General features: G+C 41.2%; 1 protein-coding gene and 1 long non-coding RNA gene across 3 annotated transcripts; one reads left to right on the top strand and one right to left on the bottom strand.

Annotated features, from left to right (window-relative positions):
• Positions 1-47,397: 47,397 nt before the first annotated feature.
• On the bottom strand, positions 47,398-106,750 carry LOC140196663 (uncharacterized). 2 transcript variants are annotated; one of them, XR_011885775.1, is made up of 6 exons: positions 106,488-106,750; positions 105,999-106,168; positions 56,493-56,685; positions 54,779-55,116; positions 51,209-51,307; positions 47,398-49,861 (listed from the first exon to the last, which is right to left on the bottom strand). It is a non-coding gene; the product is annotated as an uncharacterized lncRNA (long non-coding RNA). The 2 variants fall into 2 exon arrangements; XR_011885774.1 differs by lacking the exon at positions 51,209-51,307.
• Positions 106,751-106,838: 88 nt separating this feature from the next.
• Positions 106,839-142,927, top strand: LOC140196662 (nocturnin-like). Its single transcript, XM_072256241.1, has 3 exons — positions 106,839-107,168; positions 136,343-136,618; positions 138,629-142,927. The coding sequence occupies exons 1-3, from the start codon at positions 106,961-106,963 to the stop codon at positions 139,489-139,491; spliced, it is 1,347 nt and encodes a 448-aa protein (XP_072112342.1). The 5' UTR covers positions 106,839-106,960; the 3' UTR covers positions 139,492-142,927.
• The last annotated feature ends 1,252 nt before the right edge of the window (positions 142,928-144,179 follow it).

Genomic DNA, 144,179 nt, shown 5'->3' with positions numbered 1-144,179 from the left:
TCCCACGCTTCTGCACCACCGGGTCAGACTCAATGCCGGAGGCCCTGCCACCGTGGCTCACACCTGGTCGGTCGTCCCCGCCAACAGTATCCAGGACGGTAAACTTACTATTCAGGGGAATGGCTACAGGGGTGCTCTGCACTACCCGTCTGCTCACCTTCGCTTTCGCCCCTCTGACTGTCACCCAACGACCTGCTTCTGACAGCCTAAGTGTGACTACCTCCCTGTAGCTCTCATCTGTGACTGCCTCATTCTCCCTTATGAGTCGAAGGTCATCCAGCTGCTGCTCCAGATTCCTTACACGGTCTTCCAGATCGCCCAGCCGCATGCACTTCTGGCAGATGTGACTCTGCGGGAGAGGGTCGTTGCCCCAAGATTGCCACATCTCACATGAGAGGCACATCACCATCTCAAGAGGCATTGTAAAGACTAACTGCGAGCAAGCTTGTCCTCCACCTCTTCTCGTCGAAGCCTCTCGAGTCAAAGCCTCAAAGTTCCACTCCTTCACTGGCCAACTCACTCACTGGCCACTTTCCACAAAGAATACCAACAGATTTGTCAGGCAAGATTTTCCCCTGCTGACTACAGCTTATTTTATCATGTGCTTTGAGGTATCCTGAGATCTCATTCTTAGTAATTGACTCCAACATCTTCCCAAACACTGAGCCTATAGTTTCCTTTCTTCTGTCTTCCCCACTTCTTGAAGAGTGGAGTGACATTTGCAATTTTCTAGTATTCTGGAACCATTCCATAATCTAGTGATTCTTGAAAGATCATTACTAATGCCTCCACAATCTCTTCAGCTACCTCTTTCAGAACTCTGAGCTGTTCACCATCTGGTCCAGGTGACTACCTTCAAACCTTTCAGTTTCTCAAGAACTTTCTCCATAGTAACAGTAACTTCACCTACATCATGACCTCCTACCATACTGCTAGAGTCTTCCACAGTGAAGACTGATACAAAAATACTTAGTTCATCCAGCATTTCCCTCATTACTACCTTTCCAGCATTGTTTTCCAGCTGTCTGGCATCCACTCTTGCCTCTCTTTTACACTTAACATGTCTGAAGAAACCTTTGCTATCCTCTTTAATATTATTGGCTAGCTTACTTTTATATTCCACCTTTTCATCCTTAATTACTTTTTTAGTTGCCTTCTGTTGGTTTTTAAAAGCCTCCCAATCCTCTAACTTCCCACGCAGTTTTGCTCTATTATATGCCCTCTCTTTGGCTTTTATGTTGGCTTTGACTTCTCTTGTTAGCCACAGTTGTGTCATCTTGCCTTCAGAATACTTCTTCCTCTTTGGGATGTATATATCCTGTGCCTTTCAAATTGCTTCCAGAAATTCCAGCCATTGCTGCCCTGCCATCATCCTGTCAGTGTTCTTTTCCAATCAATTCTGGCCAACTCCTCTCTCATGCCTCTCTCATGCCTCTGTAATTCCCTTTGCTCCACTGTAATACTGATACATCTGATTTTAGCATCCCCTTCTCAGATCTTAATGTGAATTCAATCATGTTATGATCACCTGCCCCTAAGTGTTCTTTTACCTTAAGTTGTCACATCAAGTCTGCTTTATTGGACAACATGCAATCTAGAGTAACTGATCCTCTAGTGGGCCCAACCATGAGCTGCTCTAAAAAGCCATCTCATGGGCACACTTGAGAATCCCCTTCCTGGAATCCAACACCAACCTGATTTTTCCAATCCACCTGCATACTGAACACCCCCCAAGACTACTGTAACATTGCCCTCAGAATATTTTCTATTCCCCAAATGCCCTATTCAAAAAATGCTTGGTTGACATAACAACAAAGAAATCACAAACAAGAAAAGGCTACTGGCCATATCTAGTTGATTATAATCTGGTTGCTACAGCTAATCATTTTATTTTTGGTATATGTAGCTAGTACTACCTTACAAATTGGTTTGGCACTAATATAGAACGCATGACAAAAAACCATGTAACCATGACAAAAGCCCCAATATAATTCACTCTTCTGACTTGCCTGAATCAGATTTAGTGATTCATTTCATCCAAACTTTGGCAAGCCAAAGTGAGAACTTTTTCCATTTAAACTCAAGCAATCTTCATAAGGTCAAATTTACAACCAAAAAAATAAATCAGTGTAACAACCAACAGCAAATAAGCAGTTCATGAGAAGAGAAATAACATTAACGCAACAGGTTAAAGACCTTTTATCAGAACTGAGAAAGAGAGAAAATAAACTAGTTTTAAATTGCAGACAGACAGCACCGGGGGTCAGAACTGAACCCAGGTCACACTGACAGTGAGACAGTATCCCTACTAACTGTGCCATTGTTTCAGAATTTCAGCAACAGCAGGTTTTGAATACTGGAACACGACCAATGGCTTACTAAAGTAAAGGGCATTTATTTGCCAAACGAATTGATTTATTGCAACCACCCTACAACTACACTGTTGTCTATTCATACTTTCCAGACACACTACCCACACCACCCATTCACCAATTTTTGTCATGAAATCAGAAAATTCTGATTTTCACCAAACCAGGGATAAAGTTTCCTCTTTTTGTTCTTGGTAATAAATAGTACATCTGACAGAAAAGGTACAGAGATAATCATGCAAGTGTAAACGAGTCTTAACTTTCTCTCCTCTTAAATAATTGGAATAGAAATTCATTTAATATCTTTGTACATTATGGACAACACATTGACGTGAGGTTTGATGTCACTGAACACAAGTTGGGCTTTTTTTCACAAAATTATTAAAGACACGCAAACATTTCTGGGTAGAAATGCACGATATGGCTGCAATTTTTCAGAATTAAACTCAAATAATTTGGGTAATCCCCTCTAGTAACAGGAGAATCAATTGAAGTTGTTCATTTTCCATTGGCCCAGACAGTAATTTCCTCAGATACAAGAGCAAAATATTATCGATGCTGGAAAGTTGCAATGAAAGCAGAAAATACTGGAACCTCACAGCATGGTAGGGAGCAGCTGTGGAGAAGAAAAACAGAGTTAACATTTCAATTTGCTGAACTTTCATCAGAATTGGGACCTGCTTACTGGGTCATATTTACAGTCATTTTTAGCCTATTTTACTGAAATCAACAATACCAGAAGTTTAATTTTCTTCAAATCGTCACATACTGCAAGCAACAAAAGAAAGTAAAATGTGATTCACAAGAACAGCCATGTGGCGCTGAATTACGTTATGTTTAAGAAGCCTGCAGTCTACAAGCTGTATTATTCTTACTGATTGCTCTTGTCACTCTCTCATTTTCTGCAATTTCATATAGATGTTGGATGCTCTGATATGGCCAGTGCGGGCTCTCTCCATAGTTAGCTCTCAGGAATAAGGAGATCTCAAACGTGCATGTATAAATACTTCCTTTTCAGATTGTTTTATTGCACTTACTGAATGCAACTTCGTAACTCACTGAATATAATCCTATATTGGACTGGACATACAAATAAGAAAACTATCCAAAATATGAAAAGATCATTGTAAGTGAATAAGACATCAGGTTCTCATTACATCTCCATCAATATTCCCCATTATTTCCAAACCCTGGTAAGTTCTACAATTTCATTGAAGTATATGCTCAATCACAGACAACTAAAGCAGTCTCCCCAGAAAACATCCTCATCTTAAAATGGTTCTCTGTAACCAGTCTTGAAGACAATGAACCTGCTGAGAAAACAAAGTCCAGATTTGAACCAGAAAGTTCTTCTTAGGAAAATGGAAAGATATAAAATCTTCATTTCAGTGTTTTATTATTTCTTTTGGAATAAATACATTTGTAGATCTCAGAACTTGGCACGTGGCCAAGTGGTTAAGGTGTTGGTCTAATGATCTGAAGGTTGCTAGTTCGAGCCTCAGCTGAGGCAGCATGTTTAGTCCTTGAGCAAGGCACCTAACCACACATTGCTCTGCGACGATACCGGTGCCAAGCTGTATCGGTCCTAGTGCCCTTCCCTTGGACAACATCGGTGGCGTGGGGAGGGGAGACTCGCAGCATGGGCAACTACTGGTCTTCCATACAACCTTGCCCAGGCCTACACCCTGGAAACCTTCCAAGGCACAAATCCATGGTCTCACGAGACTAAAGGATGCCTAAAGATCTTAGAACCTATTAGCTCACCTTGCTGGTTCAGCTTTTTGCATATAAATAGTAGATTGAACCTTTGAACTTTTATTGCCATTTCATTGGACCATGACTAATCTGTGTTTTCAATTACATCATGGTTGAGCGGCATATGGACTCCAGTGGCTTTCCTTGGTCGAAATCCAATGTTAAAACTACAGAAAAATATTTTTCTTCTTCCTGCCTCAAGCTGTTCTCAAGCTACCAGCTTCATCCATCCCTTTGACAGCTATCAGAAATAGGTCCTTCACAGTTGCTGCATTTTTCATCAACAAGGTGAACCTCCCACTATAATCCTGTGAAATTGCCAAGGCTGCTTGTTTTTATCTTCATAAAAATGTCCAAGTAGGAGTCTGCTTTGCCCTGTCTGTTGCTGAAGTCCTCATCCACGTTTGCCACACATAGATTTAAACATCCGGAACTAAGTTCCAGCCACAATATGGAGTTTCTCCATGTATGAAATCAGCTAAAACTCATCTTCCTGCCTTCTAAGTTGAATCCTATCAACTTTTACTCTTGCACTTGCTAATCCACATTGTCACCTTTTGTTTTTTTATAAACTTGTGCCTGACACTTTTTCCAGTCTCTGTAAAATTCCTCAATCCTATTATTATAGGCATCCGTTAGTCTCGTGAGACCATGGATTTGCACCTTGGAAGGTTTCCAGGGCGCAGGCCTGGGCAAGGTTGTATGGAAGACCGGCAGTTGCCCATGCTGCAAGTCTCCCCTCTCCACACCACTGATGTTGTCCAAGGAAAGGGCACTAGGGCCGATACAGAGCAATGTGTGCTTAAGTCCCTTGCTCAAGGACACAACATCCTGCCTCAGCTGAGGCTCGAACTAGCGACCTTCAGATCACTAGACCGATGCCTTAACCACTTGGCCATGCGCCAACACAATCCTATACCTTACTGAGATATATATGGTCCTCCAATTCTGGTCTTGTGACTAACACCAATAGTGCTGCCTTCAGCCACCAGTAGTCTAAGCTTGAAATTGATCTCCACCTTCTCCTTACCAAACATCGGAATGGGAAAGAAAAAATGATCTGAGAGACTTTGACCGTGGAATGATTGATGGTGCCAGATGGGTGGTTTGAGTATCTCAGGAACTGCCAATCTCCTTGGATTTTCTCTAGAGTTTATAAAGAATTGTGCCAGTCAGTTGAGGATTACATGCTGGGAATTGGGAGTTACTGATGCAGAGAAGTATGAACAACAAAAATTATCATTCTGATATTAATTGCTGTTCTAGTTACAAATTTTAGATCAAATATTTTATAGTTGATGTGCTGGCAATCTCTCTGAAGTTCCTGATGGATCTAAGTCATTAGTAAGAACTATGCCACGTATGGAACTTCATTCAGCTAACATGGATCTGAAGTGGATTTTTTGGCAGTAAAAGGAGGAGTCAAAGTATACAGTAATACTGTGCGCAAGACACTCCTTTCTCAAAGCTGTTATTTTTTATCTTGTTGAACTCAGAAAGCAAAATATCATTTGCTAATTCAAATGAAAGCAAAGCCCTCTTGTATCTAAATCTGGAGATTTCAAAAACAGTGCACCTGACTGAGTACATCATGACCCAGGCTGTCAGCATGATAGCAATCGAAAAGTGCAGGTGAAAATGTGCAAGAGCCATGTTAAAGGAATCCAAAACAGTGTCACTAAATTGTTACCATTGCGTTCACATTTTTCTTAACACAGTCGGGTTGTATTTTTACACATCTTCCACTTAAAGTCCTGAAATATCTTCTGCAAGAATGACCCCCTGGAAGGTGTTAATCCCAAAAGGCTGTATTACAAGGTTTTTTTAAATTGAGAAACTTGAATGAAACTCCACACCATAGCACAAGGTAATGCCTAGGTCAAAATGTGTGAGAAATACAATAAACTAAAAAAACTGGGAAATCAAACTCGGACTATGAAAGTAGTTTAATTTTGCATGTTGTGTTATGGTCAGAAAGTATTCTATGTTTTCGTGCTGACCATGTGATCTTTGGAAAATTATACATCAGGATACGGTAAATACATGAGGTTATTATCAACTTGCTGTTCATTTCACCAGTTTATTAGAGGCCGAACTTGCTGGAGTCTGGATTACAACTACAGTAGCTCTGTACTCACAAGCCAGTTTAACAGATTCACATGTCACATCTTTGTGTGGAAATCTAATATTCTCTTCAACAAACAGAATACAGTTAATAAACCCCTGCTGCTGTACCTGAGGCATACAGTGTGATAATGTTTGCCTTTCAGATCCTTTGATTTATATTTGTGTCAACACTACCTTCTGCTAATGCACAGTTTTGTAATTAATCTACACTGTTTCAGATGACTACAAAAACTGAGCAAGATGGCAGCTTTCATCAGCAGCTCCATTTTTTTTTCATGTCAGGTCACTTTTTGTGAGCTTATCCATAAATGAAAGATCTAAAGCCCGCTTGTGTGTTTTTCTTTTCTCGAAAAGCATTACATGACCCTAGGAATCTAAGAATACATTAGGGGCTGTGACAGATAGATCAGTTTAACTCATTTCTCAAAAAAGAATGGGGTATATTAAGAATATGTTCAGAATATTTCCCACATAGTTAATTAAATTTTCTCCTGGTAACGTATAAATGCCAAAAAAATTTGAAAGCTCTCCTTACTTCAGTCCATCAGTGTGACCACAGAAAGGTAAGAGAAACTGTTTCTTTAATGTTCAGTACAGAATGGAAACATCAGTAATGGCACTGCCTGAAACAACAGAATGAAGTTGAATTTTAGTGTAAATTACTCAATAACATCTGCATATTAATAACTATAATTAGTCACGTTTAGTCAAAGGATGAGCTGTCCACTTCAAAGCCTCTTTGGAATACTCTAGTTTTATGTGTATAAGAAAGGTTGTGTTGATGCCATCAGCAGATCTCTGCTGCCACCTATTGGCTTTGGTTGGAGGAACTCAGCAGGTCAGTAACAAAGGAGGGAAATATATCCGCACAACCTTTCTTATACACATAAATTATATCACAGAACTTTATTTCTGAAACTAACAAAAATGCACTCTTTTGTTGGGCAGAGTTCCAGTCCTAATGCAACGTCTTGACCCAAAATACCGACAATCTCTCCACAGATGCTGTCTGAACCAATGATTTCCACCAGCAGTTTGCTTACTTCATCCCCTTAAAAAGGACTGGTCATGCAGCTAAAGACTTGGAACAACTGGCTTCTCCTGTGTAGTGATTAATTTTGCATCAGTCTTATTGTGCAATGCACTGAATACCTGTTCAAGGCAGGCGCATTTCCACCTTAGAAAATCAATATGGCAACCAGTGGCAGATCAGAGCCAGATTCACAGAACTCACTGCCTTATCCTCTGTCAGCTTATTCAATGATAATTTGCACAAAATAATTATGTCTAATGATGCCTAATGGTGATACGAGAATGTCTAATGTGTCCCTTATTGTATGTTATCGGACAAACTGTTCCTGTGCCTAATGAAGTGGCCACTGAGTGCATGTTCATGCTCTTCTGCTGCTGTAGCCCTTCTAGGTTTGACATGTTGTGCATTTAGAGATGCTCTTCTTCACACCACTGTGGGAATGCATGATTATTTGAGTTATGGTCACCTTCCTGTCAGCTTGATCCAGTCTGGCCATTCTCCTCTGACCTCTTTCATTAACAAAGTGTTTTTGGGAACAGAACTGCTACTCACTAGAACTTTTTTTGTTTTTTTGCACAATTCTCTGTAAACTCTGCAGACTTGTGCATGGAAATCCCAGGAGATCAGCAGTTTCTGAGGTATTCAAGCCACCCCATCTGGCACCAACAATCATTCCACGGTCAAAGTCAATAAGATCACATTTATTCCCCATTCTGATAGTTGGTCTGAACAACAACTAAACCTCCTGATCACGTCTGCATGTTCTTATGCATTGAGTTTCTGCCATATGATTGGCCAAATTAGATATTTGCATTGACCAGCAGGTGTACAGGTGTAGCTAAAAAGTGGCCACTGAGTCTATTTGTTCATTTCAATCATAAACGTTAAAAATTAACTTAATCTAAATTTAAAGCTACAAGAGATGATGTCCTGTCTTAGATTGTTGCATGGTTTGCCAAATGTACTACCAGGCTTCATTATAACAGGGCTCAAAGAGATTTCAGCATGTTTTTAAATGTCTGCCTTTGAATTAGACATGCGGACCTGAGAACCAAGCTTACTCTTTTGGTATTGAGAGTGTGAGCTGCTCCACGTCTGGAGGGTGCTGGAATATTTGCCACTAATACAATGAAGAAGACGTTTTAGATTGGATATAAAATGAAAAGAGTTGTCATAAAATATTGCACAAATTCGTAACAAAAGGGTAAGTCAATTCCTTTGTGAAATCAGACTAACAGTTAGAATCTTAAGAAAATGAGCATACATAAAATGGCCGCCTTCTTCCCAGAACAATAGCCTCCAGCTCCAGGCAGTAGTCGCATTGAAACAGCATCTCCTTCACAATTCCCTCGGAGACCTACACCAACCGACCTTGGATACGTATCACCCATTCTTCACCCATACCTGATCCAGATCCTGACAGACTCTATTGAACAAGACTGAGGGGATTCCTTCACCACATGGACTGCAGCAGTGCAAGCATCAAGCTCTCGGTGGAATTGGGGCTAGGATATAAATGCGGTCACCCAGCTCCATTCCCCTGGAATGTATAAAAGTAAGGTAGATTGATCTGCATGTAGTTACAGCATATTGAGTTCTCATTTCACTCCTTAATTTCTCCTCATAAACAAAACATGAAAAATAAAACAAAACGGTAATACATTTAAGCTCTGCTTCAAGTTTGATATTAATTTTTAAACAGTAATTCAAAATAAATATCCAACCAGAAACCACCTACACCAGCATTTTAGAAATTTTTAAATCTATGCGTACCAATGAAAAGAAAAGACCAACAGAGGCCTCCAGTTTTATGAGGCCACTCCAGCCAACTTTAGAACTTTCTTCTAAAAACTGGTCAGTGCTTGTTTGCCCAGACACTGTGGGATGACCTAAAGGTGGGTGCATCCACCTGGAGATCACTACATCTCCACTCCAGACTGCACCTCTAGGCAAGCTAATGAGACTATCAGGAGGCATGCTTCACCAGTTGGCCATTAGAAACATTTATTGAGCAAAATTTACTCCAATTCATTGTAAGGTCGATTGTTCTCTTATCCCAAACTCAGCTTCATCAACTTCAATCAGTAAGTGCATTGCCACCGGCCTTATTAATGTTGAGCTACAGTGAGGCAATAAGTAGCCAGTGTCTGCCTCTCTGTATACTGTCCATTTGCTTCCACAGCGCTTATGTATGTGAGGGCATCAGGAAAAGGTGGACAACCATCAGACCATAAGACATAGGAGCAGAATTAGGCCATCTGGACCATCGAGTCTGATCCGCCATTCAGTCATGGCTGATCTTTTCTTTCTATCTCCTCCTCAACTCCAGTTCCCGGCCTTCTCCCCTTAACCTTTGATGACACGTCCAACCGAGAGCCCATCATGAATGAGCACTGAGCTGAACTGTACTGAAATTTGCTTTTTGCTTCTGTGTTTTATATTGTGTATTTCTTGGATGTGTTTTTTTTCACTGTTTGTACAGTTCTTTTTGCATGTGCGGGGGAGGATGGTTTGATGTTTGATGTTTTTCTTTGAATGGTTTGGTTTCATGGTTCTTCTCCGAAGATTAGGAGTTTGTTCACCGAGGTCTGTGGGAAAATACTGTTGAACAGTGAACTGAAATCCCGAAACAGCATTCTGACATGTGTCCTTGTTTTCTAGGTGTGTCAGGGCCAGGTTCACAACAGATGATATGGCTATGGCATCTGTCGTAGAGTGGTTCTATCGCTATGTATATTGGTGAGTGTTCGATATGGCAGGAACGGAGTTTTTGTTATGTGCCATTCAAAGCAATTCATGAAGATTGGTGTCAGTGCCACCGGACAGTAGTCGTTTTGTTCTGAAGGTGTAGAATTCATTGGTACAGGGATGGTGGTGACTGTTTTGAAGGGTGGGGACAGCATCCTGCAAGAGTGAAGTGTTGATTATGTCCATGAAGGTGTCAGTGAGCTGCTGTGCACACTCCATGAGTACTCAGTCTGTAGTGCTGTCTGGCCTAACGGCCTTATGGACGTTGACTCTCTGCAGTGTCCACCTCATGTCTGCTGCTGTTGCAGACAGTGGCTGCTCACCTAGGAGAGTGGCCAGCTTTGAGTTGCATGCCTCGAAGTTTGCATAAAAGTTATTTAGAACATCAGGGAGTGAGGCGGCACAGGTACAGTCAACATAGTTTTTCGTTGTGTAGTCAGTAATGCCCTTGATGCCCAGCCATATACCATAAGACCATAAGACATAGGAGCAGAATTAGGCCCTCTGGCCCATCGAGTCTGCTCCGCCATTCAATCATGGCTGATCCTTTTCTGTTCTCCTCCTCAACCCCAGTTCCCAGCCTTCTCCCCCGTAACCTTTGATGCCATGTCCAATCAAGAACCTAGCAATCTCTGCCTTAAATACACCCAACGACCTGGCCTCCACAGCTGATATACGGATATCGTTATGAGACAGGTGCTCCTGAGTTTTTTGTGCATAGGCTGTCATTGCTCTGTTGATGCCTAAGGTGAGGAAAAGAGGGTGATCGATACTTATGCTTTTGGAAGAAGGGGATGTTATGTGAATTGCTCCTTCAGGTCTAGAAATTGACTCACCAGCATAAAATCCTTAAAAGTACTCGTAATATGAAAACAAATACACTCACTTGAATCTTGACTAACCAAGTGTTCCTGTTATTTATAATCAAATACTAAAATTGCTGGTTTAAGAACAAAAATTGCTCAAAACTTACTGCAGGTCAGGCAGCATCCGTGGAGAGAAAATGGTTACCATTCCACTTTCTACAGACACAAAGTCTTGAAAGGATTTCTTTTTCTTTTGTCATATTTAATTGCTTCTATTCTGCATTAAATTGTAAACCTAATTGAGTGAGGAGGCAGGAAAACTGACTGATAATGGAAATGGAATTACACCGTTAGGGGAAGCTAATTGTGGTTGCAACTGAAACTGTAATAAGAACAAACCTTTCAGAATTTTTTACTCGGAATGTCTACTCAAAATACTGAAGAAGAAGTATTTAAATTTTTACCTATCACTCTCAAAGGCAAAGTTACTTCACCAACAATAGGAAAAAATGTAATCCTTTAATCCTGACTATTGATGCAAGTATTTCACTGCTGGCTATAAGGGTCCTATAAGAATTAAACTCAGATTTTGTTCCCGGTAGCAATGGTCCCAGAATTTGAAACTGCTATTAACTTGGAACTAAATTAGCATTTTTTCTCAGAGAAGCTATTGGATGGTTTCTGTGAGAAATAAAAAAAATTATGCATCGGGATTGTCAAAGTATGAGGCTTGGGCACGTATTTAACTTTAATTGCCTTTTTGATGACAAAATACTTAATACTTAGCTTTAAAGAAAAAGAATAGAACCTACTTAGTGGTGAGATACGTGCAAGGTTTCTTTCCACAAAATTCTGCTTCTGACAGAATAACTTCTTGATTATTCTTCACGTGCTGGAACACCCAGCGTAACTTTTCTCTCCAGTGCTTTGTTAAAGTGCTTGCCAGCTGTTAAGTACTGTGATGGATGGACATATGGTAATATGCCATCGTTATTCTAGACGTCGCATTTCTGCTGCTGGTATCTGTCAAATTATCAGACTAATGCTCTAGAGGAACAGAGAATTGAGAGTACACTTAGTGATTGACTGCACCAGATGCTTCAGATCATGCATGGAAGAATAAGAGAGAGGACCTCTGGATATGTATTGTAAAGATTGGAGCTCTTTCCATCCTGGAATAGACCATTTCATTCCCTGAAATGTGCAAAAATCATTGCAAAAGCCAATTTTCAGGTTGGGTTTAAGTGCCCTAAAATGTTCAACTGGCTGACAGAATTTCTTACAAATTCACGATATACGGATTTGGCAGGAAAAGCTAGAAACTATTGCCATTATTAATTGCCCCTGACCTCAAAGTTTTGATAGGTCGTTAAGATGCCACAAGCTCAATGAAAACTTCTCTACTTAAAGAATTCTGGATAAAACCCATCACAAATTAAAAGGCACAAGAGGTACTGCGAAGGCTGAAAATCTAGAACAATACACACAATGCGCTGGAGGAGATCTTCTATGGATGCAGGTCAGGCATGGGAATAAACAGTCAATGTTTCGGGTCAAGACCCTTCATCAGGACTGGAAAGAAAAGGGGAAGAAGGTGGGGGAAGGGGCAGAGAAGCACAAGGTGGCAGGTGATAGGTGAAACCGGGAGAGGGGGAGCGGGTGAAATAAAGAGCTGGGAAATTGATGGGTGGAAGAGATAAAAGGCTGGAGAAGGGGAAATCTGATAGCAGAGGACAGAAGACCATGGAAGAAAGGGAAGGGGGAAGAGCACCAGATGGAGGAAATGGGCAAGTAAGAAGAGAAGGTAAAAGGAGGGAGGAGAAGATGGCGGCGCAAAGCAGTGCACACGGCTGTTCCGAAAGATATCGTATGTGTTAACTAGGGGGCCATACACAATCCTGATTTGATGGAGACAGCTGTGAGAAGCACGGAGGAACATCTGGAGAAACTTCTGAAATGCCCGCTTCACTGCCGCTGCTAATGTGCGATCGAGAATCTCCGGAGGGGAAGGCCCCAAATCCTCAGCTTTACCTATTGCCTGTTGCCGGGGTCGGGGTCGAAGCGCTCAGCAGAGATGGTGCTCAGTGCTCGGTGTTGGAGAGCTGGTCAGAGGCTCAGGGTTTTCGGACGGACTCAGAGTCGGACTGTGGTCGGGTGCTTCCAGGATGCTGCATCGGCAAGTTTGTGGCGCCGGAGGTTCACCGTCTGTGTGAGATGATGGGACCTTCGAAAGACTTTGAGACTTTTTACCGTGCCCATGGTTTGTTCTTATCAAATTATGGTATTGCTTTGCACTGTTGTAACTATATGTTATAATTATGTGGTTTTTGTCGGTTTTTCAGTTGGTTTGTCATGTGTTTCTGTGATATCATTCTGGAAAAACATTGTATCATTTCTTAATGCATGCATTACTAAATGACAATAAAACAGGACTGCATGTCCTTGTAATCCAAAAACAAAGGTGTGAGAGGGAAACATGAATGGGGAATGATGAAGGAGAGGAGAGGGATAATTACCAGAAGTTTGAGAAATCAATGTTCATGCCATCATATTAATCCCATTACATCCTTCATAATGTAATGATGCTATATACCCAAAAATTACCTAGCTTAGGCCAGAACTCATATCCCAAGGTTGAAATATATAGCTTGGGAGAAGATGGAGAGTTGAATGGTGAGAAGAAGGACTAACATTCTCCCTCAAGGATCAAATGAGACATTTATCATCAAAATCCTCACCATCCAGGCCATGCTACCTTCTCTGGGGTACTATTGGGGAGGAGGTACAGAAGACTAAAGTCCCACACCACCAGATTCAAGAACAGCTACTTCCCTACAATCATTCAGCTCTTGAACCAACCTGCACAACCCTAATTTCTGCCTTGCTATAGCAACTCTACACTACATTAGACTTTTTTAATGTTTAAGTTATGTGTTTCTTGGTAATGTTTACTTGATACTACATGTGCCTGTGATGCAGCTACGAGCTTTTCGTTGCTTCTGCGCACACACGTACTCATGCATGTGACAATAAACTCATATTTAGTGCGCATGCGCCAGTCGTGCATGCAGCCTGTTACAGCCGTTCCGACCAGTGTTCTTACTTTTTTCTTCTTACTTCCTAACTTACGTTATTTTTTGGGTTTTTTTGCACAGTAAGACGTCGAAGCTGCACCCTCTCTAACATGCTGGTAGAGAGAGTTTTATTTGGGTTTTTAGCGCTGGAAATAGTTACATTCCAGCACGTCTCATTGGTGGGACAGAAGCATGGTAGCATTGTGTATTCCAGGGACCAGCTGATTGAGCTTATGCCGGACGGTTTAGTGAGCAGAGCAGCGGACACCCCTGCTGAAATCTGGAGGAAAACACACAGAGGATGCAGAGGGGGATCACAAAGTTGAGGAAAGAGGACCGTGTCAAGACAACAGAGATTTACGGAGAAGAGGAGTTCAGTGAGTAATAAAATGGACGAGTTCACAGCGCTAGCCAGGCATCAGAGAACACTTTGGGAGTGCAGTGTTATGTGTTTCAGTGGTACGGGGCTGCACGAGGACATACCCGAGCAAAACTTCTCCATGGACGGCTTCCAGACCGTTCCGGCTAACCGGAAGTGCACTGAGAGCGGTAAGCATAAAGGAGTTGGGTGCTTACTGTTCTGACTAACAACAGATGGTGCAATCCGGATCACATTACGATCGAGGAATGTGTTTGTAGACCAGATATTGAACTTTTTACTGTTGGGCTCCGGCCATATTCCACCGAGATACAACACTGGGCAGCACGGGAGGTCGTTCCTGCCTGTGGCCATCGAACTTGCAGTTCCTCCCGTGGAGGGTCAGACACCCCAAGCCACTAGGCTGGTCCTGGAGTTATTTTCCATCTGGCATAGTTTGCATTTTGTTGTTTGATTGTTTGTGGTTTTTGTATTGCTATATTTATGCTCTATTCTTGGTTGGTGCGGCTGTAACGAAACCCAATTTCCCTCAGGATCAATAAAGTATATTGATCTGTCTATCTATCTATTTGACTTTGATCACGGGGTTGGGGGATGCAGTTTGGAGGGTTCAGGATACACTGGATATCCAGGCAATAAAATATCTTGGCACCAGGATCAGGGGGTATGCTGGGATCTCTTTTTGAAGAAATGGCATCAAGATATTTGGAAAATAACAATAAGATTGGTCCGAGTCAGCATAGATTTGTGAAAGGATGATCATACTTGAAAAAGTACTTGGAACCTCTGAGGAATAGATAAGGGTGAACCAGAGAATGTGGTCTATTTTTACTGTCCTTGGATACAGAAGAAGTTTTACCGATAAATTTGCCAGAAGTCTCCATCAACTAAAGTTTAACCTTCAAGATTAAGTCTGCAAGTACACCACAGGGAAATTTATAAAAGGGTCAATGGATGACATTATGTCAGCTAAGGAACTAGAGACACAACTCTGGGCTTACAGCAAGCTGCTTATTATACCGCAAGCAAAGCTGATTCACTCCAGTAATGGAGTTTTTTAAAGAACAAAGAAACACAGGAGTTTTGACAGTAGTAAAAGTAGCTCCTGATAAAAAGGGGTAATCTTGCCAGTAAGTTACAATCAGTGGAGAACAGTTATATACAAACTCAATACATGATGCCTCTCTCACACACACACATTTCAGAGATCTGAAAGGTCATTTCTTTACACAGAGGGTATTGAGGACTTGGAATAAGCTGCCAGAGGAGGTGGTCAAGGCAGGAACAATTGTAACATTTAAGAGACAGTTGGATTTGTACATAGATGGAACCAGTTTGGATGGTTATGGGCCAAATGTGGGCAACTGGGACTAGCATGGACAAGTTGGGCTAAACAGCCTGTTTCTGTGTTGTATTACTCCATAACTCAGTGAGTCTAGGACAACAGTTTAAATCACAGGATTTGATTGACAGTAGTGTTAACCAATTATTTCCATTCTGGAAAGGAACAACACTGTCAATGTAGTATTCTAACATCTTTAAGTTTGTATGAATAAATTTATTTATCAGTGATAAAGTTTATCAGAAATCATATGAATAATAAGTCACCAAAGGGTTAACTTATTCATTTTCCAATTGATGGGATCCCCTTAACTCATGATAAGTGAGCATTTACGGAAGCTAAGAGTGATGTGGTTCAGATCAAGAGATTATGAGTTGAATCTTCCATGAATAAGTTCGCCTAGACTTGGCAATGTTTTTTTGCAGATTTATTAATGAAAATACACCTTTGCTTAAATGGAAAAAGTGAGGAAAAGATTGAAGTACTGAAAAAATAATCCAATGTCTGTTAAATTGCAGTCATTTTCTTTTCGTGAAAAACAGAGTGAAATTATTGTTGCCTCAAGGGACTGCAGATGCTGGAATCTGGAGCAACATACAAACTGCTGGAGGAACTCAACAAGTCAGGCAGCATCTCTCCAAGTGTCTTTCAAATGTTGCAATTGTACTCACCTCTGCCACCTCCACTGGTGGCATTTTCCATATCTCTACCACCAATCTATGTGAAAAACATGTCCCTCAGATCTCCTTTAAACTTTGCCCCTCGCACCTTAAACCTATGTTCTCTAGTCTTAGCCTTGGAAAGACACTGTGAATACTGACCCTCATAATTTTATAAACCTGTGTAAGATCAATAAGGATTCAAGAAGAACACTGCCAATAATGGATGTTCAAGTAACAAAAATGTTGTATTGGATAAATAATAGTGTGCATTTAAAAATCTCTGCAAAATCTACCTTGCTATTGATAGATAGGAGTGCTGGGTATTGCAAAAAAAGAGAACTCCATGCTTGATTCCATTTGTATGTGGGTACAAAAGGACACAGAATAGTCAGTGGCAAAAGTTGCGAATGGACTCCTTTTCCTTTAATTTGAGCAGAAATAAAGGATCTATTTCTCTTAGAGCTGCTCTGCTTACTAACTGATATGATCACGGGTGGTTTGTACATATTTCACTTCATTGAGGTGTACTTGGTTCTGTAACAGCAGTCTGGTATCAACTGAAAATAATAAGCTGGAGTCTTGGTTCTGGAATGACTTATCACTGCATTCCTGTCTTATAGTCACAAGTTCAGAGAATGCCCACCATCTTGTCAGGAAAATAAAGGTTGTGAACTTATGGCCTTGGCAATGTTACCTGTATCTCAGGAATAAATTAAAGCAAGCAATTATATTTTCCATCAGCCAAAGTCACATTTATGCCATTGCAATGTGGCAAGACAGAAATAGAAATTATGTCAGTGCTGATTCAGTCAATTGCTCAGCACTACTTCTGGAAAGCTAGTGCATTCACATCACACATTTCACACCACACATTTACCCCAAAGTGGGAAGCCTCCCGGCTATCCCTGTGCTTTCAGTCAGAACAAAATCATCTCTTTAAACAGCAACATTATAGAGCATAACCTTATTATTTTTACTGAGCTCATAAGATGATGTTGGGACAAATGCAAGTTGTATGAATATGATAGAATGTAGGAGAAAGCTGTTGAGAATATGGGAGCATAAAATGGTTAAGGGTAGGATTAGTGTAAAAATGGGTGATTGATGGTCTATGAGAACTTGGTGTGTTGAAGGTCCTGTATCCCTCTATGAGTCTGTGTGGTGCCCAAGTCCTTTATATTAGTGGTCATAAGTCTTTAAGGAAAATTGATAGAGAGGAAGACCTTAACGGCTAAAGGGATGAGACCATAAACGCCAATGATGAAACAAATAAAACTCAGGATGCAATAAAGGCCAGAATGACTTGAGCATATTTTAGAGTTTCATATGGCTAGAGTTTACAGAGATGGAGTATCCCACATAATATTTATTCTTCAATCAACATCAGTCGACCAGATTTAACACCTCATTATTTTACAGATGATTTAAGGAATTCACTAAACCCAATTTGACTTCCATGTTTAGTAAAATGCTACAGTAATGATGAATGTACAAAGGATGTGAGAAGTACTATATAAGGTGTAAGTCTTTCTCTTAACATTTCTGCTTACTTACACTATTTGCAGACGTACTGTAACTCAAATTAAATACCTGCATATGAAAATCAAATGATACCTTAACTGAATTCCCAGAACTAATAACTCAGAGGAAAAGCTAATAATGGCAGAAATCATAGATGTATTATTATAATCTTCAAGATGTGACATTTAATTAGATACTTCAACATTTACCTAATATTTCACCTTCAGGGATCTTAAGTGATTTTTAATGCCATGTTAAATTTAGCTTTCCTATTAAATATGAAACATGCTCTAATCCAGAAGGCTTGTCACAACACCCAGCAACAAAAGAAAATGCAACTTCACAAAAAAAAAATCATCAGAACAGAATGTTGCAAGCAACAATGAAAGGTGTGAGTAATGGCCATATAATGTGATGTCGATTGGAATATATTACTTAACAAGCTCAAAAGAGTACCTTATACTTGCTAATTACAATGCATGATTTTTATCTGCCTCACATACAGTCACTACAAATTCCGGTGATTACAATTGAGCAGAGCATAAGACAATGACATATACCAGTGTGACTTACATTACACATAGAAGTAGTGCAATGATTCATCCTCTGAGCTTTGTAGGATCTTAGACCACATATAATCCATCTTGTTAATGATGTAATCACACTGTCAAATCCAGACTGAAAGATTAACAAAGGCTAAAGAAGCCTCCAACATATTGGGCAAAGATTTGCTGGAGCAAGGCATCTCCCCTTGAATGAAGGAGTCAGATATTTTTTTTCTCACCTTTCAGCACCAATTATTTTTAAACTGCAAATTGCAGGAAGTTTCAGCTGATATTGCCACAAGGAGATCAACAAGGCAGTTAGGACCTTGGTAAATGACAGGACCATTAGTCTGTCCTCTTGGCCAATAGAATTTAAAGTTAGGAATAAATCAAACCAAACGATAGAGAAATAAGAAGGCAGAGTTAAGCACTAAATTAGATTCATAGAGAAAAATAGAAAAGGAAGGAAATACGCTATCTTTATTTTTTGATTATTTATCTATGAATCTGTGAATCTGTCATGTCTGCCATGTACAAACTGTATTACCGGGAGCATGTGTGAATATAGCACTTCCTCCAGGGTCCTCTGCTGCAGTGTCCAGTGATCCTGTTTGCCATGAAATAGATTGCATTGATGTCTTGTGTTGAGCAAAGATCCGGAACAACCTGAGTTAGTAATATGGGTAGGTTTGCAGACAAACCCAGCTTCTATATTGCTTGTTTTGACGGGCTGAAACTTACACAGAAATTATATCCAGGGCGACTTAACAGCTGTATGTCACTGTAGCCTCAGAGTCATTCCTGGCTGTTATATTGGTATCCATGTAATGTTTTGCCACAGAATGTCCATGTCCTTATCTTTTATTAACTTTGAAGACAGTGTGTTGTATTGAGAAAGACCCAGAAAAAATAAGAAATAACATTTATAACTGTTCAGGAAAAATATACCAACCTATTGTGTCATTTGTTTCCCCTTCTTTATGAATCATAGAGACATAGAATCATACAGCATGAAAATGGGCCATTCAGCCCATTTCCTGCATGCTTACCAATGGAAACCCTTCTGTATTAACCCCATGGCTCAGCTCTTGATCCATAGCACTGAATGATGAAGTGATTGAAGTATATAAATAGACATTTCTTACATGCTGTCAGTGATTCAGCTTTAACCATTCTCACAGGCAGTGCATTCCACTCTCTGGGTGAAGAAGACCCTCTTCTATCTCCTCTAAATCTATGCTTCTAGTTTTATCCACCTTCAATATAAGGAAAAGTTTCCTAGAATCTATCCTATCTACACCACACTTTGTAACACCTCAAAACATATCTTCTCTTAGCCTCCTCCACTTCAAGTAGAACAGACCGAACTTCTCCATTCTTTCCTCATAACTGAACTGATCCATTCCAGGCAATATCTTGGTAAATTTCCTCTGCACCCTCTCCAGCAGTATCACATCCACATATCTTGGTGATCAGAACTACTTACAGCAAACTCCAAGGTTTTATAAAGTTTTTAAAAAAGGACTGGCTTTATTTGTCACATGTACATAAAAACATTGAAATATACAGTGGAATGCATCGTTTTGCATCAATGGCCAACATCACTGCACTTCCAGCACCAGCTGAGTACGTCCACAACTCATTAACTAACCCTAATCGTATGTCTTCAGAATGTGGGAGGAAACTTACACAGTCATGGGGAGAAAGTACATACTCCTTATAGACAGCAGCCGGAATCAAATCCCAATTGGATCAAACCCTTAGTGGTGAGCACTGCTGCTGTAAGGCGATTTCACTAACCGCTACACTGGGGTGCCACCCCAAAGATAGGGCATGATCACTCTATTTCTGTATTCAATGCCCTGACCGTGAAGGCTAGTATCCTGTGTGCCTTCCTGTCCATGTTGTCTTCTGCATTACCTCCTTTAAGAAGCTATGGATGTACTCTGAGTCCTTTTGTTCCTCAATACAGGCAGTCCCTGCGTTTCCTTCCCAGGAACTGTCCATAAACCAATTTTTCTGTGAGTCAGAAATGATCAATTTCAATAAAGGTCAACTAACATGAGTATTTGCTTATTGCCTCCTCCTGTGTAGTTACAATGGTATAGAATAAAAATGACCCACATCCAATGGTTAGTTTCAATGGCCTTGAAGTATCAATGGTTTATATGTATTCAATTTTTTTAACTTTTTTTTACAAGTAACTATAGATGACATTTGCCTTGTTGGTTCCCAAAGGGAGGGCCCTCTGGAGTGTTGTAGAACATACAGATCTAGGGGTCCAAGTTCAAAGTTTTTGGAAAACGGTTACACAAGTAGACAGGCTGGTGAAGATGGTGTTTGACATGCACGCCTTCATCAACTGGAATATTAAGTACAGGATTTGGGGCGTCCAGTCACAGCTGTGCAAGATTTTGGTAAAGCCCCATTTGGAGTATTATGTGAACTCTGGTTATCGTGCTACTGGTGGGAAGACATTAAACTGCAGAGAGTGCATACAAGACTTACAAGGTTGTTACAAGAACCAGAGGGATTCGGTTATAAGGAGAGGTTGGATTTACTGGGACTGTTTTCCCTTAAGAGTCTGAGAGGTTTATAAAATCATGAGAGGCATAGGTGAGTTGGATAAACAAAGTCTGATCCCCAGGGTAGGGGAGTCCAAAGCTAGAGAGCATGGATTTACAATGAGAAGAGGAAGATTTAATAGAGTCCCAAGGGGCAACTTTTTCACACAGAGGGTGGGGAGTATATGGAACACACTTTGGTAGAGTTTATAGAACTAGCTGTTGGCAAGCTTTTGGCATGCTTATCATACGGCATGTCCTGGGCATCTGAAACCTGGCGGAGCCCATCCCTCTCTAGGATTTTTTTTTGCAAGGTTGAGTTATTAGCTCAACACTCAACTCAGGCACAGATGGAGAGCATGCAAGGGAGCCAGCTGGATTCGAACTCGGGACCTTTCACCTCGAAGTCCAGCGCTGATGCCACTACACCACCAGCCAGCACAATTACAATATTTCAAAAGCAAAAACCTGGTAGGAAAAGTTTACAGCGATATATACCAGATGCAGGCAAATGGAACTAGTTCTGTAAAGTAACCTGGTTGGCATGGTCAAGTTGAACCAAAAGAGCTGTTTCTGAGCTGTACAGTTCGATGACTCTCTGGCTCTATGACTCTTAAGTGGACTCCCAGTGTGATCTAGCAGCGACACGCTTAAGGACAGTGATGTCAGTTTGAGTTCTGCAAGGATGTTACATGTAAACAAATTTTTTTTTGAAGATTGGCTTCCCTTTAAATTAACCAGGGGCTACCCCTACTCTATAACTTCTGACATGAAAATTAGTTTTAAAGATTTATGGAAGAATTTGTGTAAAGCTAGATATCTGCAAGTCATGTCCTCCATAACCTGTTGTACTCCCAAACACCCTACCATCCATCATATAATTCCTACACACACTAGTGTTTCTGAAATACATCTCCTCATATTTGTCTGGATTAAGCTCCATTTGCCATCAACAAAACAGTAATATCCACATGTCAGTTATTCATGTAAAGAAATTACAACAAGCATGGACCCTTGTGAAGCACCACCAGTCACAATGGCATTGCAAGAATATAAATTCTCCAACTGGTACAGTCTTCATGTCAGTAAATGCCAACCTTATTTTCTGCATTAAAATAAATGGAAATTTATTGTACACTCCAACATTTTATTAAATCTCATCAGAAAGTTGGTGACAGGATTAAACCCAGAGGGGCATCAATAATTCAGCAACTTGTGGTGACCTGTTAATCATGATATCTTTTCCTTCCTATTATTACATAAACTAATCGTAATGTGAAATATAAATTTGCCATTGTTTTTCCAGAAAATTTTCACCTAAATTATGGCTGCAAGCAACTTCAACAAATCATCAGTTCCAAGAACAAGTGTAAAACTGAATACAAAAAAACAAAAATTCTAACTTAGAAATACAGTACATACAGGGATTCAAAAATGTACCTAATTTGCTGTTCCGGGGGGCAAATGCATGCCTGTAAGATTGGCATGGTGATACTTAAACAGAATTCTGTGAGCTTACTGTTCTCAGTCTAGGGACCTGTTCTGACGATGTTTCAGTATTAAGGTGAGGAAACAATAGGTCTTGGGTTTGTAGCTCTAATTTCTGCACAAATTGTCTACTTACAAATTGATAGAATGAGTTAGTGGAATAAATTTATCCAGGCTAGACTGGTGATGGCATATAGCAGAATCAAACATAGAAAAATCACCAGTGACTTTTCCTGTACAGAGCCTATATCATAAGTCATTGTGACTAAGATTCTGTTACAGTGATGCCAAGGGCAGACATCTTCTCAAATTCTCAAGACAGGTAAAGTCAGGCAGTGACTTCTTTGTTTTGAGTAAGTGTGAGAAGATGTCAAATTAACTGCTGCCAGTGAGATCATTGGGGGCATGTGTACTGTCCAAACTATTCCCTTCAGAGAAAGAAGAAAGTAGAAACAGTCCCTAACAATCACTCATAAAGGCCAAGGAGCAACGTCGGAAAGACCCAAGAGCAGTCTGTGTGCGTTCCTTACTAAAGAATGATGAGTGACACTGAGAAACCACATGAAGTGAGACATGAATCATTAAAAATTATGTGGAAATCCTTATGGTAATATGTTCAAATCAAATAAAAAGAGGAATGTTATTGATTTGTGTTGCGTTGTGATCATTTGTTCAGCAGAGTAAATTTGCCATTGGGTAATAAAACAGGGCTTCTTCCAGCACTCGGAAACAGCATTGGGATTATCAGGTCTGATATGATATATGATATGAACCAAAAATATGTCAAAGCTAATAAGAGGGGCTTCGGTACTATGTCTCCCCTATTTAGATTGTTGACAATGTAGATCGTATTAGTTCCAATAATACCTTTGCACATCTTGTTGGTAACTGATGGGACTGAAAAGCGACTCAGCTTGTCAGACAAATTGTCTGGATTGCTTGTAATTCTCCACCAAAGTGAGTGAACAGGTTCCAAAGAGACTTCTCAGTAGTCAAAGGTTATGGGGAGGAGGCAGGAGAATGTGGTTGAGAGGGATAATAAATCAGCAATGATGGAATGGCTGAGTAGACTCAATGGGTCCAATGGCCTAATTCTGTTCCTTTGTCTTACGGTCTTATGGTCTGTTCCAGGGAAGCAACCTGTGTTAGTTTCACTTTGTGAGAAAGATCTCCCCTCTGTCATTAGATCAGAAACTTTGAGAAATCAGAAACATCAAAACAAGAGTACTGTGACAGCACCATAAATACCATCTCCTTTTAGATCAGAAATACAAGGCTTATATTATGGTGGTAATTTGCTTAAACTAGGCTTCTGTAGCCTAAAATAAAAAAGTGCAAGGGTATGCTATTTGTGATGAAGATGATTTAAGTATTTGATAGAAAAAAGTTGCCTCTGATTGGGTCTCCCAGAAAAAGGAAGAATAACTTTGATTTTAGAAAGCACTTCTTCAAGCATACCTTGGGGTTAGGTCAATTGAATAATTCACAAGGCTGCATCGAAATACAGGGATTAAGGGATAATTGAACCAAGGTGAATGAATGAGTTGATTTAGAGATTAGGCATCATCTAATTGGAATTTAGGTAAAGCTTTAACCAGGAGGAAATTCTTCTGATCCATTATAATTTTCTCATTAGGGAATTGGAAAGCTTCATTAAAAAAACACAATCAGACATGCCTTGGTAGAATGCAGAAATTCTCTGACTCTCTAATTCTCCAAGTATTTCTTTGCTTCATGGTTACTAACACAGCTGTGAAAACTAGCCAAGGTGCTAAGGTCATCATGATGGCTCCAGTAATGAAGCATTGCCATTGATATTAATGACTATATTTGCTTCTAACTCGTAGAAAGAAGCACCCCTGTTTCTTGCTGCACACTGCATGCTCCGTGATATTTGAGCAGCCAAAAGTTCACAATCAATGTCAGTGTGCTCTCACCTTAAACAATTTTTAAAAAGTTCAAGTTCTACTGAGACAACTCCTCAGTATGGAGCTTTCTTCTCCAGTTTATGTCAATCCGGGTGAAACGTGTCACACGAAAGGTGACACTATATATCATCCATTTGAACCTAGGGAAACATCAGGCAGCATTGGGAACAGAAAATGGAAAAATGCCCAGTCCACTCTTACCAGAAATGATCCTCAGTCATTTCCAAGTAAAGTCAAGGTGGACCAAATGCCATCTAAAATGTAGGCACCACCTGATTCAATTTAGAAGTCTGAGAAAGCTTGAATATCATTTGTTATTAATACTAATCAGTAGTTGACATATTGAGAAGCTTTTGATCTTTAGAACAAATTTTAGTGGAAGCTAACACACGTGGGATAAAAGACTGAGTTAGATAGATAAAAGTGGCCAATGGCTCCTGTAAAGTGTAAAAATTTGCATGGATTACTGTGATCACATAGCCTAACATTTATTTCTATATAACCCTATCATCTAGAAAATGAATCATATGTAGAGTGGTTGCCATATCAAACTATTATCCATCCAGACTGCTTTCTATGGTGTATTGATATAAATTGGTAAGAATCAACAGGACATGCTGAATGTCTTTAGCCTCCTGAGGAAGTAGAGGCATTGGTGAACGTCCTTAGCCAAGCCATCAACATGGTTGGATCAGGATGTATTATTGTTGATTTTCACACCTAGGAACTTGAAGCTTTCAACATTCTCAACCGCAACACCATTGATACTCCCTTTTCTGAAGTCAATGACCAGCTCTCTTGATGCCTTTGAGGGTAATGTTGGAGTTTCGCAGAAATATCATCCAGGTTCCTACTTACTCAATCAAGTCTTCCCAGAGATTAAACAGCTTAAAATCACTCCAGAAGGACTGGTTTTTACAAATTGTCAATCCGTGTTTCAGGGAAACTTGGGAGCAGATGGTTGGCTTAATTATTCTGCTGTTAAACCGTTCTCTTTAATCCCGAGTTGCTTGACCCTCATCTTCCATTCCACGTCTCAGAAGCACTGTCTCATGAGCAATACTTCTCCATTTTGCTGATTATTGATTTCAATTATGCTGGCAAAGTCTATTTTACTCTCAGAGTACCCTGCTTTCACTCATGCATGTCAATAAAGGGAATATCCCGCCACACCCAAAAAGAACTTGGACAGCCAATAAATGTTTGGATTCTCAGATCAGGCGGCTATATTCACACGTTGCTCACTGGTGTCTCTCTTTCTTAATTTAAGTTTGGTCTCTTGTGTACTTCATCAATTTCATTCTATTCAACTGTCTTTTTAAACTGGGTCATGCAGCTTGTTTATGTTAACACCCCATTGCACTTTAAAAAGGACTTGGTTTCCCAGATCTGTGAAGACCCTTGTACTACACAGGGAAACTGATTAATTGATTTACTGAGAGACATACTTATCCTTTCAAAGGTGAATAAGACAGAAAGAGAAATCACAGATGAAGAAATCTTCCAATAAACTACTGTTTTCATTCACAATGACAAGAGATGAAAATTTGTGATATTACAAAAGAAGTATGAAATTAAGTGTCAGCTTTGCCATCTCTGCAAAAGTATAAACCAGGGCAACGTACGTTGATTGAAGGCACTAAGAAAGAGAATGGATGCTTTCTGATTTCATATTTAAGTCTTCTGTGCAATTATTTAGAACGAATTGAGCTGAGTTGGGAAGCTGCAGGGAACAGGTGCAGGCAACACGATGCACAATTAACCCTTGCCCATTGATTGTGATGTAGGCACCAGTCCAACTTCATGCTGCCTGTTCATTTGACTGGTTTCCACAGCACACCAGCTAACAGTGCTGTTGATCAGCTGTGTAAAACAGCAGGGAGACAACCCTCTAACACCAATTAAAGTAAGCCTATAACTGCTTAAAGTTAGACTGCAACTCCTTACATGAGCACATTCTGATGGTCATCTCATCTCAACATGGGGGAAACAGGGCTCCAGGGTCACTAGCTACTACACTGGAGGCCTTGATGATGAAGCTGAAGACTGAGAGAGATGGGTTGCATCTGCTGAGGAGTTGGAGGCTCTTCAAACATACAAGGCAATGAGATAGCTTGGGGCTTTAAAGTTTGGGGTTTTATAGGGCATTGGTCAGACCACATTTGGGGTATTGTGAGCAATTTTGGGCCCTTTATCTAAGAAAAGATGGGATGGATGGCATTAGAGAGGGTCCAGAGGAGTTCATTAGAATGATTCCAGGAATGAAAGTGTTAATGAATGAGGAGCGTTTGATGGCTCTGGGTCTGTATTCTCTGGAGTTTAGAAAACTGAGGGGAGTTCTCATTGAAGCCTATTGAATGTTGAATAGTCTAGACAGAGTGGATGTAGAGATCATATTTCCAATAGTGGAAGAGTCTAGGACCAGAGTACGAGGATATCACTTTAGAACAGAATTGAGGGGAAACTTCATTAGCCAGAGGGTGGTGAATTCATTGCCACAGACAGCTGTTGGACACCAAATCATTGGGTATATTTGAAGTGGAGAATGTTAGGTTCTCAATTAGTGAGAGGGTCAAGGATTACAAGGAGAAATGAGAATATTGGGGTTGAGAATGATGACAAATCAGCCATGATCAAATAGCAGAACAGACTTTATAGGTTGAATAGCTTAATTATGCACCTATATCTTATGGTCTTATAGTCTTATAGCCATGGAGATCAATGCTAGGAATCTAGGTACAAGGACTTAGATCCAGTCCCACAACAATTTCAATGACTCCTCACATATGGCTGAAAATAGTAAATCCCATTTTCAAAAGACATATCCATCGAACAACTCCTATAGTTCACACTGTTCAACTTACCACAGTTCCACCTGTCATCTATCAACAACTGTTATTACTCAGGACTTTAACTAATATTCCACTGCTGAAGCACAGACACCCACATGTCAGACCTTGAATGAGCTGCTTGCTATTCCGTCTTGTCAGCCAGACCATCCTAACTCATCGTGTGATGTTGATGTCACACTTGGCGCTCTCTTCCAGGAAAAGAGGTCACTCAGTCACAAGCCACAAGTAATGAGCAGTGTACAACAGACTTCTCTGTGTGTTCAGAGAAGAGTTTTGCTAATCATTGTCAGAATGACCATGGCCAAACCAATAGCCAATTAATCACCTTAAGATAACTGTATCCTCTCACAGATCTTCCATCTCACACCCTACACCATCCTCATTTCATCTGATTTATACGTGCAAGAATATGCACCTCCTAGTCACACCAGAAAACTGCGCTTGACTTTTTCTCCCTTCAGAAAAGAGCTGAATTCTGACCCAAAACAAAAAAAGGGAGAAAACGGAATATAAAGACATAACATCACTCAGTTTAAGACTTTAAGCCATAGTGATGATGATTACTTAGAAGAGAATCATATAGAATGCAGATGCTGGAAATCTGAAACAAAAACAGATAATGCTAGAAAAACTCAAGTCAGGCAGCATCTGTGTAAAGGGATCCAGTCAACATTTTGTGCCTGCAACACTTCATCAGAAATTGGAAAGAGAGGGATGCACCTTTGGTTTATTATCTTACTATTGTTTAGGAACTGGCTGAGAAGCAGGATCTGTATGTGGTGAGATATGGTGCACAAATTACACACAGCCAGGACACCAGACAGATGTATCGTTCCTCTCCAAATATATAATTGCAAATGCATCCTACAGAGGACACAGATGAAGAATTTAATGAGAATTTCCATGAGAGAACGCTGACAAGTATGTCCAACAAATTGCTTTATGCCTTGGAACTTCTGCCAGAAGGAGTGAGCTCAGTGCCTCAAGAGAGTCCACAAATGGTTCCTTAGTATAATAAGATGGACTCCTGACCTCGCAATGTACCTCATTATAATCTTGCATCTTCTTGTTTACATGCACTGCACGTTCTCTGTAGCTGTTACACTTTATTCTGCATTGTTATTGTTTTACCTCGTTCTGCCTCAATGCACAGTGTAATGATTTGATCTGTATGAACAGTGGGCAAGACAAACTTTTCACTGTATCTCAGTACATGTGACAATAATAACCCAATTCCACTGACCTGGCACATACAGAGCACAAGGCTTAGAACCTGTCTTTTGTCAACTGAAAGTGGTTACCATCTCACTTAGCATGTGGCACTTGTTCGTGCGTGGCATTTGATGGCCAATATCCCAACTTGCATTGCAGTGCAATCAGAAGTCTGTCAATACAGTGATACAGTGAAAGCTCGTGTAAGGCCAACTAGTGGCAATGGATGATCAGTGTGCTGCATTCATGCCTTTGGATTGCACTGTGCAAAGGAATTCACATAATGTCACAACATTTCCACAATCACATCTCTTGAGCTATTATGGATGCACATCTAGCGAGGAGCCAAGGTTCTTATGAAGACAGCAATTTCCTCCCAGCATTGCCTTTCTGTCCTCGCATGGACTGGCAGCCACTCAGACTAGACTCTTATCATCAAGGCATGACACCATTGCCTGCAGCCAAGTCATCAAAGCCCAGCGTAGGTGTCCTTCAGAGATAGCTGCAGTATCCGGAACTGAGTCTGTAACTTTCCAAAGTTTGGCAGCACAAAAGAATGCCTCACTCATCAGCTCCTGAATCACTCTCTATGTCACTGTTTCTACTTTGACATTGTGCTTTGAAATCCAAACATTTAAATTAAAGGGGTCAAAAGAGACTGCAGATGCTGGAATCCGGAGCAACAAATATTTCATTTGTTGGAGGAAGTCAGGAGAGAACAGCGGGGATGTCAGAGGCATGTTTCTTACACAGAGGGTTGTGGGAGCATGGAATGCATTGCCAGTGCAGTGTTGATAGAGGCAGATACATTTGAGACATTTAAGAGATTCTTAGATAGTCACGTGGATGAAAGAAGAATGGAGGGTTATGTAGGAAGGAAGTGTTAGACTCTCATCTTGGAGTAGGTAAAAGTCAGCACAGCATTGTGGGCCAAAGGACTTGGGCTGTGCTGCGCGGTTCTATGGTCTATGAACTGATGATATGCATTTCCCACCACAGATCAACAGGTGATTCCTGAGTCTCTGAGTTCCTCCGGCACCTTTTTTGTTTCCTTCCAATATTTATTCTGCAGTCAAAATACATGCAAGGTGGGGACTGCTGAATGGGCAATGAATGAGTTGCTGGAGGAACTCAGCAGGTCAGGCAGCCACTGTGAGCCATCAGTGTTTCAAGTCCAGCCCCTTCATCTGGCCCAAAAGATCAACTATCCACTTCCCTCTACAGATGCTGCCTGACACAGTGGGTTCATCCAGCAGTTCTTTTTTTTTCTCTCCAGATTCTAGCAACTGCTGGCCCTTACGTCTCCACTGAAGGAAGGGAAATTAGTTGATATTTAAATGATAAATGGTATGACTTAATTAATAAATTTCACTAGGAATTTTTGTTTTCATTGTTTTTTTTTCCTTTTTTATTGTGCTTAAATGGGCATTGTGATGATCAATGATTCATAGCATGCAAGACAAGGGACTATTAGTGAAAAGGAAACTGAGTTATGTTTACCTGTAGCTGAGTTAGAAGAATTGTTCAAGGGCATTCTGAAACAAAAGGAATTATTTCCTATCTTCTTTATTTGCTCCCGTATGTTTCCGATCCTCAGCTAATCACTATACAGCCGTTGGCAAGGGTTCTCCACTCATGATCGTCTGTTCAATTATACTGGTAAGTGTGTGCTTGAAAGTCAAATAGACCACCAACAATCTTTAAAACGAGAGGGAAAGTACACTTAACAAATGGACAATTTAGGAATTCACATCCTCTGGAAACTGGATTGTTCCACACCTTCTGCCAATGTGTTGCCATTATTCCTTGGCTAATAATAACTATTTGTAAATTCCTGGTTGTACTTTTTCCTAAATACTGCCATTTTCACTTTTACACTGACAAAAACTTTATTAGACATAATATCCACCATATGGCACAATGGCATTTAAGTAATGTTATCCAAACCTGAAGCACGGAGCTCAGCATGCACTGAAATTAAGCTTCCACTGTTCACAGCTGAATTGCAAATAAGTCAGCATTTTCAAAATCTGATACCATCTTCTTGGAATCAACAACATATTATAAGCTCAAAAATGGTTGCTGCTGATACTAGCAAATAAATGATTATGTATTCATCTTTTCTATGAATTTAGCAAGCATTTATCCATTTAAATATGGAATTCATCTTAAAATACTAACACAATCATACAACCTATAAAAATTGTTGATGCTTTCAAGGTTATATATCTTTAAATAAATTGTGATAAATATTATAGATTATGGAATCATGCACAATTCATCACTTGATTTTTTGAACTGGCGCTGCAGCAATTTTATTTTTACGTAGATCCTTAGTAAAACGATATGTAATTTACTCAATGCTACTTAATGCATTACTTGAAGCGAGTGAGCCTTAGCAGAAGAGCTCACTGGAGCAGAAGAACTGTACTGGAGAACGAAAAGAACCAAAAATTTGCAGGAAGCTGCTTAAACCATCTTGAAACTGAACCTACCACTGTCAGAATACAGAAGCTCTGAGAGGGTATCAGCTTCCATCAAGGGTGAGAATGAAGGAAAAGAGTCAACATTACACGCTGCCTTCGTAGAACAGAATGATGATTCGAAGTTCAAAGCAAACTTACTATCAAAGTACATATATGTCACCATATACAATGCTGGGATTCATTTTCTTTCATTCCTAACCATTCCTAACAGTGAGAATCAAAGAAGGAGCAAGTTAGTAGTGAAACTGACAGCTGTCCAACAGGTTTTGTGATTAATGCACTATAGTGTAGTGCAGATCAATGTAGTCCTTAAATAAGGGTTCCTTTGTCTAATCACTTAATGAATCCAGAGCACTTTGGCTGCTTTTAAAATCTTCCAGTGTTCTAGCAAACAATTAAGTATCTTTAGCCAGAGGGTGGTGAATCTATGGAATTCATTGCCATAGGTGGCTTTGGAGGCCAAGTCACTGGGTGTATTTAAGGCAGAGGTTGATAGGTCCTTGATTAGTCAGGGTGTGAAAGGTTACGGAGAGAAGGCAGGAGAATGGGGGAGAATGGGGTTGAGAGGGAAAATTATTGAACCATGATGAAATGGCGGAGCAGACTCAATGGCCAAATGGCTTAAGGTCTGAATGGCTGACTGGCAGGAGACGAAGAGTGGAAATAAAGGGTTTTCTTTTCAAATTGGCTGCCAGAGACTACTGGTGCTCCACAGGGGTCAGAGCTTAGTCCACTTTTTTTCACATAATAAGTCCATGATCAGTCATGTTTACTGCCAAATAAAGCCATGTTTCACTGGACCAGGATGCACAACACAGAACATACACATACTTACACACAATACAAAAGGCAATATTACTGTAAATAACAGGAGGCATTTACAACAAGTAAACAGTACACACTTCTGGAGCCGCGTTTATGATGAGACCTGGGTGGTTGCAGGGAATTCAGTAGTCTTACGACCTGGGAGAAGAAACTGTTTCCATCCTAAAGGTCCTTTGTGGCCAAGCTGATGACTGTATGAAGACTATGGAAATCGTTGCCTCAGGCAGCAGTGGAGGCCAAGTCGCAGGGTGTATTTAAGGCAGAGATTGATAGGTATCTGAGTAGCCAGGGCATCAAAGGTTATAGTGAGTAGGCGGGGGAGTGGGACTAATTGGGAGAATGGATCAGCTCATGATAAAATGGCGGAGCAGACTCGATGGGCCAAATGGCCGACTTCTGCTCCTTTGTCTTATGGTCTTATGGACTCACTCCAGAGAATGAAGTCCTAATTTATTCAACCTTTCCCTATAACTCAGGTCCTCAACTGCTGGCAACATCCTTATAAATTTTTTCTGCACTCCTTCAATCTTATTGACATCTTTTCTGTAGATAGATAAACAAAACTGTACACAAAACTCCAAATTAGTCACCACCAACATCTTACACAATTTCAACGTAACATCCGAACTCTTGTTTCAATACTTTGATTTATGAAAACCAACGTGCCAAAAGTTGTCCTTACGACCCTATCTACCTATGACACCACCTTCAATGAATTATGGATCCATATTCCCAGTTCCCTCTGTTCTATCATTGCCCAACCAATCACCATGTATATCCTACCCTGGTTTATCCATCCAAAGTGCAGAACTCCACATTTGTCCACATTAAATTTCATCTGCCATTTTTCCACCTACTTTTCCAGTTGGTCTAGATCCTGCTACAAGCTCTGATAGTGTTCCTCGCTGTTCTCTACACCCCCAGCCTTGCTATTATCTGCAAATTTGCAGGACCTTCTCAAAGACCTGCTCAAGGCCATGTAGACAACATCCACTGCCTTCCCTTCATCAACATTCCTAGTAACTTCAATGATAAACTTACAAGATTGGTTGTTACAATGCAATGTTGACTATCCCTAATCAGTCCCTGTCTATCCAAGTATTTATATATTCTATCTAAATACCTTAGATTTGAGTCAGTGATAAGGAAGACAAGTGCAATATTAGCATTCATTTCAATAGGACTAGAATATCAAGGCAAGAATGTAGTGCTGAGGCTTGGTAATTTATTGATCAGACCGCACTTGGAGTATTGTGAGCAATTTTGGTCCCCTTATTTAAGAAAAAGATGTGCTGAGATTGGAAAGGGTCCAGAGGAGGTTCACGAGACTGATCCTGGGAATGAAACGGCTGCTGTATGAAGAGTGTCTCATGGCACTCCTTTCATACCTAATGCGCCTCTCACCCAGTTGAGCGAAATCCTTGCAGATGCAAGAGACTGCAGATGCTGGAATCTGATCCCAATACAGGATCTTGACTAGAAACATCAACTGTTCTTTACTCACCACATCTGCTGTTTAGTCTACTGAGTTCTTCCAGCACTTTGTTTTTTACTTTGAGAGAAATCCTCCTTAAGGTAACCAATAGGTTTTCATCACCTCAGTTAACTTCATTAGGGTTGTATTGTTACAAATTATTACATTGATAATACATACATATATTCTGTGTGTTCCATTACATGTACCTGAGGTTAATACTTTAGGATTTCACTGTACATGCTTGCAGTCATAGACTCAGAGATGTGCAGCCCAGAAATAGGCATTTTGGTCTATACTAACCAAGATTCCCATCTAAGCTAGTCCTACTCGTCCACGATGCACCCATGTCATTTTCCCATACATGTAAACAAACAAAGAATGCTTAATCAAACAATATGTTTAGAATATTACTCAGATATTACTGAAATATTAAATACATAACAATGACTATTACCACAAAGCATTCCGGTTTCACACAATATGTCTACAGAGGAAATGAGACACAGAATGGTACTTCCAGAATGTAATCCAATCAAAATGATTATTTTCAATTTAACATACCCATTACTACAGTATATATATAAAACACGAATGCAATATAATCATTTTCAGTGATTCAGTCAATCCTCTTTTTTCTCCATTTCCCAACATATCTGAATGATGTTGCAAAGGACTTTGGCTCCCTCTACTGATCTAAGTGTAATATGATTCTCAAGTTGAATGCCAGATCTTGAAATAGTGTCAAACTTTTGCTTTCCCAACAGAGAAGAGCAATTCCATTAAAATGAATAATTAATGTTTTTCTAATTGTTTATTGACTATATTTCTCCTTTATTACTCCTCACCTAATTACAAAATGCACTATCAAGCAACTCTATAGTGCAGTTGTCAAATCTTCACCTTTTGCCATACCTGCAGAATTCAAATGTTAATGTGGGACAATGTTAAAATCTGGATTGTAAATATAAAAGATTAGCCAGATTTCCATGTTCAGCTTTATATTTTGACAATTAGGTCACCTTGATGTTAAATTGTCAGCTCTAGGTTTTCAAATGGAGAGTAGTGGTTAGCGTGACACTATACACTAAATGCTGGAAGAACTCAGCAGGCTAGACAGCGCCTAGGAAAAGAGTACAGTCAACGTCTTGGCCCGAAACATCGACTGTACTCTTTTAGTAACATAGAAACATAGAAAATAGGTGCAGCAGTAGGCCATTCGGCCCTTCAAGCCTGCACCGCCATTCAGTACGATCATGGTTGATCATCCAACTCAGAACCCTGTACCTGCCTTCTCTCCATACCCCCAATCCCTTTAGCCACAAGGGCCATATCTAACTCCCTCTTAAATATAGCCAATGAACTGGCCTCAACTGTTTCCTGTGGCAGAGAATTCCACAGATTCACCACTCTCTGTGTGAAGAAGTTTTTCCTCATCTCGGTCCTAAAAGGCTTCCCCTCTATCCTCAAACTGTGACCCCTCGTTCTGGACTTCCCCAACATCGGGAACAATCTTCCTGCATCTAGCCTGTCCAATCCCTTTAGGATTTTATACGTTTCAATCAGATCCTCCCTCAATCTTCTAAATTCCAGAGAGTATAGCCAATCCAGTCTTTCATCATATGAAAGTCCTGCCATTCCAGAAATCAATCTGGTGAACCTTCTTTGTACTCCCTCTATGGCAAGAATGTCTTTCCTCAGATTAGGGAACCAAAACTGCGCACAATACTCCAGGTGTGGTCTCACCAAGGCCTTGTACAACTGCAGTAGTACCTCCCTGCTCCTGTACTCGAATCCTCTTGCTATGAATGCCAGCATACCATTCGCCTTTTTCACTGCCTACTGTACCTGCATGCCCACTTGCAATGACTGGTGTATAATGACACCCAGGTCTCGTTGCACCTCCCCTTTTCCTAATCCGCCACCATTCAGATAATAATCTGTTTTCCTGTTCTTGCCACCGAAGTGGATAACTTCACATTTATCCACATTAAATTGCATCTGCCATGAATTTGCCCACTCACCCAACCTATCCAAGTCACCCTGCATCCTCTTAGCATCCTCCTCACAGCTAACACTGCCGCCCAGCTTCGTGTCATCCGCAAACTTGGAGATGCTGCATTTAATTCCCTCATCCAAGTCATTAATATATATTGTAAACAACTGGGGTCCCAGCACTGAGCCTTGCGGTACCCCACTAGTCACCACCTGCCATTCTGAAAAGGTCCCGTTTATTTCCACTCTTTGCTTCCTGTCTGCTAACCAATTCTCCATCCACATCAATACCTTACCCCCAATACCATGTGCTTTAATTTTGCACACTAATCTCCTGTGTGGGACCTTGTCAAAAGCCTTCTGAAAATCCAAATATACCACATCCACTGGTTCTCCCCTATCCACTCTACTAGTTACATCCTCAAAAAGTTCTATGAGATTCATCAGACATGGTTTTCCTTTCACAAATCCATACTGACTTTGTCTGATGATTTCACCACTTTCCAAATGTGCTGTTATCACACCTTTGATAACTGACTCTAGCATTTTCCTCACCACTGATGTCAGGCTTACCGGTCTATAATTCCCCAGTTTCTCTCTCCCTCCTTTTTTAAAAAGCGGGGTTACATTAGCCACCCTCCAATCCTCAGGAACTAATCCAGAATCTAAAGAGTTTTGAAGAATTATCACTAATGCATCCATTATTTCTTGTGCTACTTCCTTAAGCACTCTGTGATACAGACCATCTGGCCCGGGGGATTTATCTGCCTTCAATCCCTTCAATCCTTCAATTTACCTAACACCACTTCCCTACTAACATGTATTTCCCTCAGTTCCTCCATCTCACTAGACCCTCGGTCCCCTACTATTTCCGGAAGATAATTTATGTCCTCCTTAGTGAAGACAGAACCAAAGTAGTTATTCAGTTGGTCTGCCATGTCCTTGTTCCCCATGATCAATTCACCTGTTTCTGACTGTAAGAGACCTACATTTGTCTTAACCAATCTTTTTCTTTTCACATATCTATAAAAGCTTTTACAATCAGTTTTTATGTTCCCTGCCAGCTTTCTCTCATAATCTTTTTTCTCTTTCCTAATTAAGCCCTTTGTCCTCCTCTGCTGGACTCTGAATTTCTCCCAGTCCTCAGGTGTGCTGCTTTTTCTTTTCCATTGATGCTGTCTGACCTGCTGAGTTCCTCCATCATTTTGTGTGTGTTATTCGGATTTCCAGCATCTGCAGATTTTCTCTTGTTTGTAGCGTGACTCTATCACAGCTCAGGCGGCGACGATCAGAGTTCAATTTTGATGTCATCTGTAAGGAGTCTGTACATCTTCCCGCATGGCTTTTCTCCGGGTGCTCCAGTCTCCTCCCACAGTTCAGGGACATGCCAGTTAGTAGGTTAATTGGTCATTGTAAACTGTCCCATGATTAGACTGGGGTTAAATCGGGGCAGTGCGGCTCAAAGGGCCGGTATCTAAATAAAAATATTCCACGCTGTATCTCTAAATAAAAATAAAGTAAGTAAATAAAGACTATTCCACTTTTTGATGGTGAGAACAAGGGGATATTTTAACAAGAAAGGACCCTGGAATAGTAACATGGCACTTGTGAACCATATATCAGGACACAGCTCAAGTATTCCTGAAAATATTCCTGAAATTCCTGGACAGCAGATTCCGGAGACAATCTGAGGTGGTCCACTGTTGATCCAAGTGATAATAGGAGTGAGTGACAAAATTATGCAGGCAAAGAAAAAAGAATCATCTTTCTAAATTGGAAGAGAATGGTGATTGGTGCTTGTTTGTGATGATGCCGGCCAAGCAGTCTATTGATTAGTACCTAACACTTTATGGCTAATAAGCATACTGAATCAATAAATATACACAGAATGAGAGGGGTGCAATTTTGGACAAAGAGAAATCAGACAGGGAATTGGAACTAAGGATCAGATCATCCATCAAATGGTCTACCAGGAACAAGAAGTTATATGGACTACCATACAATCTAATATTTCCAATATCTTTTATTCTCTTTAAACTGGGTCATTTCTTTTTAACAGAGTAAGGTAAAACATTAAATTTTTTTTAAATGATCCCATAGTTTCCTGTGACTCAGTGGTCCAGTCATTCGTGGGTAAGAAGATAAATGAACGCTCTTTCTTTTCAACCTTTGACAGAAAGGAACAATAGTGCATTTTCACAGTGCTCTATGTGGCCTTGGGTCATCGGCAAGGTGAATGGCAGCCAATTTTCACACAGCAAGATTTGGCAAGAAATGTGAGATAATAACCAAATATCTGCTGTATTGACATCAGGCATATGATATTATGGGATGTTTTATGTCTACCTGAAAAGACAAAGAAGTCCTCACCTTAACAACTCATCAGAAGAAGAGAGGAGTATCAGCCCATATCATGAGTTCAGGTTGCTGGTGTGGGACTTGAGCCAACTCAGAATGGTCCAGCCAACAATAAGTGTTGCCTTTCTATCCAATTATGGACTAAAGACCAATTCAAACAATCCCACTAGAATCTACAGAATGTACTTGCCACATAATTGACTGGACAAGTCGCAAGAGGTGGGAATCACTGAATATGTTTCCCTTCTCTAAACCATGTTACACAGAACAGAGAAGAGTACAGTACACCAGTATACCTTTTGGCCCATGATATTGTGCCAGACAAATCAAACTAGAATTAAAACACCTATACTAAACTAATTCCTTCTGCCTACAGAATGTCCATATCCTTCCATCCTCTGCACATTCATGCGCTTCTCTAAGAGCCATTCTATCATACTTGACTCCACTATCACCCCCGGCAGCATATTCCAGGCACCCACCACTCTATTTGTAAAATAAACCGTGTTGCTATATCCATTTATGTATCCCCCCTCTGTTGTTAGCCAACATTATTACCTAATGTTCAAATCTGGAATCTCTCTGACAATATACTTTGATGCTCTGTCCAGTATTTCCATAACAATGCCAATAAATAATTGTGATGTTTTCAATGTTATGTCAGATCTTTGGTAAAATAGTCATCTTTCAAGCAAAACAAGAATCAAACATTTATGTATAAACTAATGCAGGCATTAAAAGCACTGGTCTTGAATCTAATAAATGTGTATTGATTGCTGTAGAAATGATCCAAGTGACCTTCCTGTGTTCCATAAATTGAACCTCTGTAGTTAATTGTAAATCTTGCGAAGGAGTTTAGAAAAATAAGTCAAAACTCAATTAATAAGTAAAATATAATTATTAAAAAGTGCAATTCTCAGCACATATTTTCAGTACCAAAATATTCAACTCTGTAAACCTGTAAGGGTTTAACATTCTAATTTCCATGCTAATTACATTTTTCTTAAATTCATAACCTGGAGGATAGAAAAAAAGGTAATGTAATACAATCATGGAATTGTAACAATACACACTGGAACAATTGCAATCACCAGTCATGTTGTGTTTTGTGAGGACAGTATTGGAAAATCATAGCTGATCTGATATCACCCTCTTTAGAGCATTATCCAAAGTGACTGCATAAGAATAAGAAATAGAAGCAGATGAAGGCCTTTCAGCCCACTTCTGTCAAATCCAATCTTATTTAATATGTAGCCCATTCTCTAGATCTCTTTAAAAACAAATATCTATTGAAATTAGCCTAGAATATGCTTTATATCTACAGCTTTCTGGGATAGAAACTTGCATGTAAGTAATTTTCTCTCTGTTATCCAACTTTCTGTGAATATTTCCCTAATTTGATAACTTCCAAACTGAAGAAATAGTCCACGAGTATCTATCCTATCCATCGGTCTCCAAATCTTGTATGTCACTGTGAAATCATTTCTCATTCCAAATTCCAATGAATAGGCACTACTCTTCATAGAATTGTTATTAAAATATAATTGGCCAAACTGAGAAAGAACTAATTCAGAAGGACCACCTGGCATCAACCCAGCTGCCCAATCTGGATAAAGCAAAGTTGTTCTCAATACCTGAAGTTGGGGAAGTGTCCCACAGACCAGTCAAACAAAGAGAAGGTAACCACATTCTGATTACCATCTACTGTTTTCTTTTAGTTGATGATTCAATGCTCCTGTACTCCATGCTGAAAAACACAAAGAAGAAATACAGGAAGTGTCTTGGGTTCAAAATGTAGTCTAATGAGAGACCTCAATGTTAATTAAGATTGGCGTGGTAGCACCAATACTGATGAAGCTGGTGAGACCTAAAGAAAATAACAGGGAGGATGCTGTGGTCAGTATGGACTGGTTGGGCCGAAGGGCGTATTTCCATGTTGTATCACTCTATGACTCCATGACTTCATATCTGCCAGATTGGTAGATGATGTACAAACCAATATGAGGATACAGTATGCATGTACCACAAGGCTCAAGGACAGTTTCTATCCCACAGTTACCAGACTCCTGAATGGAACACTCGAATAATAAAATAGACTCCTGACCTCACAATCTACCTTGTTACAATTTTGCACTTTATTGTTTACCTGCACTACACCTGCTCTGTAGCTTTTACACTTCATTCTGCTTTGGTATTAATTTACCTTGTTCTACCTCAATGCAATAATTTGATCAGTGTGGACAATATGCAAGACAAACTTTTCACTGCATCTTGGTACATGTGATAATAATAAACCAATACCTATACAAAGGGTTAAACTTACTTGGCTCTGTCCTTATCATACTACCCACAAGAAATGCATGATAGCACTTGTGAAAGTCTCCACCACACACTCATTGTGGAATCAAAGTCTTGTCTTCACACGCCAGTCTGGTGTATTGCACAACAAATGTACTAAAGGGAATGATCTGAGGACAGATAAGGCAACTTGAAAAGACAATCCACTAGGCACTATGTTCCATCGACACCTACAGAAATAGATAGCATCATAATCTCTAACCTGACATATTCCTTATTTTATAATAGCTATAAAGCTTGCCATTTTTCCATCTTCAGGACAGGGCTTCCTCTATATTTTAGTATTTTAAAGGGTAACTACAGAGCAAAATTTAACTAGTTCAATCGGATTAAAATCTGATGCTAATCCGCTCAGCTCAGGTTGGGCTGCTCCTACTTAAAAAGAAGAATAGATGTTTTACATTGACTCATATCTGCTTATACAGAGCTCCCTTCAGTACCTAAGGATCACACCAGTCCTTCCTTTTTTGTTTGGTGTGGGAGAGTGGAGGCACAGAGGACGCTAGGGTCCGTGCCGGTTTAGGGTTTGCCCCTCCCATCGGTGCTGCTCCCCAGTGTTCACCCGGTGGAAGACAAGCCAGATTATGTTTGTCTGCGGCTGCACTAGTGCTTTATGGACTGTTGCGTGCTTGCTCTTGTAGAAGGTGGCTCCAGGACAACATCCCATGCACCATCAATCTACAGGGAATGAGAGTCAGGAGCTTGGGCTAAATTATCTTCTTTAGTGACTGTGTTTTTCTGCAATCAGAATTGGATGTGGTGTATGTGCAGTGCGCTGTGAGTGACTGTTGGCACTGGGTTTTGTACTTTGGCCCCAGAGGGACGCTGTTTTGTGTGGCTGTACTCATCTGTACAGCTGAATGACAATTAAACTTGCACTTGAACAGTGACAGCATTCACACATGATCAAGTTCAGTGTGAATTCCTTTTTAGTTCAGAAGTGTCAGCTCTCCTGTCAGCAATCTATTTTCCCTTTGTAGGGAGTTTGTTGGGAGGATTCTGATTCATTTCCTTTTTTTAAAATACCATATCTAGACATTCATGTCTCTTGCACTAAAGACTTCTTACATTCTCTTAAAGAGCACATGGCAAAGATAAAGAAAACTATGGCTCATTAAGCTACCATTTTAACATTTCCCCAATACAGTAATGACTTTATAATCTTTACTTCATAGCTACACTTAACAATACAAAGTAAGGAGCATGCATTTCCAAAGTCACTCCACAGTGTAAAATTCTGCAAGTTTCTCTTGAACAAATGCACAGAAAATATAACAACTGTAGCTACCTGAACATCAGTAGGGTTGGGTGGTTGTACTATAAGCCAGAGTTTCTGGCCACAATTCTAGAGAAATAGAGACAAAGAGAGAGAAGTGTGGGATCTCTAATGTTTTAGACACAAGACATGCTGGAACTCTTGAGCAACACTGACAATATACTGGAGGACCTCAGTAGGTCAAGTAGCATCTATGGAGAGGAATAAACAGTCAAGGTTTTGAGATGAGACCCTTCATCAGGTCTTGAAAGGAAGCGGGCAGAAGCCAGAATAAGAGATGAGGTAGAGGAAGGAGTACAAAATGGCTGGGTGAAACATGGTTGAAGAGTCAGAGAGCAGCAGAGATCACAGAGGGGGAGATATGAAAGAGGGTCTCACCAAAGAGAAGATTTAAATTTCTTCTGGGTAGGCATACTCAAAGCAACTTTGCAAATCGTAAACACAAGAGACTCTGCAGATACTAGAGGTCTTGAGCAACACACATTAACTGCTAGGGAAACTCAGCAGGTCAGGCAGCAGCTATGGAAGGGAAAGTACAGTCAAGCTTTTGGGCCAGAATGTCAATGAGAATGTGGGGATGATTTAAAAAATGGGATTGCTGTAAACAGAAATTTGATGGTTGTCATGGACTTGATGGCCAAATGGCTTGTATCTCTGCTCTATGATTCTATTAAATTGTTAATATATTATGCTAGTTTTAGCTATAATCTCATCTGCTTCCCAACCAGCACTCTGCTCTGTGCAGTATGTAGGTACAGAATCGTGCAGACTATGTAATTGATTGGATGATTTAGGAAAACTGAAGGTATATTAGAGTAGCAATGAACCATGTCATGTGAAGTAAAGCTGAAAACTGGCTGTAGTCAATGATCTATATTAGCTAAGAGACATGAGTTTAAAAGCAGGTATTGATTCCCCCATTAACCTGGAATGGATAGTTATTAACCCATTCACCCATGTCAGAATGTCTCAAAATAAGTCACAATGTAGCTGGCGTATGAGAATTAACCAAGCCCTATGGCTCTCAGTGGGGTACTAATACCACAGTTATTCAAACAGCCCACAAGGGCCAAAAACAAGAGAAGATCTGCAGATGCTGGAAATACAAATTCCTGCTGAGTCCTGAGTCTGAGTCCTGACAAAGGGTTTCAGCCCAAAACGTCAACTGTACCTTTTTCTATAGATGCTGCCTCGCCTGCTGAGTTCCTCCAACATTTTGTGTGCGTCACAGGGGCCAGATCTGTCTGGACATGGTGAACTGTTGGTGGTGGTAAATGGAACGGTGAACTAGGAAAGGATTTGTTAGACTATTTTGGTAAATACCTCAAAATAATTTGTCTTACATTTGAGGTGTCAAAAATCATGGACGGCAATTCATTGAAGTTGGAGGCTGGTGGAGTGGAGGATGAAACAAGGGAATACTCTAACCTCAGTTTTTTGCAAATAAAAGATAGTGCAGCACTTTACAGCACCAGCAATCGGTGATTGGGGTTCAATTCCGACAGCTGACAAGAAGTTTGTATGTCCTCCCCATGACTTCTTAGGTTTCTTCTGGGTTTTTCCCACATTCCAAAAAAGACGTATGGGTTTAGAAAATGAAAAGATGTCAAAGAGTTCCCATCAGTCTCTGAGAGATAGAAGTTCAATGATAGCATGGCTCTTATCGGCAGGTTCTACATTAATGATGCCATTGTACCTTAGTAAATATGGTACTGCAAGTTTGGAGAAAGGTAGATTGGAAAGATTAGATTAGATTAGATTCAACTTTATTGTCATTGTGCCGAGAACAGATACAAAGCCAACGAAATGCAGTTAGCATCTAACCAGAAATGCAAAGAATAGTGTTATTTACAAAATAACTGCAAATAAAAAGTAAGTGCTACAGCACACAAATATACAAGTACTGAGACAGTACAATATGGATGCAATACTGCTTAGCGCTGTGATGTGAGGTTCAGCAGGGTCACAGCCTCAGGGAAGAAGCTCTTCCTGTGCCTGCTGGTGTGGGAGCGGAGGCTCCTGTAGCGCCTACCGGATGGGGGGGAGAGTAAAAAGTCCATAGTTAGGGTGAGATGCATCCTTAATAATGCTTTTCACCCTGCCCAGGCAGCGTTTATGGCAGATGTTCTCAATGGTGGGCACTGAAAGCAAGTGGAGAAAACCTTTGTGACAATCTGTATCATGCCAATAGTTTTTTCAGGAGTAGATCTACAAAGGATAAGGTACCAGAGAGAGAAATCTTAATAGAACAAGAATTCAAAGGACAGCAAACACCATGCAAGCTCAGAATTCACTAAGGTGGTTACATTAGGGATAAATTCAGTCCTCCACTGAGGACAGTTCATGCAGAATAGACCATCACCATCTTACCTGGCTGAACTTGTTCTCATACTAAGCAACCTCCCCTTTAACTCCACACTCCTTCTGTTCAAAGATTCACCCATGAGAATCCCTAAAGACCCCGCTTTTATTGGTGAAATTAAGATGATCATGTATTCCAGCATGTTACATTAAACTCACCAGAAAAATCACCATCACTCAATTCATATCTATTTCAGCTGATATAAATCCCCACTTACTTCATAGGATGATGACTTAAATTAAATCTAGATGCACTTTAACCAGTGCAGTTACATGGAGTAACTTTTATTTCAATAATGTGACTATTCATCTTCCCCATTGAAATATGTACATACAACTGGCAGCTAGATATGAATAAGTTGTAAGACTATAATTAATCGGCAGATAGCAACAAAATCCCTTTGAATGATGTTCAATTATTTTGATTGAATTGCAGCCTTGTAACTGAACGCTGAAGATTTATTATCACATCCAACACCTATTTTGTTTTATTTTCCAAAGCACAGTGGGCATTACCAGCTGCACTATTGCAGACAAAATGATGATGAGGTTGACTGTGACTCATCATCTGTAAATAACTAAAGGAAAATTGCTTTGCATGACACTGTACAATGTTATTGAACCATAGATTCTACAGAATAGGGGACCATTCAGTTATTATTCCAGTGCAAGCTCTTTTTTTAAATGTTCTAGAAAAAAACTATTTCACATCTCTTCCTCATAGCCCTAATTCTTCTTCAAACATCTTTTTATTTAACCTTTAAAACTTATTATTGACTTTAAATTCAGTCAGTGTATTCCAGAACATAACAATTATCTGCGTTGAAAAATTCTCCTCATTTTGTATTTAGCTATTTTCCATGATTTTGAATAATATTATTAAATTTCCATAACAATATAATGCATAGGAGTAGAATTAGTCCACTCGGCCCATCAAAACTGCTCCGCCATTCAATCATGGCTGAGTTATTTTCCCTCTCAGCCCCATTCTCCTACATTCTCCCCGCAAACATTGACACTCTTGCTAATCAAGAAGCTATCAACCTCTGCTTTAAATATATCCACTGACTTGGCCTCCACAGCTGTCTGTGATAATTAGATCCACAGATTCACCAACCACTGGGTAAAGAAATTTAATCTTTTCTGCCTTTAGATCGACCATTACTTTCAAGTCTCTCAACATAAATATTTCTAATTTTTTAATGTCCACCACTTTACATATCATAAGAGTATAAGGACATAAGAAATAGGAACAGGAGTAGGTCATCTGGCCTGTCGAGCCTGCTCTGCCATTCAATAAGATCATGGCTGATCTGGCCATGGACTCATCTCCACCTACCTGCCTTTTCCGCATAACCTTTAGTTCCCCTACTATGCAAAAATATATCCAATCTTCTCTCAAATATATGTACTGAGGTAGCCTCCACCGCTTCATTTGGCAGATTCACCACTCTCTGGAAAAAGCAGTTCCTCCTCATCTCCATCCTAAATCTACTCCCTCGAATCTTGAGGTGATGTCCCCCAATTTAAGTCCCACCTACCAGTGGAAACAACTTTCCTGCCTCTAACTTATCTATCCCTTTCACAACTTTATATGTTTTTACATTATCTCCTCTCATTCTTCTGAATTCCAGTAAGTACAGTCCCAAGCAACTCAATTTCCCCTCATAGTCTAACCTCCTCATCTCTGGAATCAACCTGGTGAACATCTTCTGCACTGCCTCCAAAGCCAGTATATCCTTCCTCAAGTAGGGAGACCAGAACTGCACACAGTGCTCCAGGTGCAGCCTCACCAGTACCCTGTACACTTGCAGCATAACGCCCCTGCTCTTAAATTCAATCCCTCTAGCAATGAAGGCCATCATTCCATTTGCCTTCTTGATAGCCTGCTGCATGTGCAAACCAACTTTTGTGATTCATGCACAACCACTCCCAAGTCCCTCCGCACAGCAGCGTACTACAATTTTTTTTACCATTAAAGTAATATTCTGATCCTGCATTTCTCCTTCCAAAGTAGATATCAGCTGGAAACTCTGCAATTAACCCCCATATATTGAGGTCCAAATTATTAACATGTAATAAAAGGTCCAGTTATCCCAATAATGACACATACAGTAGACTTATTGAGTTACCTGCTCTGTCTCATAACATGTTAACGTGTGCTAATTTAAATATTGTGAAATCTAATCAGCAATAAGTATGATTTCTGAGACAAAATTAATTACAACTCATATTACAAGAATTTCAGGTACTCAATTATTATTTAATTATAAATTGCATTTGTTCTCAAAGAAACTGTGGTGAATTGCTAAGCAAAGCTTGCAGTTCAGTGAATACTGAATTGATGCAATTGGCCATGAAATGATATCATTATGCAATAGATTGCATCAGGTATTGCAGTTTTAAGATTATTGAAAAACATTAACTTTCTATCCTGTGTCACTACTATCTCTATTTTAACAGAGGTATTATCCTTTCTAAACTGCAAAAATACAATTTTATCAGTAATTGTCCATCAATGTCAAACAATGCCATTCCACAGTTCATGTATTTGAAATTTCAAAGTTCAAGAGTTTGTGAATGCTTTGCGGATCCATTTCCTACCTATTCTGCAAGGATTAGAAATTAATATAATGTTACCAAATTCCCCGGGATTGCTGCGATTTTGTTTTTGCCGCTGGGCCCTGGGACAAGAGAAGGGAAATAAAACAAGTGCACAGTCACAGGCTACAGGCGAATGAGTATACCAGGCTTTACTTGCTCATTGTTGTGTCTCTGAAAATATGTATGCAGTGCTTTTCTTTTGGGAGATTAGATACACAGAGTAGACTCCATGGTATAACAGGCTTTATATGATGAATGGTCAATTTGGGGGCCGGGGAGGGTGACTTCTAAAATCACAGTGTTGGATCTGCGGAGTTAGTGTAATATTTCCCACCCTCACAGTCAAAGTGGTCTTTTAAAGATCTAAATCTTACCGTTTTGTGTAGCTGTAACTTAGGATGCAATAGCAGTTTGAAATCCTGAGCAGAGCAAGCCCTCTTAAGAAACAGATTTCCCAGAGGAGCCACAGTTTCTGACAGGTATGGTAAAGACTAATACAGCAGTTGCTCTTAGGAACAATTTCCATGGAGAGACTAATGAAATCTATTTCTTTATCCTCTATTAATTCTCTCATTACTTGTCGGAAACTGAGGTCACCAAGCTTTCTTCAGATGTCTTTGAGGCAATGTTGGCATTTATTGACTACATAATGCAATACTGTATAAGCTCTCAAATGTCCCAAAAGTTGCTAGATTACTTATCATCTCCAATTTTATTGGGATTGATCATCTTGCAATCACTTGCATTTACTTAATACACATTTCAATTGTTAACTTCAGCAATATTTTTGCTCATACTTTCACTGTACAAAATTAAGACAAAATTCAAACCTGGAGAATTTTGGAGTACTTAACTGTAAAGATTTGGAATTGATAGCTTATTATCTCATAAGGTATTCCAGTATGATGAATAAATTCTCTCTTTAATGAACAATGTCCATAAAAATCTTTCTTTCTCTTACATCCGTTTTAACTAATCAATTATAATCATACCAAATGTGTTCACTGGGTCAAACAGAGTTGTTAGGGAACTTGTGTTCATAGAATTACAATAAATTTACAAAATCAGATGAGGCCATTCAGTTCATCACATGTATGGTGGTCCAACTTCATCACGTGTCCCAGCACTGTGTTTCTGTACCCTAGAGGTCATGCCTCTTCAAGTATATGTCTGAATATCATTCATCTGTAGATTCTAAGTTTTACCCCTTAATGTAAGGGAATGGAGACACAATTATAAAGACAATTTTCTTTTCATTCAAAGTTTATTATTACAGTGGTGCATGTGGAAAATGCTCAAAAAAGAAAATCAAGACTCTCTGAAATGTAATGCAGCAGGAAGATTTGGGAACCTCAGTACTCCTTCATTAGAGCCGTTAACAATTCCTGTAAAACTCCCACCAGACATGAAAGCTTTTCCATCATCTGCTAGCACACAGCTCTATATTTCTAGCTTTTTCTGTTTTAATTCCAGTTTTGTTTTACACCCACAAATAATCTCAGTTTCTGTTAACTTGACTGGATCCAGTTTCTCAAGAACGAGTTGCATGTTATTTATCTTCAGGCTGCGGTGAAATACAATAGCCATGGGTGGGCAGTAATTTATATCACACTGTTCTCACCTGCCAACTTACCATGGAAACCTCTGAGCAATGTGAACAGGAAGTCAATTGAAAACAGTCACCATCACCAATATAATAAAAGTACAAAAAAATCAATTATATATTACTTCAAAAGAAACAAAATCAAACTAATAAGATTTTATAAAGAGACCTGTATTTATTCAAGGGTCAGTTATAAATATATACAAATCAATATTTAAATTAAGGTGCCAATTACTATGCGGCTACCTTGATTAATCTTGCCTCTCAAAACACTTCAATTAATTGCTTTGGAAATTAGTGATTCTTTTTATTGATGCAACCATTTTACAAAGAACTACTCACATAAAAATCAAAGGAATATAAATTTCTGTCCAAAAGAGCTGGTGTTATTTATGCAAACATGGTATTGTGATTTCAAGTAAGTAGCAAATGAGTGATTAAGTCCAAATATCTAAGGATAGTGTCCGAATCTTGCCACTCCTTAACTCTGGAAAAATGGTTTCTAACTAACTGACTCACCACTGAAATGCACTGAATGGAATTAAGTTCATGTATTTAAAAGACAGATTTGAATTGAGCTTACCACAAAAGGTGAAGACTTGTCATTTCAAGCCTAGGAATCCTCTAAATTGTGCAAGTTTTTATTACTGTCCGTCAGCATCTGAACCGAAATTTAACTATTACAAATATAGAAGCTTGTCCTTGCTATTATCAATTTTAAAAATCTAGCACTAAAACAATTTATTCATCTCTATAGATGCCACATGGGTTGGGTTCCTCCAGCATATTGTGTGCGTTACCAGGACAACTATTGTTCATTTTTTTCTTAATCCTTTGCTTTTTTTGTTTCCTGTCCTATTTTACTCTCTAACCTGAATGGTATCAACTTCATCCACCCAAGCTGGAGGTTCTTACTCAGTCGTTTTGCTGTTAATTTCACAATTCTTCATTCTGAACTATCATTACTCATTCATTTTCTGGATCCGCCTATCACTGGCAAAGGCAGCATTTATTACCTATTTCTAATCGTTCTGAAGAAGCTGGCGATGAACTGCTTCTTGAAACATGGCCGTCCTTCTGAGGAGGGTATTCTAACAGTGCTGTTGGGTAGGGAGATGAGGTCATGGCTCATATTTAGTTGTCTTTTAGTTTTTTTAAGTTTTTAGGGATGGCTTTTGGGACAGAGAGACCATAAGACACAGGAGCAGAATTATGCAATTCAGCCCAAAAGTCTGCTTCACCATTCCATCATGGTTCATATATTATCCCACTCAACCCCATTCTCCTACCTTCTCCCCATAACCCTTGACACTCTGACTAATCAAGAACCTACTGACCTCAGCTTTAAATATACTCAGTGATTAGGACTCCACAGCCATCTGTGGCAATAAATTCCCCAGATTCACTACCCTCTAGCTAAAGAATTTCCTCCTCCTCTCTGTTTTAAATGGACATCCATTCTGAGGCTGTGCGCTCTGGTCTTAGACTCCCCCACCATAGGAAGCATCCTCTCCACATTAGATTAGATTATGAGGACACGCAGTCCTCTTTTACTGTCATTTAGTAATGCATGCATTAAGAAATGATACAATGTTCCTCCGGTGTGATATCACAGAAACACAAGACAGACCAAGACTGAAAAACTGACAAAAACCACATAATTATAACATATAGTTACAACAGTGCAAGCAATACTGTAACTTGATGAAGAACAGGCCATGGCACAGTAAAAAAAAAAGTTCAAAGTCTCTTGAAAGTCCCATCATCTCACGCAGAGAGGAGAAGGAAGAAAACTCTCTTCCTGCCATGAGCCACCAGCACCGCAAACTTGCTGATGCAGCATCCTGGAAGCACCCGACCACAGTCAGACTCTGAGTCCGTCCGAAAACTCTGAGCCTCCGATCAACCCTCGACACCGAGCACCATCTCTGCCAAGCGCTTTGACCCCAGCCCCAGCCACCAGCACCAGGAAAAGCAGAGGATTTGGGGCCTTCCCTCCGGAGATTCTCAATCGCACAGTAGCAGCAGCAGCGAACCGGGCATTTCAGAAGTTTCTCCAGATGTTCCTTCGTGCTTCTCACGTCTGTCTCCATCAAATCAGAATTGTGCACGGTCCCTATTTAACAAATACAATATCATTTCATTGGAGAGGCCGCGCACGCTGCGTCACGCAGCCATCTTCTCCTCCCGCCCATCTACTCTATCTAGGCCTTTCAATATTCAGTAAGTCTCAATAGATCACCCTCATTCTTCCAAACTCCATCGAATAAAGGCCCAATCCCATCAAATGCTCCTCAAATGTTAACCCTTTCATTCTTGTGAACCTTTTCTGGATCCTCTCCAATGCCAGCACGTTTCTTAAATAAGGGGTCTAAAACTCCTCACAATGCTCCAAGTGCGGCCTGACCAATGACTTATCAAGCCTCAGCATCACATCCTTGATCTTATATTCTAGCCCTCTCTATTTCATTTGCCTTCTTTACCACCAAATCAACCTGCAAGTTACCCTTTAGGGAAACCTGCACAAAGACTCCTCGGCCCCTTTGCCCCTCAGATTTTTTTAATTTTTCCCTGTTTAGAAAATAGTAGGTGTCTTTATTCTTTCCACCGAAGTGCATGACCATAAACTTCCTTACATTATATTCCATCTGCCACACCTTTTCCCATTCTCCAAATCTGTCCAAGTCCTTTGCAGAATCCCTGCTTTCTCGACACTATCTGCCCCTCCACTTATCTTTGTATCATCTGCAAACTTGGACACAACACCATCAATTGCATCATCCAAATTATAATGGAAAAAGAAGCAATCCCAATACCTTTTGTTTCCACTCTTTGCCTCCTGCCAGTCAGCCAAACTTCTATCCCTGTTAGTATCTTTCCTGTAATACCATGGACTCTTATCTTGTTAAGCAGCCTCATGTTCGGCACCTTGTCAAAAGACTACTAAAACTCCAAGTACGCAACAACCACTGACTCTCCTTTATCTACCCTGCCTATTATTTCCTTAAAGAATTCCAACAGATTTGTCAGGCAAAATTTCCCCTAAGGAAACCATGCTGACGTTGGTCTACTTAACATGTGCCTCCAAGTACACCATAATATCATCCTTAGTAATGGACTCCAACATCTTCCTATCTGGCCTATAATTTCCTTTATTCTGCCTCCCACCTTCTTAAAGAGTTGAGTGACATTTGTAATTTTCCAGGCTTCTGGAACCATTCCAGAATGTAATGATTCTTGAAAGATTTCTACTAATACCTCCACAATCTCTTCAGCTACCTCCTTCAGAACCCTGGGGTGTACTCCTTCTGATCCAGGTGACTTATCTACCTTCAGATCTTTTAGCTTCCCAAGCACCTTCTCCTTAGTAATAGTAACTACACTCACTTCTGTTTCTCACCCTCTCAAATCTCTGGCATATTATTGGTGTCTTCCACAGTGAAGACTGACATAAAATACCTACTAAGTTTGTCATCATTTCTTTGTCCCTCATTGCGTCCTCTCCATTGTCATTTTCAGTGGCCCAATATCCATTCTCACTTCTCTTTTACTCTTTATATATCTGAAAAAAATTGTGTTTTTTTTTCATATTATTGGCTAGCTTACCTTCAGATATCATCTTTTCTCTCCTTATGGTTTTTTAGTTGCCATGATAGTATTTAAAAGCTTCCCAATCCTCAAGTTTCCTGCTAATTTTTGTGATAAATATGCTCTCTGTTTTGCTTTTATTCTCTCTTTGATTTCCCTTGTCAGTTGCCTCCTCCTCCTCCCTTTTTCATCTTTTTCAACTTTAAGAAGTACCTATCCTGTGCCTTCTGAATAGCCCCCAGATACTCCAGTCATTGCTGTTCTACTGTCATACCCGATAGTGTCCTCTTCCAATCAACTTTGGTGAGTTCTTCTCTCATGCCCCTTTAATTCCCTTTACTCCACTGTAATACTGATACATCTGACTTTAACTTCTTCTTCTCAAACTGCAGGATGAGTTCTATCATATAATGATCACTACCACCTAAGGGTTTCTTTACCTTAAGCTCCCTAATCAAATCTGGTTCATTACACAAAATCCAATCCAGAATTAGCTTTCCCTATCACACGCTCAATCACACGCTGCTTTAAAAATACCATCTCACAGGCATTCTACAAATTCCTTCTCCTGGGATCCAGCACCAGTCTAATCTTCCCAATCTACCAGCACATTGAGATCTCCCATAAATACTATAATATTACCCATATTGCATGCCTTTTCCATCTCCTGTTGTAATTTACATCCCACATCCTGGCTGCTGTTTGGACGTCTATTTATAACTCAGATCAAGGTCTTTTTACCCTTGTGGCTTCTTAATTTTACCCACAAGGATTCTACATCTTCCGACTCTATGTCACCTCTTTCCAAGGATTTGATTTCATTTTTTACCAACAAAGCCATCCCACCACCTCGGCCTGCCTGTACTTTCAACGCAAGATGTAACCTTGGATGTTAAACTCCCAAATATGATCTCAGCAACAACACAGCAATGCCCACAATGTCATACCTTCCGATCTCTAATTGCACCTCAAGATCATCAACCTTATTCCATATACTGTGCATATTCAAATACAACTTTCATTCCTGTATTCATCACCCTTTTTGATTTTGCCCCCATGTTACACTTCAACTCAACCTGACTGCAATTTTGCACTATCATCTGCCAATCCTTTCTCACAGTCTCACTTCACAATGAAGCTAGTTGTATACCAATTGCCCCATCCTCAGCCCATCACTCTGGTTCCCATCCTCCTACCAAATTAGCTTAACCCCTCCACAATAGCTCTAGTAAACCTGTCTGCAAACATATTGATCCCCCTCAGGGTCAAGCGTAATCCATACTGTTTGTACAGGTCAAACCTTCCCCAGAAGAGATCCCAATGATCCAGAAATATGAAACCTTGCCCCCTTCACCACTTCCTCAGCCAGTCCTTCATCTGTACTCTCATCCTATTCCTGCCCTGACTAGAACATAGCACTGGGAGTAATTCAGAGATTGCTACCTTGGAGCTCCTGCTCTTCAGCCTCTTCCCTAACTCCCTATACTCACCATACAGGACCCCTTACCACTTTCTACCGATGAGCTTCACACCATCCTGGCTTCCCTTTCTTGGCCACAGAATCTGCTATCCACCCTTTAACTATGGCTGTGCCTGACTTTACCCTTTCCAGCTGAGTCTCAGAGCCAGCCATAGTGACATTGGTCTGTCTGGCTGCTGCTGTGCATTGATAGGTCATTCTCGCCTAATCGTATTGAGCCAAAGCCTGACCATTCTAACGTTGGCCCACTCCAACAATGGCAGCGCCCACAATGGCCACTCTGCTTACACCTCGCTTCTTTTCATTGCCCCTTGCCAGGTGCCTAAAAGTTCGTAAAGATTGCAGACCAACAAACACTTCCAAAAGGGCCCGAGCTCTTTTTAAACCTCGCACAGCCTCACCAACGAACGACCTCTCGTGATGATTGCAGACCGCTAGTAAGTTCCAAAAGGCCCCCAGCTCTTTTTAAAACATCAACGTATGAGTGAAAATATATTTCCATATCAGGATGGTATGCAACTTGGAGGGGAATCTACAGGTGGTGGTGCTGCCCTATTGATCTTGTTGATAGCCATCATAAATTTGGAAGGTGATGTTGGAGTAAAAGAGGCTAGTAACTATTGGTCACTTCCGTCAATACCTTCATGTTTGAATGCATCTGCCAAAGGTAATTTTGTGAGGATAAGGGCAATTAAGTTTATCTCTTGTTTTCAATCCTTCACTCCCTGCCATAGGCCCAATCTAACAGTTGTGTCCTCAACAGCCAGGCCAGTGTTAGTGCAACTAAGCCACTCAGAGTGATGGAAATTCAAGTCTCATTCTGCTGTTTCCAACTTCATAAAAGAAATTTTCAAACCAATCTGGAGCTGCCCATTGCACTCACTGGTCATAGAGTCATACAGAAAAAGAAATGGGTCCTTCAGCCAATTACGTCCATTACAACCTTTTTCTTATCTGTACTAATCCCACTTGCCTGAGGACTGTGCCCTTCTGTGCTTGTCTATTTAAGTGTCTGTCTTAATGCATGTATTAGATTCCACCACCCTCTCTGGCAGAACATTCCAGATATCAACCACTCTCTATGTAAAAAAACTTATTACCCCTCAAATACCCTATAAAGCTCCTTCCTCTCACCTGAAACCTGTGCCCTCCTGTTTTTGGTATTCCTACCATGGGTGGCATGGTAATGTAGTGGTTTGCACAACGGTAACAGTACCGGTGACCCGATGTCAATTCCCACCACTGCCTGTAAGGAGTTTATACATTCTCACTGTGACTGCATGAGCTTCCTCTGGGTGCTCCAGTTTCCTCCCACAGTCCAAAGACGTACCAGCTGGTAGGTTAAATGGTCATTGTAAATCGTGATTAGGCTAGGATTAAAAAATCAGGGTTTGCTGAGCAGTGCAACTCAACGGGACTGTACTGTATCTCAAATTCTGATTAACAATTCTACCAATGCCTCTCAATCTTCTATCAGATCACTCCTTAGCCTCTTCCTTTTCAGGGGGAGAGAAAAGCACAGCCTGTCTATTCACTCCCCCACAACTCCAATCCAGACAGCGTTCTGAAGAATCCCTTTTGCACTTTCTCCAGAGTAACTACACCTTTCCTATAACATGGAAACTAGAATTGTACCTAATACACTGTGTGCAGTACAGTGTTTCATAAAGTTGTGACATAACATCTCAACTTATTTACTCTGCTTCAAACTACAAAAGGAAGCATAACACGTGCCTTCTTCCCCACTCTATTGACTTGAGCTGCCACCTTCATAGATCTATAGAGTATGAGCCTAGATCTCTCTGTTTATCAACATTCTTTTGCGCTCTACCGTTTACTGTATATGTCCTATCCCTGGTTGGCTTCCAAAATTGCATTACCTCACACATACTGGGATTAAATTTTGTGCTCTCGACATGGAGGAGCTCTGAATCATCATCATGAGAGAGAATGGTAGGTACTTACGAGAGGAGGTTTCCTCACTCGTATTTGATGATGCCATGGGACTTCACGTGGTTTGGAACCGGGATGCCACGGGCTACTCCATCCCTTTGGGAGATTACCAGTTGCAATCTCTGTTCACTCAGGTCATTACTTGTTCCATTATCCACTCACATTTTCAGCAACTTACTATGCAATGAATTGTTACAAGCTTAGACAAGCATGGTTGAGCATAACTGTTAGATACAGTGGCAGAACAGAATTCTGGTCCATTGACTCTGTTTCAGCATTTGAAAATGAACCATTGTGTGAAACAAAGGGAAGTTCTTATTCATCTTTGAAAATCACCTTGGGATTCTTTTCTGAAACAGGAAGAAAAGAGATTGTTACAAAGCAGTGATTATATAGTTACAATATCACTGATGCCTATTATTGATCATGTAATTCAGTGGCATTCATCAGTTCAAATTTCACCAAGTGCAGCTAATATAGCATTACCTGACTGAATCCAAAACTCAGGTAAGAATTTTAGCATCCAGGTGGGACAGCTCATTTGCATGTCAGCAATTAAGTTTGATGGCTGGACCTCATGGAAGAAAATTGGCAGGGTACAGCAAGGAGACGTGGAGGCTAGAAACAACACTTCAAGTCTAAGGTAAATGGAGGGCTGGGGAAACTGGGATTACAGTGCCCGTGTGCTTTCCCAACTTCATAAATAAATGTTTCAAAGTGATCTAGACAAGCCTCTTCACCTTTCAACCCCAGTTTATTTAAAGATGCATGGAACAGGCCAGTCGAGCCCAAGGAGCCACACCATCGAAGCATCCCACCTATTTAACCCTAGCCTAATCACAGGAAACTTAAAAATGGCAGTCTTTGGACTGTGGGAGAAAGTTGGAGCATGAGGAGGACATACAGGTTCCTTGAAGAGGTTGCTGGAATTGAACTCCAAACCCTGGAATGGCCCCGAGCTTTAATACTATCATACTAACTGTTATGCCACTGTGGCGCCCCCTAATCTACACATCTAATGGTCTGGGTGACCACAGTTTCCATTGGCATACAATTCCCGTTTGGAATAAATCAATGGAGATAACATCTAGTTTACTTATTTAATCTGAATGCCCCTCCAAAAAAAAACATTTTGAATATAAAATGGTTGTGAAGCATTGCAAATCTCATCCATTCTATTCCACTTCTCCACCAACACACATGAGGCAGATTTAAAAATTCTCTCTAAGCTGAGGGAATTTAATTTTATAGTTGCGTCCTTTTCTCTAAAGGCTGAAAAATATACAGCCAATTTTTTTTTACATGAGGCGCCAGAAATTTCAACCCTGTTGAAATACCAAACTGGGAAACTAAATGGCCAGAAACACCGTCAAAACACTTTAACATCAGGTTCTATTATTGCACCTTTAGAGAGATGAGATTAAAATTTAATCAGTTCTGCCATCTGCATCCTAAATCCATGAGACAAACTAGATGTTTTATGAGCAGCTTTACATCAATACTTGTCCCATTGCACTTATTGCTCATAACAGATCCCGTTAGCTTTCAATTAGAAATGCTAAAATGATTATTGTTTTATCAAAGGAGAACATCACATCCATACAAAACAAGTATCATAAATCATGCTTCATAATACAAATAATGTGCGATGATTGATTCTTTATTATTATACGTTAGTATCTGTTCTTGGTATCTACACCTTGCTAGTAAATCTAGGCATAATTACCGATTCCTAGTTGTCTTTTAGAATCAGGTGGTAAAGGCAATTACTTGTAGGAACTCCAGATCTGTTTGATACGTGATCTGCATTGAATTAGCCTGCTTTAAATGGAGCAGCACAACTGTCGTGATGTAAGGGAGAGTAAAGAGATCAGTCAGACTATCCGATACTCTAGATTGTGTAACTGAAAAGTGAACACCTGTAAAAAGAGAAGAATGAGATGTGTCAGCCATTGTGACCCCAGTGCTACTTCCCTTCCTCCCATTAGATCAATAGTCTGTTGCTATTAGTTCCACATCACATTGGGAAATTCTTAAATCATTTTCCAATCGAGGAATGTGGCAAGTTGTTTAAATTAAATACTTAGATTTTAAAACATGAAGTTAAATTTACAGCTCGGCATTTACAACACCATCATCCCCTCCAAACACATCAGTGAACTCCATATTCCGGGCCTCAATGCCCCCTTGTGAAATTGGATCCGAGATTTCCTCACTTGTAGACCCCGGTCAGTTCTGATTGGCAAAAGCATCTCCTCCACAATCTCCATAAGCAAAGGAGCACCAGAGGGATGTGTATTAGCCCCCACTCTACTCACTTTACACCTATGACTGTGTGGCTAAGTACAGCTCCAACACCATATTCAAGTTCACTGACAGCACCACTGTTGTGGGCTGTGTCAAAGGGGATGATAAATCAGTATACAGGAGGGAGACTGAAAACTTGGCTGGGTAGTGTAATAACAACAACCTGTCCCTCAATGTCAATAAAGCCAAGGAACTAGTTGTAGACTTCAGGAGAGGAAACCAGAGGACCATGAGCCAGTAATCATCAGAAAACCAGAGGTGGAGAGGGTCAGTAGCTTTAAATTCCTGAGCGTCATGATCTCAGAGGACCTGTCCTGGACCCATCATATAAATATAATTTCAGAGAAAGCACGACAGTTCCTTTACTTCCTCGGGAGATTGTGGAGATTCAATATGTCATCAAAAACCTTGGCAAACCTCTATAGAATGTGGTGAAAAGAGTGTTTACTGGCTGAGTAACAGCCTGGCGTGGAAACACTAATGTCTTTGAGAGGAAAATAGTACAGAAGGTAGTGGATTTGGCCTAGTACATCACCGGTAAAATCCTCCCAACCATCGAGCACGTCTACATGAAACATTGCCATAGAAAAACAGTATCCATCATAAAGATCCTCACCACCCAGGCCATGCTCTTTTTTCACTGCAGCCATCAGGTAGAAGGTACAAGAGCCTCAGGACTCGCACCACCAGGTTCAAGAACAGTTACTATCCCTCAACCATTAGGCTCTTGAATAAAAGGGGATAGCTACACTCATTTAAGGACTCTGTTGTATTGTTAGTTCGTGCTCATTATATCTGCATTTGTACAGTTTGTTTATACTTACAGTTCTGATGTGTACCGTTTACAGTCACTGTTCTATAGATTTGCTAAGTATACCCGCAGAGAAAGAATCTCAGAGTTGTATGCGGTGACATGGATGTACTCTGATAATAAATTTTACTCTGAACTTTTAAAGAGTTTTTTCAAATGCTGATGAGTAAAGCACTGAAACTGCCTCTCCAAAGGCTGGCACAATAGTCGTTCCAAGGATAAATATCATGCCCATAGCAATGAGCACTTGAGGTCTTTGGTATTCAGTGAGAGCTGTCAGGCATATTCTGTCCCCGTGAAGAAATCAGACAAGGACAGAAACAAACTAGCCTATAGCTACAGAAAACACAAAGGCTATTGAACAAGGTCAAAGCAATCTCATCTCTTACCTCTCACAATATCCTATCAAGCCCTGGGGACTTGCCTGTTTAACTTTCTTTACCTCCTTGTTTATCTCAAAATGCCCTAGCAAATTAGCATGCTCTATGCTGATCTCCCAGTGCTCCAAATCCTTCTTCTTGGTAAATACCAAAACAAAGTGCTCATTTAAGATCTCACCTGCATCCTCTGCATGCAAGAATATACTCCCTGTTTTATCCTGGAGTAGTCCTGCCCTGTCCCTAGCTATCTTCTTGTTCTTGGGGTACAGTCAGTGGCCACTTTATTAGCTTACACCTGTACAGCTGCTCATTAATGCAAATTTCTAATCAGCCAATCATATGGTAGCAACTCAATGGATAAAAACATGCAGATGTGGTCAAGAGGTTCGGCTGATGTTGGCGTTGTTTGACTGCATGCTTCCTCTTCACGGAAAAGGCTTTGGTTTGTTGTTGTTCCTTCTCGTTGGGGCTGTCATGGCTCCAGTATTTGGCAAGAATTTAGAAGCCAGCAGTTTCCATGGAGATAAGTGAAAACTGGAGCTGAATTAAACTTGAGCTCCCACATCTGAACAGTTGAGATGCAAAGTGAATCTTCATTGAATACTGCAAGAGTACAATGTTGAGAGGACAATGTTTTGGTTCAAGTCGACATGACCTGATTGTGGCTGTGTGGCTTATCTTCAAATCTAAAATGTTTGGATGTGGTACAAGCACAGGCTTTAGGTCTGTGTTATGGTGCAGTAAGATCATCTCCTCTTTCATCTTTACTGGTTGAAATGAGACAATTGCCTTATGTTGCAGAGGTTGAAGCTGATGTTAACAGACTGGAGTAATTTGAGGGGGCAAAGAAATGATCACCCTGTTAATGGTGTTTTGGAGGACTGTTGGAATAGCCCTTCCAAGGATAAGTATCACGCCCAAAGCAATGAGAACTTGAGGTCTTTGGTATTCAGTGAGAGCTGTCAGGCACATTCTGCCCACGTGAAGAAATCAGACAAGGACAGAAACAAACTAGCAGCAGACATTTAAAACATATGTCTGCTGTGGGAATTTTAAGCATTCAGAAGGAGAAAGCTTTCATGCTGAACGGAGCACACATAATGTCGCTATGACTGACTGTATTTATAATAAGCATGCTACCTCACTGACATTTATTACATTGCTTAAGCTGCATTTTCTGCAAAGACAGGATGTTCATGGTAATTTGATTTGATCACAACTGTTGCTTGATGTACTGTCGGAGAAATAAAGTTGCTTAATGTTTTGATCAGAGCTCATCGAACTAAAGAACAAATAAAACTGTCTGTGAAAGCAGTGGCGTTGTACTGGAACACATGTGCTTACAAAAGATAAGCTTTCTCAGCTCTAAGCAACTGAAAACGGAACCAAACCAACCAGATTAAATCATAAGTGAGGCCATGGTAAGAAATACGCATGATACATAAAGCAGGTCATTCAATGTCTTATGTTTTCATTCAATGAATTTGTGGTTGAACTTTTACCTTAGTGTCACTTTCCTGCACTATCTTAATATTCTCTCAATCCCTTAATATCCAAAACACATCAGTCTCCACTTGTGGACATCTCCAAGTTGAATTACACCAATTAGGAAGCTTAGCTGTGTCCTTTCTATCATGATTCACCCATGCAACTACAGTGATTATATTTTATTATTTGCAACAGGGTTGCACCTAATGATACAATTCCTATGCAACACTCCTTTCAGAGCACTGCAGGGAACTTGGACAATGTTTTCATCAGGGTCTGTTGATCGGCACTTATGGGACCAAGTGGTTTTGGTCCTCTTGGGGGCCAAAAGAAAGAGGCATGCAGGAAAGTGAAAACTAAGCTAAATTCTGGGATCACCCCACACTGCAATCGTGACCTCAGGTGCTGTCTATGTGGAGATTGCACATTCTCCATGAACCACGTGTGTTCCTTTGTGTCCTCTAGTTTCCTCCCATACTCCAGGTTAATAGATTAACTGGCCAACACAAAGTGTCCCTGCTGGGTGGATGAATGATAGAAGTTGGTAGAGTTAGGGAGAATGGGATTAATATGGGTTTACTGTGCAGCAAAGGGCCTGTTTCTGCATGGTGTCTCTCTATGACACTCTGACTCTATCTTAACATTTAACTGGCGGGTCCGAAATTTCACATTTCCAAGTTTATTGACAATACTAACAAAGGTGGGATACTGATTAGGGAGGAGGATATAAAGAGGGATGTAGTCGATGGGAATAGGCAGTTTAAATGGCTTAGCACAGGCTAGATGGCCAAATGGCCTGTTTCTGTGTTGTACTTTTCTATGACTCTGTGTCCAAGTGAATGGTTGAGAAAATCATAGACAGAATATAAAGTGGGAAATTGTGAGATCCTGCACTTTGGGGCTCAAAACTGAAAAGCAAAGTATTTGTTAACTAGTGAGAGGTTGGATAGAGATGATGTTCAAAATAATCAATGTATGCTTAAACACAAGTTGCTGAAGGCCAACTCAGGCAGGTACAGAATGTGATTAAGACAGCAAATGGCATGTCAGCCTTTATTAATAGGCAATATGAGTAAAGGAATAGGAAGTCTCATTACAACTGTGCAGAGCCTTAGCAAGACAGTGCTTGTAATATCATGTACAGTTTTAGATACCTTACCTAAGAAAGGATGCACTTGTAATAAAGGGAGAACAGCGAAAATTCATTGGCTCCATACACGGAGGGCTTGCTACTGGAACGATGACATTGTGGCCATTACAGAGACTTGTGATGTCTCAGGAACAGGACTGTCTGCTGAGTGTGCCAGGCTTCAGATGTTTCAAAATGGACAAGGAGGGAGGCAAAGAAAGTGGAAGAGTAGCATTGCTGATCAGAGATAGTGTCACGGCTGCAGAAAAGGAGGAAATCATGGAGGGATTACCCATTGAGTCAGTGTGGGTGGAAGTCAGAAACAGGAAGGGGTCAATAACCCTACTGGGTGTTTTTTTATAGACCCCTCAATAGTAACAGGGACATTGAGGAGCAGATAGGGAGGCAGATTCTGGAATGGTGAAATAATAATAGTTGTTGTGATGGGAGATTTTAACATTCCTAATATTGACTGGCATCTCCTTAGAGCAAGAGGTTTAGATGGGGTGGAGTTTGTTAGGTGTGGTCAGGAAGGTTTCCTGATGCAATATGTAGATAAGTCAACTAGAAGGGAAGATGTACTTGATCTGGTATTGGGAAATGAACCTGATCAGGTGTCAGATCTCTCAGTGGGAGAGCATTTTGGAGATAGTGATCACAACTCTATCTCTTTTACCATAGCACTGGAGAGGGATAGGAGCAGACATTTAATTGGGGTAGGGGGAAATATGATGCTATTAGGCAGGAACTTGGGAGCATAAATTAGGAGCAGATGTTCTCAGGGAAATGCATGGCAGAAATGTGGCAAATGTTCAGGGAACATTTACATGGTGTTTTGCATAGATATATTCCATTGAAGCAGGGAACGGATGGTAGGGTAAAAGAACCATGGTGTACAAAGAATGTGGAAAATCTATTTAAGAAGAAAATAAAAGCTTACGAAAGGTTCAAGAAGCTAGGTACTGACAGAGTTCTAGAAAAGTACAAGGTTGCCAGGAAGGAGCTTAAGAATGAAATTAAGAGAGCTAGAAGGGGCCATGAGAAGGTCTTGGCGAGCAGGATTATGGAAAACCCCAAGGCATTCTACAAGTATGTGAAAAGCAAGAGGATGAGTTGCGTGAGAATAGAACCAATCAGGAGCAATAGTGGAAAAGTGTGCATGGAGTCAGAGGAGCTAGAGAAGGCACTTAATGAATATTTAGCTTCAGGGAAAAAGACTTTGGTAGTTGTGGACTGAAATACTTGAGCATATAGACATTAAGAAAGAAGATGTGCTGGAGCTTTTGAAAAGCATTAAGTTAGTTAAATCACCAGGACCAGATGAAATATACCCCAGGCTACTGTGGGAAGTGAGGGAGGAGATTGCTGAGCCTCTTGCAATAATCTTTACGTCATCATTAGGGACGGGAGAAGTACCAGAGGACTGGAGGGTTGTAAATGTTGTTCCTTTGTTCAAGAAAGAGAGTAGAGATAACCCAGGAAATTATAAACCAGTGAGTCTTACTTCAGTGGTGGACAAGTTGTTGGAGAAGATCCAGACAGTAGGACTTATGAGCATTTGGAGAGACATAATCCGATTAAGGATAGTCAGCATGTCTTTATCAAGAGCAGGTTGTGCTTTATGAGCCTGATTGAATTCTTTGAGGATGTAACAAAACACATTGATGAAGGTAGAGCAGTGGATGTCGTGTATATGCATTTCAGTAAGGCATTTGATAAGTTTCTCCATGCAAAGCTCATTCAGGAAGTAAGGAGGCATGAGATCCAAGAAGACTTTGCTTTGTGGATCCAGAAATGGCTTGCCCACAGAAGGCAAAGGGTGGTTGTGGATGGTTCATATTCTGCATGGAGGTCAGTGACCAGTCTTGTTCCGCAGGGATCCGTTCTGAGATCCCTACTCTTTGTGATTTTTGTAAATGACCTGGATGAGGGAGTAGAAGTGTGGGTTAGTGAGTTTGCTGCTGACACGAAGGTTGGGGGTGTTGTGGATAGTCTGGAGTGTTGTCAGAGGTTACAGCAGGACATCGATAGGATGCAGAACTGGGCCGAGAAGTGGCAAATGGAGTTCAACCCAGAAAAGAGTGAAGTGGCTCATTTTAGTAGGTCAAATTTGAAGACAGAATATAGTATTAATGTTAAGACTCTTGGCAGTGTGGAGGATCAAAGGTATCCATAGGACACTCAAAGCTGCTGCGCAGGTTAACATTGTTGTTAAGAAGGCATATGGTGTGTTGGCATTCATCAACCATGGGATTTTGAGTTCCAGAGCCTTGAGGTAATGTTACAGCTATATAATACCTTGGTCAGACCCTACTTGGAGTTCTGTGTTCAGTTCTGGTGACCTCACTACATGAAGGATGTGGATACTATAGAAAGAGTGCAGAGGAGATTTACAAGGATTTTGCCTGGATTGGAGAGTGTTCCTTTTGAGAATAGATTGAGTGAACTTGGCCTTTTCTCCTTGAAGCGACTGAGGATGAGAGGTGACCTGATGAGAGGCGTTGATCATGTGGATAGCCAGATGTTTTTTCTCAGGGCTGAAATGGTTAACATGGGGGTGGGGGGGCATGGGCAGGGGAGAATAGTTTTAAGGTGCTTGGAAGTAGGTACAGAGGTCCATGTCAGGTGTAGGTTTTTCACACAGGTCTTCTCCACTGGATGAGGAATAGAGGATTAGGAGGCATTGTTTCAGAATAAAGGACTGAGCCATTTAAGATTGGAATTAGACAGTTTCCTCAATCAGAGGGGTTGAACTTTTGATACTGAAGCTTTGTGAGGATTGCATTCTTTCAAACCTCAGCTCAATGGACTTCTGGATCCTAAGGGAATCAAAGTTTATAAGGTTAGTGCTAGAAAATGGTACTGAGATGGAAGATCAGCCAGGAAATAAGTGAATGGTAGAACAAATTTAAACAGCTGCATAATTTACTCCTGTTCCTATTTCTTATGTTCCTGTAGAATGGTGCAAACATGATTCGGCATTTGCAACAGATGTTCAGGATAGAGGGATAGTACTCAACAACAAGGGTGCCATACATCACTTTGAAATAAATGGAGTGTTATCAGCAATGTATTTCCAGTTATTTCAAAATGACTGGCAATTCTTAGTACAAACTGTAACTGTTATTTAGAGATAATTAGAAAAGCCTCCGTTTATGAAATAGTAATTGAAGTTGATATTGAGTGGTGAGAAGTGGTAAAACAAGTCAATAGTGTAATGAATGGGCTTTCCTAAATTGACCAAGATAGAATACAATAGCAGGGAGGATATGATGAAGGATCTCAGCCTGAAACATGGGTTCATTTCCCTCCAGAGCTGCTGCCAAACCTGCTGAGTTCCTCCAGCATTTTGTGTGTGTTGCTCAAGGATTCCTGCACCTGTGGAATCTTTTGAGTCACCTGAAAGTATGGTAAGGCAATAAATATTGAAAGAGTACTTAAGTGTGCACCTGAAGAGATAAAAATTGATCAAGTGTTGGAAAAAGAGCATTTTCAACACGTATAGACATGATTGCCAAAATGGTCTGCTCTGTTGTAAATTTTTTATGGTTCTCTGATAATAGGACATTATTAACTTGCATATGAGCAAGTGTGAAATTGTAAGTATCCAAAATAAAATGAATATTTAAGGTAAGTAACAGTTTAGAACTTGACAATAATTTGCCATTTTAAATGTAGATTTATTAAAGCTGAAATTGTTAGTGACATCAAAGCAAGATTTCAGAAACGTGAATTTGCAAACAAATAAATATAAAAAATCAGATATTAGTGCAAAGGTGGAACATTGGCCACACTGTGTAGAGGGATATTAATGTCGCTGTACAAGGCAGTATCCTCCAGAAAAGTCTAATAAATCTCCTTAAGTAATAGATTATTGATCTCAAATGTACTATCAAGGAAAGTCACTTCATCAGAAGAAAGAGATAAAATTATTTTAAACCAGTTGTGATGGAAACCTCAGAGCAAATTGCTTTGTTTGTCTTGTGATTCAAAGAATGCCTGCATCAGATGGGGTTGAAACAAATTCCTCAATCACGAACACACTGTAAAACTATTATAATTTTACAAGAAATTTTCTTTCCCTCTCTCGGTGGACCTTGGGTGTAATTAAAATTGACCCTTCCCCCATCTCCATTCACAGCAAAGTAACAGTTTTTCCCCTTCCCTCAATGATGAGAACAGGTTGATAACTTCAATACCAGAAATCAAGTTTATTTCACTTTGGTCAAAATGAACTTTAAATACAGAGAACATAAATGCATGAACAATCCAGCACAGGAATAGGCCCTCCAGCCCACTGTGTTGTGTCAGATTAGTTCCATTAGTAATCAAATGCTGAACTAAAGTAATCCCTTCTGCCTACACAATATCCACATCCTTCCATTGCCTGCGTATTTGTGAGCCTATCGAAGAGCCTCATGAAGCCTCTATTGTATTTGCCTCCACCACCACCCAGGCAGTGCATTCCAGGCAACCAACACTCACTGTGTAAAAAAAACTTGCCCCACACTTCTACTTTGAAATTATCCCCTCTCATCTTAAATGCATGCCCTCTAGTATCAGATATTTCAACCCTGAAATAAGGATACTAGCTGTCCACTCTATCATGCCTCTCATAATCTTAGGAACTTCTATAAGATTCCCACTCAGTCTCTGCTGCTGCAGAGAAAACCCCAGTTTGTCCAACCTCTCCTTATAGCACATGCCCTCTAATTCAGGTAACATCCTAGTAAACCTCTTCTGCACCTTCTCCAAAGACTCCATATCCTTCATATAATGGGACAACCAGAAATGAATACAATACTACAGATGCAGCCTAACTAGAGCTTTAGAAAGCTGCAATATAACTTCCTAACTCTTAAACTCAGTTACTAAACCAATAAAGGCAAACATACCATAAATCTTCTTTAGCACCTAAGAACCTGTGCAACCACTTTCTCAAATCTATTGACTTGGACCCTGAGATCCCTCTGCACATCAACACTGTTAAAGGTCTTGCCGTTAACAGTTACAGGCCCTTTACATTTGATCTCCCAAAATGCAACACACTTCATATTTTGGTCATGTTAAAATCCATCTGCCATTTCTACACCCATATCTGTAAATGATCTACGTCACATTGCATCCTTTGCCAGTCTTCATTATCCACAACACCACCAATCTGCAAACACAGAGAACAGAAGTCCCAGTACAGATCCCTGAAGGATACCACTAGTTACAGACCTCCCTCCAGAATAAGTCCCATTGACTACTATACCACTACCCTCTATCTTCTATGAACAAGGTAATTCCAAATCCCAACGATCAATTCACCATAGATCCTATGCATCTTAATCTTATGAATGAGCCTTCCAAGAGGGAACTTGTTAAACACTTGACTGAAATCCATGTAGACAACATCCACAGCTCTACCTTCATCCACAATCACCTTCATCATCTCCTCAAAAAACTCAATCAAGTTAGATAGACACAACTAAGCACAAAGCCATGCTAACTGTCCCTAATCAGGCCTTGGTTTTCCAATTGCTTATAAATTCTATCCTTAAAAATTCTTTCCAATAACTCCCCTGCCACTGACATGAGACTCACTGGTCTATAGTTTCCAGGATTATCCCTACTACACTTCTTGAATAATGAAATAACATTAGCTACTTGCCAATACAGCAGTACATTGCCTATAGCTACAGAAGACACAAAGACTATTGAACAAGGTCAAAGCAATCTCATCTCTTACCTCTCACAATATCCTATCAAGCCTTGGGGATTTGCCCTCTTTAAACACAAATACTCTGCAGATGCTGGGTTCAAAGCAACACTCACAACACGCTGGAGGAACTCAGAAGGTCGGGCAGCATCTGTGGAAACAATCAGTCAACGTTTTGGGCCGGAACCCTTCATCAGGACTGAAGAGGGAAGGGGCAGAGGCCCTATAAAGAAGGTGGGGGGGAGGGTGCCTTCTTTAACTTTCTTTACCTCCTTGTTTATCTCAAAATGCCCTAGCAAATTAGCATGCTCCATGCTGATCTCCCAGTGCTCCAAATCCTTCTTCTTGGTAAATACCAAAGCAAAATGCTCATTTAAGATCTCACCTGCATCCTCTGCATGCAAGAATATACTCCCTGTTTTATCCTGGAGTAGTCCTGCCCTGTCCCTAGCTATCCTCTTGTTCTTGGGGTACAGTCAGTGGCCACTTTATTAGCTTACACCTGTACAGCTGCTCATTAATGCAAATTTATAATCAGCCAATCATATGGTAGCAACTCAATGGATAAAAACATGCAGATGTGGTCAAGAGGTTCGGCTGATGTTGGCGTTGTTTGACTGCATGCTTCCTCTTCACGGTAAAAGCTTTGGTTTGTTGTTGTTCCTTCTCGTTGGGGCTGTTCATGGCTCCAGTATTTGGCAAGAATTTAGAAGCCAGCAGTTTCCATAGAGATAAGTGAAAACTGGCATTGAATTAAACTTGAGCTCCCACATCCAAACGTTTGAGATGCAAAATGAATCTTCATTGAATACTGCAAGAGTACAATGTTGAGAGGGCAATATTTTGGTTCAAGTAGACATGACCTGATTGTGGCTGTGTGGCTTATCTTCAAATCTAAAATGTTTGGATGTTGTACAAGCACAGGCTTTAGGTCTGTGTTATGGTGCAGTAAGATCATCTCCTCTTTCAGCTTTACTGGTTGAAATGGGACAGTTACCTTATGTTGCAGAGGTTGAAGTTGATGTTACCATACTGGAATAATTTGAGGGGGCAAAGAAATGATCAACCTGTTAATGGTGTGTTGGAGGACTGTTGGAAACATCACAGTCCTTTCAGATTTAGGTGGCTGGGTTCTCATCATGCTAGGAATATGGGTTTGCTGGATTGTGCAAATGCCTTATGCCTTAAGGCAAGGCATGAAGGATGTGCAAAAGCTTTTTTGGTAACCACCTTTTGTTTTTTCCTCAATGAATTTAATTGATTTTAATTGATTTGAAGTCCAAGAATTATGATATGCCTAAGAGTCTGTTGGTTCATCAATATGTTAAGGAAAATTATTGTGATATGTTAACCATGTTTACTGACAGATCAAAAGATAATTTAACTGGCAAAGTTGGTGTGGCTGTTTTTGTGTTTGAATTACAGCTAACCATAAAGAAATGTCTCGCCAACCATTTATCAGTGCATACAGCAGAATTGGTTGCCATAATTAGAACACAGAACATAGAAATTTACAGCATATTACAGGTCCTTCAGCCCATATTGTTGTGCCGACCATATAATCTACTCTAGAAATTGCCTAGAATTACCCTAGCACATAGCCCTCTAATTTTCTATGTACCTATCAAAGAGTCTCTTAAAAGACCCTACTGTATCTGCCCTCTACCACTATCACTGGCAGTACATTCCACACACCCAACACTCTCTGTGTGAAAAACTTACCCCTTACATCTCTGTACCTACTTCCAAGCATGGTAAAACTATGCCCCCTCATGTTAGCCATTTCAGCCCTGGGGAAAAGCCTCTGAAATCCACACAATCAATGCCCCTGTACACCCCTGTCAGGTCACCTCTCATCCTCAGTCGCTTCAAGGAGAAAAGGCCAAGTTCACTCAACCTATTCTCCTGAGGCATGCTCTCCAATCCAGGCAACGTCCTTATAAATCTCCTCTGCACTCTCTCTATAGTATCCACATCCTTCCTGTAGTGAGGTGATCGGAACTGAACACAGAACAAGTGGGGTCTAACCAAGGTCTAATTAGCTGTAACATTAACTCACAGCTCTTGAACTCAATTCCACGGTTGATGAGTGCCAATACACCATACGCCTTCTTAACAACACTGTCAACCTGCACAGCAGTCCTTAGTATCCTGTGGGCATATGAACATGGACCCCAAGATCTTTCTTATCCTCCACACTGCCAAGAGTCTTAATATTAATACTATATTTTGTCTTCAAATATGACCTACCAAAATTAACTACTTCACACTTACCTGGGTTGAAGTTCATCTGCCACTTCTCAGCCCAGTCCTGCATCCTATCGATGTCCTACTATAACTTCTGACAGCCCTTCACACTATCCACAATAGCCCCAACCTTTGTGTCATCAGCAAACTCACTAACCCACACTTCCACTCCCTCATCCATGTCATTTGTAAAAGTCACAAAAAGGAGGGGTCCCAGAATAGATCCCTGCAGAACATCACTGGTCACTAACCTCCATGCAGAGTACGAACCATCCACAACCATCTTTTGCCTTCTGTGGTCAAGACACCTCTGGATCCACAAGACAAGGTTTCCTTGGATCCCATGCCTCCTTACTTTGTGAATGAGCATGGGGAACCTTATCAAATACCTCACTGAAATCCATATACACTACATCCACTGCTCTACCTTCATCAATGTGTTTTGTTACATCCTCAAAGAATTTGATCAGGATTGTAAGGCACGATCCACCCTTGACAAAGCCATGTTGACTATCTCTAATCAGATCATGTCTCTCTAAATGCTCATAAATCCTGCCTCTCAGGATCTTCTCAACAACTTGCCCACCACTGAAGTAAGACTCACTGGTTTATAATTTCCTGAGTTATCTCTACTCTCTTTCTTGAACAAGGGAACAACATTTGCAACCCTCCAATTCTAGCAATTCACAGTCCCTATTAATAATGCAAAAATCATCGCCAGATGCTCAGCAGCCTCCTCTCTCGCTTCCCACAGTAGCCTAGGGTATATCTCATCCAGTCCTGGTGACTAATCTAACCTAATGCTTTTCCAAAGCTCCAACGCATCCTCTTTCTTAATGTCTATATGTTTCAGTCTGCTGTGAGCCACCCCTACAATTGCCAAGGTCCTTTTCCCTGGTGAATACTAAAGCAAAGTACTCATTAAATACCTCCATTAGCTCCTCCGAATCCATGACCGTTTCCAATATCGCACCCGATTGGTCCTGTTCTTACGCAGCTCATCCTTTTGCTTTTTACATAATTGTAGAGTGCCTTGGAGTTTTCTTACATCCTGCTCACCAAGGTCTTCTCAGGGCTCCTTCTAGCTCTCCTAATTTCATTCTTAAACTTCCTCCATGCAACCTTTCACTTTTCTAGAACTTTATCAGCATGTAGTTTCTTGAACCTTTCATAAGCCTCTATTTTCTTCTTAACTAGATTTTCTACATACACCATGGTTCTTTAACTCCACTATCCTTTCCGTGACTCAGTGGAACATGCCTATGCAAAACGCCATGCAAATATTCCCTGAACACTTGCCACATTTCTGCTGTGCATTTCCCTGAGAACATCTGCTCCCAATTTATGCTCCCAAATTCCTGCCGAATAGCATATTTCCCCTTACTCCAATTAAGTGTTTTCCCAAATTGTCTGCTCCTATCCATCTCCAGCGCTATGGTAAAAGAGATTGAATCACTATCTCCAAAATGCTCTCCCACCGAGAGATCTGACACCTGACACCTATCAGATCAAGTACAGCCTCTCCTCTAGTTAGCCTATCTATATATTGCATCAGGAAACCTTCCTGACCACACCTAACAAACTCCACCACATCTAAAGCCCTTGCTCTAAGGAGATACCAGTCAATATTAGGGAAGTTAAAATCTCCCATCACAACAACTCTATTATTATTTCACCATTCCAGAATCCATCTCCCTATCTGCTCCTCAATGTTCCTGTTACTATTGGGGGGTCTATAAAAAACACCCAGTAGACTTATTGCCCCCTTCCTGTTTTTGACTTCCACCCACACTGACTGAGTAGATAATCCCTCCATGACTTCCCCTTTTTCTGCAGCCATGACACTACCCCTGATTAGCAATGCTACTCTCCCTCCTCTTTTGCCTCCCTCCCTGTGCTTTTTAAAACATCTAAAGCCCGGCACACTCAGCAGCCATTCCTCCCCCTGAGACATCCAAGTCTCTGTAATTGCCACAATGTCATAGTTCCACGTATTGATCCATGCTCTAAGTTCATCCACCTTGTTTACGATACACCTTGCATTAAAATAGACACATCTCAAACCATCAGGCTGGGTGCATCTTTGCTCTATCATCTGCCTTACAAACTCCCTACCTGCTATCTCTACTTGTGCTCCAACCTCCCCATCCTCCGTCTCTTCACTTCAGTTCTCACCCCGCTGCAAATCTAGTTTAAACCCTCCCCAATAGCATTAGCAAACCTCCCCTTCAGGATATTGGTTCCTCTCAGATTTAACTGCAACCTGTCTTTTTTTGTACAGGTCACACCTGCCCCAGAAGAGGTCCCAATGATCCAGAAATCTGGATCCCTGCCCTCTTTTCCAATCCTTCAGCCTATGCATTTATCCGCCACCTCACTCTATTCCTATTCTCACTGTCATGTGGCACAGGCAGCAATCCAGAGATTATTACCCTTCAGGTCCTGCTTCTCAGCTACCTTCATAACTCCCTGTATTCTGTTTTCAGGACCTCCTCCCCTTTTCTACCTATGTCATTGATACCAATATGTACCACCACCTTTGGCTGCTCGTCCTCCCATCTCAGGTTATAGTGGACACATTTAAAAACGTCACAAACACTGGCACCTGAGAGGCAAACTACCATCTGTGTTTCTTTTCCACATATACAGAATCACCCATCTGTCCCCTTAACTATGGAGTCCCCTATTACTGCTGCCATCCTCTTCCGTTGCTTACCCTTCTGAGCCACAGGGCCAGACTCAGTGCCAGAGGCACGGCCACTTTTTCTTCCCCCAGTAAGGCTGCCCCCCACCCCACCCCGACAGTACTCAAAATGGAGTACTTATTGTTAAGTGGTACAGCACAGGGGTGCTCGCCACAACCTGATGCTCTCCTGACACTCACCCACTTATCTGTCTCCTGTGGCTCTGGTGTGACTATCTGCCTGTAGCTCCTACCGTTCACCTCCTCACTTTCCCTAACAAGCCAAAGGTCATCAGGCTGCAGCTCCAGTTCCCTAACTCAATCTCTAAGGAGCTGCAGCTTGATATAGCTGGTGCAGGTGTGGCCATCAGGGAGGCTGGAAATCTCCCAGATAGCCCACATCTGATACCCAGAGCAGAAAACTGGCCTTGCAGTCATACCCACTATTCTTAAGTTAGAGGGGAAAAGAGATATAAAAGTAACATACCTCACTACCTCGCCTAGGCCCATCCTTGCCAAAGCCCCGTTGAGCCAAAGCCCTACTACTCTGACTCGCGCTACTCCAATAACTGCTCCTTTGATGACTGCTCCTCCAGGCAGTGTCTCCCTTTTATCCTGGAATCTTCTCAGCAGCCTTGCGCAATGACAAGCCAATGCATCTGCACACCTCTCCCAATCGAATCTCCTGCTGAAAGAAACTCCTTGCTTTTTAAATCTTCTCAGCTTACAGAAGGCAGAGGAAATTTTGGGCTTACAGTAGGTGGAGGAAACTTGACCTTGCAAAGTCGTATTTTGCTTAGATTCTTTTTCCATTCTGATTAGTATTAAAACAAGTCATTGCAGCAGTAGGTCAGATTTACTGCTGGAAGCCCTTCAAACTTTATTTCATATTCAAAGTATTGGTTTACACATCCCCTTCTTATGGATCCATGCACAGAGATGCAGAGAGGAATGAACGGGTTGATTGTCTGGCCAAAAAAGGCTGTTAAAAGTTCATCTGTAGATATAGACCTTCCACTTAGCAAATCAAAAACTAAGAGGTTGGTGGGACTAAGAATTAGGGGATTATGGCAAGACTTGTGGGACAATGGCATAGGAGTGTGTAGGTTTTATCATCATTATGAAACAGTTGAACACATTCTTTCACAATGTGAAACATATAAGGTTGAAAGAAAGCAAATGTAGGCTGTTCATCTCTGTTCTAAATGGATGTCCCTCTATTCCGAGACTGCATCCACTAGTCCTAGAGTCACCAGCTGGGAACCATCATCTCCACACCCTCTCTACCTAGGCTTTTCCACATTTGATAGGTTTCAATAAAATCCTCTGTCATCCTTCTAAATTCCAGTGAGTACAAGCCCAAGCCATCAAATATTTCTCATACAATAATCCTTTCATTCCAGGAACCATTCTCAAGAACCTCCTCTGAAACCTCTCCAATGTCAGCACTTCCTTTCTAAGATAAGGGGCCCCAAACTGCTCTCAATGCTCCAAGTGAGGCCTCACCAGTGCCATATAAAGCCTTAGCATCACACCCTCTAATCCTGTTGAAATGAATGTTAACATTGCATTTGCCTTCCACACGACTGACTCAACCTGCAAGTTAACCTTCAGGGAGTACAGCAGGAGGACTCCCAAGTCCCTTTCCACCACATATTTTTGAATATTCTGCCCATTTTGAAAATAGTCTATGCTTTTATTCCTTCTACCAAAGTGCATGACCATACACTTCCCAACACTGTGTTCCATCTGCCGCTTTTTAGTTGCCTTCTGTTAGTCTTTAAATGTTTCCCAATTCTCTTCCCTCCCACTATTTTTTCTCTATTATATGCCTTCTCTTTTGCTTTTACATTGTTTATGTTGTTTCCCTTGTCAGCAAAGGTTGCATCATCCTGCCTTTAGAATACTTCTTAATTGGGATATATCTATTCTGAGCCTTTTGAATTGCTGCTAGTGTCTCTTTCTAATCAACTTTGACTAGCTTCTCTCTCATGCCTCTATAATTCCCTTTGCTCCACTCTAATACTGATACATCTGACTTTAGATTCTCCCTCTCAAATTGCAGGGCATGATTACTGACTCCTAAAGGTTCCTTTACTTTAAGCTGCCTAATCAAATCTAGTTCATTACACAACACCCAATCTGGAATAGCCTTTCCTTTAGTGGGCTCAATCACAAGTTGCTCTGAAAAGCTATCTTGTAGGCATTTTACAAATACACTCTCTTGGGATCCAGCACCAACCTGGTTTCCCGACTCTCCTGTTGTAATTTATAGCCCTCATCCTTGCTATTTTTCAGAGGCCTTTATATAATTCCATCAGGGTCTTTTTACCCTTGCAGTTTATTAACTCTACCCACAAGGATTCTACATCTTCTGATCCGACATCACCTCTTTATAAGGATTTGATTACATGTTTTACCAACAGAGCTACACCATGTCTTCTACCTATCTGCCTATCCTTTCGATAGAATGTATATCCTTGGATGTTAAACTCCCAACTATAATTTTTTTTCAGCTACAATTCAGTGATGCCCACAATGTCATACCTACCAATGTTTAACTGCACCTCAAGGTCATCCACCTTATTCCATATACTTCATGCATTCAGATATAACACCTGCAAACCTGTATTTGTCACCCTTTGCAATTTTGTCCTCATGTTATACTGCAACTCATCCACTGACTGCAAATTTGCCCTATCATCTACCTGTCCTTCCTGACAGTCTCTCTGCACACTGCATCTAGTTGTATACCATCTGCCCCATCCTCACCCAATCACTCTGGTTCCCATTCCCCTGAGTTTAAACCTTCCCCAACATAAGCTACATAAGGTGCCTAATAAAGTGTCCACTCTGTGTACTTATAGAATGCCTTGAGATTCTTTGGAATCCTACTTGCCAATGATTAGGAAAGCCCCTCCTGGATCTCATACTTCTCGAGTTCTTTTTCCGGCTTCTTTGTAAATGAGCTGTGTTTGATTTTAACTTTTTATGTATTATAGTGGGAAAATTAATTATAATGCACCTTCAACTGGACACAGAGGCATCTGTTGCAAAAGGCCATGAAGGTCCTAGCATAGAAATGGAGTCATGAGGAACTGTTTTGCTGGATTATCCTATATTGCTGCTAGTCATACCCTGATATTTCATCAAAATGCCTAGAGATCTTGATGCTGGAGGATATGAAGACCCTGCAGCAGATAGTGAGGTCAGCTGAGAAGATCACTGGGGTCTCTGTTCCCGCCATCACGGACATTTATACCACACGCTGCATCCAAGAAGCAAACAGCATTATGAAGGACCCCACGCACCCCTTATATAAACTCTTCTCCCTCCTGCCATCTGGAAAAAGGCACCAAAGCATTCGGGCTCTCACGACCAGACTGTGTAACAGTTTCTTCCCCCAAGCCATCAGACTTCTCAATACCCAGAGCCTGGCTTGACACCAACCTACTATACCTTCTACTGTGCCTACTGTCTTGTTTATTATTTATTGTTATTTATTGTAGTGCCTGCACTGTTTTGTGCACTTTATGCAGTCCTGGATAGGTATGTAGTCTAGTGTAGTTTTTATGTTTTTTCTTACGTAGTTCAGTGTAGTTTTTGTATTGTTTCATGTAGCACCATGGTCCTGGAAAACATTGTGTCATTTTTATTATGTTCTGTACCAGCAGTTATGGTTGAAATGACAATAAAAAGTGACTTGACTTGACTTGACTTGATGACAGACAAGCCCAATACTTACATCACCACAGATCCACACACCTAAATCAAGGTTTGCTGGATAAAATCCGAGGTTGGCATTCAAACTCTAAGACAAAGAAAACAATTGTGGATCTATGCAACAATTCACCACCCCCACTGAAATCAACTAACACCACACAGCTATGGAATTCAACCCCTGAGCATCCCTTTTTAACATTGTTCACCTTGCTGTTCATGAAATATGATTGAGGAACACAAAGTCAATTTTTAAGTTTAAAGGACATGTCATCCAACACTTTTGTGAAAAACACAAAAGAATCTAATCAAAAACCTAATGTTAAATATGATTGGATAGATTTTGCATGGTTTGCATGTTGTCCTGGGTTCTTTATGTATACAATACACATATGCACATGGCTCTCTGAATGTTTGCAGTGATATCTAATGGAACGTGTTGCTTACTTTAGCAGTTTTGGATCACAGTCCAATGTAATCCCTAACCACTTAGCTCTCCCCAAAATACTAGATTGCAAACTCTTTGGTGCCTGACCTTCAAATTACTTTTCCTCACCCCAACTAAAGGTTCAGCTTCCCAAAGTATCAGGGCCCTTCTCAAATCCACACTCCACCCAACCACCATATCAGAATTAGCAAAAGAAAGCAGTTGTGGGCATTTCCATATTATACCATGGGATTCCTACAGGATGGAATATTGCCACACACAAAACAGACATGATACAGCCACAGGTTATCAGATATATTTAACTACTGATCTGCCAAATCACTGAGTAATGGCTACTGGGCAGAATGAGCACACAGACCCAGCAGTAACAGCAACTTACCCAAGGAATCCTAATTAAAAATGGTGCACAATTTATATTTTAAGAGTAATTATAATAACCAGGCTGTAAGAGATTATTATTTCCAGCTAAATCTGAGTAAAGTCTTTCATATAAAATCTTTAAACTGGATTTTCCCTGAATTAAATCTAATACATCCCATCTATATTTTCAGTGATGTTGTATCTACTTTAATAAACTGTTCACACTTCATATCAATAGCATTACAATTTTATCAACACCTACAAAATCTTATATTTTTAGCTTTAAATCTTCTCATTATTTTCCTTTGATAGGACAGGTATACTTAAACCTGTATTGATCCTGGATGTAAAGTGTAACCTAGCTTTTATGTTGCAATTAAAATAAGAACAGAGTCCAGATTGTACATTATAATGAAGAAGTTTGGACATTTTAACTTGTTGAATTGAAAACTGCATCAATGAGGGTTAATTAAATCTCCCAGCATGCAAGTATAAATGAAAGCAATTCACAGCTAATGATTTTCTCTGATGGGTATTTGAGTTCAAATAACATGACTTCTACCCTTGGTTTTTCAAATTTAATTCACTTTTTTCAGGTTAGTGAAGCCAGGATGTGATAAAAAATGATGTGATCTGTGGAGTGGGGAGGTTTCTCTCAGAATTGTTGGTTAGGCCAATCAATATCTGATGCCTACAAGCATGAACAATATGTCCATTATTACCTTAAAATGGCAAGGAAACTCCAAGATTATATAGGTCATACTGAAAGTAAACCACTTCAAAAATTTATAATGTAATAGATTTCCTCAAATTTTGTGCAATTTGTTTTCCTTTCCTATGAATTAGTTGAACCTTGAAAGATCTGGTTCCAGAAATATGAGTTCTAATCACTGTTGGAATCTTCCTCAATTTCCAAAATTTCCTTGGTAAAGAAGCAAAGGCATGACAAAATCTAATGTTCAATAAGTGAAGCAGGAAGCCATAAATGGTGAAGAACAGAAGGAAACCAGAGTCAAAGACCATGAGAATAGATATTGGAAAAGGATAAGCTCAGACACAGCAACACAGGTGTAACAAAATAGATAAGAAATCTACATTTGTGATGTACACTAAACACTCCCTCAGGAGATTATCAGTAAGTGAAAAATCATTACACTCCCTCTGTACATCGCTTATCTTTCACTATTATTCTACAAATCAATCTAATTTGTGTACCTTGATTATACCATAACTTGATTTAAATCTGCATAATCAAATAACTTATTCAGATTGAAGAACTCACCATGGAGTTACGCAGAAACAGTTGAAATAATACAGACGTGGAATTCAATTAGAAACCATGAATTTTTAAATAATTCTCTCCGATTAAATGTGCATGGTGCAATCTCGTGAAGGGAAAATAACTCTGAGAGCTGAATGCTGAACAAAACCAAGTAAAGCTACAAAACCTATGGAAAAGAGTCACAGTTGACGTTTCAGGTCAAGACCCTTCAGGCCGGGTCCCAGCTCTTTACTTCATCCTCACCCCTCTCTCCAGTTTCACCTAGCACCTACTACCTTGTATTTCTTCCTCCCCCCACCTTCTTACTTTGATTTCTCATCTTTTTTCTCCAGTCCTGATGAAGAGTCTCAGCCCGAAACATTGATTGTTAACTCTTTTCCATAGATGCTGCCTGGCCTGCTGAGTTCCTCCAGCATTTTGTGTGTGTGTTGCTTGGATTTCCAGCATCTGTAGATTTTCTTTTGTTTGTGAAAGCTGCAAAATATTAATCTTTCCTTACAAATTATTTGTAGAATAATTTGTTCTTGTCCTTAAGATCTTTGGTCTTTCTTCCAATTATATATTTAGCAAAGGTTATTTCCTGATAAAATTAGTAAAAACAAATTTAACCTTTTCTGCTGAATCAGAGGTGGAAAGGTGTCACCAGGTTTGGATATGGCCCAAGTGCGGAGTGAAAGGCACTGAAGCAGGTCAATAATTCACAGACTTTAATGTGAACAGTGTTAAAGAGAAAAGAAAACAATAAACGCTAGGCCAAACAGGGCCGTTACTAAAACTCTCAAATGGAAAATGAAGTCGACACTGTGGCTGAAAAGAACGACTAAGAATACCGCTGGTCTTCAGAGTCAGTTGACTCGACAGTCCAATTTCTCAGGCAAGGCAGAATGCAAACAGGCAGCGAAGTGTTGCTGTGTCCAAGTCTTGACAAATACTACTTACGGAATGAATGGAGTTAAATACTATCACAATGAAATAATAATTAACTGACACTTGCATATTCACAAGTGCAATTGCCATATCTACTGCGCTGTCATATCCGTGGCTGTGACAGAAGGGGGCAACAACTTTAAATTCCATGGCACTAACCGGGGCTTGGACAATTTAAATGTTGGCCCAGATAGATTAGAAGCCTGAGTGTTGGGCACGGAGGCGAGGGTCAGGCTTATTTCACTCGCTCTCTGGCGATGTTTATTCCTTTCCACACAGTGCCGTCTCTCTGAACTGATCCAGCTGCTGTGCGTTTCTCCCCACTGGTGTAATTAACTGGGGACCGAGGCTTGGGCCTATTCCATCGCCTCCGAGAGTGTACTGGAGAATTGGGTGGTAGGCAATGTTGTTCTGCTGTTTAAAAAAGGCTCTAAAAATAAACCAGGAAATTATAGGCTGGCATCTGGGAAAGTTATTGGAAGGAATTCTAAGGGACTGGACATACAAGTGTTTGGCTAATAGGGAGTGATTAAGGACAGTCAACATGCCTCCATGTGTGGTAGGTCATATCTAACCAATCTTACAGAGTTTTTCGAGGAAGTTACCAGGAAAGTTGATGAAGGCAAGGCAGTGGATTCTGATCAGGTGACAGATCTCTCGGTGGGAGAGTATCTTGGAGGTAGTGATCACAACTCTGTCTCCTTTACCATGGTGCTGGAGAGGGATAGGAACAGACAATTTGGGAAAATATTTAATTGGTATGGAGGAAATATGATGCTATTAGGCAGGAACTTGGGAGCAGATGTTCTCTGGGAAATGCATGACAGAAATTTGGCTAATGTTCAGGGAATATTTGCATGGCATTTTGCATAGGTATGTTCCATTGCAGCAGGGAAAGGATGGTAGGGTAAAAGAAGCATGATGTACAAAGGATGTAGAAAACCTAGTTAAGAAGAAAAGCTTACAAAAGGTTCAAGAAACTTTGATTGGGGCACAACTGTGCAAGCGCGTGGACGTCAGCCAGTGAGAACAACGAGAAGAGTTTAAAAGGAGATGGTTATTTCTTCAGCGGTTTGATCGGGGCAAGACTGTGCAAGCGCATGGACGTCAGCCAGTGACAACAGCAAGAATAGTTTAAAAGGAGACGGTTATTTCTTCAGTGGTTTGATCAGCGCAGGACTGTGCAAGCATATGGATGTTAGCCAGTGAGAACAGTGAGAAGACTTTAAAGAGGAGACAGCTTTACAGAGCAGGCATCAGAGGAGCGGGTAACAGAGTAGAGGGAGACAGAGTAGGAAGGCTTTGGCTCAACAGGGCTTCATTGATAATGGGTCAAGGTGAGGTAGGTTGCCTGTGTAGAATACAAACAGGAAGAATATGTGTGAGGCCGGTGTTCTGTGCTCAGTGTCAGATGTGGGAAGTCCGGGAGACTCCCAGCCTCCCAGATGGCCACATCTGCATCAGGTGCATCCAGCTGCAGCTCCTTAGGGACCATGTTAGGGAACTGGAGAGCAGCTCGATGACCTTCGTCTGGTCAGGGAAAGTGAGGAGGTGATAGTGAGGAGCTATAGGCAGGTAGTCACACCAGGGCCTCAGAAGACAGATAATTGGGTAACAGTCAGGAGAGGGAAGGGCAGGAGTCAAATGCTGGGGAGTACCCCTGTGGCTGTACCCCTTGACAATAAGTACTCCTGCTTGAGTACTGTTGAGGGGGACGGCCTACCTGGGGGAAGCAACAGTGGCCGCACCTCTGGAAGAGAGTCCGGCCCTGTGACTCAGAAGGGTAGGGAAAGGAAGAGGTTGGCAGCAGTGATAGGGAACTCTATAGTTAGGGGGTCAGACAAGTGATTCTGTGGATGCAGGAAAGAAGCACGGATGGTAGTTTGCCTCCCAGGCGCCAGGGTTCAGGATGTTTCTGATCGTGTCCATGATATCCTGAAGTGGGAAGGAGAACAGCCAGAGGACTTGGTACATATTGGTACCAATGACGTAGGCAGGAAAAGGGAGGAGATCCTAAAAGCAGACTACAGGGAGTTAGGAAGGAAGTTGAGAAGCAGGACCACAAAGGTAGTAATCTCGGGATTACTGCCTGTGCCATGCAACAGTGAGTATAGGAATAGGGTGAGGTGGAGGATAAATGCATGGCTGAGGGATTGGAGCAGGAGGCAGAGATTCAGATTTCTGGATCATTGGGACCACTTTTGGGGCAGGCATGGCCTGTACAAAAAAGATGGCTTGCACTTGAATCCCAGGGGGACCAATATCCTGGCGGGGAGGTTTGCTAAGGCTATTGGAGAGAGTTTAAACTAGAATTGTTGGGGGGTGGGAAATGAACTGAAGAGACTGGGGAAGAGGCGGTTGGCTCACAAATAGAGAAATCTTGGAGACAGTGTGTGAGGGAGGATAGGCAGGTGATAGAGAAGGGATGCGCTCATACCGGCGGTTTGAGATGTGTCTATTTTAATTCAAGGAATATTATGAACAAAGTGGATGAGCTTAGAGTGTGGATCAGTACTTGGAGCTATGATGTTGTGGCCATTTACAGAGACTTGGATGGCTCAGGGTCAGGAGTGGTTACTTCGATTGCCAGGCTTTAGATGTTTCAGAAAGGAGAGGGAGGGAGGCAAAAGAGGTGGGAGCATGGCACCGCTGATCAGAGATAGTGTCACGGCTGCAGAAAAGGAGGAAGACATGGAGGGATTGTCTACAGAGTATCTGTGGGTGGAAGTTAGGAACAGGAAGGCGTCAATAACTCTACTGGGTGTTTTTTATAGACCACCCAATAGTAACAGGGACAACGAGGAAGCAGATAGGAAGACAGATTCTGGAAAGGTGTAATAATAACAGGGTTGTCGTGGTGGGAGATTTTCATTTCCCAAATATCAACTGGCATATCCTTAGAGCGAGAGGCTTAATTAGTGTGGAATTTGTTAGGCGTGTTCAGGAAAGTTTCTTGACACAACATGCAGACAAGCCTACAAGAGGAGAGGAAGGTTTCCTGATGCAATATGTAGATAGGCCAACTAGAGGAGAGGCTGTACTTGATCTGGTATTGGGAAATGAACCTGGTCAGGTGACAGATCTCTCAGTGGGAGAGCATTTTGGAGATAATAACCACAATCCTATCTCCTTTACCATAGCATTGGAGAGGGATAGGAATAGGCAAGTTGGGAAAGTGTTGAATTGGAGCAAGGGGAAATATAAGGCTATCAGGCAGGAACTTGGAAGCATAAATTGGGAACAGATGTTCTCAGGGAAATGTACAGAAGAAACGTGGCTGGGAATATTTCAGTGGGTATTTGTGCGGAGTTCTGCATAGATACATTCTAATGAGACAGGGAAAGGATGGTAGGCTAGGACTTTATTCATTGGAACATAGAAGACTGAGAGGAAATTTGATAGAGGTACAATATACAAAATTATGAGGGCTATAGGTAGCGTAAGTGCAAGCAGGCTGTTTCCACTGAGGTTGAGTGGGACTAAACCAAAGGTCATAGGTTAAGGGTGAAAGGGAAAAAGCTTAAGGGGAACATGAGGGCAAACTTTGCTCAGAGAGTCATGAAAGTATGGAATGTGTTGCCAGTACAAATGGTGCATGCGAGCTCGATTTCAACGTTTAAGAGAAGTTTGGATAGGTACATGATGGTAGGGGTATGGAAGGCTATGGTCCTGGTGTAGGTCGATGAAAGTAGGCAGTTGAGATAGATTGGCATGGACTAAATGGGTCAAAGGGCTTGTTTCTCTGTTGTACTTTTTATGACTCTATGACTCTATATGTGGTGGAGAGTATATTTGCTGGTTGCATCATGGCCTTGTATGGAAACACCAGTGCCCTTGTACAAAAATGCATACAAAAGGTAGTAAATACAGCCCGGTCCATCATGGGTAAAGTCTCCCCATCAATGAGCACATCTACATGGAGCATTGTCACAGCTGCATCCACGATCAGAGACCCCCACCACCCAGGCCATGTTCTCTTCTCACTACTGCAGAAGGTACAGCAGCCTCAGGACGCACACCATCAGGTTCAGGAACAGTTATTGCCCCTCAAACATCAGGCTTTTGAACCAAAGTTACTTTGAAATCTGTTTTAAACATAGAAAATAGGTGCAGGAGTAGGCCATTCGGCCCTTCGAGCCTGCACCGCCATTCCGTATGATCATGGCTGATCATCCAACTCAGAACCCTGTACCAGCCTTCCCTCCATACCCCCTGATCCCTTTAGCCACAAGGGCCATATCTAACTCCCTCTTAAATATAGCCAATGAACCGGTCTCAACTGTTTCCTGTGGCAGAGAATTCCACAGATTCACCACTCTCTGTGTGAAGAAGTTTTTCCTAATCTCGGTCCTAAAAGGCTTCCCCTTTATCCTCAAACTGTGACCCCTCGTTCTGGACTTGCCCAACATCGGAAACAATCTTCCTGCATCTAGCCTGTCCAATCCCTTTAGGATTTTATATGTTTCAGTAAGATCCCCCCTCAATCTTCTAAATTCCAACGAGTATAAACCTAGTCGATCCAGTCTTTCATCATATGAAAGTCCTGCCAACCCAGGAATCAATCTGATTTTATGCTTGTTTTATTCAAAATGAGGGAGGAGAAAAAATATATTTCCTTTTCTACTTTGCTTGATGCTTCTATTTTACTTCCCAAGTCAGACTTCAGTCACAAATTGATACACAAAATAAAATAAGGAACATGTCAATTGGACTAATAAGTCTGTGCAGTTGCTTATACTTCAAATAAGTAAATAGAGCTAGTCACATTTATCTGTTCTGTTCCCATAACCCAGTTCCTCTTCCTGCATTTACCTACATTCCGTGCAATTCCTTCATTTGCACCAAAGACATATAAACTCTGATGGTAGAGCTTGTCATCGAAACTTCGATTAAAATCGACACCTGAGCCCACTGGAAACCCAAGAAGAGTTTATGCATCACTTGTGCTGGGAAAGCACTAGATCCTGTTGTATTGCATCAAAGAATTTGATAAATTTTGTCAAGCGCAATCAACACATTAGAAATCTATACAACCCTAAGAACTATTTTCCCTCCATTTAGATACATAGATCAACTGTAATCAGAACCCTAGATCCACCTGCCCTGAACATTCTTACATGGAGTTAGAGGTCTTCCTTTGAATAAGTATATTGAATGTTGCCCATTTCCCAGTCTTCTTGCACACATGAATATTCGACAGAAACAGCATTTCTGGAACATTAAGTGATTAGTGGAACAAAAGGAATCTCTGATAGTACAAGACAAAATGCATTATTGGGGCAGTAACTTCAAAATCACATTGTACTTCTTTGTTCTTGCAGGATGTACCTAGTCAACCAAATTATGCTAGTACAGAAAGAAAAATGGAGCCAGGCAAAAATAGCCTTTGGTGATATGGAGAGAAAAAAAGAACAAGATCTAAAACTGGAGAATTTCGCAGTCTTCAATATTTAATGTTATGAACATATCTTTCTTACTTCAAACCTAATAGAACTATAAAACTTCTTACACCGTTGAGATCCAAGGATTTTGCATTGTGCAGCTCCAAAACACAGGACATAGGCACGTCCTCGTGGTCTTTGATAAATGGAGTTGCTGAGATGCATTTTCACAATTACTTCAGGAGCAACAAACTTAAATCTGTATCCGTTCAACTTAAAGTTATCGATCAAATCAATGTAAATTAAATCCAAAGACTGTATTGAATTGAAAGTCTTCCCTGGGCACCAGCTACAGGGAAGGTCTTGAATTTGTTCTGTGTTGTAGATTGTAGCAAGTGAGGTCATCTTTGATGAAAGATGCTTGTTTATAATTTTATCCTTAGCACAAAAGGAGCAAACAACATTTTAAAAAGCAGCTTTTGTTAGAATTAGTTTTCCTTTTGTTCTCTTTCCACCCACCTAAATCAGCCCACTTCATAATTTTGCTCTTAATCTAGGTCTTCATTTAATTCTTTCTCATTTTCTTCATCTCACTCACCACATCCCCCTGTTATGCAGGTTTAACTTTGTTCTTTACTTTAAGCAAAGGACACGTACATTATGTGGTAGTGTCATAGTGCAAGCAATTCGCGAATTGAGACATATAACCCATAATTAATTATTTAAGTTAACAAGAATGATTAACCAACTAATATATGTACAAGGTTCCTCAAATATTACTGCAATATTAAATACACAACACTCCTCCCTGTTTAGCTAGAAACTCCAACTTAAAACAGAATACATCTCAACAATATACACAGTATACTATATTAATACAACTAAAAAGCAGACATCCACAGCAAAGTAAATTTTAAATTGTCCCATTCAGGCCTAAAGATATAATCATTGTGGAGGATTTCTTACCCTTGTGGGATAACATCCCTCCTGACAATGGGGCAGGTGAGATTTGTGGATGTGAAACAATCTCACGCTCTGGGCTCTTCTCATGGTGGTTGTAGGATTTGTCTCTCACGCTCTGGGCTCTTCTCATGGTGGTTGTAGGATTTGTCTCTGTGATTGCAAGAAGTGGCTTTGACAGCGATAGCTACCTTTCTTCTCTAACAATTGTCTCTGTTCTTCTCAGCTGATTGATGTGTCACCTCCAAATGATATCAGACACCATTTCCACTGTGTAGGAGAGTGGTCCAGTTCTGTCCCTAATCTTTCTGAATACCCGCTTTTGATTACCTCTGTAGTTCCATGCCAGAACTGTTTGACCAGGAGTGAAACATCAAACCTCTTTGTTTGAGGAATCTTCAACTTGTCTCAGCTGTTTGTCCTGCATGCTCCTTCTGAGACTGGGTTTGAGGAGGTCCAAGCATGAATGCAAAGGACAACCCAGAGACACCATAGCTGGTGAACTGTCGGTTGTGGAGTGTTCTACTTTGCGATATGCAAGGAGAAGATTGACAAGCTTCGGGTTCGACGTTAGTGTGGTATGTTCTGCTGACATTGCTGACTGTGTATCCTTTAGACCCTGGGCAAACCTTTATGCCAAGCCATTTGTAGCTGGGTGATACAGTGCAAATTCCAGGACAGCGGTGACATGCACGCATGTGGAAGGGCATTCAGGACATCACCAACTACAGGACAACATCACCTGCCTGTGCTGGTGATGCCTCCCTCCCAGATGCACTGAACAACTTCTACGCTCGTTTTGAGGCGGAAAATAATGTGGTGGAGAGTAAATCCATCCCTCCTCCCAATGACCAGGTGCTGTGTCTTACCGTGGCCAATGTGAGGAAAACTCTATGCAGGGTCAACCCACAGAAGGCTGCTGGGCCTGACAATATTCCTGGCAGAGTGCTCAGAGGATGTGCAGACCAGCTGGAGGATGTTCTCACTGACATCTTCAGCATCTCTCTGAGCAGCGCCGTCGTTCCAACGTGCTTCAAGGCCACCACCATCGTCCCCATGCCGAAGAAGTCTTCAGTGTCCTGCCTCAACGACTACTGTCCCGTTGCACTCACATCCATCATCATGAAGTGTTTCGAGAGGCTCGTCATGAGGCACATCAAGACCCTGCTGCCCCCCTCACTGGAACCCCTGCAGTTCATGTACCGTCCCAACCATCCAACAGTCGACGCCATTGCCATCACCCTCCACCTGGACAAAAAAGACACGTACGTTCGAATTCAGTTCAACATTCAACACAATCATTCCTCAGAATCTGATTGGAAAGCTGAGCCTACTGGGCCTGAACACCTCCCTTTGCAACTGGATTCTAGACTTTCTGACTGGGAGACCTCAGTCAGTCCAGATCGGGAGCAGCATCTCTAACACCATCACACTGAGCACAGGGGCCCTGCAGGGCTGTGTGCTCAGTCCACTGCTGTTCACTCTGCTGACCCACGACTGTGCAGCAATACACAGCTCGAATTACATCACCAAGTTTGCCAATGACACGACTGTGGTGGGTCTCATCTGCAAGAACGACAAGTCAGCATAGAGAGAGGAGGTGCAGTGGCTAATGGACTGGTGCAGAGTCAACAATCTGTATCTGAATGTGAACCAAACAAAAGAGATGGTTGTTGACTTCAGGAGAGCACGGAGCGACAACTCTCCACTGAACGTTGACAGCTCCTCTGTAGAGATCGTTAAGAGCACCAAATTTCTTGGTGTTCACCTGGCGGAGAATCTCAACTGGTCCCTCAACACCAGCTCCATAGCCAAGAAAGCCCAGCAGTGTCTCTACTTTCTGCGAAGGCTGAGAAAAGTCTATCTTCCACTCCCCATCCTCACCACATTCTACAGAGATTGTATTGAGAGCATCCTGAGCAGCTGCATCACTGCCTGGTTCGGAAATTGCACCATCTTGGATCGCAAGACCCTGCAGCGGATAGTGAGGTCAGCTGAAGGGATCATTGGGGTCTCTCTTCCCGCCATTACAGACAGTTACACCACACGCTGTATCCACAAAGCTAACAGCATTGTGAAGGACACTCACAACACGCTGGAGGAACTCAGCAGGTCGGGCAGCATCCATGGAAAAGATCGGTCGACGTTTCGGGCTGGAACCCTTCGTCAGGACGTGAAGGACCCCACGCACCCCTCATACAAACTGTTCTCCCTCCTGCCATCTGGCAAGAGGTACCGAAGCATTCAGGCTCTCATGACCAGACTGTGTAACAGTTTCTTCCCCCAAGCCACTAGACTCCTCAATTCCCAGAGTCTAGTCTGACACCAACACACACACACACACTCAACTGAACACCACTCCACTCCTTTTGCAATTTTTGCTCATTTCTTTCTCAATTCCTGCTAAAACATTGTTTACATTGTTTACATTTACATTTACATCATTTATTATTATATTGTAATTTGTCCTTTACTGTGCCTATTGTCTTGTTTATTAATTATTGTACTGTCTTGCACTGTTTTGTGCACTTTACGTAGTCCTGTATAGGTCCGAAGTCTAATGTAGTTCTGTGTTGTTTCTGTAGTCTAGTATAGTTTCGTGTTGTTTCATGTAGCACCATGATCCTGGAGGAACGTTGTTTTGTTTTTACTGTGCACTGTACCAGCAGTTATGGCTGAAATGACAATAAAAGCGACTTGACTTGACTTGAATTGCAATATGTCATTCCATTCATTTCTGGGAATGACCAAAACTGTTCAGCCACAAACTGTGGTCCATTGTCACTGACTAAGTTTTCTGGAACAGCAGTCCTTGTGAAGAGGCTTCTCAAAACATCAGCAGTGTGTGAGGCTGTAGTGGAAGCTACTGGGAACACTCCTGCCCATGTTGCAGCTCCATCCACTACTACCAAGAAATATGAGCCAAGGAATGGTCCGGCAAAATCTTCATGAATCCTCTGCCAGGGCAACGTAGGCCATTCCTAGAGATGGAGAGGCGCTGCTCTTGACATGTACTGAATGTGTTGGAATCCCGAACAGTGCATGGTAAACTGCTCGATCTGCTGATTGTTCCCAGGCCACCAAGCTTCGAGCCAATGCTTTCATTTTAACCACACCTCGGTGACCACATGTGGCTCCCTGAACACTTTAGCTCTGAGAGTAGATAATCCAATAATTCTCACTCCCCACATAAGGCAACCTCCTTCAAGGGCAAATTCATCTCGGTGCTGCTAAAAATGGGGGATCTGGAGTTTCTGCTGCATATTACAGTCATTTTGGGTGGCCATACTGACCTGAGACAGTGTGGGGTCTTTTCTAGTCTTCCTTTTGATCATCTCTTCTGCAATAGGGAGACTTTCAATTTGGTTTAGGGAGAATACATCAAGAGGAGTGTCCTCTTTTGTAAATTGTTCTGTTGTTTTCTTTTCCAGGGGTAAATGGGATGATCAATCAGCATTTCCACGATTAATCATCCTCATGAATTCAGTCTAGTAATTATGGCCTCCAAGAGAAAAAGGCCATCTTTGCGTTCATGTAGCTGCTGTTTGTGCAACATCCTCCTATGGATTCAAAATGGACTCCAGTGGTTGATGATCAGTAACAGGGGTAAATTCTCTCCCATACAGTACTTGTTAAAATGTTTTACACCCCAAAGCAGACTCAAGGCCTCTCTGTCAATCTGTGCATAATTTTTTTCTGCAGCAGTATGAGAATGTGATGCAAAGTCTATAGGGTGTTCACTTTCACCACTCAAAACATGTGACATGACTGAATCTATAGCATAAGGCAAGGTGTCACGGGCAAACTTCACTGGATAATCTGTGAGTACAGTGTCTGACGTCGCCATTTCCTTTATCTTTTCGAAAGCCACGTTACACTGCTTTGTCCATTGCCATTTCTTCCCATTCTGGAGAAATGAGCTCAAGGTGTGGAGCACAGTAGCCAGGTTTGGCAGGAACCTGTTATAGTAACTGAAAAATCCTAAAGAGGACTGCAACTACTATACGTCCTTTGGCCTGAGGGCATCCACCACTGCTTGAATTTTCTTAGCACACTTGTGTAATCCTTGAGCATAAATAGTGTGACCACAGTAAGTGATGCTTGATTTTAAGACTTCACACTTGTCATGTCATGCTCTAAGCCCATTATCTTCTAATCTCTTTAACACTGTCTTGAGATTTTGGAGATGCTCCTTGTCATCCTCACTGGTAATAATGGTGTTATCCAGATGATACCCCACCCCCTCAGTTTACTTAGCTACGTAAGTCTAGAGAAGACATTCTCCAGTCCCATCAAACTCCTGAGATTGAGACGGCTCTGCCATCCCAAACCTCGGTTTGTGTGGATGCTGTGTAATTTGCTATCCTGTTACAAATTAGTGCCACAAAATGACAGACAGTACAATGCAAACGATTAAATGAATTCTATTTATGAATCTTAACTTAACTAAAGGGTTAGTAAAGAAAAACAAAAAGAAAAGGGTCCATTTTAATTAAACAGTCAAATGTGCACAAGTTGGAGCTCAACGTTTCACCATATTCACCGATCCTCAATCGATTATCGCCCCTGGCTTCACAGTCCTTTTCCGGGTCGAATCCAACAACTCATTCTCTCCAGCATCTTCTCTCTTCATCTCCCGCCAAACCAAAGCCCCAAGCCCAACCTTAGTGTCCCTCACCAGAAAAACCACCCCTCAGTTCCACCATCCTAATTGGATGGCACACATTCCTCATCATCCCTTATCTTCAATGATAACCTAAACAGGCTGACAGCAGAGCAGACTGCTCTTACAGAACTGCTAAGTGAAATACATACAGCATAACAGTAAAAATATGAACCAGGGCATTACACAGGTAACAGTGAGTGCCTGGACAGCCTTGCAGTACCTGGTCCATAGCTTTCTACTAGAGTGCAGGTACAGATGCCTTTCCAAAAATAAGCCTATTATAGCTATAAAGCCTTTCGTGAGTGTTTATGGTGAGAAACACTTTGGACTCTTCTTCCATCTCTGTCAGAAGGTAGGCCTCGGCTAGGCCCACTTTGCTGAAGGGTTTTCCTCCAGAAAGGTTTGCAAAGATGACCTTTATCCTGATCAGAGGGTATTGAACTACTTTCAGTACTGAACTGATCTTAAAGTCACCACAGATCCTAATAGCCCATTCTTCTTGGCTACTGGGACCACTGTTGTTGCCCATGGGTTTCACTGAACCTTGGAAAGAATTCTTTGACTCTATGCAATCTAGCTCATTGGCTACTTTATCATGGATGATATAGATAGATAGATAGATATACTTTATTAATCCCGAGGAACCTTATTAATATAAGGAACCGATTGGACTTTGCAAACCTTAGGTTTTCATTTAACCATATTTAACCTTTGATATGTTTTAGTTTTCCAATGCCATTCTTGAACATTGCTGTGACATCATTCAGTACCTCGCTTAATTCGCTTTCAAGTGGCTTCATTGCAGGGGATGTGGCATGCAAATGGTGGCTGGATCTCCAACCAAGTTGTAGTTGCCTTGGTCAAATTTACCCCCACAATACTGGTCCTTCTGTCTTTACCACATACAAGCTCAATATGGCTTGTTGGTTGTTGTATTTCACTGTTTCGAATGTCATTCCAACAGGAATTATCTTTTCTTCAGTATAAGTTCTGAGTTGGATATCTGCAGGCTTCAGTTTGGTATAGAAACATAGAAAACCTACAGCAAAATACTGGCCCTTTGGCCCACAATGCTGTGCCAAACATGTACTTACTTTAGAGATTACCTGGGCAGCTACATGGAGTAGTCATAGAGAACGAGCGCTTCGTCCTATGTTCTATCTCCACACTCCTTCTTCCCCCTTGTCTCATACCAAACTGTTAGACTTTTTGCTCTTCCCCCTGACTACGACTACGTCCATTTCACAATAACTTCAAAGAGTACTAAACCCAGGAAAAAAGACAATTCAGCGGCTGGCCTGACAGTAGAGGCTATCTCCAATTTGCTGAACCGACACCGTGTGGCATTAGCAGCTGAATTTAAATCCTCTTTCAGTCTGCTGGAAACGAAACTCGACCAAATCCAACGCAAAGTGGAGGACCATGGCCAACGCCTACTCTCTCTTGAGCTCGCTACAGACGACCTGAGCCAGTGAACTGGAAAATATCTACTCCAGCTTATGTAAAAACAACATCAAGCTAATGGCTAAAGTTACTGACCTGGAAGGCTGGAGCAGACGGCAGAACCTACGCATCCTGGGCCTGCCAGAGTCTATTGAAGGCGGGCGTCCGACTGGATTTTTTTCCAGTTTGCTTTGTGAGATATTCGGGAAGGAGACACTCTCATCCCCACCGGAGATTGATAGAGCCCACCGTTCACTAGCAGCTAAACCAGCCCCAGGACAGAGATCACGTCCGGTTATTCTTCGCCTGCACCGCCACCAGATTAAAGATCTCTTAGTTAGAGAGGCCCGGCGGAGTGGGAAGCTAGAACTCCACGGCCAGCAGATTCCAGCTGTGGAGGATTACTCTCCCGAAGTTTTGAGCCTGCAAGCCGAGTACAGAGAAGTAATGATGAAGCTATACAACCGAGGACTCAGGCCTTCCCTACTATACTCTGCACGGCTCCGTATCACACTTCCCAGCGGTGACAAGAAGTGGCTACACTCGGTAAACGAAGCACAGAAATTGATCGATAGCCTCCCCACTACATCGAACTCTTCATAAAATATTTTTCTCCCATACCCTCTGCAGGTAACATTAGTAGTGCTTCGATAGCGAGGTCTGGTCTGACTTGGCCGGGTTAGGTACTGACTACTATGATAGGTGGAATAATTCATTCAGACTGCTCTCAAGAGAGAGAGAGTAATTTCTTTTACCTCCAATTCAATGAACTCTATAACCTTTCGTGGGAAAAACACCGGGTAAAGTCTACTTTTTTTTTTACTTTATTCAAATATAAGTTTATATTTTTGTTTTATGGTTCATTTTTCAGAGCGATGTTTAACAAACCTTGTGGGGAATTGTTTATCTCTCACTAAATACAATGTCAGTTTAGGAGTGTTAAATGCTTACTGTTCCTTTTAATAACAATAATGGAGTTGAAGATGACGCTATGAGTGACAGCAAGTTGTACAGTTGGATGACTATTGTTCGTAAGAGTTTGCTGCTGTGCTCTCTGGCAGCTGTCTTGTTGTGGGTTGGGGGGATGGGGGGAGGGTACTCCAATGCCGGTACTATTTTGAGAACCTTTAGAAGTTCTTGTTATACAGGATCTATTTCTGCCCTGTTTCTCTTTGTTTTACACTTTTGCCCCAGAGCTGATACCCGAAATATTGACACCTTTTATGCCTATCAATCTGTATCTTTTTTAAAGGAGAATGGTGAGTCCGTTAAATTTTGTGAGCTGGAATGTCAAGGGGCTGAATCACCCTGTTGAAAGAAGGAATGTCTTCTCACATCTCAAACAGTTTAATACAGCGATTGCATTTCTACAAGAAACACACATTCACAGTTCTGATAACTCCTGTCTTATGTCACGATGGGCAGGACAGCATTTCCACTCCACTTTTCAGGCTAAAGTCAGGGGGAGGGATCTCAATTCTCATAAGCCAAAACATTTCCTTTGAGCTCCACAGCACAATATCAGACACAAGTGGTTGTTTCCATTGTCTCGAGGAAATTATATAATACATTGGTGGTGTTGCCTAACATATATGCTCCTAACTCGGATGATGTGGGCTTCTTTGAACTTTTTCTTCTGCGCTGCCTGATTTGAGTTCATACTCTCTCATACTAGGTGGAGACTTCAACTGTTGGTTAGATCCACTGCTGGATCCATCATCTCCTATTCCCAGAGTACACAGCAAATCTGCCTCATTAATTCAGTTCTTCCTCTCCAACTATGGCATCTCCGATGTATGGCGTTTTCTCTATCCAAATAAGAGAGAATATTCTTTTTTCTCACATGTTCATCACACCTTTTCTAGAATTGACTACTTTTTAATCGATAATCAGCTGATTCCATTGGTCCATTCCTGTGTTTATCAGAGCATAGTGATAACAGACCACGCTCCAGTTGTCCTGTCTATAATTCTTCCTGACCTTCCTCAAATAAATGAGCATTGGCATTTTAATTCGACCTTACTGTCAGGTAATGATTTTGTAAAATTTGTGGAGGACCAGATAATTTTTTTCCTTAATACCAATACTTCACCTGAAACCTCAAGCCTAGTTGTTTGAGATGCTATGAAAGCATACCTCAGGGGTCAAGTAATTTCCTACACTGCGAATATGGAAAGAAAGACCCATAAAGGACGACTAGATCTGGCCAATCAAATTAAAGAAATAGACCAACAATGTGCTCAAATTAAAAACCCTGAGCTGTACAAAAAACGAGTGGAACTCCAAACTAAATTTGACCTTATTTCCGCTCACCCAATTGAATGCCAACTTTTAAAGAGCAAGAGCCGGTTCTGTATCCATGGTGACAAATCTGGCAAATTTTTAGCCAACCAATTAAGGGGCCTCAAAGCCAAACAGCACATCACAAAAATTCGAATGGAAAACGGAAGCTTCATCTCGAATTATTCTGAAATCAATGACACATTCAGGAATTTTTACTCCCAACTTTACACTTCTGAAGCCCCAAATTATAATATTTCGGTTGAGAATTTTTTAAACAGCTTAAGTATCCCCACGCTTTCTCCTGATCTCAAAATGAGACTGAATGGGCCAATATCATTAGAGAAAATATCCTCAGCCATCTCGTTACAGCAGACTGGTAAATCTCCAGGACCTGACGGGTTCCCTGTAGAATCCTTTAAATCATTTTTGTCACTGCTCTTACCTCAACTAACCTCAGTTCTATCTGGTTCGTTTAAACAAGGTAAATTGCCAGCATCATTTAATGAGGCATGCATCATTCTTTTGCGAAGAGAGGCAAAGATCCAACAGAGTGCTCCTCATATAGGTCAATCTCTCTGTTAAATGTCGATATCAAAGTTTTAGTTAAAGTTTTGGCCCGTAGACTGGAGAACATCTTACCCTCAATTATTTCTGAAGACCAAACCGGTTTTGTCAAAAACCGCATCCCCTTTTACTCACCTTCAGTTGGGATCTCTGAATGTGTCATTTCTTTAGATGCAGAGAAAGCGTTCAACCATGTGGAATGAAGTTACCTCTTTGCTGTTTTGGAAAAATTTGATTTTGGACCAGGTTTTATCACGTGGATTAAAGTGTATTTGCATCCCACCACTTCTGTTTTAACCAACTCTCAGCAATCCCAACCTTTCAACCTCAAACGTGGAACCCGCCAAGGATGCCCTTTAAGCCCTTTACTTTTCGATTTGGCCATAGAGCCACTGGCGATTGCATTCCATAGTTATGCGGACCTGACGGGGATTTGGAGGGAGGGAGTTGCAGGGAGGGAGTTGAGCACAAAGTCTCCCTTTATGCTGACGATCTTTTACTTTTTATATCAAACCCGATCACCTCCTTACCTCCCATGTTCTCACTCTTTAACAAATTTAACCAGTTTTCAGGATACAAACTTAACTTACACAAGAGCGAACTTTTTCCAATAAATAGAGAAGCACAAGCATCAGAGTTCCATAACCTCCCTTTTAAGGTAGTGAATAACCAATTTACTTACTTTGGCGTCACAGTAACAAGGAAATATAAGCATTTTTTGGAGAAAATTTCATTAATTTGTTAAATCATATGAAACAGAGCCTAGCACAGTGGTCACCCCTGTCCATGTCCCTGATGGGCCAAATCAATGTTGTCAAAATGAACGTCCTTCCTAAATTCTTATACCTTTTCAATCCATACCAACTTTCATTCCTAACGCCGTCTTTGACTCGCTAGTCTCAGGCATATCATCCTATTTATGGAAGGGCAAGCGTCCCCGACTGAATAAAGTCCATCTTCAAAAACCTAAAAGAAATGAGGGCATGGCTCTGTCCAATTTCCACTTATATTACTGGGCAGCTAACATATGCTGTCTCATCTTTTGGTCTCATTTTTACAGCCAATCTGACTGCCCAATATGGGTGACAATGGAGCTGAACTCTACTAAGAATGTCTCCATCTCTGCACTTCTTGGATCCGCACTCCCTTTTCTTCTGCCTAAACCAATTGCTAATCCTGTTATCAGGCACACCCTGAGAGTATGGGCTCTGTTCAGAAAGCATAGTGGTCTCTATGGCTTCTCTCTTTCAAGTCCTATTCTATATAATCATCTCTTCCAGCCTTTTATACATGATCCAACATTTCAAGACTGGTACAGAAAGGGCATCAGGCGCTTTAAAGATCTTTTTATAGACAACTGCTTTGCATCATTTGGAAAACTGTCTGCAAAGTTTAACCTACCCAACACTCATTTCTTCAGATATTTGCAAATTAAACATTTTATCAGCCCTCTGATTCCAAACGTCCCTGAGACACCCGACACAAACGTTGCTGATATGTTTCTCTGCATGAATCCATTGTGCAAAGGTCTAATATCTACTATCTGTGACAAGCTACCGGCTCTGAGGCGAGCCCCGCCCCCAGACAAAATTAAAACTGCCTGGGAGCAAGATTTAAATTCCTCACTGTCAGATGAGGTATGGGATGCAGTTCTCAGGTTAGTTAACTCAACCTCTTTATGTGCCCACCACAGCCTGTTACAGTTCAAGGTCGTACATAGGGCCCATATGTCTAAAACTAAATTATCTCACATCTGCCCAGATGTTAATCCCTGTTGCAACAAATGCAAAAGGGGCGAGGCTTCCCTTATTCATATGTACTGGACATGGCCTAGCTTGGAAAAATACTGGAAAGATGTTTTCCAAACTTTATCCCAAATACTTAATTATAATTTGGAACTTAACCCTTTGATTGCTCTTTTCGGACCTCCAGAGAGGGTGACACACACCTAAGTCCGACCAAACGTTGCACACTGTCTTTTGCCTCTCTTTTGGCCAGGCACACAGTCTTGCTCAGGTGGAGGGATGCAGCCCCGCCCACCCACGCTCAGTGGCTCAGGGATATCATGTCTAGTCTACACCTGGAGAAGATCCATTATTCAATTCTCAACTCAGACATAAAAGTTCCAAAAGGTGTGGGGACCTTTTTTTGAATATTTTCAGAATTCCCCACCAGACTAAAGGTCCATCCTTTCTTCCTTTCCTCAGTACATAAATCCCTGACCTCCAGCATTTTCTGGTAAAATTCTATGGACTCAGGGTTGTAAACACACAACAATCTATGTATTAGGAAAATACACCTTCTCTACACCAATTGCAGCTCTGTGGGGACAAAGGTTCTGTTTAACCCTATTTGCTGATGCAATGATGGCTTGGAGTTGAGGACTGGGAGGGGTGAGGAGATAATCAAAGCATGATTGTACTATGGGTGCATCTCTTTCACAAATGTGAAGTGTACATTTGATACATTTGTTATGCACTGCACAAATCTCCTTTATACTATGCTCTCTTTATTTTAAAACAACAATAAAAATATTGTTGAGAAAAAAGAAATTACCTAGGGATACCCATAGCCCTCTGTTTTACTAAGCCCCATATACCTATCCAGGAGACTCTTCAAAGGCCCTATCGTATCCACCTCCACCACCATCGCCGGCAGCCCATTCCACACATCTTTGAAATGTATCTTTGCAATGCCATTCAAACCCATTTTGTGGAATGACTGAAACAGCCGAGCTAGTGTCCCATTCCATTTTAATTAATTTGCCAATCATTTCGGGTGTAAACCATATTGCTTGTCTATTGTTAATTTTCACAATGTAAGGCTCAGTGGCATTCGTGTTTCACTCTCATCATCAGTATCAGACTTTTCACCAACAGCATGTTCCTTTGAAACTGCAACTTGACCTTCTATCTTTTTCTCCTCTCTGTGCAGTCCATTTAATTTCGTCTGCCCAACATGTTCTTTGTTTGTGACCTACTTTGTTGCATTTTCTGCAAGTTTCACCTTTAAATCTGCACTGATCTGGGGTTTGTGAGCCCCTGCCACAATGGTAACATAGTTTGTTTGGCCAGGCTGGTTTCTGTTTAGACATTATAATTTTATTCATGCCCACTTTCACTCCTGACTAGAACTCAATTGTGTGTCTGTCTGCAGTTTCCATTGAAACAGAAATTTCAACTGCTCTTTTAAATGTGGGTTTTGCTCCAGTTAGGAGCCATTTAGCTCTACCTATTACATGTTGATTTTGCTGTTAGCTGCATGGAGTCCTGATTTGCAACTGAGTTTGGTACTACTTTTTAGGCATGCCTGTTGCTGCTTCCAACTTTTAATGCTTTCAATTGATTTTCAATTTTTTTTAAATAATAATATCATAAAATGTTACAGCACAGAAAACAGATCTTCTTGGTTCAATGAGTCTTTATCAACTATCAGGTGCTTATTTATACTAATCCCACACCAATACACTAATCCCATGGACCCTCAACTTGAGAGTTATTGGTACTGCCGCTCATCCAGGCAGATGGAGAACAACCATTACATTCCTGACTTATGGCTTGGAGATGATGGAAAGCATGTGACATGTCAGGAGGAGAGTTACTCACAAGATCTTGACAAAGTGGCTTGGCTAAAAATTTTCTTAATTTTCTTTAGAAATAATTGGTAATTGGTTTAATATTGCCACATACACTAAGTTACAGTGAAAAGCTTTCGTTTGCATGCCTTCCAAACAGATCATTCCATACATAAGTACAATGGGATATTACAAATTTTTTTTTAATGCAGAAGATAATGTTAGAGTTACAGAGGAAATTCAGTGCAAGTGGACAGGTAAAGTTGAAGGACCATAATGAGGTAGAGGCAGAAAACAAGAATCCATCTCCATCATATAAGAGATCCATTTGAGTTCCTGAACCTGATGATACGTCTTCACATGTTTCCATATCTTCAGCCCAATGGGAGAGGTGAGAAAACAGAATGACAAGGGTGGGAGGATCCTTGATTATGTTGACTGCTTTTCTGAGGCAGTGAAAAGTGTAGACAGGGTCTATGTTTTGCATGCTAGACTGGATTATGTTCACAATTCTCTACAATTTTCGGCAATAAAGTTGTGCTAAAATTGAGTCTCAGAAAAGCAACTATAACAATGATAATGTGCAAGTGTAAGTTTTTTAGGCTAAAAATCAAAATATGGCATTCAATCACCTCCATTATTTAAGAATAAACAATCTGAACTGTCAGAGCTAGGAGAACTGCTGCCATACAGCTCCAGTGACCCAGGTTCAATGGTCACATTGTACTGTCTCTGTAGAGTTTGCTTATGTTTCCAGTCACCTAGACTCAACCATCTCTGATTCATCTGTGATCCTCCTTCTATCTTTGGGTCAGAAGTGAGGACATTCATCCATGATACAGAAAGTTAAGCTCCATTTGCAACTCCTCAGGGAATGAAAATCTCTGTTCCTGCATGCAGCAAGGCCCAGAAAACATTTACAGTAGGTGTGGACTGGAAAGTAGCAAATACCACTCACATGACTGCAGTCTCCTGCAGTGTCCACCTTCACATGGTCCTATCCTCAAATATATACATATCCTCAATACTGAATGGCAATTCCATCTCTACATTCCATTGAACTATGGTATATCATCATTACAATGTGTGTGATATGCAAAATACATTGCATTGCTTGATAGTACTGCTCCAATCACACGTCCCAGAACTGCAACCTCTGCCACTAAGATGGCCAAAGACAGCAGGGGCATTTTGAAGACCACCTTTTGCAGGTTATCCTCCAAATAAACACTATATTGACTTGAAAATATCTGCCTATACCCACCACCATCCCCAATACTCACTCTCTTCTAACCAACCTAACATCCACCCACATCCTTCATTTGTTGTTGTTTACCTCCATTACAAATCTGGGTTTTATAAATCCACCCCTCCCCCCACCATTTTTGTTGATACATCAAATCAGGATATTGCAGGCAATGCCAGTATTTATTCTTCATCTTTAACGGCACTTGAAGAAGTAATGGTGAGTTACCTTTTGAACTGCTGCAGTATTCCTACAGTGCATTGAAAACCTGGTAATGTATTTCCAAATCAGGATGGTGTGCACCTTAAAGAAAAAATTGCAGGTATTCCTATTGACCTGTTGCCCTTGTTCATCTTGGTGATAGACGTTGCATGATTGAAAATAAGTCACAGATTTGAGAGTAGCACTGGGGAGAAACTACAGCCATGGTGTGCCAGTGATATAAAAATATGAATGTTTTGGATGGTTGATGAGGGACCAGGGAAACTATAAGACATTAAGATATAGGAGCAGAGGTAGGCCATTCGGCCCATCGAGTCTACTCCACCATTCAATCATGGGCTGATCCAATTCTTCTAGTTATCCCTACTCCCTTTTTCACCCCATACCCTTTGATGCCCTGGCTAATCAAGAACCTATCTATCTCTACCGTAAATGCACCGATGACTTGGCCTTCACAGCCACTCATGGCAACAAATTCCACAGATTTACCACCCTCTGACTAAAGTAATTTCTCCACATCTCTGCTCTAAAAGGACGTCCTTCAATCCTGAAGTTGTGCCCTCTTGTCCTAGACTCCCCTACCATGGGAAACAACTCTGCTATATCTAATCTGTTCAGGTCTTTTAACATTCGGAACGTTTCTATGAGATCCTCCCTCATTCTCCTGTACTCCAGGGAATACAGCCAAGAGTTGCCAGATGTTCCTCATACGGTAACCCTTTCATTCCTGGAATCATTCTCGTGAATCTTCTCTGAACCCTCTCCAATGTCAGTATATCCTTTCTAAAATAAGGAGCCCAAAACTGCACACAATACACCAATTGTGGTCTCACGAGTGCCCTATAAAGCCTCAACATCACATCCCTGCTCTTATATTTTATACCTCCAGAAATGAATGCCAACAATGCATTCGCCTTCTTCACATCCCTGCTCTTATATTCTTTTCCTCTAGAAATGAATGCCAACATTGCATTCACCTTCTTCATCACCGACTCAACCTGGAGGTTAACCTTTAGGGTATCCTGCACAAGGACTCCCAAGTGCCTTTGCATCTCTGCAGTTTGAATTCTCTCCCCATCTAAGTAATAGTCCGCCTGTTTATTTCTTCCACCGAAGTGCATGACTACACACTTTCCAACATTGTACTTCATTTGCCACTTCTTTGCCCATTCCCCTAAACTATCTAAGTCTCTCTGCAGGCTCTTTGTTTCCTCAACACTACCCGCTCCTCCACCTATCTTTGTATCATTGGCAAACCTAGCCACAAATCCATTAATCCCATAGTCCAAATCATTGACATACATTGTAAAAAGCAGCAGTTCCAACACCAACCCCTATGGAACTCCACTGGTAACCAGCAGCCAGCCAGAATAGGATTCCTTTATTCCCACTCTCTGTTTTCTGCTGATCAGCCAATGCTCCACCCATGCTAGTAACTCCCCTGTAATTCCATGGGCTCATATCTTGCTGAGCCGCCTCATGTGTGGCACCTTGTCAAAGGCCTTCTGAAAATCCAAGTACACTATATCTACTTCATCTCCTTTGTCTACCCTGCTTGTAATTTCCTTAAAAATTGCAGGTGAGTCAGGCGGGATTTTCCTTTCAGGAAGCCATGCTGGTTTTGGCCTATCTTGTCATGTGTCTCCAGGTACTCCTTAATCTCATCCCTAGCAATTGATTCCAACAACTTCCCAACCACTGAAGTCAAGCTAACAGGTCTATAGTTTCCTTTCTGCTGCCTCCCACCCTTCTTAAATAGCGGAGTAACATTTGCAATTTTCCATTCATCTGGTACAATGCCAGAATTTATCAATTCTTGAAAGATCATTGTTAATGCCTCTGCAGTCTCTCCAGCTACTTCCTTCAGAACCCAAGGGTGCATTTCATCAGGTCCAGGAGATTTATCCACCCTCAGACCATTAAGCTTCCTGAGCACCTTCTCAGGCGTAATTTTCACTGCACATATTTCGCTTCCCTGACACTCTTGAATGTCCGGTATACTGCAGATGTCTTCCACTGTAAAGACTGATGCAAAATAAGCATTTAGTTCCTCTGCCATCTCTGCATCTCTCATTACAATATCTCCAGTGTCATTTTCTATTGGTCCTATATCTACCCTCAACTCTCTTTTACACTTTATATACTTAAAAAAGCTTTTAGTATCTTCTCTGATACTAGTCCTTTCATAATTCATCTTTTCCTTCCTAATGACCTTTTGAGTTTCCTCCTGCAAGTTTTTAAAAGTTTCCCAATCCTCTATCTTCCAACCAGCTTTGGCTTCCTTGTATGCCCTCTCTTTCTCTTTTACTTTGGCTCTGACTTCACTTGTCAGCCATGGTAGTGTACTTCTTCCATTTGAAAATTTCTTCTTATTTGGAATATATCTCTCTTGCACTTCCCTCATTTTTCACAGAATCTCCAGCCATTGTTGCTCTGCTGTCCTTCCTCGCTAGTGTCTCTTTCCAGTCAACTTTGGCCAGTTTCCCTCTCAGGCCATTGTAATTTCCTTCATTCCACTGAAATACCAACACATTGGACTTTAGTTTCTCCACCCCAAATTTCAAAGTGAACTTGATCAGACTGTGATCACTGTTCCCCAAGGCTGTCTTAACCTTAAATTCTCTTATCACCTCCAGATTATTGCATAACACCCAATCCAGCACACCCGATCCCCTGTTGAGCTCAACAACAGGCTGTTCTAAAAAGCCATCCCTTTGACATTCTACAAATTCTCTCTCTCGAGATCCAGTACTGGCCTGGTTTTCCCAATCCACTTTCATGTTAAAATCCCCAATGATTATCATGACATTGTCCTTCTGACATGCCTTTTCTATCTCCTGTTGTAATTTATAATCCACATCCCGGCTGCTGTTTGGAGGCCTGTATATAACTGCCATTAGGGTCCTTTTACCTTTGCTATTTCTTAACTCAACCCATAGAGACTCTACACCTTCTTGTCCTATGTCATCCCTTTCTAATGATTTAATATTATTTCTTAAACACAGGGCTATACCACCCCCTCTGCCTACAAAGCTCTTTCTGATACACTGTATATCCTTGGACGTTCAGCTCCTAATAGCAGCCATCCTTTATCCAAGTTTCAGAGATGGGCACAACATCATACTTGCCAATCTGTCGATGAATATCAAGATCATCCATTTTATTTCTTATGCTGCGTGCATTCAAATATAACATTTTCAGTCCGATATTTGTTGCTTTCTGTTTTAACTGCACTATGCCTCTATTGCCCTGTAACTCATCCCACTGACTGTGATTATGCCTCATCTCCTGCCTGTCCTTTCTATCATCTCTGTTGCATGCTATCTTTGATTTATTTCTGTTTTCACCTTCCTCAACCCTATCACTCCGGTTCCCATCCCCCTGCCAAATTAGTTTAACCCCTCCCTAACAGCTCTATTAAACCTGCCTGCTAGGATATTGGACCCCTTTGGGTTCAGGTGTAATCCATCCTTTTTGTACAGGTTGCTTCATCTTGGAAGCTTTCCAAGAGTTGTTGGTGCACTTATCAAAACAAGAGGAGAGTAGTAAAATGGAGTATGCCATCATATTCTCAACGTGCTTTGCAGATGGTGGAAAATGTATGGTGAGCTACTCACTGTAGGATACCCAGAAGGTGTCAGAAGGTGAGCTACTCACTGTAGGATACCCAGCTTCTCACCAGATCTGATAGGCACAGAGCCACTGATTTATAACTCTCATAGATTCCAGTAGAAGCCAGACATGTAAATTGGTTTATTATTTGCACATAATCCAAGGTACAATTGCATAGCCTTCACACAGATCAGTTAATTACGACAGTACATTGAGATAGTACAAGGTAAAAAAAAATAACAAGCGTGCAGAATAAGGTGTTAAAACAGTTATTCCCAACAGAGCAATTATATGTCCTGGGACTGTTAGGGCAAATTGAAGTCATTGGGGGGCATTCAAGATTCTCGGGGGGGGGGGGGGGGAGGGCATGGTAAGTGGCATCCTAACTTGAGGCACGAGACCTGAGCAACCATGTCAACTCGCTGCCATCGTCACATCCAGTGGGCATTCCTAGTTTGTGTTAATTTTTAAAAGTTTAGCCCGGTTAATAATGGATAAATATGTATCTCTATGAGTCTGAAGGCAGTGAAGCCTTGATTTCTAATCCTGCTAAGAAACAGAAACTACAAAAGTACAGAATATACTGTTACATTCCTGGAGTATGGTTTTATTCCATTCTCTTCATATCGGCGACATTCCACGTGTCTTATTTGTAATACCGTACTATCGAATGAAGCCATGAAACCATGCAAGATTGCATGATCACTTCCATAAAAGATGCCCTGAAAAAGTATTACTCAGATCAAGCAGATGAAAGAAGCATTTGAAAAGCGTTGCACTCTCGAGTCATTTGCCAAGCAAGCTGAAAATGACCTTGATAATGGTCTCACTGCTTCTTAAAGCATTTCCAAAATGATAGCAAAGTGTTGAAAATCTCATTCAATTGGTGAAAGATTAATAATACCTGCCGTATCAGAAGTGTTCACCAAATTGGAAACGAGTATTTTAAAATCAATTCTTTTGAGTAATAACTCTGTAGCTTGTCGTATTGACAAAATGAGTGAAGACATTCAGTATCAACTATGCATAGAGCTACAAAATACAGAACTTGGGATACAACTGGACGAGTCAACTGTGCGAGACAATGAGGCATTGCTAATGGCATATGTATGGTTTATCAAAATAGAAAAGTTTATGAAGAGATTCTCTTTTGTATAAAGTTAAAAACAAATATCAATGGAGAATCAGTCTATGATGAGCCAATCTGTATGATAATATGAACATTCTAAACATGAAACTGCAGGGTGAGAATTTCAATTTAATCTAGACAAAAAGTGCAGTGTCCACTTTTATCAGAAAATTTGAAATATACAAGCAAAACATTGGGAGAAGAATGTTCTTACAGTCCCCTGCATGGTAAGTATGGCACTCTCTTTCACAGACAGAGATTTGCAAGAGTACTGCTTACACCCACAGTGACTGAAGAAGGATTCTCAGAATTTATTCAAGGATTTGAATGAACTGAAAATTCCAAACTGGGTAATTAACCCATTTATTTGCAAGGTGGAAGAACCTGGTCTTTGGAGAAGAGCCAAACTGTTCTTCATAGCCTTTCCATCCTCCTACCTTGTTGAAAGAGGCTTCAGTGCAGTGTACAACATATGCACAGAAAACAGAAACCATTTGGATATTGTCACGCATGGGGCCCTAAGGCTTTTGCTGTCACAACTTCAACCAGGTATTTCAACTTTTGCTAAAAACCTTCAAGGTCAAGGATCACATTCATATCGAAGCTGCTGTACCGTGCACAGGTACTGTGTAAACTAGATTTAAAGACAAATAAAAATTTAAAGTGGAATCATTTTTCTCATGTTAGCACATGGTAGATATGTTTTTAGACTATGGAGGTGCCAGAAAGTATACTATGCCTCAGAGGGGCATTGCCAAATATGAAGGTGCCTTGGGGGTGTTGGCAAGTATGAAAGTGCTTTAGGAGATAGTTGGCAAATATGAAGGTGCTTTGGGGGGCATTGGGCCAAAAAGGGAAGCAAAATATTGTGTTAAGGTTACAGAGAACGTGTGATCCAGGTAGACGATATGGTACAAGGGCATAATTAGATAAATTATGAGGTCAATAGTCCATTCCTGTTGTACTTGGGGACCACCTAATAGTCTTATAACTGGGATAGAAGCTGTCTTCATGCATGTATCTTCTGCCTGAGGGAGGGGAAGAAGAGAGAATGCGGGGTCTTTAAAGCATAAGCAGGCTCCTTTACAGAAGCAGTGAGAAGTACAGACAGAGTTCATGGAGCAGAAGCTGATTTCTATGATGTACTGAGCTGCGTCTGCAACTTCCTGCAGTCTCTTGTGGTCACAAGCAGAACATTTGCCACACTAATTCATGATGCATCCAGATAGCTTGGACTTTATGCTAACACTGAGCCTTAGGAAAACAAATTTACCGATGAATTTTTACAAACCCAAGTTGCATGGGCTTGTAAACAAAGTATAAATTATTTTACTTTAAAATAAACAAGTTGCACAGTGACAGAGCTAATGGAGCTACTGCAACATATTTCCTTGTGACCTATTGTACTTGTGTGGAGCTTGATTATAATCACTATGACCAAATGGATTTCCTCCAGGAGCTCCAGTTTCCTTCCATGACCCACAAGGATATGTGGGTTGATACAGTACATCATTTGGCCACTATAGATTGATCCTAGCGAAGGTGAATTAGCCTGAACTGTTGTCTACATTTATACTGTTTCTTTGTCACTTGGGTGACTTCACACACATGATTTTTTTTCAGATACCTTTTACACAAATGGTCTAAAACCTTCTGGAGACAGAAACCCAGGTATCCACAATTTATATTATGAAGCTGACCCTTCTGAGTACACAAACCTTCCAACTATTAACAGATCAGCTATTTAATATATTAAGTGATAACATCAATCTGGTCTGCAAGTTTCCTTGAACTAAACAACTTCGCCAGTGTTGTCCAGCTTGAAACAAGCCAGTGTCTTACACTGCACTTCTTCAGAAGATAGGTCAGGTGCTGTGAGGCCAGCAAGTCTGTGCTGCAGACAGTGCTTGTTTGCAAAGCTGTCATTTTAACTTGAAGAGAATTATTGCCCACCATTTGTGGTAAGAACTGAAGACTGGCTCCTGTTTGCAGCAAGAAGCTAAACAAAAATATTGGTTGGAAGTTTAACTTAGTCAAGAGCAATATTTTTATCTTTAGAAGTTCACAACTGCTGCTTAGAAAGCTGAGCTTGGCAAAAAAGAAGAAAGAAGGCCCTCGTGCAGTGAATATCCATCACGATGGACGGTGAAGGTCCTTAATGATGTCAGAATGTTAAAGAATGCTATAGAAGGTATAGAATCTGGAGAAGTGATAGGAACAAGCTCCAAGGAAATAAACCCAATTCTGTTGGAAGTATGTCACTATTCTCTGAGAGATCATAAACTAGAATGGCCTCTTTTATGGTGTTAAATAATATGAAGTGTGGAAAAATGAAGCTAATTTCCTGTCAAATGTGTCTCCAAAAACAGAGTCCAACAACTTCATTTAATCAATATAATAGATTCTAAAAGTGCTGACATATTCTTCCCAAATAAGGAATATAGTTTTTTCTACACTTCAAAATTAAACCAATTTATTAAAATATTTAAAGAGAATAAAATAGTACAGGGCCCTTTGCATTCTTTGTATCATTTATACTACACCCGCTGCCTTGGGAAAGCACCCTCCTATCCTGGGCATTCTCTTCCACTTCCATTGGGCCAATGATAAAAAAAAGCTTGAAAACACACGTCACCAGGGTGAAGAACAACTCCTGTCATACAAACCTCTTGTGCAGTAAAATTGAAATCTTGATCCCAGAAATTCCCTCGCCACGTCCCTTCCATCTTAGTGTCTCCCCGTTATGCATTTGCAGCTGTAGTACTACATCCTTCATTATGTTATTGCTTGAGCCTTTGTACTACATTTATGCGTTGAAATCATTCGCATGGATGGCCTGCAAAACAAAGCTTTTCACTGCATCTCTATATGACTACAAATACCAAATATCTTTACCATAGCACCATTGGCATCCCACCCCCTCACCCTCCCCCCTTGGGTTGATATACCCTTCCGTTATTTGAGGGGCTTCTCAACGCCAGACATGGCCCCTCACTTAGTGGAAGGATCTTTTCCTTCAGAGCTTTGTGATACTGCTGCAAGTTTTTCACTGCACTGGTGCATATGACAATAATTTCGATTTAAACTTTGGCTGCACCAAACTTCACTGCATCGCTACTCAGTGCTGACCACTACTCTGAAACAGTTTCACTCACCGGGAAAACTCAGCAAATCGGGCAGCATCAGTGGATTAAGCAGTCGACGTTTCGGGCCGAGACCTTTCACTGGGATTGGGACCGGGAAAGAAGAAGCAGGGGCCAGTCGAGCTCTCACCGAAAACTCTGGTTTAATTTTTGTATAGGTACTTGGAGTGTCACGTGACCGTGTTGGACAACACCACACAACCCCAGCAGGACAGATGACGTTTGTTCAGTGATGATGTAGATCATCGAAAGCACACTGTTTGCATGATTTATCGAAACTAATTAATTCAGCGTCACGGGATTGCAAGGGTGCATTGAGATGTCAGTCTTGACGTAACTCGGTGACACGTTGCGTGCGCGTGTGCGGGTACGTCAGCGGTGTCGCTGAGTTGGGCCGGGGCGGGGTGATAGAGCCGGTCTCGGTCTCAGTGTGAGTCCGTGCGGTGTGCAGCGGGGGGAAGCTCGGGTTCGGTGTGGCGGCGGTAATGTATCAGGTACCGGCACGGCTGTGCGTGACATTCCAGCGGGATCTTCTGCAGCTCATGTCCGGTTCTTCCCCCGTGTTTCGGCGCAGGCCCCCGCTGCGGAAAACCGACTCTGCCGTGGGTGCCTCCGACACACTGGTCCCCGAAGCGGCGGTGGCGACGGCTACAGGAGGTGGAGTGGCGGGAGTGTCCTTCACTGCGGCGGCTGGTGAGTAGTCGGTCGTTGGGGTGGTTCGGGCACGACATCGGTGGCGCGGAGGTCGCGATGCGATTTATTCGGTGCTGGCTGGCGTTTAATGGAAGTTGTGGGACAGCGATCACCGCGTGTGACAGATCAGGGCTGGGGTCGACTTGTAAGTGCTATGAGACTGTGCGGAGTGAATGCTTCTCGCGAGGGAGGCAGAAAGCTGTGGTCCTCATTCATTTCTGAACCGAAACGAGAGGCTGCCGCCTTGAGTGGAAACTGTTAAGTCCGAGGCATGTGGAGTTGGGCATTTGGATATAAACCTTGTGATCTTGAAGTGTCTGGCGAATTGCCTGGTAATATTGACGTAATATCAAACTACGGACACTTTTGGATCCAACTTTGCTCGTTTCCCTCCAGCGTAAAACGGGTTTTGATATGCCTAATGCATTCGATTTTCTCCAAAACTTCTGTGAGGGATGCCGAGCCTTCTACAGGTTTTCATACGAGGAGTTAGTTTCGGCGTCTCGATGAGACCGCAAATTCTCCAGCTTCTGGAGACAGAACTACAGATACCAGAACTTGGAGCAACACAAAACGCTGGAGGAGCTCAGCGGGTAGGTAGCATCTATGGAGAGAAATGGTTCGGGTCCAAATATTTCATCTCGATTGGGTGTCAATCCATAAAATCGGCTGTCTCTTTTCCTCAAGAGATTTTGCCTGGCCAGCTGCGTTCCTTCAGCATTTTTGTGTTGCTGGCAGTTTCTGGACAAGCTTCTCTGCCTTTTCTTGTCTATTGCATGCTGCAGTAGGAAATCTTTCTCCGTAGCCATTTACTGTACTAGTTTCCTCTAGTTTATCTCTGTCGGGTAGTGTACCTGGTCTGTACTTCCGGCCCATCCTTGTTTACAGGGAAAGCTTGCAACATTTAGAGGAGGGCCACTGAAGGTCGATGTGTTCTTTCCATTCCTGGATGTTTCTAGAACTAGAAAATTTCTCCATTTTAATCTGACAACTCTTCAATGGCCTTATCACATCTAGTGCCATCAGTAATAAAAAGCCTCTCTATCTTTAATTCATCCACCAAGCCTCTGGCTGATGATTCTATCTCTCCCCACCACCTCCACCAACCCCCTCTTTTTACTAATTCACCTTAGTTTTATTATTAATGTCGACTCCTTGTTGCTGACCTTTATACCAAGGGAAATGTGTCTTCCCAACACTCTGTTTTGGCTTAAAATATTGTGTACAAATTAAATCTGTGTTCTCTAGAAAATTGCTAAATAATGACTGAAATTTTCTAGTTCCGACAGCATTTTTATTCTCCTGTTACCATGTTGTGTAATGTGCCAGGATGGTACATGGTTTTTTTGACAGAATAGTAGAAACAGTCATTGTGGATAATGGGATTTGATGTATACAGTGGATTCTGGTTAATTGGGACACATGGGGACCAATACATTTTGGCCAGTTGGCTAATTTCAGCCCCTAATTAGCTGAAATTTCATGGAAATAGTTAAAAGTAATAAAAAATACAAAACAAACTACTGTTTAACTGAAGAACAATTTATGTATTTAAATGAAATACAGAACAAATTAGAACACCACCAATACCTCTGGAGTACTATAAAAATGATTATAGTTCCTAGTAGTTATCGACGGATGAGTTCATCTGCTGTGTTGCAATTGACTGTAAATGAACAAAATCAGAGCAGACACCTAGTGCAGATTAATGGACTGCCTTCATACAATGCTTTTGATGATTGCATCCTCCAAATCTTTATTTTCATTGTAGCATGAAAGATTATTGTAGATACTTTTCAATTCTTCACAATTCCTAACTTGTTAAAGTAGTGAAATTGTTTCATTTCCACTCCCAGCTGTTTCTGGCATCTCCATGACTGAATGCTTGAAACTACAGTGAGCAAAACGGTTCGGAATTGTCTTACTGCTTATTTCTTGCCAACTATCAGTAACCAAAATCACTACATTTTGAGCACAAACACATACAGCTGATGCCGTGTAAAACCGGTTACTCTAAGCACAGTGTAGTGTATCAGCACGCAAGTGTACGTGACTTTCACTAGGTAGAAACTGCTCACCAACAGTGTGCTGCCCCAGTTAAGTGGCATATAGTCCCAAATAAACGAAGGAATCCCAGCTGTTTTCTCAATTAGTTTTTGTTCTTTAAGAGTTGTCTCAAATAAACAGCTGCCCAGATTAACCAATGAATTACTTTCTTATTCTGTATGGGTGAATGGAGCTGTGAATAAGCCACCAGGTTAATAAGTGTCTCCATCGCTTTGGAAGGGGAGTGGGACCAGCTCGATTGCTTTTACATAGACTTGACAAGACAAGTGCTATAACATTCTGTGATTAGTCTGTTGTTAGAGCATTGTCCAGCATTTTATGGTTGCAGCATGACCTTTGTTCTTGTGTTCTAAGCTTTAGCAAAAAAAAGGAAATCCAATACAGGTTTCCCCCGCCATCTGAAGGTAGGGTGTTCCTATGAAACGGTTCGTAAGCCAAAATGTCGTAAAGCGAAGAAGCAATTACCATTTATATGGAAAAATTTTGTGAGTGTTCGCAGACCCAAAAATAACCTACCAAATCATGCCAAATAACACACAAAACCTAAAACAACAGTAACATACAGTAAAAGCAGGAATGATATGATAAATACACAGCCTATATAAAGTAGAAATACTTTTCCACAATCATTACTGCATTGTTCTCCGTAGCGAAAATCTCACGCAAGCGCTATCAGCAGAAGATCTCACGCAAGCATTGTTGGCAAAAACACGGCGCAAGCGCTCTCTCCAGTAACCTTTAAGCTATGAAACTGCCAAATCATACCAAATAACGCAAAAATACACAGCCAATATAAAGTAGAAATAATGTATGTACAGTGTAGTATCACTTACCAGAATTGGTTCAGCGCCGAGCACACTGATGACGGTGTGTTAGGCTGAGTCGGAGGCTGGAGTGGTACAGTGGCCCCCACCCTCCAGGCCACCAACCGATACCGATCAGCGAAGCATGCAGGGGTGCAGCGATAGCCGGGAGGCACACAGCACATCCTTAAGAAAAAAGCCGAAACAAACATGCTAATTAATTAGGTGCCGCCTGGCACGTAATTGTCGGCCCAGATCAGTGCTGATTTCCGATTGTGTCGTCTCTGATCTCGGCCGACAATTACGTGTCGGGCGGCACCTAATTAATTAGCATGTTTATTTTGGCTTTTTTCTTAAAGATGTGCTGTGTGCCTCCCGGCTACCGCTGCATTCTCCACAAATCGGTATCTGTCCGTGGCCTGGGGGTTGGGGTGGTGGGACACTGGGGTGTCATCTCATCATCGTCTGTTTCCATTAGGGCAGGCAGGTCATCTTCTATCTCTGCCTGCCTCGATGTCGAGGGTCGAGGTTTGTCGTCTGCTGTGGCTAATGTGGAAGGCTTGCTTGACTGCTGAGCCTCGCGCATTTTTCTAACACACAGTTCTTTGTAAACACTCAAACCATCTTGCAAATATCCCCTAAACCTACGTACCCTTTCAAAATTAAAGTCGTACTTTATCATTGCAGCGAAAATCTCACGCAGTTGCTTCACGTTCAGTTCACTACTGCATTCAGTTTCGATTGTTATCCTTTTTTCTTCCAATTGCATCAGCTCTTCATCTATCAGATCTTGGTCATGGGATGCCAAAACCTCTTCAACGTCATGTTCGTCAGCTTCCACAAGCCAAACTCACTTTGTCCTTGCTGCATTCACCACGATCAAAACGCTTAATTATGTCTAGTTTTATGCCAAGTGTAACACCCTTACGAGCTCTTTTAGGCTTTTCCGATACCATAGAACTCATCTTGCTAACAGATGCTCACAGGCACGTGTTTAAGCAATGCCGTCGAGAATGCCGTTCCGAATCCGGGGGAGAGCGGCTACTCGGGGCGCGCGCTGCCTTTTATCGCGTGCTGAATTTTTTTTCGTAACAGTGAAAACACCTTCTGAAAGCGAAAACAGGGTACTAATGTAGGTCTTTCGTAACAGTGAGGTTTCATAAAGCGAACATTCGAAAAGCGGGGGACACCTGTATACTTCCCTAACTAGCTGCTCAGAAACTAAATCATCCATCAACCTTCAGCCTTTGCTTCCTACCACTGAGTAAATTTAGGACTCACTCGCTACTTTCCCTTGCTTTTCTAATCGATTAGCGATATTGGACTTCGCTAAAATTTGTGGTGGGAGGTATAACTAGTTCTGAGTATAATGGTTACTTTTGAAAAACCCCACTTTGTCAGTAATACAGCCAGTTTTCTTGTATTATAAATCCAGAGGGATTTGTTAACAATGCTAATGCATGTAATTAGATGCCTGCAAACCTACGGTTTTTGGCTGATTTTTCTGTTTTGTCATGTAAACTGTTTCATTTTCCTGTCTTAATTATTCAAAGAAAAACTACAATGGATTCCAGTTAATTGGGACACACCCAACCAGTACATTTTGGCCCAATTAAGCGGCTGTCCCAATTAGCTGAAGTTTCATAGAAGTAGTTAAAAACATATAAAAAGACAAATTAGAATTTAATGGAGTAACAAATTATATGCTTAAATGAAATACAGAACAAATTAGAACACTAATAGTACTACTACAGTACAATAAAACCATAGTACCTAATAGTTATCAACAGAGGAACTGCCTTCGTACAATTCGTTCGGCGATTGCATCCTACAAATAGTCATTTTCATTGTAACATTGAAGATGATTGTTGCAAGCTTCAAATTCTTTGTAGTTTATAACTTGTTGAAGTAGTGAAATTGTTTCATCTTCACTCAGTCATTTCTGGCATCTCCAAGACTGAATGCTTGAAACCGCAGTGAGCAAAACAGTTCGAATTGTCTTACTGCTTATTTCTTGCCAACTATCAGTGACAAAAATCACTGCTTTTTGAACACAAACATATGCAACTGTTGCTAAAATCGGTTTGCTCTAAGCACAGTGTAGTGTTTAGTGGCCACACAATTGCACGCAATTGACACTAGTTAGAAACTGCTTGGCAAAAGTCTCTTGTCCCATTTAAGTGGCAAATAAATGGAGGGAATCCTGCCTATTTTTTCGATCAAGTTTAATTGTCATTCAATCATACATGCATACCCATGAACACAGCCAAACAAAACGTTACTCCATGGCCAAGGTGCAAAACAGTACCGACAGTCATACACAGCATTCAGCACATTTAGCACATATAAGATAGGTAGCAGTAAAATACAGTCACACAAAAAAATGTAGTCCATGTCCCTGAGCCCATGAACATTGCAGTAGTCTGCAGTTAAACACAGTAACAGCTTGTCTTCTGCCGAGTGAACGCTGGGGGCAGGAATGCCATGCCACATTGCTTCTGGCACTCCAGTGGAGCATCCAACTCCAATGCTTTCCCCTGGGTGGTGTAAACAGGGTGCTACGACTGAGGCCATGCACCTCCCCCACTGTTCGCCAATAAACCTATGAATTGGACTTGCAACATTCCATACCAGCAACGTCCAACAAGATCTTGCGATCTCAGGAAAAGCAACTGAGATGATCACTCACTGTTAGACTGCTCACCTTCTTTGTGCACTGATTCCTGTCTGGCGCAGGCAGCGTCACGGTCCACAGCAAGTCCAGCTCCTTCAGTTTCTCCACCAATGAGCAACTCGCTGAAGGGGTAGACTTGCAGTACTTAAGTCCTTAATGTCCAGCAGAGTCTTGCAGTCATAAATTATATGTTTTAAAAAAAGGTAACACCTTTGGTTGACCCCGTAGAAGCTGCTGTGTCCGAGCACGCTGCCATCTTACCAGAAGATTAGTTGTTCTTTAAGAGTTGTCCCAAATAAGTGGCTGCCCCGATTAACCAATGGCCCAATGAATTGGAATCCATTGTATAATGAAAGTAATGCAATAAAATAGCACTGAAAAGGAATTGACAGATTTAAAAGAACATTTAGTTATGGCACGAGTGAATGTGTTTCTGGCGGAACATTTTTTGAGTAATGACTCATAGGTTTTCATTTCTCAAAGGTGGTTTTAACTTGTCAAGCATCTCTAAATATCATTTGAAAATTAAACTTATTTCTTGTAGATCCAATTGAAATTCAAGTGCTGATCTTTAAGGTAGAATGAAAGAAAAGTATTCAGAGAGAGTGGAACAGTGCAGTACACTTTAGCCCTTTCACCCATTATCTTGTGCGGAGCTTTGAACCTATTCTGAGGTCAGCTTACCTCCTGCATAGCTCTCCATTTTTTTATCATCAATATGCCCTCTCCAAGAGTCTTTTAAATACCCTTAGTGCGTCTAACTTTACTACTACCAACCCCTGCCAATGCATTCCACTCACCTATCACTCTCTGTAATAAAGCCTACCTCTGACATTTTCCATACATTTTCCTTCAATACTTTAAAATTATGCCCATTTCTACCTGGGGAAAAAGACACTGGCTGTCTACACTTATCAATGTTCATATTGAAAATTCAGTGTTTCTCATTTGCTCATTAAGATTATAAGCCCACTATTGAGAACCTCAAAATATAATGTTAAACCTTAAAACTATGAACTTTTGAGAGTTTTCCCCAGAGTTGGTATTGGAAACCATGCAGGTCATGTATGGGGTGCACAGTCGTGCTGAAGGTGGCTACCTTGCACCTCCAGTATCCTGGGTTCAATTCTGACCTGTAGTGCTGTTTGGATGGAATATGTATCTCCTTCCTGGGTAGGCTTGAGTTTCCCCATATGCTCTTCTTTTCACAGATTTCCCAAAGACATACTGCTTAGTAGGTTAATTGCCTGCTGTTAATTTTCCCTGGCTTAAATAGATCATGAGAGAATGAGGGTGGAGTTGATGGGCATGTGTAAAGGAAGAGGCTACAGGGAAATGAGATTGCTCTGTGAGCCAGCATAGATTTGATGGGGAGAATGGCTTCCCATGCATTAAGAAAACATGAAGATATTCCAGATATTATTTTTAATATCTGGGATACCTCAATCCATTATCATTTACTTATCTGGAATGGTGAGTAATTCTGGAAGCCCAGCAATGGGATATTATTTTGGTGCTGTGTCCTGTTTATATTTTTTATTTCCACTGAGGGAGAGATATCCTGGTAAAATTTTCTATATCAACAGCCTACATAAAACTAGTTGGATGGTGTGCTACCTGGGAAATCCCAGGCAAACTGCAGGTAACTTATGTCCTGCAGAGCTTCATCTAAGATTGCCCGCCATGTGCATCAGCTTGGACATTTGAAATGTTGAGCAGTGGGTTGAAGCTGTTGGCAACTGATCAGTATGATGTGTGCTATTACATTCAATAATTACAGCTTTACTTTTCCTCTCACTTTATCCCATTTTCCACGAGGTCTGGTTTGCCTCGGTGACTTTTCCCATTCTGCACCTTTACTCTGCATCTAATACATTTTTATTTGGAGATGGCTAATATTTTAAAGGAATGAGAAAGAAAATTGAATCCCCTACTCAGTCAGTTCGAGCACTACTGTTTCTTTAGGGTTTATCTCTGATCGGAAGCATCATTTTGAAAGTTTGACCTCATGATTTGTAAGTGTTATTACACATCGTAATCACATTATTCAATATATACATGTACTGATCTTCCTTCAATTCAGAAGGCACAGGCTAAATACATCCCTGCGATGAAGTAGTATTCATAAGGGAGGATGATGCAACTGTGGTTGATAAGGTAAATCAAAGACAGCTTAAAAGAAAAAGATAGCATGTATAATATAGCAAAAATTAATGGGAAGTTAGAGTGTTGGGAAGCTTTTAAAAACCAACAGAAGGCAACTAAAAATCCATAAGGAGTGAAAAGATTAAATATGAAGGTAAGCTAGTGAATAATATAAAAGAGGATACCAAAAGTTTTATCAAGTACCTTGAAAAGTATTCAACCCGCACAACTATTTTTACATTTTATTGTCTCATTTTCTAAGTTTAAAATATTTTGAAATATGATTTTTGAGCTAATCTACAAAATATTCTACATCTTCTCAAATTAAAAGAAAAATTCCAAAATCTGTCAACAAATAATTAAAAATTAAAAACCAAAATTGAGGCTGAAAATTTATTCATTCCCTTTGTAATTACTACGCTACTTTTCTCAGCTGCAATACTGTATGTTACCTTAACAACCAATTTGTTCATGTACAAAATTGGAGAATCATTTGTTTTCAATGAATTCATAAGAACAAATGCCCCCTTTCTCTGTAGGGTCCAATAGTATGTTAGATTTTCAACAGACCAAACCACAGTGAAGACAACAGAGCACTTAACACAAGTCAGGGAAGTGATAATAGAGAAGCGCAAATCTGGGAAAGGGTACAAGACCATCTTAAAGGCACTGAAGATACTTCAGAGCTCAGTGCAGTCCATTGTGAAAAAGTGGGGAAAAAAAATACAAAACCACAGCCGCTCTTCCTAGGTTAGGCCATCCCTCTAAATTTGGTCACTGGAGAGGAATGGCATTTGTAAGAGAGGCTACAGTGATGCCAACAGTCACTGAGTGAGCTAAAGATGTCGATGGCTGCAACTGGAGATGAAGTTCATGTCTCCACAGTCTTTCAGGTCATGCACAAAAAGGGTATTTATGGGAAAAAATGCATATCCTTGCCTGTAAAGACTTTGCAAAACATTACTGAGAATATACTGTAAAGATGTGGAAGAAGGTCTTGTGGTTAGATGAGACTAATGTGGAACTTTTTGGCCTCAACACTGAACAGCACATGTGGCGTAAATCTAATACTGTGCATTAGCCAGGTAACACCGTCCCTATTGTAAAGCATGGGAGCAGTAGCATCATGCTATGGGGATGCTTTTCAGCAGCAAGGACCAGACATCTGGTCAGGGTTGATGGGAAGAGGAATGCTGCTAAATACAGAGAGATCCTGAGTAAATATCTTCTAGCTTCTGCCCGAAAGTTTAAACGGGAGAAAGTTCATTCTTCAGCAGGACAATGAACCAAAACACACTGCCAGAGCAACCATGGAGTGGCTTCAAATGAAGCGAATTGATAGCCTTGAGTGACTCAGTCAGAGTCCTGAACTTAACCCGATTGAACAACTCTGGCAAGACCTCAAGATTGCTGTCCACTGCCGCACCCAACTAACCTAGCACAGCTTGAGCAATTTTGTAAGGAATTACCTTCATATACCATATTTTCCTTCTTTATGACTTTTGTGGTTCTCTTCTGTTGGTTGCAAAAGCTTCCCAATCCTCTTAACTTCCAGGTAATTTTTGCTCTATCATATGCCCTCTCTGGTTTTGACTTCTTTTGTCAACCATGGTTGTGTCACCCTGCCTTTAGAATACTTCTTCCTCTTTGGAATGTATATATCCTGCGCCCTTTGAATGGCTCCCAGAATTCCAGTCATTGTTGCTCTGCCTTCATCCCTGCTAGTTTCCCCTTCCAATCAACTTTGGCCAGCTCCTCTGTAATTCCATCATCTGTAGCCTTTTGTTACATCGACCTATCACCTCACAGCCTCTGTTGCTAATTCCACTCTTCTCTCCTCCATTTGTCTATCACTCCTCCTAACCTGGATCCACCTATTGCTTGTCAACTGTTGCCCTACCCCTTCCTTGTCACCTCTTTATACAGGCTACCACTCAGTCCAGATGAAGGATCTCGACACAAAACGTCAACTGTCCGTTTCCGTCAACAGGTGTTGCCCGTGTTGCTGAGTTCCTCCAGCAGTTTGTTTTATATGCAAGCATATTTTTAGTGTTAGTGACAATTCATTATTACATCCAGTAGTAGAGTTCTATTCTTCAGTTAATTATTGTGTATTACTTGCAGTATTTTTGTAAACTAATTAGGGAAAAATGTTGAGGTTTAATTATGGATTATACTGAAAATACTTGTACTATAATGTTGAATTCTGTTGTCCTGATCCCTCAGATGCTGGTGTTTTGACAGACCAGACATTCCACTATCACCTGTAAAGCTTTATCGAGCTTAAGTGATTTTTTTATGGTGCAACATCTCTGAATTACTGCAAAACACACTCTCTGTCACTGAAAATTAATATTGGCAAATATAAAGTGTCATTAGTTAGAGATTTAGAGAAGCCAAATTGATTGTGTCAATACTATTTCTATTAATGGAACTGGTTCGACAGTTATTTACCTTGTACATTCTGATTTGTTCTTTATACCTCTAAAGATTTTTCAGTGTAACTGGTATTTTTACCTTTGGCAAAGACCCAAATACTTCGGTGGGAGGTGCATATTTTAATTCTAATGTTTAAAATTTTCAGATAATGCTTTAGGTATCATGCAATGGGAAGTGGAGTGATATGTTGTTAACAGGGTCTTGATTGAGGCAGGAGATGGCCAGCTCCCAAAGTGATTATACACCTGCTAGAAAGAAAGTCTTGGAAAGAAATGCGAATGTTGTTGTGTGAGATTTGCCATTGTTAATCAGCTAATTTGACATCTCAAGTGATTTCCCATTAAATGGGTGAAAGCCTAATCTTTGATGCACTCTGACATGGAACAATCAACTCATGTGTACCAATTGTGTGGCCAAGGGGTAGCAGGGTCTTCTATTCTAAATTTGGTGGGGCTGATGAAATGGCCTACTTACCAGAAGGAGTAAATTGCCTATGTTTTCATGTCAGAGTCAAAAAGATTGACATGGAGTGTGTAGCCAATGTTAATGCCCATCGACTCCACCTCCAGACAAAATTCTTTGAAGAAGATCTTGTAATAATTGGCAGTCTGTTTTAGCAGAATATCTCATGCAAACATCCCTGAACCTGGCGCTAGAACTTGTTGGATTATATGATTAGTCAAGTGAGGATGTGATGGATAAATTTTAATTGACATTTTTGTTGATCTTCTAACACATCTGTCCTTATGAAGCCTGTTTTATGTCCAGATTCAGGTGATATTCTCCTATATCAGAATTCAGGGGCTTCAGGGCTCTTGTGTGGGGGGGGGAGGAGGATGGGAAGAGTGAAGGTCTTAACACTTCCTCTAGAGAACATCAGTGTTTCATTTACAAATACTTCTATGTTCCATCATGTCAGATTCTGCGCAGCCTTTTCCATTTACAATTTCTTATTAGTTTCATTAGGAGCAATTTATCAATCGCCCTTTCAAATTTAGTAACCATGGTACTGAAGTAATTGATTTATCCATGCACTCAGTGTTTCCTCAGATGTTGTCCAGTGTTGTCTATTAGCACAACTTCTATTGCAAAGAGTCTTTTAAGCATTACTCAGTACTTTTAAATTCCTCTTGGCATTTTGGAAACTCTGCGCTCGAGCAGAGTTTTCAGTTTCATTATTTTGCCTGTAGTTATGTAACTATTTGCTGCTACAACATTGCTGCTATCATGTTCACATTCAGTGTTCGACAACTAGCTTGCACAGGTTGAAGTTAGAGCACGGCATGGAATGGGGAAAGAAACCAGAGTTCAAGTTTGCTCCATTCTTCAGTCTGTGGGTTATAATGTCTATTCTCACACAACAAAATGTGGTTGCTTTTTCCACTGAACGATAGATGAGGACACCTCTAATGTGGGAGTTGCTTCCTATTACTTCTCTTGTACAACCCTTGTATGGATTATCAAACCCTCAGCTCCAAAGACTGGAGAAGTTTATGCTTCAGAGAATCAGGATACAAGAACAAGGTGAGTATAAGCTAGACGCTAGCGTTCAGCTGCTGGTTTTGATTCGCTCATCTGAAGGTAAAGATTTTCTTTTGACTGAAAAATGATGGAAAAATTATATTGTGCTGTTATTAGAATGTAAATGAGGCTGCTTGTGTAATACAGGTTATAACATACATACCAATAAAAAAGATTTACATAATGACTTTAAATTGTAACCAAATGCCAGTTTTAAAACTGTAAGCCTTGGTGGTCAGTGCTGATGTGGCAGCATTGGAATATCTCTACTTTCCCCATGCTTAGAAGTCTTGATGCTAAATTGAGAGCAGAGGGTACTAAGTTCATGATAATTATGTTGTGCAGATTATTTAACTAACTCAGTTTCATCACAGCAATCGTTTTGTGGTAGCTGTCTCTTGGCATCAGATATGAGCAAGTTAGCCTACAGCTTACAGTGAAAATGCTTAGTCTTAGACATTCTTATGAGACCAATTATCAAAGATGATTAAACGTTGGTACCCTACTTCACAAAGCAAATTTGACTTGAATATTATTTTTTCAGAACCTAGTTAGAATGGACTGCAAGTTAGATTTCCTATTTTTTCAACATGACATCACAGAATACTAATAACAGGAAATTCTATTCATGGTTGCATTTAATTGTTTAATATGTTCATGCTATATTCATTTGTATGCTAGTTTTCCATACATATGACTTATTGAAATAAAACAGCTGCTATAACAAGACAGAAATATAGCATATGTTGTATGTTCATCATTTGAATGTAGATTGGTTTAAAATATCTATATTCCACGTTAAATATGTTTTGGCTCTATTTCTATGTAGCTGTGGAAAACTGGTCTCCTTTCATAGTAAAATGTATGTGTGCCTACTGGATATGGTGGGCTAAAGAACCTGCTTCCACACTGTGACTCTGACTTGCGCATTTAGATCAGCCGATGTGTGCTGTACTGGCAAAGAGCTGAGTTATTGCATAAGAATTACAAGGTTGAACAATTACAGAGTCATACAATCCCTTTGACTCATTATTTCATGGTGTCCTGTGATCAAGATCACACCCATTCTGGCAGCATGCAATTGTTTCGACACCTTAAATTTGGATGAGTAAGAGAATATGCTGTTAACGTATAAATCAAGATGATAATGGATGTTTGCATGTTAAGAAACTATTATGAATCCTTTGGACTTTGCTTGTTTAATTTCAAATCACATAGAGTTGGCTCTGTCCCCTACCTTCATATAATCTGGGTTATTTCTATGGCTGTTAGACCTCAAATAACAAAAGGCAGGAGGGTGGTTATTGGGGGACAAAAAACTATCGAATAAGCATTTTGTGATTGTTCCAGCAAGCTTTTATGAAGAGAAATTTGTGCAGTTTAGATCCAAAATTTACTGGCTGTCATGGGAATTCTTTTCAAATAGGCTCCATAAAAAGGCTTGCTGTTGGCTGAAAGAAAACAAATGTAAAATGAATTGCTTGGTGTGAGTTTTGCCTTGTGTTCCGTCTCATGCAGCAATGTCAATGATTGCTTTTAATTTCAAACAATCATGTTTGACAAATTGAAAATGAGGGGCAATTCTGGAATGGTGCAGTAATACTTCTACAAGTGTAATTTTATTGTATTACTTGTGAATGTGTTTTGTATACTGGCAGTTCCAGGGTTGTAAGAATTGGGTTCCTGAAATTTGTCTAAGTTGTCCTTTTTCGTAAGTCAGGAAAGAACATTTCACATTACAGGCTGTTTCAGGTTTATGGATGCAGGTCATCTATGCATGTGTTCAAACAAGCTTCCTGAATATTAAATTCAAAGTTCCACCATGCTTGTTATTCCCCACTTTGGCCTCTTGCCTTTTCTCATCTGCCAGTCACCTTCCCCTGGTGGCCCTCCTTCATCCTCTTCCTCCTACAGTCCACACTCTTGTCAGATTCTTTCTTCTCCAGCCCTTTACCTTTCCCAACCACCAGGCTTCATCTATCACCTTCTTGCCTTCCTCTCCCCCCTACTATTTTGCTGGCATCTTCCCCCTCCTTTCCAGTCCTGGAGAAGGGTTTTGGCCTGAAACATCAACTGTTTATTGATTTCCATTGACGCTGCCTGACCTGCTGAGTTCCTCCGTCATTTTGTGTGTGTTACTCTGGATTTCCAGCATCTTCAGAATCATAAGGGTTTACAATTCTAGGTTGTCTTACTGTTTATTTCTTGCCAACTTTCAGTAGTTATACGTTCATCCAGCTTCAAAAATCCAACAAGTCCATTCTTTAACCCGATCTTCATCTTCAATCTATCTCGCTCTCCTGGGTTTGTTCTTGTATCTGGTGAATATTCAGAGAATCTCGCACAAACTGCTCTGCTTTCTGGTAGTCATCAAAAAATCTTTTTTCTCCACCAGGCAAAAAAATCTTCAAGGTTGCAGGATAACGCAGTGTAAATTGATAACCATGATCCCATAGGGTTTTTTTCACTGGGTTAAATTATCCATTGTAGAATCCATTGTACTATATTTTGTTACATGGGGTAAATGGAGTACTAAACTGTAAAGGCAAAAATATACACAAAGTTTCTTCAACTATTAGAGTGCCACATTCTCTATGGGGAAGGATATAAAACTCTAATGATAAACCAAGGATTTGGCAACTCGTTTGTACAGTTCCAGAATATGTTAGTTTTAGCAATTCAGTGGTGGGTTTAAGTGAATTGTGTATATATTTCTTGCTGCTTTAAACATGCATTTCCATAGAACATCAACATTTCTTTCACCAGCTCTAGACCGCATAGTATGCTGTTTGTAATAATGACTTACTTCCTGCATGAAGGTATCAAAGTAATGATGTCTGAAATATTTTCTGCTAATTTCATTGGGATAGGTGTTAATTTTCTGAAATATGTGCCTGTTCTAACTAATACAATTTGTTTAAATGGATGTTATGTTCAGTTAGCTGGTTTCCATCACACTTAAAATGCCATTGTTCCCACAGTGGCCGCATATATTGATTGGGTTGTTAAGAATGCATATGGTGTATTGGCCTTTATTAGTCAGGTGACTGAGTTCAAAACCCTGGTTTGACTGCACTTGGAATATTGTGTTCAGTTGTGATCACCTCATTACAGGTTTCCCCCGCCATCCAAAGGTAGAGCGTTCCTATGAAACGGTTTGTAAGCCGAAATGTCGTAAAGCAAAGAAGCAATTACCATTTATTTATATGGGAAAATTTTGTGAGCGTTCGCAGACCCAAAAATAACCTACCAAATCATGCCAAATAACACATAAACCTAAAATAACGGTAACATATAATAAAAGCAGGAATGATATGATAACTACACAGCCTATATAAAGTAGAAATACTTCGCTACAACGATTGCCTGCACAGATCTCCGTAGCGAAAATCTCATGCAAGCGCTCTTGGCAGAAAATCTCACGCAAGCACTGTTGGCATAAACGCGCTCTCCAGTAACCTTTAAACTATGAAGCTGCCAAACCTACCAAATAACACGTAAAAATACACAGCCTATATAAAGTAGAAATAATGTATGTACAGTGTAGTATCACTTACAGGAATTGGGAAGACATTGAGCGCACTGATGATGGTGTGTTAGACTGAGTCATCGCAGGCTGGGTGATGCAGTGGCCCCCACCCTCCGGGCCGCCGACCGGATACATTGCCGCAACGCACGCAGGGGTAGCCAGGAGGCACACAGCACATCGTTAAGAAAAAAGCCGAAATAAACATGCTAATTAATTAGGTGCTGCCCGGCACGTAAATGTCGGCGCAAATCAGAGGCGATTGCCGATTGCATCGGCACTGATCTGGGCCGACAATTATGCGCTTGGCGGCACCTAATTAATTAGCATGTTTATTTCGGCTTTTTTCTTAAAGATGTGCTGTGTGCCTCCCGGCTACTCCTGCATTCTCCGCGAATCGATACAGTATCTGTCCGGGGCCCGGGTGTTGGGGTGGTGGGACATGGGGGTGTCATCTCATCGTCGATCAGGGCAGGCAGCTCATCTTCTTCTATCTCTGCCTGCCTCGATGTCGAAAGTCGAGGTTCGTCGTCTGCTGTGGCTGATGTGGAAGGCTTGCTTGACTGCTGAGCCTCGAGCATTTTTATATCACACAGTTCTTTGTAAACACTCAAACCATCTTGCAAATATCCCCTATACCTACGTACCCTTTCAAACTTTATCATTGCAGCAAAAATCTCGCGCAGTTGCTTTACTTTCTGCATTCGGTTGAATTCGGTTTCGATTGTTATCCTTTCCTCTTCCAATTGCATCAGCTCTTCATCTATCAGTTCTTGGTCATGGGATGCCAAAATCTCTTCAATATCATCTTCGTCAGTTTCCACAAGCCAAACTCACTTTGTCCTTGCTTTGTTCACCGCAATCGAAACGCTTAATTATGTCTAGTTTTACACTAAGTGTAACACCCTTACAAGCTCTTTCAGGCTTTTCCAACACCTTAGAACTCATCTTGCAAACGGCTGCTCACAGGCTCATGTTTAAGCAATGCTGTTCCGAATCCAGGGGCGAGCGGCTGCTCGGGGTGCGCGCTGCCTTTTATCGCGCGCTGCTTTTCTTCGTAACAGTGAAAACACGTTCTGAAAGCGAAAACAGGGTACTAATGTAGGTCTTTCATAACAGTGAGGTTTCGTAAAGCGAACGTTCGAAAAGTGGGGGACACCTGTATCAGAAGGATGTGGAAGCTTTAGAGAGGGTGCAGAGGAGGTTTGCCAGGACACTGCCAGGATTAGGGAGTATGTCTCATGAGGATGGGTTGAGAGAGCATGTGCTTTCCTCTCTGGAGTGGAGGAGGAGGAGAGGTGTCTTGATAGAGGTGTATGAGATAAGAGGCATAGAATGAGTGGATAGCCATAGACTTTCTCTCAGGACAGATATGGCTATTACAAAGGGGCATAATCTTAAGGTGATTGGACAAAAGTATAGGGAGGAAGCCAGGGGTAAGGTTTATACACAAATTGGTGAGTGTGTGGAATGCCTAGCCAGGGGTGGTAGTAGAGGCTGTTACATTAAGAGCATTTAAGTAACTCTTAGGCACATGAATGATAGAAATAGGAGAGCTATGTAGGTAGGAAGAGTTAAATTGACCTTAGCGTAGGTTAAAAGGTTGGCACAGTATTGTGGGCCAAATAATTCTATGTTCTATAAATACATGCATTGCATCACTATTGTAGTGATTTAATGGAATAGCAGTAGTTTTGTTCATCCTGGTGAGGGTTAAGAGGATGCAGTTGCAAAAGAAAGGGGTGGAGCTTAGAACTACCAATGGAAGCCCTAGTTTTCTTTGTTGTGCATTGTGATAAGGTTGGAATTAATGCCATAATACTCAGCAGGTAATAAGTAGTTAATAAAAGGTAAACACGTCACTAAGTATGTTGGTCACTGAATAGGTATGCCTTAAATTGTCCATATTGCTTGACTCAGTGTCCCTGTCTTTCCTTGGAATTATTAACCTTCCCTGCTTTCGTGTTACGACCTTCAGTCCAGTTGTAGGTAATGTCATGTCCAAAACCTGAACTTTGTGCCCTAAAAATATTTACATACTGGCTCTGAGATTCTGTTTTGTTTGTTGGAGTGAGTATCCAGCCTTTATGTGGGTCTCTTTTTCTGCACAATAAATCACCACTAGATGGAGTTGCTCCACTGATTGTGTCCTTTTAGAATTTGTCCTTGAAGCTAAATCTCCAGATGTGGATGGTGCCTTTCGCCTTCAATCATTGTGTTTTTCATATTTTTTTTCAGACAAACCATATAATCCTCTGTCTATGCTGATGCAGCTTTGCACTCGGCCATTAACTGTGTCCTTAATCTTAAGATTAGGTGAGGTGGAGTAGGTGTGAGGGCAAAGCGTTCTCTGATATCATTGTTGCTTGAAGTGATTAAATCATAAGATGAGCAATGAGCCTATTGATCACATTTTGCAACTTAGATGATTTCCTTTTCAGATTACTTGAATGTGAAATGACTTTAGTTATGAAGCTTTATTAATGTGTTTCAAGAATAAGTTGGCTTTCGGTTACATGCAACTGGAAATCAAATGGTAATGAAATTTAATAGTTTACATGAACAAGATCCTTTACATCTGGATTTCTGGGTTATGTAATGTGAAGGCAAATTATTGTATAGAACTTATACTGCCTATTAGCTGTGATTAGTTGCACTCAGCAATCTCTGCCCCATTATTCCAAAACATACTGGTGACAGTCTTGCAGTAGATGTGTACTGGATTTGGAAAAATGGTGGTATTTCAATAAACACCCAAGATAGTCCTGCATATTCTCCCTCCCATCTTTAGCAGCTTATGTAAGATCCAGATATCAGAGGCTGGTTCACTTTTGTTGTTTCCTAAGCTGCCTCTTCCATGGGGGGAAAAAGGGAGGAAAAGGCAAAATATTGGCTCTGAGTTGCATGTAGTGACTTAATGAAGCTCCAAAGACATCCTGTGCTTTGAGGAAACACAACAAAATCATTGAGAACAAAACTAGTCTGTTTAGGCACAACTCTCCTGCAAAGCTGAAAATCAGAAGTTGCAAATTACATTCTGAGTTCAATTTCAAAGTCAAATTCTAAAATTTTCATGGCTTAAAAATAATGCCATTTAAATTTATGTTACCATATGAATTTGGAGACATTATGTTTTCGAAGTGCAGCTTAAAAAAACAAAATGCTTGAGGGGAGAAGAACGTGGATGCCTAAAACTGTCAACTGTTACATTTTTTTAAAAAAGCAATAGTTGGGTATTGAAGGATCCTGGTCACAGCTGCAGTAACAGAAAGAATGTTATGAACTAGCAAACACCCATTAATGCAAGAGAGTGGAAAACTTGGGAAAGACTTGTTTGAATTATGGAAGTATTCAGTAGATTAAGAAACTCTATTTTAACATTCCTGTGTTAGAATAATCTAACACTTCAGTGTGTGAAAGCACTCGGTTAAATGTCGGAGAGGTTTCCTGAAAGGGATGCTGATTTGTATTTGTAAACTAGTTTCCCTTTGATTCGTTTTGTTGGAGTTGTAGAGTAGTACACCACAGAAGCAGGCCCTTTAACCCAACTGGTCCACGCTAGTCCAGTTGAGACCATAAGACAAAGGAGCAGAGGTCAGCCATTCGGCCCATTGAGTCTGCTCCACCATTTTATCATGAGCTGATCCATTCTCCCATTTAGTCCCACTCCTCCGCCTTCTCACCATAACCTTTGATGCCCTGGCTACTCAGATACCTGTCAATCTCTGCCTTAAATACACCCAATGACTTGGCCTCCACTGCTGCCCATGGCCACAAATTCCATAGATTCACTACCCTCTGACTAAAAAAATTTCTTCGCATTTCTGTTCTGAATGGGCGCTCTTCAATCCTTAAGTCATGCCCTCTCATACTAGACTCCCCTATCATGGGAAACAACTTTGCCACATCCACTCTGTCCATGCCTTTCAACATTCGAAATGTTTCTATGAGGTCTCCCCTCATTCTTCTAAACTCCAAGGAATACAGTCCAAGAGCAGACAAACGTTCCTCATATGTTAACCCTCTCGTTCTCGGAATCATTCTAGTGAATCTTCTCCGTACCCTCTCCAACGTCAGCACATCCTTTCTTAAATAAGGAGACCATAACTGCCCACAGTACTCCAAGTGAGGTCTCACCAGCACCTTATAGAGCCTCAACATCACATACCTGCTCCTATACTCTATTCCTCTAGAAATGAGTGCCAACTTTGCATTCGCCTTCTTCACTACCGACTCAACCTGGAGGTTAACCTTAAGGGTATCCTGTACGAGGACTCCCAAGTCCCGTTGCATCTCAGAACTTTGAATTCTTTCCCCATTTAAGTAATAGTCTGCCCGTTTATTTCTTCTGCCAAAGTGCATAACCATACACTTTCCAACATTGTATTTCATTTGCCACTTCTTTGCCCTTTCTTCCAATCTATCCAAGTTTCTCTGCAGACCCTCCGTTTCCTCAGCACTACCGGCCCCTCCACCTATCTTCGTATTGTCAGCAAACTTAGCCACAAAGCCATCTATTCCATAATCCAAATCGTTGATGTACAATGTAAAAAGAAGCGGCCCCAACACAGACCCCTGTGGAACACCACTGGTAACCAGCAGCCAACCAGAATAGGATCCCTTTGTTCCCACTCTCTGTTTCCTGCCAATCAGCCAATGCTCTATCCACGTATGTAACTTTCCCGTAATTCCATGGGCTCTTATCTTGTTAAGTAGCATCATGTGTGGCACCTTGTCAAAGGCCTTCTGAAAATTCAAATATACAACATCCACTGCATCTCCCTTGTCTAGCCTACTGGTAATTTCCTCAAAAAATTGTAATAGGTTTGTCAGGCAGGATTTTCCTTTAAGGAATCCGTGCTGAGTTCTGCCTATCTTGTCATATGCCTCCAGGTACTCTGTAACCTCATGCTTGACAATCGACTCCAACAACTTCCCAACCACCAATGTCAAGCTAACAGGTCTCTAATTTCCCTTTTGCTTCCTTGCCCCCTTCTTAAATAGCGGAGTGACATCTGCAATCTTCCAGTCCTCCGGAACCATGCCAGAATCTATCGACTTTTGAAAGATCATCGCTAGTGCCCCCGCAATCTCCACAGCTACTTCCTTCAGAACACGAGGGTGCATTCCATCTGGTCCGGGAGATTTATCTACCTTTAGCCTATTCAGCTTCCTGAGTACTTTGTCTGTCGTAATTGTGACTGCGCACACTTCTCTTCCCTGACAGCCTTGAATGGCCCGTATACTGCTGATGTCTTCCTCAGTGAAGACTGATGCAAAATACTCGTTCAGTTTCTCTGCCATTTCCTTATCTCCCATTACAATTTCTCCAGCATCATTTTATATCGGCCCTATATCTACTCTCACCTGTCTTTTACCCTTTATATACTTGAAAAAGCTTTTAGTATCCTCTTTGATATTATTTGCTAGCTTCCTTTCATAGTTACTCTTTTCCCTCTTAATGACCTTCTTGGTTTCCTTTTGTAAGGTTTTAAAAACTTCCCAATCCTCTGTCTTCCCACTAATTTTTGCTTCCTTGTCCGCCCTCCCCTTTGCTTTAACTTTGGCTTTGACTTGTCAACCACGGTTGCATCCTTTTTCCATTCAAAAATGTTTTCTTTTTTGGAATATACCTGTCTTGCACCTTCCTCACTTCTTGCATAAACTCCAGCCACTGCTGCTGTGCTGTCTTTCCCGCCAGTGTCCCTTTCCAGTCAACTTTGGCCAGTTCCTCTCTCATGCCACTGTAATTCCCTTTACTCCACTGAAATACCGACACATCAGATTTCAGCTTCTCTTTTTCAAATTTCACAGTGAACTCAATCATGTTATGATCACTGCCTCCTAAGGGTTCCTTCACTTCAATCTCTCTAAATCACCTCCAGTTCATTACACAATACCCAATCCAGTACAGCTGATCCCCTAGTGGGCTCAACAACAAGCTGTTCTAAAAAGCCATCTTGCAGACATTCTACAAATTCTCTCTCTTGAGATCCAGGGCCGACCTGATTTTCCCAATCCACTCGCATGTTAAAATCCCCCACAATTATCATAACACTGCCCTTCTGACAAGCCTTTTTTATTTCCTGTTGTAATTTGTAGTCCACATCACTGCAGCTGTTTGGAGGCCTATAAACAACTGCCATCAGGGTCCTTTTACCCCTGCGATTTCTTAGCTCAACCCATAAAGATTCTGCACCTTCCGATCCTACATCACCTCTTTCTAATGATTTAATATCATTTCTTACCAATAAAGCCACGCCTCCCCCTCTGCCTACCTTCCTATCCTTCCGATACACCGTGTATCCTTGGACGTTCAGCTCCCAGAGACATGTATCCTTTAGCCACGTCTCAGTGATGGCCACAATATCATACCTGCCAATCTGTAGCTGTATGACAAGATCATCCACCTTATTCCTTATGCTGCGTGCATTTAAGTATAACACCTTAAGACCAGTATTTGGTACTTTTCGCTTTGATTTCACTGCAACTTTATTGCACTGCAACTCATCCCAATGGCTACAAATTTGCCCCATCACCTGCCTGTCTTTCCTGACATCTTTACTGCTCACTATCTTAGATTTATTTCTGTTTTCCCCTTCCTCCGCTCTGTCATTCCGGTTCCCATCCCCCTGCCAAATTAATCCTCCCTAACAATTCTATTAAACTTTCCCGCCAGGATATTGGTCCCCTTCGGGTTCAGGTGTAACCCATCCTTTTTGAACAGGTCATACTTCCCCCAGAAGAGATCCCAATGATCCAGGAATCTGAAGCCCTGCCCCCTGCACCAGTCTTTCAGCCACGCATTCATCTGCCTGATCCTACTATCCTTGCCCTCGCTAGCACGTGGCACAGGTAGCAATCCCGAGATTACTACCCTGGAGGTCCTGCTTCTCAGCTTCCTTCCTAACTCCTGGAAATCTCTCTTCAGGACCTCCTCCTTTGTCCTATCTATGTCATTGGTACCAACATGTACCAAGACAACTAGCTGCTCACCCTCCCCCTTCAGAATATTCAGGACCCGATCCGAGACATCCCGTACCCTGGCACCTGGGAGGCAACACACCATGCGGGTATCTCTATCAGGTTCACAGAATCTCCTGTCCGTTCCCCTGACTATGAAATCCCCTATGACTACCTCATTCCTCTTCTCCCTCCTTCTCTCCTGCACAACAGTGCCAGGCTCAGTGCCAGAGACCCAATCACCGTGGGCGTCCCCTGTCAGGTCATCCCCCTCAACAGCATCCAGAACAAGATATTTTTTGCTGAGGGGGGCAGCCACAGGTGTGCTGTTCACTATCCGGGCATTTCCCTTCCCCCTCTTGACAGTGACCCAGTTTTCTGACCCCTGTAGCCTAGGGATGACTACCTCCCTGTAGCTCCTGTCTATCACCTCTTCACTTTCCCTGATAAGCAGTAGGTCATCAAACTGCAGCTCCAGATCCCTAACACGGTCTCTGAGGAGCTGCATCTCGGTGCACCTGGCGCAGATGTGGCCATCAGGGAAGCTGGAGGGCTCCCAGGATTCCCACATCTGACACCCTGAACAAAGCACTAACCCTGCAGGCATGCTACCTAATTCTACAGGAATGAAACAAGAAAAACAAGTCTACTCACCCACTTACCTTGCCAAACAGATGAACTTTTTAAACCGTTAGCTCGTACCATTAGCTGTGAGAGCCCTGCTGTTCCTGTCTGTCCGGGCCGGTTCGCGAAAGGTGGGGGGTGGGGGGGAGCGGTGAGAAAAAAAAGAGTTGGTTCTTCGCTTTCGCCTCTTCCCATTTACCGCCGAAGCCCTACACTCTGCTCCCGCTCACTCCGCTGCCCGCTGTATAGGGTGGCCTCCTTTTTAAACTCTCTGCGCTGTCCTGTTGACGTCACGCGCCTGTGCAGTCTCGTCCTTCTTGCACTCGAAGTTTTTTTTAAATAACTGCCTTCCTTCAGAATTCAGCTCCCACGACGCTCTGTAGTCCCAATCCAAAAGTTGCCCATGTTCAGCCCATAATCTTTAGCCCTTTCCCATCATCCAAGTATCTCTTAAGTATTGCAGTTGTACTTGGCCTCTCATTCCAGATACTCATTACTCTCTGTGTAAAGAAGCTAGCTCTCAGATCTCTCTTAAATTTCTCCCCTCTTTTATCTGTATCCTCTTGTTTTGGACTCACCAATCTTGGTAAGAGATTGATTGACCTCCTTATCCACACCCCTCTTAAATATATAACCTTCTATGTGGTCACCTTCCGTTCTCCTCTGCACCAAGGAATAAAGATACAGTGTGATTAACCTATCACTAACTCATGCTCTCTAATCCAGGCAGCATCCTGGTAAACCCCATCTGGTTCAAGTACAACCTGTCCCTGTTGCTTCTATCCCAGAAGAGACCCCAATTATCCAAGAACATGAGCCCGTAACCTCTGAACCAGCTCTTCAGACACTCATTCATCTGGCTTAACTTCCTATTCCTGTAGTCACTAGTACATGACACTGGGAGTAATCTGGATATCACTACTGTCACGATCCTGTATTTTAATGATTTGCTGCTCCTCTGTGAAGTCTCTTCGAGGCATGCCTACCCTGAGCGTTTAAATCTTCTCTTCAGGAGTTCAGTGAGACCCTCTCACTGCTTCCTCTCTGATATCTACTGCCCTCCAAACTCATCAAACATGTTATAATTTCCTGCAGGACTTCATCCCTGATTCTGCCTATGTCATTTATATTAATATGTACAACGACCTTTGGCTGTTCGCTGTCCCTTTTGAGAAATTTCTGTAGCCACTCAGACACTCTTGACTCTGGCACTCAGTAGGCAACACAGTATCCTGGCATCTCTTCTGCAGTCACAGAATCTCTTGTGCGTCCCCCTAACTATCAAGTCTCCTATGCTCTGTTCAAATTTCCCCTCCTGTGCTGAGGCTCTGAGCCATCCACAGTGTCACTGAGCTGGCTGCTGATGCTTTGCCCTGCTGGGTCAACCTTCCCCTCTTCCACCCACAAATATCCAAAGGAGAATACTTGTTCTGAGGGGAATGGCCACCCATCTCTCTGAAACCTCTGCCTTGGGCGTGACCACCAGAGCAAAAGTCTCAAGGTGTGAAATTCGCGGATTCCCGGAGGACCCTAAGTATGTACAACTGAAGCTTTAGTTCCTTGACCTGGTCTGTCAAGAACTGTAGCTAAGTGCACTTGCCAGGAATGTAGTCATTTGGGAACCCATATGGTTCCCTAACTTCCCATATTTTGCAAGGCTACCATCCTGCCTACACTGAATCAAGGACTAAGGATTAACAACTAAATAAAACCTTACCTATGCCTTCTCACTGAAGCCCTTTTTATAAGTTAATCTCATTCCCTACACTAATTTTACCTCTTCACACCAAAGCCTCCCACTCTAACACTGGCCCACTCACACAATGGCCTCTCCACTTCACATTAATTTCTTTTTATTGCCTACTGTCAATTAGCTAATTGGCCAATCAATTCTTAACTAGCAATTTACAAATGTGCCTCTCTTAGTGGCCTCTCTAGCAAGTCCCAAGACCTAACTAACCCTTTTAAACACTCCCTGAAAGTCCTGTCTCCTCATAAGTGAAACGGGTTACTAATTCCTTTGCTAACAGGAGCTTTTTCTATTCTCTAGCCCCCTCAGCTGGCACTGCCAGGGGTGGTGGTAGAGGCAGATACATTAGGGACATTTAATGTATCTGATAGAAAAATAGAGAGCAAAATGAGGGGGAAGGGTTAAATTGATCTTGGTATAATCTTGGGTAAATAGTTGGCACAACAACATGAGCTGAAAGGCCTAAACTGTGCTGTAAAGCTCTGTGTTCTATTTTTATACAGATTTTCTGATTGTCTGTTTGGCTTCCCGATAAAGGAAAAAAAACTCAGCAAAAACTGCTACCCTCTAAAAGAAGACCAATTTGACAATTTCTTCAGCATCCTTCTCGTTCTGATAATGTGACCAGGACAGTGCAATGTTCCAGGCACATTTATTATCCAAGTATGTTAGCATCTAGACCACCTGACGCTGATTTTCATTGCAGGTATTTACAGGAAAAAATAAAATAGAACTTTACAAAAAAGCTATACATAGACTGACAAATGCCAATGTGCAAAAGAAGATAAACTGTGAATAAAACTATTTCTGAATACACAAGTTGTGAAGAGGTCTTGAAAATGAGTCTGTAGGTTGTAGAATCAGTTCAGAATAGTGGTGAATTTAGGTTCATTTCAGGAGCCTGATAGTTGCAGAGTAATAACCATTTGTGAAACTAGTAGTGTGGGACTCCCTACCTAATGGTAATAGTGAAAAAGAGGGATGGCCTGGATGGTGGGTGGGGAGGGGAGGGGTCTTTGACGTTGGATGCTGCATTCTTTTGGCAGTGCTCTACGGACCCCTCAGTTGATGGGCAGGATCCATGACATAAAAAGGGTTGGAAACCCCTGGACTTGGCTGTATCCACCAATTTCTGTAGCTTTTCCCGTTCCTGGGCATTGGTCTTTCCATACCATACTGCGATGAAACCAGTTAGGATAATCTCCACTGTTCATCTGTAGAAGTTTGTCGAAGTTTTTCATGTGCCAAATCTACCAAACTTCTAAGAAAGTAGAGGTGTTGTCGTGCCATCTTTGTGATGACACTTGCGTGCTAGTCCCAGTACTGATCCTCTGATCCGTCAACACCAGAGAATTTAAAACTACTGACCCTCTCCATCTCCATTCCTCTCATGAAGGATGGCTCATCGATCTCTGGCTTCTTCCTGCAGTCGATAATCATTTTTATTTTTGCTGACATTGAGTGAGAGTTTGTTGGCGTGGCACCGCTCAACCAGATTTTCAGTGGTCGTCCTATATGCCAGTTTGTCACCACCATTGATTCGGCCAGTAACAGTTATGTTCTTAGTAAACTTAAAAACAGCATTGGAGCTGTACCTAGGCACACAATCATCATTATAAAGTGAGCAGAGCAGGGGGCTAAGCACACAGCGCTGATGTACTGATGGTGAGTGTGGATAGGATGTCATTGCCAATGTGTACTAACTGGTGTCTGCCTGTGAGGAAATCAAGGATCTAGTTACAAAGGGAAGCCTGGGTCCTGGAGCTTGGTGATGAGTTTCAAGGAGCTGATAGTGATGAATGATGAGCTGTAGGTAATGAAGAACATTCTGATACATGCATCTTCACAGTCCAGGTGTCCCAGGGCTGAGTAAAGAGCCAATGAAATGGCATCTGCTGTTGACCTGTGATGGTGGGCAAATTGGAACAGATCCAGATCACTTCTCAGGCAGGAGTTGATATGCTCATTGCCAACCTCTTGAAGCACTTCTTCACGGACTTAATGGGTGATTTGGTGACTTGCACAGTTATAGTTTGACTTTTTTGCTTTTATCTTTAATGTCTGAACCAATAAAAGAAATTCTTGTCTTTCTGAAATCTTCCTGCCTAGGTAACCTCAGTGATTTGAGGACCAGAATTTAAGAGGTCCTTCTGTTCTAAGTTTCTCTAATGTATGTTTATTTTATATTTTCCTACCTTATTCTCCTTGAATGTATTGAATTGTACTGACATTAAAATTTTCCTCCTCACCAAAATTTTTTAATCATAGCTCTCATGTAAATGTACATCCTAGCATTAATGTACATAATAACAATTTAGCTAGTCCCTCAATCTTTTTCCAATAACTTCCTTACACAGTTAAATCGACTGACTAATAACACATTCTATTCCTTTTAACCTTTCTAAATGATATCACTTGAAAGTAAAATCAATTCATAACAGGTAAGATATATTGGTGGAAAATAAAGGCAGGCTAACACTGACTGATGGGTTCTACCATTTCCAATTTTTGCCCAAATGTGCGGTTTCCACACCACAGCATTAATTTTGTTCCATTCAGTTTTGAATCAAGGTGCAACATTCTATATGAGTGAATTTTTCTAGCAGCTCTTCTAAGTCCTTTCATAAAGGACTTCTGGAAACTTCTGCGTCCTTTATCAACACATACACTTATGGATATTTATTAATAGAATTAAGAGCCTGTATCCATAAACACCATATGCCAAGAACAGTCGTGATGAAGGGTCTCAGCCCAAAATGTCGATTGTTTATTCTCTCCATAGATGTTGCCTGACGTGCTGAATTCCTCTAGCATTCTGTGGGTGTCACTCTGGATTCCAGCATCTGCAGAATCGCTTGTGTTTCCTGTATGAATTACTGGATTGAGCTGCTCCCCATTCAGAATCTAGCTGAGAATTAACTTTCAACATGAAGGTTAAGAGATTTGGCATGGTGCTGTTTCTCTGTGAAGGATTTATAATTATTGCAAAAATGTTGTAGGGGATTTGGACTTTTATATTTATGTGTTAAAGTCTGAATCTGTTAACTGCTTGTTATCTTCAGGGAATTGCTCGTTCTGAAGATCACATCACAGCTCAGTTCCATGACATTTCAGTTGAGCAATCTGTCAGCATAGCTCTCTGCTGAGATTGTAGAGATGTGGGCTTTTCAACACTTCCACCTCCATTTTCAGAATTTGCCCCATTTGCTGGAGATGTTTTGATATTTTCTTGCTGATTTGGTGTTAGTGTTGAAATATTGCATAGAATAGGACTGACTGCAATAAACCTGTCAGTGTATGAAAACACAAACTCTTGCTCTGACTCTCCAGGTGCTAAGTTGCTTTGTCTACCATGCATGGTTTAAGTAACTAAGTAAAGAAGGATTACCGTTTGGGAGAAAAAGTCAGCAAACCATGAATCCTCTCAGTAATGGATTGCCCAAAGAAGTATTCAGGCCCCTATTCATTTCAAAACACTATGTCTATAACAATTGAGAAATTATACCTATACTGCTGGGGTACCTCTCCTACCACAATAATCTTAAGGGACTATTCCAAACATTCATGAGAATGGACCTAACAGCAGTGACTGAATTTTGGGAGTTCAGTCAGTAAGTGCACTACTTAAGTACGTTCACAGAACTGAGTGCGTCCCTAAAGAGGGAAATGGGTTTGAAATTAGAACAGATTCTTTGCATTGTTTACTTTTCCTTCTTAATCCCTGGGCAGACTGGTACCCTGGCTATCTGCAGAAACCGAAATCAGACTGGATGTCTTTGCTGCATCATTCAGTACGATGCTACAGTACGTAATGAAATGAATCATAGCCTGATGCCATTATTATCTTTGTTAAAGACAGATGGCCGTGAAATTTAAGACAGTCATATTGTTCCCCTTCGTGTGATTCACTATACAAGAGAAGCAAAATACAGTGCTCTTTGTGTTTGAGGCAGCTCCTCAAATTGAGTTATTTCCTCCCTGAACAATTGTTACATTTCAAAGAGAGAAAATGCCAGGGTAGCAACAGTTAACAGCTGTTAGGTCATTTGCTACAGTTGACCTTGATGCCCATTGGCAAGGGGGAGGAAACATCCCATTTGTGTCCTTCCTTGTATGTGTTGTTGAGCAGTGATATAACCTGTCTTGTCTCCGGAGCCCATTTAACCCTAACACGTTAAAAATGCCTACTTAAATAAGATGAATTGCCAAAAAGGAATCAGTATCTTCAGCAGAGAAAACTCCTTTCGCCTCTGATATAATTTGGTCTCTCTGAAAACAGGAGTAAATGCAAAATTTATAAAACCATAAAAAATGCCAGCAATGATCACCCATATGGTCCCTTGAACTTGAGTGTGCTGTACGATAAGATCATTGTCGTGAATCCTAATAAAGAATCTCTTTATTGTTGACTGTTTACTCCTTTCCGTAGATGCTGCCTGGCCTGCTGAGTTCCTGCAGCACTTTGTGTGTGTTGCTTTGGATTTCCAGCATCTGCAGACTTCCTTGTGTTAGTGAATACTGATTGGTGTTTTTCACTCCTTTCTCTCACTGACTGTCTTTTCCTCCACAATAGTAAAGTAGAACAGATTAGGTGTGTCCAATGGTAGAACAGATTAGGTGTGTCAGATGTATAACATGTCATTTTCTTTCCTCCTCCCTTAGTGTGCTCAATGGGAACCAGTGCCACCAGATTATACAGTACTCTGGCTCCAACTATAACTGATAATGGGATTCCACAGACACAGGAGGAGTATGTGGTAGAGACAGACTTGGAACCAGTTGATCCAGCAGACCCAAATGACATCCTCAAAGAATGTCAACAGGTCCTTGAAAACCGACCACCCAGACTAAAGCGGGATTTTCTCTACCTCAGGAAAAGTAGTCAAGCTGGCGACTGTCGTCCAATCAAGGTCCTTCAGTGGAACATTCTAGCACAAGGTCTGTACTATGGAAAACAATTTTATAATGGTGATGTTTTTGGAGAGAATGTGAACTCTAGCTGTATTTAATTTCCTGGAATAACTGGTTGGGTAGTATACTAACTCTACATGGACTGGAAATACAGATGAGAACTTTTTTGCTCTTCCCCATTCGCTCACCAAATGATTAATTCTTTAAAATCAATCCCTGAAATCAAGACCTCTGGGCCAATCTGCATGTCTAAGCCAAAAAAAATGGGCACCATAAGGCTATTTCATATGAAGGTGCTAAAGTTGAGACTGATCTTAACTTTACTGCAATATATGCTGATTGCAACACACACAAAATGCTGGAGAAACTCAACAGGCCTGGTAGCATCTATAGAAACAAGTAATAGCTGATGTTTCAGGCCGAGACCCTTCATCAGGATTTGTGAGTCCTGATGAAGGATCTCAGCCAGAAACGTCAACTGTTTACTCGTTTCCATAGATGCTGCCTGGCCTGCTGAGTTCCTCCAGCATTTTGTGTGTGCTGCTTTGGATTTCCAGCATCTGCACATTTTCTTGTGTTAGTGTATACTGATTAATGTTTTTCACTCCTCTCTCTCACTGACTTTCTTTTCCTCCCACAATAGTAAAGTTGTGGGCTGGTGCTTGACACTTTGCAACATTTGTCAGATATTAATTGCTCTTTAATCATGGATGCCATGGTAGCATAGTGGTTAGTGCGACATTATTACAGGTCGGGCCATTGAAGTTCTGAGTTCAATTCCGACATTCTCTGTAAGGAGTCTATAAGCCTTCCCTGCGGAGTGTATGGGTTTTCTCCCACAGTCCAAAGACATACCAGTTAGTAGGTTAATTGGTCATTTTAAATTGTCCCATGATTAGAACAATTTAATCCTAAATTGGGGGGTTGAACCAGGTGTTATTGGGCGGTACAGCTCGAAGGGCTGGAAGGGCCTGTTCTGGACTGTATCTCAAAATAGTTTTTAAAATTCTGACTTCCGGTCATATTCTATCCCATTTTATAAAAATATTGGCATTGAAAATTGGATTGTGCCTTTTCCAGTATGTTTTTTACTGCATTGAGATGTGGTTGGAAGTAGGTTTACAGTATCTTTAGTTGCAGCCAACATGACAAATGAGGCATGTTGCTCGTCTTTGTAAGATGTCCCTGTCTTGCACCAGAATGGGTGAGTCATTGTTAGGGGAAAGTATCCTCACTATTTCATTAACAAGAGAAAATCTGCAGATGCTGGAAATGCCAAGGCAACACACACAAAATGCTGGAGGAACTCAGCAGGGTAGGCAGCATCTATAGAAATGAATAAATAGTTGAAGTTTCGGGCCGAGACTCTTCATGAGGACTGGGGAAGAAAAGATAAGGTCAGAGTAAGAAGGTGGGGGGAAGGGGAGGAAGAAGAACTAGTTGATAGATGAAACCAGGAGGTGGGATGAAGTAAAGAGCTGGGAAGTTGATTGGTGAAAGAGATAAAGGGCTGAAGGAGGGAATCTGATCAGAGAGGGTAGAACACCATGGAAGAAAGGGAAAGAGGAGGAGCACCAGAGGGGTAAGGGGATGGTGGGCAGGTTAAGGAAAAAGGTGAGAGAGAAAATGGGAATGAGAACATCGATTTCTTGAATTTACTGCAAATTTCACTTTTCCATTCCTGTTTCCATCCTGTGTCATTCAAACATATCTCCATATTGTACACAAATTTGGAGTTTTGGTTTCAGTTCAGTAGAAAATCTTGCTTGAGGCACAATCTGCATAGAGAGCCCCTCTTGTTAAATGCACTGTCATATTTTTTTAGATATAGTACCATTCAATTCATAGTTGTCCTGCCTCAAAGATCTACCCATTTTCACAACATTTTGGCAGTACATTGCCCAAATGTGACTCAGTTTGTGTATGGCATTTTTCTTCCTGTGCTGACTTTGATGTTCAACAATGAAATGTAAAGAACTTATTTACTATTTACTGATATACAGTATTTTGATTTATATTCTTCTAATTCTCTTGTAGCTCTTGGAGAATGGAAGGATAACTTTATCAAATGTCCAAGAGAAGCTTTGAAGTGGTCAGAGCGTAAATACCTTATCCTGGAGGAGATTCTGACCTACCGCCCGGATATCCTGTGCCTGCAAGAAGTAGATCATTACTTTGACACCTTCCAGCCAGTTCTCAGTGGGTTAGGTTATCATTCAACCTTCTTTCCCAAACCATCTTCTCCTTGTTTGGCTGTAGAGCATAACAATGGACCAGATGGATGTGCTTTGTTTTTTCTTCGGGAGAGGTTTGAGTTGATCAACAGTGTCACGTTAAGACTGGTGGCCAAGATGTTGCAGACCAATCAAGTAGCCATTATACAGACACTCCGGTGTATAGAAACTGGCAGAGTGTTTTGTGTTGCAGTTACACACCTCAAAGCTTGCAGTGGCTGGGAGCGGTTTCGTTCATCACAAGGCTGTGACCTACTTCAGAACCTAGAAAACATAACGGGGGCTGGTATTCCCCTTATTGTGTGTGGAGACTTCAATGCAGAGCCCACTGAGGATGTTTACAAACAATTTACAAAGTCCAGGCTCAATCTGAACAGTGCCTATAAGCTCTTGAGTGAGGATGGGCAATCAGAACCTCCCTTTACCACGTGGAAAATACGACCCTCTGGTGAGAGCTGCCTTACATTGGATTACATTTGGTATTCCCAGCATGCATTTGCTGTGAATAGATTACTTAATTTGCCCACTGAGGAACAGATCGGCCCTAATCGTTTACCGTCATTTCATTACCCTTCCGATCATCTGTCGCTTGTTTGTGAATTTAGTTTTCTTGATCAACTTGATGACTCATTTCAGTCTGTTGCTGGAAGTGATAATAAAGTTTAATCAGTTGAAAATTTATTGAATGTTGCACCTCACCCATCATTCACATCTGCACACCCAGTCTCTGTTGAGTTGTTGATTTTGTGGTATTCCAAGAGGCGCCTCTTTCAGGCCAGGATTTTAATGAGAATACTGCACTATCTCAGGTACAACTAGTTACGAACCTTGATTAAAGTACCAGTAAAGTTTCTGAAGTTACACTTCTTTAAAGCAATGCATTATATTAATCTTGTAGTTTGTCTTAATTTATTGTCAGTAACCCTTGGTTAACATTTTGTTTGTGCAAAAAAGTACTGGCTAGCTTTGTTGCTTTATTCTGGCCTAACTGCACTTCTTCCTTCCTGGCACTGTGACTGTGAAGGAGGCACATTTACCACATTAATAATTCTCTACATTTTAGTTGAGTGCAGCCACACACACTGCATCATGAACTATGATTAACTGCAATGTGATCAAGGTTATGATGCTGCATTTAGATTTGTTGTCGCATACTGTATAATTTCAATTCTTGAAGTACTAAGGGTTATTTGGTTCATGTAGCTTCAAGAAAAATAAAAGTTTGGCTCACTGTCATAAATTCAACTGTAACTGGAAAATGGTTATGCTAGGGATTGGAACAGGCTTCAATGGCACAGTAATCACTGGTAGAGCTGCTGCCTCTACTCTGGAGATCTGCACCCGGACCCAACCTCTGGTGCTGTCTGTGTGATGTTTGCACATTATTCCTGTGAAGGAGTGTGTTTTCATTTGGTGCCGTGCTTTCTACCCGCCCACCACCCTCCCCCCACCACCATCAGACCAGTCATGTATCACATTGGCTAATTAGGCACTTAATTGCCCTTAGTGACAGTAGAATCTGAGGTGAGTAGATGTGTGGTGAGAATAAAGGAAGTATTATAGGATTGATGTAACTAGTCAGCTGAGCCAAATGGGCTGTTCAAAGTAAATTTATTATCGAAGTATGTATAGGTCACCAAATTACAACCCTGAGATTTGTTTTCTTACAAATACTCAGAAAATCCAAGAAAATAGTAGAATCAATGCAAAGACTGCACCCAACAGGATGGACAAACAACAATAAAACAACAAACTGCAAACACAAAAGAAAAAAATAATATTAATAAATAAGCAGTAATCATTGAGAACATGAGATGAAGAGTCCTTGAAAGTGAGTAGATAAGCTGTGGGAATAGTTCAGTGATGGGACAAATGAAGTTGAGTGAAGTTATCCCCAGTGGTTCAAGAGACTGATGGTTGAGTGGTAATAATTGTTCCTGAACCTGGTGGTGTGAGTCCTAAGTCTCCTGTACCTTCCTGATTACAGCAGCAAGAAGAGAGCATGTCCTGGGTGGTGGGGGGGTCCTTGATAATGGGTACTACTTTCCTGTGACAGCACTTTGAGTAGATGTGCTCAGTGGTGGGAAGGGCTTTACCTGTGATGCACTAGACAGCATCCACTACTTTTCATAGGGTTTTTCCATCAAGGTGTTTCCATACCATGCTGTGATGCAACTAGTCAATATACTCTCCACCACACATGTATAGACATTTGTCAGAGTTTTAGATGTCATGCCAAATCTTGGTAAACTTCTAAGGAAGTGGAGATGCTGCCATGCTTCATCTCTAGGCCCAGGGTAGATCCTCTGAAATAATAACTCCAAGGAATAAAAGGTACTGACCCTCTCCACCTCTGACCCCTAATGAGGACTGGCTCATTTACCTCTGGTTTCCCTCTCCTGTGGTCAATAATCAGCGTCTTTGTCTTGCTGACATTGAGCTGGAGGTGGTTGTGGCACACTCAGCCAGATTTTCAATCTTCCTTTTCTCTGCTGATTTTTCACCACCCTTGATTTGGCCAACAGCCGTGGTGTCGTCAGCAAACTTGTATATTGCATTGGAGCTGTGCTTAGCCTCACAGTCATAAGTATAAAATGAGTAGCGCAGAGTGCTAAGTAGACAGCTATGGTGTTGCCAATCTGAACTGAGGTAAGAGAGGGAATTTATTGAGGCCAAGGTCTCAAAGCTTGATTATTTTAGAGGGGAGATGGTGTTGAGCTGTAGTCAATAAAGAGTATCCTGATGTATGCATGTTTGCTGTGCAGATGTTCCAGGATTGAGTGAAGAACCAATGAGATGGCATCTGCTGTGGACCTGTTGGGCTGGTTGGCAAGGTTTGAGACAGGTTACCACATTTTTCTTGGGCACTGTTATGATTGAAGCCCGCCTGAAGCAGATGGGTACCTCAGTCTGCCAAAGCGAGAGATTAAGGATATTGGTGAACACACCAGCCAGTTGATCAGCACAGGTCTTTAGTATTCCATTTGGGCTGGATGCTTTCCTGGTCATGTTCCTGAAGGATACTCTCACGTCAGCCTCGGATATTGAAGTCACAGGGTCATCATGGGCTGTGGGAGTTTGTGAAGATTCCTCCATGTTTTGAAGGTCAAAGCGTGCGTAGAAGACATTGAGCTCATCTAGAAGCAAAGTCTTGTCACCTATGTCGTTTGGTTTCACTTTGTAGGAGGTGATAGTATTCAAGCCCTGCCACAGCTGTCAAGCATCCTTCAGTGATTCAAGTTTGGTCCGGAGTTGCCACTTTGCCTTTGACTTGGCTTTCCAGGGATCATACTTGAGTCTCTTGTAGTTTTCTTGGTCGCAGATCTGAATGGCAGTGACCTGGCCCTCAGCAGATTACAGATCTCGAGGTTCATCCAGAGCTTCTGGTTGGGGAGGACTCTGAATAATTTATTAGGGATACACTTGTCTACAACTGTTTTTATTAAGTTCTTGACAACCATGGTGTATTCATTCAGATCCTCTGAGTCCTTGAGCACTGCCCCAGTCCACTGACTCGAGCAATACTATAGCCGCTCCTCTGCCTCCTGCAACCACCTCTATTGCCCTTCTCTCTGGAGCCCTGCTGTTTAGCCTCTGCCTGCATGCAGGCAGGAGAAGAACAGCCAAGTGATCTGATTTCCCAAAATGTGGTCTGGGTATGGAAAGGTAAGCATTCCTTATCGTAGTCTAGCAGTAGTTTAGTATATTGGGTTGCAGGTTTATATGCTGATGACAAATCTGATCAATGCTTCCAAACAATTAACGCTGAATGAATATTCGTGTGTTGTGAAGAAAAATGGAAATAATTTGATGCATTTTACAGCCTGGTATTTAGTTTGTTTTTACCGTTTTGTTTCAAGTTATTTAATGCTCCAGTTCTGTCCCAGAATGGAATGTATAAGTATTGTACCATTTTAGAATCTTTTAATTAGAGTATTCAGGGATAATAAGTCTGAAAATCTACTGCACTCAAAGCTAAATTACTGTGAATACATAATATATTGTAAGTTAAATGCAGATATTTATTTATTTTTATTGTCAAAGCCAATAATTATGTAGAGCTATGCATGAGACATTAAAGATGCTATTCTGGAACTTTTAATCATTAGTTGGTTTCTTTCAAACATACTCTGCACAGGAAGCAATCAGTCACTTTTTCTACATTTTCTACACTTCTGATGTTGATCAGGTTCAATAATAGGACATATATGTTTTAGTTTCGAGCTGGTAACTAATCAAAGGGTTGTATTTCCAAAGTGTCATTGAAATAAATCAGAAATAATCATATATTAATGAATGCAGTGTTTGGTTTCAATTTTCTTCATCTTAAAACAGACTTCATTGCATTCAAAGAATGGCACTGGTGGTACATTAATATAATTAATATCCTTCATAGTTTTGCAATACATGTACGTACCCAAGGAAAGAAAACGATTGGATTAATGTTCAGTGATTGACTTTTTTTTTCACAAGTAACAGTGTGGAGAAAACCCCAGTCGAAGTTAGTGGCCTTGGAAGTTAGTGGAGGGTGGCTAATGTAACCCCGCTTTTTAAAAAAGGAGGGAGAGAGAAACCGGGGAATTATAGACCGGTAAGCCTGACATCGGAAAATGCTGGAGTCAGTTATCAAAGATGTGATAACAGCACATTTGGAAAGCGGTGAAATCATCGGACAAAGTCAGCATGGATTTGTGAAAGGAAAATCATGTCTGACGAATCTCAGAATTTTTTGAGGATGTAACTAGTAGAGTGGATAGGGGAGAACGAGTGGATGTGGTATATTTGGATTTTCAAAACGCTTTTGACAAGGTCCCACACAGGAGATTACTGTGCAAACTTAAAGTACACGGTACTGGGGGTATGGTATTGATGTGGATAGAGAATTGGTTGGCAGACAGGAAGCAAAGAGTGGGAATAAACGGGACCTTTTTAGAATGGCAGGCAGTGATTAGTGGGGTACCACAAGGCTCAGTGCTAGGACCCCAGTTGTTTACAATCTATATTAATGACTTAGACGAGGGAATTAAATGCAGCATCTCCAAGTTTGCGGATGACACGAAGCTGGGCGGCAGTGTTAGCTGTGAGGAGGATGCAGGGTGACTTGGATAGGTTAGGTGAGTGGGCAAATTCATGGCAGATGCAATTTAATGTGGATAAATGTGAGGTTATCCATTTTGGTGACAAGAACAAGGAAACAGATTATTATCTGAATGGTGGCCGATTAGGAAAAGGGGAGGTGCAACGAGACCTGGGTGTCATTGTACACCAGTTATTGAAAGTGGGTATGCAGGTACAGCAGGCGGTGAAAAAGGCGAATGGTATGCTGGCATTCATAGCGAGAGGATTCGAGTACA

The sequence above is a fragment of the Mobula birostris genome, chromosome 4, assembly GCF_030028105.1.
Source record: "Mobula birostris isolate sMobBir1 chromosome 4, sMobBir1.hap1, whole genome shotgun sequence".
NCBI classification, from domain to species: Eukaryota; Metazoa; Chordata; class Chondrichthyes; order Myliobatiformes; family Myliobatidae; genus Mobula; species Mobula birostris.
This window is presented reverse-complemented; position numbering and strand designations above follow the sequence as displayed.

Excerpts from the sequence above, each read along its gene's own strand:
- LOC140196662 (XM_072256241.1), top strand. The coding sequence starts at position 106,961 with ATGTATCAGGTACCGGCACGGCTGTGCGTGACATTCCAGCGGGATCTT. Across the intron at positions 107,169-136,342 it reads GTCCTTCACTGCGGCGGCTG|TGTGCTCAATGGGAACCAGT; the intron begins GTGAGTAGTCGG and ends CTCCTCCCTTAG. Across the intron at positions 136,619-138,628 it reads GTGGAACATTCTAGCACAAG|CTCTTGGAGAATGGAAGGAT; the intron begins GTCTGTACTATG and ends ATTCTCTTGTAG.